Source organism: Ranitomeya imitator, chromosome 6 (assembly GCF_032444005.1).
Source record: "Ranitomeya imitator isolate aRanImi1 chromosome 6, aRanImi1.pri, whole genome shotgun sequence".
NCBI classification, from domain to species: domain Eukaryota; kingdom Metazoa; phylum Chordata; class Amphibia; order Anura; family Dendrobatidae; genus Ranitomeya; species Ranitomeya imitator.
The window spans coordinates 19,891,607-20,025,666 of record NC_091287.1 but is presented as its reverse complement, the minus strand read 5'-3'; the positions used below and the strand labels follow the sequence as shown (position 1 = coordinate 20,025,666).

The window sequence follows — 134,060 nt, the reverse complement described above, 5'->3', positions numbered from 1 at the left end:
TGCACATACATATTATACACTTATCTTCATACAAACACTCATATACACAACATATACTTCTGTGCATACAAGCACACATACCTACATACACACAACATATATTTCTGTGCATACATATACACATACTTACACACAACGTATACCACTGTGCATACATACAAACATATACAAATACCTACATACACATAACATATACTCCTATGCACACATATACATAAAATACACATATATTGCACAATTGTCTACATACATTGTAATTGAAAACTTCAGTGTGCATAACTATTCACCCCCTAAAGTCAGTTCTTTCTAGAGCCTCCCTTTGCAGCAATTACAGCTGCAGTCGCTTTGGATAAGTCTCTATGAGTTTTCCACTTCTGGTCACTGGGATTTTTGCCCATTCCTCAAGGCAAAACTGCTCCAGCTCCTTCAGGTTAGATGATTTCCTCTGGTGAAGAGCGATTTTCACATCTGACCACAGATTCTCCAGTGGATCAAGGTCTGGGCTATGACTAGGACACTACAAAACATTTACATTTCTCCTTAAACCACTCGAGTGTTGCTTTTATTATTATTTATTATTATAGCGCCATTTATTCCATGGCACTTGTATATCACTCGATCCATCTTCCCCTGTACTCAGACCATTATCGCTATCATTGTTGCTGAAAAACATCCCTACAGCATGATGCGGCCACCACTATGTTTCACTATGGGGATGGTGTTCTTGGGGTGATGAGCTGTGTTGTTTTAAGACAGATATAGCATTTACCTTGGTGGTCAAAAAGTTCACTTTTGGACTCATCTGACCACAGCACCTTCCTCCATACATTTGTGGAGTCTTCCACTTGTCTTTTGGCAAACTCAGAACGAGTCTTACAATTTTTGTAAGTAAATTATTTTTTCTGCCCCCTCTTCCATAAAGGTCACCTCTGTGGAGTGTATGGCTTATTGTGGTCGTATGGACAGATACTCCAATCTGCTTGAGAACTCTGCAGCTCCTTCAGGGTTCCCTTTGGTCTCTGTGCTGCCTCTCTGATTAATGCCCTTCTTGCCCGGGCTGATAGTTTTGGTGGGCGCCCTCTCTTGTCAGGATGTTGAGGTACCATGTTCTTTCCATTTGATAGTGGATTTGATGGTGATCTGGGGATCATCAGAGATTGGGATGTATTTTAGAACACAACCTTGACTAGTACTTCTTACCAACTTTGTCCATTACTTGTTTGGAGATCTCCTTGGTCTTCATGGTGTTTGGAGATTTCCCTGGTCTTCATGGTGTTATTTGGAGATCTCCTTGGTCTTCATGGTGTTGTTTGGAGATCTCCTTGGTCTTCATGGTGTTTGGAGATCTCCTTGGTCTTCATGGTGTTGTTTGGAGATTTCCTTGGTCTTCATGGTGTTGTTTGGAGATCTCCCTGGTCTTCATGGTGTTGTTTGGAGATCTCCTTGGTCTTCATGATGTTTGGAGATCTCCTTGGTCTTCATGGTGTTGTTTGGAGATCTCCTTGGTCTTCATGGTGTTTGGTTAGTGGAGCCTCTTGTTAATGGTGTTGCAACCTCTGTGGCCTTTCAGAAAAGGTGAAGTGTATATAGTGACAGACATGTGACACATAGATTGCACACAGGGGACGTCCTGTCATTAAGCATGTGAATTGCTTCCACCAGAAATTTTCAGGGGCTTCATAGCAAAAGGGTGAATACATTTGCACATGCAAATTTTTAGTTATTAGATTCCATAAATTTAAAATATGCCTATATTTTTTTTTTCATTTCACTTCACCAACTTAGACTATTTAGTGCTGATGCATCGAATTATAAAAATATTTAAACACAATTTGTAATGTAACAAGATAGGCAAAAAGCCAGTGACTGAATAATTTTGCAAGCCACTGTACAAAAAAAAGCAATATACTCATGCATACACATAATATACATTCATATACAGTGGGGAAAATAAGTATTTGATACTCTGCCGATTTTGCAAGTCCCACCTACAAAGAATGAAGAGATCTGTAATTTTTATCGTAGGTACACTTCACCTGTGAGAGACAATCTAAAAAATTTCCAGAAAATCACATTGCAAGATTATTACATGATTATTTCATTGCAAAAAAATAAGTATTTTATACAATAGAAAAAGAGAACTTAATATTTGGTCCAGAAACCTTTGTTTGCAATTACAGAGGTCAGATGTTTCCTGTAGTTCTTGACCAAGTTTGCACAAACTGCAGCAGGGATATTGGCCCCCTCCTCCATACTGATCTTCTCCAGATCTTTCAGGTTTCAGGGCTGTCAGGCAACATTGACTTTCAGCTCAAGAAGATTTTCTATTGGGTTCAGGTCTGGAGACTGGCTAGGCCACTCCTGGACCTTGAAATGCTTCTTACGGAGCCACTCCTTAGTTGCCCTGGCTGTGTGTTTCAGGTCATTTTCATGCTGGAAGACCAAGCCATGACCCATTTTCAATCCTCTTACTGAGGTAAGGAGGTTGTTGGACAAAATCTCAAGATACATGAACCCATCCATCGTCCCTTCAATACAGTGCAGTGGTCCTGTCCCCTTTGCAGAAAAACACCCTCAAAATAGGTTTCTCCCACCATACTTCACAGTTGGGATGGTGTTCTTGGGGTTGTATTCTTCTTTCCTCTTCCTCCAAATACTGCGAAGAGATGATACCAAAAAGTTCTATTTTGGTTTCATCTGACCACATGACCTTCTCCCATGCCTCCTCTGGATCATCCAGACGATTATTGGTGAACCTCAAATAGGCTTGGACATGTTCTGGCACGAGCAGGGAACCTTGTGTGCTCTACAGGATTTTAATACATGACGGCGTTTAAGACTGTAGTCCCAGCTCTCTTCAGGTCATGGACCAGGTTCTCCCATGTAGTTCTGGGCAGATTCCTGACCTTTCTCAGAATCATCCTTACTCCACGAGGCGAGATCTTACATGGAGCCCGAGGAAGATTGACAGTCATCTTGTGTTTCTTCCATTCTCTAAAAATTGTGCCAACAGTTGTTGTCTTCTCACCAAGCTGCTTGCCTATTATCCTGTAGCCCATCGTAATCTTGTGCAGGTCTACAATTTTGTCCCTGGTGTCCTTAGACAGCTCTTTGGTCTTGGCCAAGGTGGAGAGGTTGGAGTGTGAATGATTGAGTGTGTGGAATGGTGTCTTTTATACAGGTAATGAGTTCAAACAGGTGCAATTAATACAGGCAATGAGTGCACAGTAGGAGGCTTCTTAAAGAAAAACTAACAGGTCTGTGAGAGCCAGAACTCTTGCTGGTTGGTAGGTGATTAAATTGCATTTTTGTGGATGAAATAAGTATTTATTTAGCAATCATATAATGTGATTTTCCGGGTTTTAGTTTTAGATTCTGTCTTTCATAGTTGAAGTGTACTTACGATAACAAATACAGACCTCTCCATACTTTTTAGGTGGGAAAACATGCAAAATCGGCAGTGTATCAAATACTTATTTTCACTGTACATCACACACACTTGCACATGATAAGTGGTCCCGATATGGGTGCAGAGGTGTGTGATGGACCCATAGCGGTACCTCTGTGCCATTTATCATATTTATCTCATTTTATACTGGGTTTATCCTTTCTTCATTGTGGATTTTCAAGCTAATTCTATGTACAGGTGTGTCTCAAAAAATTAGAATATCAACATTAATTTATTTCAGTTCTTCAATACAAAAAGTGAAACTCATATTATATAGAGTCATTACAAACAGATCTATTTCAAATGTTTATTTCTGTTAATGTTGATGATTATGGCTTACAGCCAATGAAAACCCAAAAGTCATCTCAGTAAATTAGAATAATTAACAACACCACCTGCAAAGGCTTCCTAAGCGCTTATAAAGGTCCCTTAGTCTATTTCAGTAGCTCCACAATCATGGAGAAGACTGCTGACCTGACAGATATCTAGAAGGCGTCACTGACACACTCCACAAGGAGGGGAAGCCACAAAAGGTCATTGCGAAAGAAGCCGGCTGTTCACAGAGTGCTGTGTCCAAGGATATTAATGGAAAGTTGAGTGAAAGGAAAAAGTGTGGTAGAAAAAGGTGCACAAGCAACCGGGATAACCGCAGCCTGGAAAGAATTGTTAAGAAAAGGCCATTCAATAATGTGGTGGAGATTCACAAGGAGTGGACTGCTGCTGGAGTCATTGCTTCACCACACACAGAGGTCTCCAGGACATGGGCTACAAGTGTCACATTCCTTGTGTCGGCCGCTCATGACCAATAGACATCGCCAGAAGCGTCTTACCTGGGCCAAGGAGAAGAAGAACCGGACTGTTGTCAGTGGTCCAAGGTGTTGTTTTCAGATGAAAGTAAATTCTGCATTTCATTTGGAAATCAAGGTCCCAGAGTCTGGAGGAAGAGTGGAGGCCACAATCCAAGCTGCTGGAGGTCTAGTGTGAAGTCTCCACCATCAGTGATGGCTTGGGGAGCCATGTCATCTGCTGGTGTAGGTCCACTGTGTTTTATCAACACCAAAGTCAGCGCAGCCGTCTACTAGGACATTTTAGAGCCCTTCATGCTTCCCTCTGCCGAGAAGCTTTGTGGAGATGGAAATGTCATTCTCCAGCAGGACTTGGCACCTGTCCACACTGCCAAAAGTACCAATACCTGGTGTAAAAACAACAGTATCACTGGGCTTGATTGGCAGCAAACTCGCCTGAACTTAACCCCATAGAGAATCTATGGAGTATTGTCAAGAGGAAGACGAGAGATCAGACCCAACAATGCAGACGAGCTGAAGGCTGCTATCAAAGCAACCTGGGCTTCCATAACCCCTCAGCAGTGCCACAGGCTGATCACCTCCATGCCACGCCGCATTGATGCAGTAATTGATGCAAAAGGAGCCGCGACCAAGTATTGAGAGCATTTACTGAACATACATTTCAGTAGGACAACATTTTGGATTTTACAATCATTTTTCAAGCTGGTGTTATAAAGTATTCTAATTTACTGAGATAATGACTTTTGGGTTTTCATTGGCTGTAAGCCATAATCATCAACATTAACAGAAATAAACTCGTGAAATAGATCACTCTGTGTGTAACGACTCTATAGAATATAGGAGATTCACTTTTTGTATTGAACAACTGAAATAAATTCACTTTTTGATGATATTCTAATTTTGTGAGAAGCACTTGTATCTAATCTCCAGTGAATATTAGATCTATACTTGCTGAGATACACCGGAATCATGAACATAAATTCTTGCCTCTTCAAACATCATTACATTTGAGTGTTTCACAAATTCTGGCACCAGTCACTGGTAAATATTGAATATGTGGCTGCATAATGACACTTTATTGGAGAAGCTTCCTGGATATTATTCTAGTCACATGGATTTATTTAGCCAAATTGGGTTCCAATATGATTTTTGCCCGGTTTGGCTTTTACAAGCTCTATGTTTTCCGGAACATTACTGGCTGCAGAATGAGTTAACCGAGAATCCATCCGTGAACTCATTCTCAGAGAGTTTGCAACTTTTTTTTTTTAATTAAAGGAGTCATCTCAGAGAGATCATGCCTGTTTATATGCCTTAATAGTGACCACCCCAATATCAGAAAAGACGGCTTCCAACTCCCGGCATATCTGCTCATTGAAACGGCTTCAACACCCCAGTGAGCACAGGACCCTCTTAAATATTTTCTTGGCACAAGGCGATACTTTTGGTAGTGGTTGTGCTTGGTATTATAGCTCAGTCCCATTCACTTGAATAGCGATGAGCAGCTTTGAGCTGCAATACCAGGTGCGGCCACTACAAGACAGAGCGCTGTTCTTGTGGACCCCTTCCATGCAGTGCCCATGAGCAGCTGCACAGTTTGCCCATATTGTTTGCTTACTCCTTTCTGGGGACTGTGGGAAAGACCTGTGCAGAGATCCGAATCTGCTCTCCACCGCCCGCTGTAACCCCATGACTAGATCTAATCCTGGCACTTGAGTTTGGTAGCTTTGGGCATGCCAATGCATGGCGTGTGCCACCATTGACTCCTATCTGCAGTTACCGGGTGCAGAAATGTAGTTCCTGTCACGAGGTTAATAATTGACAAGTCACCGAGCCCTGGATTGTACAAAGTGCACAAGTTATGTCGTGTGAACATTCAGAACAGTTTTAAAAGGGCCGGTACACGTACAGAGGTATCAATCACTTCATAACGGAAAGTTCCGCAATGTTCTGGTAGACTTTACGCCCCGATCCATCACTGCTTTGTTGCCAATTTTTTTGTGAATATGTCTCATTATTGACTTTTTGATTTGCGACAAGCTCATTAAGCGATTTGCACTTTTTTTTTCAAGTTATCGTTTACTTATTGTTCCATCAATGTGACTTTTCCAGATATTTTAGACAAATTCCTGATATTCGAAATGCAAAATTGTGCCACAAACTTACTGCTGTCCCCTAGAATAATTTAATATATATAATTTTTTTTGTGTGCAATTATCGCATCATTCTATAAAACGTGAAAATTTTTGCGCTAAGGGATCATAAAACGGGTCAAAGAATAAAAAAAAGAGCATTTTGATTTTGCGCAAAATTTAAGACATGCGACAATTTGAAGAATAAGTGCAAAAAGTCGCAATGAATATCACAAGACAATTATGAAAACTTTTATAAAACTGCAAATCATAATCATCGGACTGCCCTCGGATGACATCTGATTTCCACGTACTGACAATGGAGAAGATGGAGAGATTTGTCCTCCATCTTCTCACTGTGTGCTCTGGATCTGTCATTGGAGAAAATCGGATCACATAAGCTTACACCCTCGGAGTGTAATTTACATAATCAGCCCGATTCTCTTGGATGAGAGAATCAACGACCATCTGAGTTTGCCCTAGAAGAAAGTTTGTAAGTCTTTTAATTAGAGGAGTCATCTCAGGGAAACAATTCTGATCTATATGCCCTATTAGTGACCACCTTCAGAGAAGGTATAGAAAGTACAAGCAAAAACTTTGATTTCATTGTAAAATATGAATATTTCAGCAAAGTCTGAATTCCGCATAAAAAAAATAAGTGGTCCCGCTATGGGCGCAGGGGTGTGTAATGGACCCATAGCGGTACCTATGTGTCATTTATTTTGTCAAACAGTGAGCTCAATCAATATATTTATTTACAGGAAAACATTTTTAAAGATATAACAAAGTAGCAAAAAAAATAATTCCACAAACGGCAACAAAAAATTCCCCTAGCGCCGCTTCAATGATCTGAAAGGTTTCCTGTTCTGCTTCAGAATGGTTGTAACAGAAAAAGGACAGTAAGAGGGAAGAGCACAGGCGTCTGAATGCTTCTAGTCACTGAGAGTTTGCCACATAGAATATTATAAAGAATAAAAACAGAAAAAAAAAAAACATCCAAAGACATCATGGTGCATACAAATTTGTTTGGCCACGAAAGGGTTAACGTACACCTCCGTCTCTAAAGTATTTTCTTTGGGATGTGAATGGTGAGAATTTATCTGGGATGGGTGGGAGGGCTCGTGAGCTGGGACCCTCATTATTAGACTTGTCAGAGCCCCGGTCCCATTTGCAGAAAGTAATGTTACTGGGATCAATGACTCGTCAGCACTAGGACAATCGCTTCTGCAGTGCTGAATCATCAGTGGATGACTCCGCTGCCTCCTGCACAGATCCTGGCCTGGATTTTACCCAGGAGAATATTTTATGCTGACAGTAACTGTGTAATTAAGAGTAAAAATGTTCTCAAATGAACATGGAAAAAAAACCAGAGAAGTGAAAAGAAATAATAATAACACGGTGGTTCACTAAGCAAAATGTAACACTTGAAAGGGATTGTTACCCTTACTTTTAAGAGTGTGGTGCTTACGGCATGTGGAGTTGTGCTCCGACCCTAAAGCTGCTCTTGGGGAATTGTGCGAAATTGGTTGGAAAAGGAGTTCACAAAAGGAGCAGTGAAACGCGTGGTCGGTGTCATTCTCGGAAGATTTAAAGAAATTACTGACATTTTTTATTTTATGACTCACGATATAGAAATTAATTTCATGACCTCAAACATGTTCTTTCCTGAAACCTATAGAGAAACGATGTGACAACTGATAACATTCTATGACTGAGGGCTTCGGACTGAAACGTACGTCACAATGGACAAGGTTCTTTAATTGTCAGGAAAACTTTTTTCTTTTTAACTGAGAAATAAAGTTACATATTCTTTATCTATTCGGCCATGTGGATACTTTTCTTGTCAACTTTCTCCGGTGTTCAACGGTATCGGATCCACGCTGCGATAAAAAGGAGCAACGCTACATTTACCATACGGGAAGGCATTTTATTTTTGTGCTTCTAACATCATGTAGTTACAGGAGATCTACATGTACATTAGCCACAATGAACAGATTCACACACTATCCTTTGTATTGATGCATCTAATGAGCGTGTGCAAAGGTCATTGTGAAGAAGGGAAGTGTGACATCACCTATTGTGAATGGTGGATCCTGTGTTATCTACTGTATATAGAGGTGTTATCAGTCATTGTACAGGAGGAGGAGGTGAGCTGTGACATCACCTATTGTGAATGGTGGATCCTGTGTTATCTACTGTATATAGAGGTGTTATCAGACATTGTACAGGAGGAGAAGGTGAGCTGTGATATCACTTATTGTGAATGGTGGATCCTGTGTTATCTACTGTATATAGAGGTGTTATCAGACATTGTACAGGAGGAGGAGGTGAGCTGTGACATCACCTATTGTGAATGGTGGATCCTGTGTTATCTACTGTATATAGAGGTGTTATCAGACATTGTACAGGAGGAGAAGGTGAGCTGTGATATCACTTATTGTGAATGGTGGATCCTGTGTTATCTACTGTATATAGAGGTGTTATCAGACATTGTACAGGAGGAGAAGGTGAGCTGTGATATCACTTATTGTGAATGGTGGATCCTGTGTTATCTACTGTATATAGAGGTGTTATCAGTCATTGTACAGGAGCAGGTGAGCTGTGACATCATTTGAATGATGGCTCCTGAGTAAAGAGGTTTTATTGTAATCCGGTCTGTGATGATAATGAGCCTGATGCAAACTGTTCCTGAAAGAACAAGAAAGAGTTTAAAAATACTACGATACAGCACTCACAAAATACTACGATACAGCACTCACAAAATACTACGATACAGCGCTCACATAATACCACCATATAGCGCTCACATAATACTACGATACAGCGCTCACATAATACCGCGATACAGCGCTCACATAATACTACGATACAGCGCTCACATAATACCGCGACACAGCGCTCACATAATACTACGATACAGCGCTCACATAATACCGCGATACAGCGCTCACATAATACTACGATACAGCGCTCACATAATACCGTGATACAGCGCTCACATAATACTACGATACAGCGCTCACATAATACCACCATATAGCGCTCACATACTACGATACAGCGCTCACATAATACCACCATATAGCGCTCACATAATACTACGATACAGCGCTCACATAATACTACGATACAGCGCTCACATAATACCACCATATAGCGCTCACATACTACGATACAGCGCTCACATAATACCACCATATAGCGCTCACATAATACTACGATACAGCGCTCACATAATACCGTGATACAGCGCTCACATAATACTACGATACAGCGCTCACATAATACTACGATACAGCGCTCACATAATACCACCATATAGCGCTCACATAATACTACGATACAGCGCTCACATAATACCACCATATAGCGCTCACATAATACTACGATACAGCGCTCACATAATACCACCATATAGCGCTCACATACTACGATACAGCGCTCACATAATACCACCATATAGCGCTCACATAATACTACGATACAGCGCTCACATAATACCGTGATACAGCGCTCACATAATACCGTGATACAGCGCTCACATAATACTACGATACAGCGCTCACATAATACCGCGATACAGCGCTCACATAATACCGTGATACAGCGCTCACATAATACCGTGATACAGCGCTCACATAATACTACGATACAGCGCTCACATAATACCGTGATACAGCGCTCACATAATACCGTGATACAGCGCTCACATAATACTACGATACAGCGCTCACATAATACCGTGATACAGCGCTCACATAATACCGTGATACAGCGCTCACATAATACTACGATACAGCGCTCACATAATAACGTGATACAGCGCTCACATAATAACGTGATACAGCGCTCACATAATACTATGATACAGCGCTCACATAATACCACCATATAGCGCTCACATAATACCGCACTGTGGCCAAATAACTGTACAGTATGTAAAGTATTTAATAACAATACAGTTGAATGCATACATCATTGACTACACGATGAGTAGAGATCTGTGGTGGTCACGGGTGTAGGCTTTCAGGCCTTCTGCAGGGGCGGGTGATGCGCCATTTAGGTAGCACCTCATCCCCCAAATGGGAGACCCTGAATGGAGGACGCCCTTCCCCAGTGATCCCACAGACTTGCAGGGTAGAGTCAGCGGAGTGCAGGCTCAGTGCAGTATTCTGCCCCTGCTCTTCTGCATGGAGCTGCCCCAGTAGAATTGCTTAGAATACAATTCCCTAACTTATGACTACTGGGCCGGTCCGGGGGTCCCTCAGCTGTGCTGGACACATCCCGGTGCCTTCTACGCTGACTCGCCGGTGCTGCCCGAGTGCTGAGGTGTCCTAAGCTGGCGCCCCACTCTCACCCGGCAATATCGGCTTTGTTCTCATCTTGTACAAATATTTGCCTGTGTCATAATAGGAAATATACAGAGGTTGTCAGAGAACATCTGCTGGAGCGGCCAACACCCTGCTGCGCCGACACGGATCTGCCGGATCCTGCTCCTCCACCGGCCGCAGATTAAACACGTCACGCAGATTTCTAGAGAATCAGGTTACTGGGAAGTAGCCGATCCTGGGAGAGCTCCGAGGGTCAATGTGGCCCCCAGATGCCCAGGAGGGGAAAACCATCTGCGGAGGACGCACTGTTATGGGGGATCTGTGGAGGACCCACTGTTATGGGGGATCTGTGGAGGACGCGCTGTTATGGGGGATCTGTGGATGACACGCTGTTATGGGGGATCTGTGGAGGACGCGCTGTTATGGGGGATCTGCGGAGGACGCGCTGTTATGGGGGATCTGTGGAGGACGCACTGTTATGGGGGATCTGTGGATGACACGCTGTTATGGGGGATCTGTGGATGACACGCTGTTATGGGGGATCTGTGGAGGACGCGCTGTTATGGGGGATCTGTGGAGGACCCACTGTTATGGGGGATCTGTGGAGGACGCGCTGTTATGGGGGATCTGTGGAGGACGCGCTGTTATGGGGGATCTGTGGAGGACGCACTGTTATGGGGGATCTGTGGATGACGCACTGTTATGGGGGATCTGTGGATGACGCACTGTTATGGGGGATCTGTGGGGGACGCGTTGTTATGGGGATCTGTGGAGGACGCGCTGTTATGGGAGATCTGTGGAGGACGCGCTGTTATGGGGGATCTGTGGAAGACGCACTGTTATGGGGGATCTGTGGAGGACGCGCTGTTATGGGGGATCTGTGGAGGACGCGCTGTTATGGGGGATCTGTGGAGGACGCGCTGTTATGGGGGATCTGTGGAGGACGCGCTGTTATGGGGGATCTGTGGGGGACGCGTTGTTATGGGGGATCTGTGGGGGACGCGTTGTTATGGGGGATCTGTGGAGGACACGCTGTTATGGGGGGATCTGTGGATGACGCACTGTTATGGACGATTTGTGGATGACGCACTGTTATGGAAGATCTATGGATGACGCACGGTTATGGGGGATCTGTGGATGACGCACTGTTATGGGGGATCTGTGGATGACGCACTGTTATGGGGGATCTGTGGATGACGCGCTGTTATGGGGGAATCTGTGGATGACGCACTGTTATGGAGGATTTGTGGATGACGCACTGTTATGGAAGATCTATGGATGACGCACGGTTATGGGGGATCTGTGGATGACGCACTGTTATGGGGGATCTGTGGAGGACGCGCTGTTATGGGGGATCTGTGGAGGACGCGCTGTTATGGGGGATCTGTGGATGACGCACTGTTATGGGGGATCTGTGGGGGACGCGTTGTTATGGGGGATCTGTGGAGGACGCGCTGTTATGGGGGATCTGTGGAAGACGTGCTGTTATGGGGGATCTGTGGATGACACGCTGTTATGGGGGATCTGTGGGGGACGCGCTGTTATGGGGGATCTGTGGAGGACGCGCTGTTATGGGGGATCTGTGGATGACGCACTGTTATGGGGGATCTGTGGGGGACGCGTTGTTATGGGGGATCTGTGGAGGACGCGCTGTTATGGGGGATCTGTGGAAGACGTGCTGTTATGGGGGATCTGTGGATGACACGCTGTTATGGGGGATCTGTGGGGGACGCGCTGTTATGGGGGATCTGTGGAGGACACGCTGTTATGGGGGGATCTGTGGATGACGCACTGTTATGGAGGATTTGTGGATGACGCACTGTTATGGAAGATCTATGGATGACGCACGGTTATGGGGGATCTGTGGATGACGCACTGTTATGGGGGATCTGTGGATGACGCACTGTTATGGGGGATCTGTGGATGACGCGCTGTTATGGGGGATCTGTGGATGACGCACTGTTATGGAGGATTTGTGGATGACGCACTGTTATGGAAGATCTATGGATGACGCACGGTTATGGGGGATCTGTGGATGACGCACTGTTATGGGGGATCTGTGGATGACGCACTGTTATGGGGGATCTGTGGATGATGCGCTGTTATGGGGGATCTGTGGATGACGCGCTGTTATGGAGGATCTGTGGATGACGTGCTGTTATGGGGGATCTGTGTATCACGCACTGTTATGGGGGATCTGTGTATCACGCACTGTTATGGGGGATCTGGGGATGACGCACTGTTATGGGGGATCTGTAGATGACACACTGTTATGGGGGATCTGTGGATGACGCACTGTTATGGGGGATCTGTGTATCACGCACTGTTATGGGGGATCTGTGGATGATGCACTGTTATGGGGGATCTGTGGATGGCGCACTGTTATGGGGGATCTGTAGATGACACACTGTTATGGGGGATCTGGGGATGACGCACTGTTATGGGGGATCTGTGGATGATGCAGTGTTATGGGGGATCTGTGGAGGACGCGCTGTTATGGGGGGATCTGTGGATGACGCACTGTTATGGGGGATCTGTGGAGGACGCGCTCTTATGGGGGATCTGTGGATGACGCACTGTTATGGGGGATCTGTGGAGGACGCGCTCTTATGGGGGATCTGGGGATGATGCACTGTTATGGGGGATCTGGGGATGACGCGTTGTTATGGGGGATCTGTGGATGATGTGGTGCTCTGGGCATACCAGTGCATGGCACATAATGAATCCTTTAAACCCAAACTTTTGAGGTAAAGAAAAGACCATGCTCCCGTCCTCTTGCCATCATTGTTTGCTCTATTCATTTGTACACGAATGATTTTTTTTAAAGAATTTTATTTCTATTTACCTTAGTGTTTATTTTTAATTTTTTTCCCCCTAAACTTCACAGAAAGAACCATTGGAAAAATCTGATTAGTAAGACGCGCGATAGGTGCAGACATTTGTCTGTGACAAGCAGCATGACTTTTGGCATTTGGCCGAAACAAGTAAATATTCATACATAGAGGTAACGGCATCTGAACAAACACACAGCTCAGGAAAGTCAGAGCCCTGTATAGGAGACCTGCTCTGGAAGCAACCCGAATGTGGGGGCTGGGGATTTTGCAAGATTTATAATAGCAACTTGTCAGAAGCTGAGAGGGAGGTGAACAACTAAGTGCTGTATAGAAATCAATGGGCTGGAGAGAGGTGGCTGGGATGTTAAGAGTTAACTCCTGTCCTTTGATGTAACTACCTGTGAACACTTGTCGGGGTCTGCTTGATGAGTTGCATGGAAATGAGCTGTAGATTTTGAAAGAAAAAAACTCTGCAGGAGAATGACAGCAAATAGAAAAAAGCAACTCAATTGCAAACTTGCTTATTTTCATTCTGGCTAACCAAAGCAATTTTATATCATGAGAATATCCCTTTAACTTATGGAACTGATCTTTCCATCAGTCCAAGAGAAGTGATACATGTGCACTACTGCTTCATTCGCACAATGGGACTATGGTATCTCATCCTCAGGACTGGCGGGGGTCTGAGAAGTTAGGCCCCCCCGCTGTCAGGATAGCAGTAAATGCCTTTTGTTGGACCATACCGGTAAATATAATTGTGTAAGGCCGGAATCCACCACTAGAGGGAGCCAAATGTATTCTATATATAATCTAATTGCCAACTGAGCATTTGCCATACTAATCAGATTTTTCTTAATTTAAAAAAAAAAAAAAAAAAAAAAAAAACCTTGGTAAAAATGCAATTGTCATCATAAGCCGTTTACTCCTTTCTGAAATGAAAAGTTATACATGACAGCAAAATCCGAATATGGGGTTCACAGAGACCGGCGAAAGCGGGATTTCTGGCAAGATGGGTCCCCGTGTTGTGGCTCATAGCTCGGGCTTAATAAGATGTAACGCTTTCTTCATGTTTTCTATCACTAGGAAAAATGAACAAGGATTAGATACACTTTGTTAGATACTTGTTCCCTTCATTTACTCCATTTTTACTGATAGGCGTCAATGGGTAAAGGGAAGTAACAAATAATCCCAGTGTATTTTTAGCTCACAAAAAAATTATTTGTCACTTCTATTCCCCTACTTCTCATGAAAAATGCTTTACCCAGCAGGGGGCAGCAATAAGCACAGATAAACATCGGCTCAGTGGGTAAATATAACATTGAATGTGTGCTCCGCTCCTCATGGGAGGGGCATTGAGAAACGTCATATATTCAATGTAAAAAAATTATGTACTATGTAATACATTTGGAAATCGTTATGGGTTGAAATGCAAAGCCGATCACTGAAGGCATCGGCTGAAAAAAAAAAAAATTATAATAATTTTCCCTTTAAGAATTTTCTGATATTTGTTGCACAAAGAAAAGTTTATCCAACTTTTAATATTACTTTGCAAATCAATTTTCAACATCTCCGCCTGTTGTCTGTGAATGAAAACATTCTTGTTTGTATCCAGACCCTTTACCTTGATGTCAAACTGTCACATGTGCCGAGTGTGACCCGACCAGGGCAAGGAGGTCTCCATTCACTGACAGCATGCACATTCTTAAAGGGAAAAGATCCACTTTTAAAGTATTCGACATGTCACGGTTATCAGTCCGATGCTTGCCCAATAATAACACTGGCGCCTGACATCAAGCATGCTGACTGTTTCCACTGGCAATCAGCAGAATTGTGAATGCAGCTCTGAAGTCTGTAACGTTGAACCGTGAGTTAACTCTGCTGCAGGGTTGGGTTGTGTTAGATGAGGTTACATGTGACTTACGCAGGGGCACGTCCTGAGGTTCATACGTATATCGCCGATTAGAGTAACGACCGGTGATGTCGGCTCGGACTGTAAGGGAGGGATCTGCAAGAAGAAGAAGAACAGAGCGGCCCCATGAGCACACGATCAGTGACATCTCAGGGTAAGATGGCAACTTTCACTGCCCCCCGCATGACAGACCAAAAGGCAGTGATGGGGGCCCCTGGAGAACGAGGGGCCCATTCCACGTGTACACGGTGTGAGCCCCACATTCATCCCTCCGGGGGCCACCTGCTGCCACATTGTGAATAAATGAAAAAAAAAAAAGAAACAAGTGCGGCAATAAAGTTATAGAATATTGCAACAAATGTATCAACCTCGTATTCCGTGCATTTAACCTCTCACTGACCAGGCGATTTTTAATTAATTTTTTTGGCGTTTTCATTTTTTCCTTTTTCCAAGAACCAGAACTTTAGCATTTTTTCCATCCTCACAGCCACACGAGGGTTTGTCGTTTTGTGTTTTACAGGACGAGTTGTCGTTTTGAAAGATAACATTCACTTTTATACAGAATGTAAAAGGAAAGCGGAAGAAAATTCCAATGAGGTGAAATGGTGAAAACAAACACACTTTATTTTTTTTTTTGTATGTTGGGGTGTTTTTTTTTTGTTTGTTTTTTTAGAGTTTAGTATGTGAGATTTTCCCATTCAGGGCGATTCAGTCATGAAAAATTCCAATATTTGGAAAAACAAAAAACCCCACATAACATTTGGTTTGTGTGGCCATTTTCTGACATCCGTAGTGTTTTTTACTTTTCTGTTTGATGTAGTGGCATGAGGACAGTAGTTTATTGGAATAATTTGGATAAATCGATGTTCTGATCCTTTTTTACTGCATTTTTCCTGGAGGGGGAGGAGGGGCGCAGTGGCTGAAAAACAGCAATTCTGGCACTTTAATGTTTTCTTTCAAGGGTTAATTAAATTTACATTTTGTCAGATTGAATTTTTTACAGACTGATACACCTAATATGTTTATTTTTAACATTTCTTTGTTCATTGAAAACAGGGGCAGTTTAAGCCTTTTGTTATGTTTCTTTCTATTTTTAAACATCTTTTAGTCATTTTCACTTTATGAACCTGCACCGAGAGCGGAATTTAAGATATTAGACAGCGGTGATAGGAGCTGGCTTTGATCGCTGCTGCAGGATGCAGATACCAGCAATGTAGCACTTACAAGCTCCTGAGCCTGCTATATACTGTGCACCTGCACTTGGGCTCAGCTCCTGAGCCTGCTATATACTGTGCACCTGAGCCTTCTATATACTGTGCACCTGTACTCGGGCTCAGTGCCTGAGCCTGCTATATACTGTGCACCTGCACTCGGGCTCCGCTCCTGAGCCTGCTATATACTGTGCACCTGCACTCGGGCTCCGCTCCTGAGCCTGCTATATACTGTGCACCTGCACTCGGGTACAGCTCCTGAGCCTGCTATATACTGTGCACCTGCACTCGGGTTCAGCTCCTGAGCCTTCTATATACTGTGCACCTGCACTCGGGCTCAGCTCCTGAGCCTTCTATATACAGTGCACCTGCACCTGGGCTCAGGTCCTAAGCCTGCTATATATTGTGCACCTGCACTCGGGCTCAGCTCCTGAGCCTGCTATATACTGTGCACCTGGGCTCAGGTCCTAAGCCTGCTATATACTGTGCACCTGCACTCGGGCTCAGCTCCTGAGCCTGCTATATACTGTGCACCTGGGCTCAGCTCCTGAGCCTGCTATATACTGTGCACCTGGGCTCAGGTCCTAAGCCTGCTATATACTGTGCACCTGCACTCGGGCTCAGCTCCTGAGCCTGCTATATACTGTGCACCTGCACTCGGGCTCAGCTCCTGAGCCTGCTATATACTGTGCACCTGGGCTCAGCTCCTGAGCCTGCTATATACTGTGCACCTGGGCTCAGGTCCTAAGCCTGCTATATACTGTGCACCTGCACTCGGGCTCAGCTCCTGAGCCTGCTATATACTGTGCACCTGCACTCGGGCTCAGCTCCTGAGCCTGCTATATACTGTGCACATGCACTCGACACTGGACAAAGCAGTAACTCAAATGTTGGAGAAGTGATTAAAGGGGTATTCTCACCTAATACTGAGGAATCTGACAAAACTTAGATTAATATGAAGTCTTGGTTTCTCCTCACCAATGAATAGGATCCTGGGCACGTACTGACCATCCGGCGCCAAGTTTTTATCCGTCGTCTCGTGCTGGAAAATTAAGTTTTACAACTAATGTCAATCTGACGTTCGATGTCATGCAGAAACATCTCCCTCCTACCCCCATTACCCCACATTTATGTGAATCAAAACTTCTGGAATCAGAGACTGGTATAGGGATAACACCCAAATTATACCCAACAAAAACTACCCACCTGCCGTATTTATTTGTGGAACTTTAAAGGGGTCATGCATGCAGATGTGCAGGATGAGTGTATGTCTTTATGTAATAAAAAAGTTTGCAATTCTGGGAGGAAAATGGTGTAAAAAAAATAAATAAATTAAAATAATTAAAAAAAAAAAAAAAAAAAAATCACAAGACTGTTTATGTTCTAGTACAAGTGCCCTAAAGGATTCTACAAAAAGGGAGAGGATAACGCGTTACTGCCCCCATTAAAGGGCAGATGACAATTAAAAAATGTGCTGCAGGTGGCGCCATTCTCAGCCATACATTTTAGTCAATGGCTCTCATTCTGTACATGACAATGCAGGAGTCATCTCCTACCATGAGGTTCAGCATGATGAAGTTCTCCTTTGCCAGTGTCTGGACCTCCTCACTTTCAGAAAACGCTTTCTTCAATGCTGAAACAATGGAACAATGTATTTATGCATTCACACAAAGGGTTAAAATGGTCATTATGCGTCATATGTGTCCTGCACTGATGAGGGTCAGTAATGAGCAGCAATAATGTGCAACCAGCAGAGTAGTGAGTGCAGCTCTGGAGTATAGATGTAACTCAGGATCAGTAATGTAATGTAAGTACACAGTGATTGCACCAGCAGAATAGTGAGTGCAGCTCTGGAGTATAATACAGGATGTAACTCCGGATCAGTAATGTAATGTATGTACACAGTGACTGCACCAGCAGAATAGTGAGTGCAGCTCTGGAGTATAATACAGGATGTAACTCAGGATCAGTAATGTAATGTATGTACACAGTGACTGCACCAGCAGAATAGTGAGTGCAGCTCTGGGGTATAATACAGGAGGTAACTCAGGATTAGTAATGTAATGTATGTACACAGTGACTGCACCAGCAGAATAGTGAGTGCAGCTCTGGAGTATAATACAGGATGTAACTCCGGATCAGTAATGTAATGTATGTACACAGTGACTGCACCAGCAGAATAGTGAGTGCAGCTCTGGGGTATAATACAGGAGGTAACTCAGGATCAGTAATGTAATGTATGTACACAGTGACTGCACCAGCAGAATAGTGAGTGCAGCTCTGGAGTATAATACAGGAGGTAACTCAGGATCAGTAATGTAATGTATGTACACAGTGACTGCACCAGCAGAATAGTGAGTGCAGCTCTGGAGTATAATACAGGATGTAACTCCGGATCAGTAATGTAATGTATGTACACAGTGACTGCACCAGCAGAATAGTGAGTGCAGCTCTGGAGTATAATACACGATGTAACTCAGGATCAGTAATGTAATGTATGTACACAGTGACTGCACCAGCAGAATAGTGAGTGCAGCTCTGGGGTATAATACAGGATGTAACTCAGGATCAGTAATGTATGTACACAGTGACTGCACCAGCAGAATAGTGAGTGCAGCTCTGGGGTATAATACAGGATGTAACTCAGGATCAGTAATGTAATGTATGTACACAGTGACTGCACCAGCAGAATAGTGAGTGCAGCTCAGGGGTATAATACAGGATGTAACTCAGGATCAGTAATGTATGTACACAGTGACTGCACCAGCAGAATAGTGAGTGCAGCTCAGGGGTATAATACAGGATGTAACTCAGGATCAGTAATGTAATGTATGTACACAGTGATTGCACCAGCAGAATAGTGAGTGCAGCTCTGGAGTATAATACAGGATGTAACTCAGGATCAGTTCAGGATAAGTGAAGAAACAAGTGCACACAATATTCACTTCATTTTTCTGTGAGTGTTTTCCATATAAATTTTGGCACTGATTTTAGTACCTTAGACAATTATTGTCTCTTACAGTTGAATCACTTTAGAAGTCAAATAAAATGTTTTCTCCATAGAAGATTTACCTTGACAATACTGACAATCTTCTAAATGATGTATCACCATAAGTGGTTTGTTACTGCAAGAGAACAGGACAGGTCAGGTCCACTCCATACTAAAGAAAATGCCACGAAAATAAATAAATGTTCAGTTATTGTTTAATTATGCTCAGAGACAAAAATGGTAAAATCCATAAAGACATCTCCGGAGAAGGGACATATCACCCCGACACTGAACATATGAGATTAAATACAACTGGGGAAGTGAGAAAGAGCTGACACTTCAACCTCCATTGAAGTAGAACCCCCTGCTGTAAACACGTAATTACAACAAGGGATCTCTGAGGACCAGACAGGTCTGGGATTTGTATACTGAGAGGCAGAGAAGTACAATTCCTGAGACAAAAGCTTCCTCTGTTCAAAGAAATGGTCTGACTCTCTGGAGCCAGTGATGAATATTGGGCTTTGCATCGATCCAATATTTATGGGAGATATATTTTTGGTGTCATGGCGACTTGACAAACATAACACATTCACTTACATCACCATAAGGCCATTCTAACCCCTCCAAGCTTAATAATAATCTGATGGATGATGCTATCCATGCCATGTTTAATCCCTATAGAAATGTAAAATCGTGATATGAAACATGACAATGATATGTCCCGCCTGGGACCTCCATGGGTGAAGAAATCCTGAAAGTTGGGGACCTCATGAACTTCTAAAGACCTAGCACATCCCACGACCAGCCCCCATATGATTCACCAAAGGGAGGTATGTGGGCGTAACCTTGATCTTATAAAAATCAAAGGTTGGTTTTAGTCTTTTGTCAGTCCTGGAAGGTACAGCTTGCTGTGGTTCTGTCCAATTTTTCCTAAGGAGTAACTCCCTCCGCTAAGCGATTTCCATGACATTAGGTTTAGTACTTTTTCTATTCCTTTTTATTCTATATAATTGTTTGTTACTATTTCGTATCATATTTCTATAAGTTTTATTATCACTGCCTACTTTTCTGGATTATATATACAGAACATTTAATAGCTCAGTTCCTCTTGTTCTGTAAACCGCACCCGTGAAGCCATACGCTACCTGTAATGGATGTCCAATCGGCCTGTATAAATGATTGATGGTGGCAGCTAGTAATAACCAGGCTAGTAGTGGAAGTAGCAGCGGCCTCGTCCATCATTCGTCATATAATTGTGTAATTTCCCCGACGATCGGAGGCAGAGGAGTTGCGTCCCTTGACAAATTGGTGGCAGCGGTGGGATCTGTGTGATCTGTCTGGTGTTCTTGATAATTTTCGCGTCCAAGACGAATGTTTGTCATTAGGCGACTTGGCTTCTGTTTCTGTTCAAAAATCTGATCCTGGTGTTCGATCGACGAGCTTTCTCCCCCCAGGGAGCTTTAACAGGCCAGCAAGTTTTCTCCCACCAGCAAGTGTTCTCCAGGATTTTCTCCAGCAATACAGTTAATAGAACTTGAAAACTTCCCATCCACACTCTATCACAAGTTTCCGTAACCTCTCTAACCTTATACCCAATCGCCCAGCCCCCACTTCCCCAGTCCCACGAGCTCTATGGAACGCTCACTCTGTCTGCAACAAACTTTCCTACATCCACGATCTTTTCATTACTAACAAACTTTCCTTCCTCGCCATTACAGAAACCTGGCTCATCCCTTCTAACACAGCCTCTACTGCTGCACTTTTTTTCTATGGTGGATTCCATTTCTCCCACACCCCCAGCAGCAAGAATGGCAGAGGAGTTTGTTTTCTCCTGTCAAATAACTGCTCCTTCACCCCAATCCCACTGCCACCCTCTGTTACCCTCCCTTCCTTTGAGGTGCACTCTGTGCTCATCTACTCCCCCTCCAACTGGCTGTCATTTACTGCCCCCCATGGCCAGTCACCACCTTCTTTGACCACTTCACCACCTGGCTACTTAATTTCCTCTCCGCTGACATCCCCACTATCATCATGGGCGACTTCAACATCCCCATTGACACTTCCCTCTCAGCTGCAACTAAACTTCTATCTCTCACTTCCTCCTTCGGCTTCACTCAATGGTCTTCTGCAGCCACTCACAAAGATGGTCACACACTGGACCTTATCTTCACCCACCTGTGGTCCCTATCTAACCTCTCTAACTCACCTCTTCCTCTTTCTGACCACAATCTACTCACATTCTCTTCCCTCTCCACTCCATGTCTACAATCCCCACCCCACAAACTTGCACACCCTCGCAGAAATCATAAACACCTCAATCTACACTCACTGTCCGAATCCCTCCTCCTTCTCACAGACATAAGTTCCATACACAATGTGGATGACGCTGCCGCTCAATATAACACCACAATAGCTGCAGCTCTGGAATCTGTTGCCCCTCTTACACATACCAAAGCTCACAAAATCAACAGACAGCCCTGGCACACCAGCCTGACCAAAGAACTGAGGCGAGCTTCCAGGGCTGCTGAGCGCAGATGGAAAAGATCCAACTCCAACGAGCACTTCATCGTATTCAAACAGTCCCTCACTACTTTCAAGACCACACTCACCACAGCTAAACAAACCTACTTCTCATCTCTCATATCCTCCCTGTCTCACAACCCTAAACAGTTATTCAAAACCTTCAACTCTCTCCTCCGTCCCCAGCACCTCCTCCCTCCCCACTCATCTCAGCTGAAGACTTTGCCTCATTTTTCAAGCAGAAGATTGATAACATCAAAGACAGTTTTGGTCAACAACCCCCAGAGACCCTCCTCCTAACTGTTCTGGGCTCCTCGTCCAAAACCAACTTCTCCACCATTACAGAAGATCGACTCTCCACTCTACTCTCAAGATCGCATCTCACCACCTGTGCACTTGACCTGATCCCATCCCACCTCATCCCAAACCTCACCACAGTCTTCATCCCAACTCTAACCCATCTCTTCAACCTATCACTAACAACTGGTGTTTTCCCCTCAAGCTTTAAACATGCCTCAATCACACCTATCCTCAAAAAGCCTTCTCTTGACCCATCCTCTGTATCTAGCTATTGCCCTATATCACTTCTCCCATATGCCTCCAAACTACTGGAACAACACGTTTACCTTGAACTGTCCTCCCATCTCTCTTCTTGTTCCCTCTTCTACTGCTTACAATCAGGCTTCCGGTCACACCATTCCACTGAAACTGCCCTAACGAAGGTCACCAATGACCTATTAACCGCCAAGAGCAAGCGACACTACTCTGTCCTCCTCCTCCTCGACCTGTCGGCTGCCTTTGACACAGTGGACCATTCCGTATTATTACAGACCCGCTCATCCCTTGGCATCACAGACTTGGCCCTATCCTGGATCTCATCATATCTAACAGATGGAACATTCAGCGTCTCCCACTCACACACCACTTCTTCATCTCGGCCCCTATCTGTCGGAGTCCCGCAAGGTTCAGTCCTAGGGCCCTTGCTCTTCTCCATTTACACCTTTGGCCTGGGACAGCTCATAAAACCTCATGGCTTTCAGTATCACCTCTATGCTGACGACACGCAGATCTACTGTCTCCTTCCCCATAATCCTGTAGAATGTAAGCCCGCAAGGGCAGGGTCCTCGCCCCTCTGTATCAGTCCGTCATTGTTAGTTTGTTTACTGTATGTGATATTTGTAACTTGTATGTAACCCCTTCTCATGTACAGCACCATGGAATCAATGGTGCTATATAAATATTATTATTATTATTATTATTATTATTATTAATAATAATAATAATCTACATCTCTGGACCAGATATCACCTCCCTACTAACCAGAATCCCTCAATGTCTGTCCACTATTTCATCCTTCTTCTCCGCTAGATGTCTGAAACTTAACATGGACAAAACAGAATTCATCATCTTTCCCCCATCTCACGCGACCCCCCCAACGAACCTATCCATTACAGGAAATGGCTGCCCACTCTCCCCAGTCCCACAAGCTCGCTGCCTCGGGGTAATCCTTGACACTGATCTCTCCTTCAAACCACATATCCAAGCCCTTTCCACTTCCTGCCGACTTCAACTCAAAAATTTCACGGATCCGTTCATTCCTCAACCAAGAATCTGCAAAAACCCTAGTCCATGCCCTCATCATCTCCCGCCTCGACTACTGCAACCTCCTGCTCTGTGGCCTCTCCTCTAATAATAATAATAATTATTATTATTATTTTTCTTTATATAGCGCCAACATATTCCGCAGCACTTTACAATTAGCGGGGACATGTACAGATAATAAATTCAATACACGTTAAGACAATTTAATCAGTGACATTAGGTGAGGTCCCTGCTCGCAAGCTTACAATCTACAAGGAAATGGGGGGACACAATAGGTGAAAAGTGATTGTTATTTCAGGTCTGGCAATTATAATAAATAGGGATTTTCATATAAAGCTGCATGATCCGGTCATCAGCCCGTGTGTTTAAGTGCAATAGTCAAGTATCAAGTGCAGTTATGTGCATGGAGGGTGTGGAGACAGATGAATAGTAGGGGGCAGGTTCAGAGTAATATTTGGAAGGAGGGAACAGGACAAAGTTAGTATACAGAGTAGTTGATGTGGTAGGCTTGTTTGAAGAGGTGGGTTTTTAAAGCGCGCTTGAAAAGGTCGGGGCTAGGTATCAGTCTGATCGTCTGGGGAAGAGCATTCCAGAGAGCTGGCGCAGCACGAGAGAAGTCTTGTAGACGGAGGTGCGAGGTTCGGATTACGGGGGATGTTAGTCTTAGGTCATTTGTAGAACGGAGGGCATATGTAGAGTGATAGACGGAGATGAGAGAGGAGATATAAGGCGGTGCAGAACTGTGGAGAGCTTTGTGGGTGAGAAAGATGAGTTTATACTGGACCCTGTAGCGAATGGGTAGCCAGTGTAATGACTGGCACAAGATGGAGGCATCAGTGAAGCGGCTGGACAGAAATATGACCCTGGCTGCCGCATTCAAGATGGATTGGAGAGGAGAAAGTTTGGCGAGAGGGAGACCGATCAGAAGAGAGTTGTAGTAGTCCAGACGGGAATGAATGAGAGCGACAGTAAGAGTCTTAGCAGTTTCAAAGGTGAGAAAAGGTCGGATTCTGGAGATGTTTTTAAGATGCAGGTGACAGGAGCGAGTGATCGGATATAGGGAGTAAAGGAAAGTTCGGTGTCGAATATGACCCCAAGACAGCGGGTATGCTGCTGGGGAGTTATGGTTGAACCCTCCAGGGTAATTTCGATGTTGGGTAGAGTTAGGTTAGTAGAAGGGAGAAACACAAGTAGTTCAGTTTTGGAGAGATTTAGTTTCAGATAGAGGGAGGACATGATGTTAGAGACAGCAGACAGACAATCCTTGGTCTTTTGAATTAGGGTAGGGGTGATGTCAGGGGAAGAAGTGTATAATTGGTTGTCATCAGCACCTCTAACACTCTTGCACCCCTCCAATCTATTCTAAACTCTGCTGCCCGACTAATCCACCTGTCCCCCCGCTATTCCCCGACCTCTCCCCTCTGTCAATCCCTTCACTGGCTCCCCATTGCCCAGAGACTCCACTACAAAACCCTAACCATGACATACAAAGCCATCCACAAACTTTTCCAAGTTTGCTTTGAAAACCAGTAGAACATCGCCATCTGGTGGAGAAATCTATAATTACACTTCTGACACCTACACGCCTCTGGAGGCTGCCATTACCCCCTTTAATGCACATTAAGGGTATGTGTCCACGTGCAGTAAACGCTGCGTGTTTGACGCTGCATAGGGACGCAGCGTCAAACACGCAGCGTCCAGATGTTACAGCATAGTGGAGGGGATTTAATGAAATCCCGTCTCCACTATGCGTGGTAACACGCACGCGGCGGCCCTGCGACTCCGGACATGCTGCGCGTCTTTTCAGATCGCAGCATGTCCGTATATCTTGCGGCGACGCTGCGTCGCCGCAAGATATAGCACAGGGCGCTATGGTGGGAAGCGATGATGCCGGATGTGTGCTGTGAACACATCCGGCATCATCGCGTCCCAGAAAGGGGGCGGGGCTCACCGCAGAGCAGCTAAGCCGCTCCGGCGATACCGCCGGCCATCCTGAAAGTGGACACATACCCTAAGGCCGGATTCATACATCTGCGCTTTGCTGTCCAGTAATGGAGTGCAATGTCAGGAGCGGCCATGAGCCTCTTGACCCGCACTCGACAGGCTCATACATGCGAATATGTGAATCGGGCCTTGAGAATATTCCCCTTGAATTGCACCCTGTAATTGTGTGGGGTCTCATTCACAGGTGCACATTATGGGTTATCCAGATCAGACCGCCCCTTTAAGCACATATACAATAGTGAGGTTTTGCACCAGTGGCGCCCCCTTCTTACCTCTTCTTGGTATTGTACAACCCTTCTTCATAGGTCTGGACCCAGGTGATCTCATCTCCCCAACCTAGAAAAAGACAAAAAAATAAAAATAAACCAAAAGTCGTAGGATTTTTTTTAAAAAAAAAGTATTTTAACCCTGTAATTTCCAGGCTGGAGAGTCTGGAGACACAGGACCTCTCGAGAGCGTCTGCGGGGGGCGGATTTCCTTCTCGGTGGCCACATTGAAGGAGAATGTGATGAGGACGAGTGACACGGCGGCCAGGGGTGACCGGTACATGGCGTCTCCTGTAACGAGAGGACGGGCTGGAGGTTACTCGTTATATCATCCCCCGTCCCCTACATGCCCCCACAGAAATATTGCTCCTAGAGAGGCCCAGCAACAGATGACGTGGTACCTGATCACACGTCACTCAGCCGCCTCCATAAGGACACCAGCACCTTCTTCCTGCACTTGTGAATCTAGAGGAGACGCAGGAGAAGGTGCAGTGACGTATCGGGGCGCGCACCCCTGTATCTACCGCCATCTCATGCAGTACTGTGCTGTACGGATGGCACAGAGGGACAGTGGGGGGGCATGCTTCAAAAACAGCTTCTAGACCATGCTCTGCGAGCTAAATACATCAGCAAGTCTCCCTGCAGGGCTGCTACAATGTATCAGTCTGGAGTCCGCCATTGCATGACTAACAAAAAAAATGGAAAACTCCTTTAAACAGGAAGAGTCACTAGGTCAAAAGGGACTAAGTTTTGTTCTTATTTTCTGCCCGCTGCTTCCGAGGACTCTGCTTGTGTTTTCTTTCTTTCTTTTTATAAATCTGACATACGGTGCCAGAGTACAGGGCTTTCTATTTAGCGCTAACTTTTATGGTTCTTACTAAGTGGGCGGTGCTGAAAGGATCCTCTGGGGCGGGTCTTCAGGCTACATTATCACTTTGTGATACATTGTAACAAACAATTTGGAAAAATTTGACACAAGGAATCTCAACGTCGGCAGCAAGGTAAAAAAATAAAAATAAAAAAGCAAAGTGACTTTAAAAAAAAAAACAAAAAACAAAAGAGAACCCTCAATGAGTCCGGCCCTATTTTCATATTTTTCATATTGAAGATGAGGTCCCTTTTCAGAAAAGATAGCTCACTGGGCAAAAAACAAAACAAAACAAAAAACAGAAAACAACCGTGCTTTACACACCAAACCCAGGTCCAATGCCGAGTCTCTGGCGCTGCTCCCACTGACGGCAGCCAATCAGTGAGCTTAGCATCTACCCGTGTGAGCAGAGCGCCCCCCATCGGAGACCCTGAGCTCACCAATACCAGGAGCAGCACCAGTGACTCCGTGCTGGACCCAAGGACAGAGAGTAAAAATATTTTTCTTTCCTAATATATACATATAGCAAACATAACCCAGGAAACAACATTTTCAGAAAGGGGACAATCCCTTTAAATCAATTCCAAAGCACGCAAAGTAATAATAATAGAAAACGACAAGTCTCAATATTTAAAGAACCTGTAACTTAGAAAGTATCGATGCAGGAAGAACGTTCCCAATAATTCCAAACATTTCCTAAACACAAGGGCGAAACGGGCGGCCAATCTCCCTTTCTACTTGTCGCCTTTAAGAGACAGAACTACAAATCCCAGCAGACTAACAGTTTAGAATGACTAAGTATCAATGCAAAGAAAGAAGAAAAATGATACAAATCGTAAATAAAAAATGCAAAAATAAAAAGAAATAAATCACTTTCCGGACTTACCCTTAGGCGTGCCTGCTGGTATGCTCACCGACTGACCCCCGCACAGATAAGATTGCTTTATAGGCGCACCTTGGACAGGTGACCTCCGCCTACAAGTTACTATAGCAACTAGGAAATAAAGTTTCCTCTAAAAGAAAAAAAGATTTCTTTTTTTTTTGTTCTTACCGGTTCCCATGAGTCCGCTCTTCCCGGGCGCAGAGATCGGATGTCATTAAATTAAGGAAGAACTAAAAGGATCTTGTGTGTGCGGCTCAGGTGTGGGGGGTCCGGCAGAAATCCAACCCAGAGAGGGCGAGGGAGAGGGGGACAAGGACAGAAGTCGGCTTTGTGTTCCCCCATTGTACGCGCTCAGCGAGTCCTGATTATCTGCAGGCGGGAGATGAAATGATACAATATCCAGAAACATCACATAAGATACAGGAATCCGAGCACAATAAATGTGACCAGGAGAAGAAGCCGGATGAGAAATGTAGACGGAAAACACAAATCTATCAGGAAACTGCACAATGGGATTAATGCTGTGAACTTACCACTATGTGTTCTGGTTACAGAGAGCAGAAAGATAGCAGCTAAGTACTGTACATACAGTCATGGCCAAAAGTATTGACACCCCTGCAATTCTGTCAGATAATACTCAGTTTATTCCTAACAACGATTGCAAACACAAATTCTTTGTTATTATTATCTTCATTTAATTTGTCTTAAATGAAAAAAACACAAAGAATTGTCCTAAAGCCAAATTGGCTATAATTCCACACCAAACATAAAAAAGGGGGTGGACAAAAGTATTGGCACCGTTCGAAAAATCATGTGATGCTTCTGTAATTAGTGTAATAACAGCCCCTGTAACTTCCCTGTGGCACCTAACAGGTGTTGGCAATAACTAAATCACACTTGCAGCCAGTTGACATGGATTAAAGTTGACTCAACCTCTGTCCTGTGTCCTTGTGTGACCACATTGAGCATGGAGAAAAGAAAGAAGACCAAAGAACTGTCTGAGGACTTGAGAAACCAAATTGTGAGGAAGCATGAGCAATCTCAAGGCTACAAGTCCATCTCCAAAGACCTGAATGTTCCTGTGTCTACCGTGCGCAGTGTCATCAAGAAGTGTAAAGCCCATGGCACTGTGGCTAACCTCCCTAGATGTGGACGGAAAAGAAAAATTGACAAAAGATTTCAACGCAAGATTGTGCGGATGTTGGATAAAGAACCTCGACTAACATCCAAACAAGTTCAAGCTGCCCTGCAGTCCGAGGGTACAACAGTGTCAACCCGTACTATCCGTCGGCGTCTGAATGAAAAGGGACTGTATGGTAGGAGACCCAGGAAGACCCCACTTCTTACCCCGAGACATAAAAAAGCCAGGCTGGAGTTTGCCAAAACTTACCTGAAAAGGCCTAAAACGTTTTGGAAGAACGTTCTCTGGTCAGATGAGACAAAAGTAGAGCTTTTTGGGCAAAGGCATCAACATAGCGTTTACAGGAGAAAAAAAGAGGCGTTCAAAGAAAAGAACACGGTCCCTACAGTCAAACATGGTGGAGGTTCCCTGATGTCTTGGGGTTGCTTTTCGGCCTCTGGCACTGGACTGCTTGACCGTGTGCATGGCATTATGAAGTCTGAAGACTACCAACAAATTTTGCAGCATAATGTAGGGCTCAGTGTGAAAAAGCTGGGTCTCCCTCAGAGGTCTTGGACTTCCAGAAGGACAATGACCCAAAACACACTTCAAAAAGCACTAGAAAATGGTTTGAGAGAAAGCACTGGAGACTTCTAAGGTGGCCAGCAATGAGTCCAGACCTGAATCCCATAGAACACCTGTGGAGAGATCTAAAAATGGCAGTTTGGAGAAGGCACCTTCAAATATCAGGGACCTGGAGCAGTTTGCTAAAGAAGAATGGTCTAAAATTCCAGCAGAGCATTGGAAGCAACTCATTGATGGTTACCGGAAGCGGTTGGTCGCAGTTATTTTGGTGCCAATACTTTTGTCTGGCCCATTTTTGTAGTTTTGTGTGAAATGATCAATGTTTTGCTTCATTCTCTTTTGTGATTTTCATTTAAGACAAATTAAATGAAGATAATAATACCAAATAATTTGTGATTGCAATTATTTTCAGGAAGAAACTGAGTATTATCTGACAGAATTGCAGGGGTGTCAATACTTTTGGCCATGACTGTAGGAGCAGACGCAAATGGTGGAAGTATCCAGCGTCCTCTCCATACACCCAACATCTGCACCTATACCTGCTGTACACACAGAATCTCTCGCTGCACCCCCACCAGAACAACGCAAGCACAATGGGGGAGCTGGATGTCACCCGTGTTCTGCTTGTACATAGTGGCAGTATTATATTAGTTATATTCTTGTACATAGGGGCAGTATTATAGTAGTTATATTCTTGTACATAGGGGCAGTATTATAGTAGTTATATTCTTGTACATAGGGGGCAGTATTATAGTAGTTATATTCTTGTACATAGGGGGCAGTATTATAGTAGTTATATTCTTGTACATAGGGGGCAGTATTATAGTAGTTATATTCTTGTACATAGGGGCAGTATTATAGTAGTTATATTCTTGTACATAGGGGCAGTATTATAGTAGTTATATTCTTGTACATAGGGGGCAGTATTATAGTAGTTATATTCTTGTACATAGGGGCAGTATTATAGTAGTTATATTCTTGTACATAGGGGCAGTATTATAGTATATTCTTGTACATAGTGGCAGTATTATAGTAGTTATATTCTTGTACATAGGGGCAGTATTATAGTAGTTATATTCTTGTACATAGGGGCAGTATTATATTAGTTATATTCTTGTACATAGTGGCAGTATTATAGTAGTTATATTCTTGTACATAGGGGCAGTATTATAGTAGTTATATTCTTGTACATAGGGGCAGTATTATAGTAGTTATATTCTTGTACATAGGAGCAGTATTATAGTAGTTATATTCCTGTACATAGGGGCAGTATTATAGTAGTTATATTCTTGTACATAGGAGCAGTATTATAGTAGTTATATTCTTGTAGATAGGGGCAGTATTATAGTAGTTATATTCTTGTACATAGGGGCAGCATTATAGTAGTTATATTCTTGTACATAGGGGCAGTATTATAGTAGTTATATTCTTGTACATAGGGGCAGTATTATAGTAGTTATATTCATGTACATAGGGGCAGTATTATAGCAGTTATATTCTTGTACATAGGAGCAGTATTATAGTAGCTATATTCTTGTACATAGGAGCAGTATTATATTAGTCATATTCCTGTACATAGGGGCAGTATTATAGTAGCTATATTCTTGTACATAGGAGCAGTATTATAGTAGTTATATTCTTGTACATAGGGGCAGTATTATAGTAGTTATATTCTTGTACATAGGGGCAGTATTATAGTAGTTATATTCTTGTACATAGGGGCAGTATTATAGTAGTTATATTCTTGTACATAAGGGGCAGTATTATAGTAGTTATATTCTTGTACATAGGGGCAGTATTATAGTAGTTATATTCTTGTACATAGGAGCAGTATTATAGTAGTTATATTCTTGTACATAGTATATTCTGTGGCCGAGAAAGAGCAGATATACAGAAAGGGCAAGTTCACACTAGAGCATTTTCCGTCTGACAGTGCAGCCCATGATCACATCCATGTTATTCAATGGGGCAGGGATTAGTAATTCTTATCGCAAACCAAATCTACATGGGGAAATAAATTGCAGTATGCACTAGTTTCCTCCATTTGTTTGGTCAGACTTGTCCATTCACGTCATGCGGTGTGCAGGAAAAACTGGATCCCATAGGGAGCCACTGTATAAGATCCGCTTTTTACAGACACATTGTATTTCTTTATCATAGGAAACTGTAAGTGGTCTTGGAAATCATAATTAACTGCTGTTGTAAAATAAAGCTGACAAAAAAACCACTGCACATGGATTAGAAGTGAGAAAAAAAAATAGTTTTCAAGATTTTTTTTTTTTGGGGGTGGGGGGTGGGAGAAGGGGTCTCTGTGAACCTGTCAGAAGCAGTAAAAGTGGTTCAAGTTTCATTCCTTCAATTACTTGAACTTTATAATTTTGCTTCCAAGGGATAAAACAAAAGTCCTGCATAGGGCAATCCAAGCTGCTGGAGGTCTGGTGTGAGGTCTCCACAATCAGTGATGGTTTGGGGAGTCATGTCATCTGCTGGTGTAGGTCCACTGTGCTTTATCAAGACCAAAGTCAGCGCAGCCGTCTACCAGGACATTGTAGAGCACTTCATGCTTCTCTCTGCCAACAAGCTTTATGGAGATGGAAATGTCATTCTCCAGCAGGACTTGGCCCCTGTCCACACGGCCAAAAGTACCAATACCTGGTGTAAAACAAGTTTCTGGGCTTGATTGGCAGCAAACTCGCCTAACCTTAACCCTATAGAGAATCTACGGAGTATTGTCAAGAGGAAGATGAGAGACACCAGACCCAACAATGCAGACGAGCTGAAGGCTGCTATCAAAGCAACCTGGGCTTCCATAACCCCTCAGCAGCGCCACAGGCTGATCGCCTCCATGCCACGCCGCATTGATGCAATAATTGATGCAATAATTGATGCAAAAGGAGCCGCAACCAAGTATTGAGGGCATTTACTGAACATACATTTCATTAGGACATTTCAGATTTTAATATCATTTTTCAAGCTGGTGTTATAAAGTATTCTAATTTACTGAGATAATGACTTTGGGGTTTTCATTGGCTGTAAGCCATAATCATCAACATTAACAGAAAAAAAACACATGAAATAGATCACTCTGTGTGTAATGACTCTATACAATATAGGAGATTCACTTTTTGTATTGAAGAACTGAAAAATTAATTTTTTGATATTCTAATTTAGTGAGAAGCACTTGTATAATATAATCAATGTCTCAATTGTTCTTCATTTTCAAGATCTCGGCTTCTTGTCATTAATGGATTCTGGTCAATCGTTTTCCCTCCTGGATATTAGTATCTTTCTTCTCTGTGCCGGCCACAAGGCGTCTCGATTCCTTGCACTTTGTTATCCACTGTAATCCGTGTGTAGCACCAGGATGGATTACAGGAAGTGTCGGCAGGAGTGTGACACGAAGTAAGGAGAAGGGCAAACTACGTGGCAGGCAAACCATTGAACAATCACAGGATCAATGCAAATTTACAAGGAATGGAAGTCCCAGTACCTACAGTACTGGCAGAATATTAATCAAGCGGCAAGTTGCAGGGCATGAAAATAGGTAGAGTTGCTAGACAGGAAATATTAAATTAAGATGTGAACTAAAGGCAGTTTTTTCCTTTTGTGGGAGATGAGGGCGGCGAGATCATGCTTTACTATAGGTTTTATGTCAAAGGACAAATAAGAAAGAAGAATGTCTTGGAGTGATGTTTACACCATCAGGCTTTATTACAAACATCATGGTACTGGTAACAAGACTTTTACTGATAAACGCTGTAAATCGAAAACAGTACAATGGCGACCGAGTAGAAAAAAAAATCTCCAGGAGTCAAAAAACTGTATCGACATATTCAGCAATTAAGAAAAAAATAAATAGAAATCTGAAATGAGCATGTAGCAAAACTGTAACTAAAAAGAGAATGAGTAACTTAAGTTGTTTGCTGATCAAGTGATGCATCAGATGAAGCCAGACATGGCCCTCTGCCTCCCGTGGAACTACAAGTCCCAGAGAACGGGTCTAATAAGCCCCACGATAACCTAAGGGCGGCAGATTTAATAGCGTCGAGTTCTGTTCGTTTTATAGTTTAAAATCCTACATATGAATGAGAAATCACTTGGCTTCTATCACGCCGTATACTCCAATCACATCCAAAGCTGCGTCCACAATGTCCCCGGCTGCTTTTCTTGTCTCTTCGCTTTATGTAATACAAGAAATGTAGCTTCAAAAAGGCAGAAACCGGATCTATGAACATGCAACTCGGCAAAGATCAGAGCATTGTAGCAACGGCCCGGACCGGTCTGCTCCGCCTTCCGGGAAGGTTGGGAGTAGTAGTCTCTTTACGGGATGCAGAACAAAATCCCAGTTGTTGGGGATTCAGTATTGTGTATGCAGCTTTGGGAGGGATTAGAGGAAGCAAAGAATGTGAACAAAAAACAAACAAAAAAAAACCTCAGCACCGCGTGTAGATTTATGCTGCGATCATAACTGGCGAGCGCTTTCTGGCAACGTTGGAAATGGAAGATGTGTATTCCTGAGAACAAATACACACGGCGTGGAGGCTGCAGGGTGACGGCCTGCAATCAGAAGCCCCCAGGGGCTGCAGAACTACAACTCCCAGAATGCCCTGAATGGGTTAGAGAGCAGCTCACTGCTGTATGGAGGGGGGGGGGGCAGCAGCTGCCGGCAGGACACAGACTGACAGTGAGGGGATGGACGCTGATCGCAGGGGGCGCACGCAAAGCCTAGGCACGGCGGCATAGAACAGTTTCAACAGCCGGTGGTCAACATCTTTTTTTTTTTTTTTGGAGGACACTGTACAGCAGCAGCAGTTCTGAAATAAAACCTGTTATTATAATAAACACAAAAGCGTCCGAGTAATAAGAAAAAAAAAAACCATCTGCTCAATAAATAGGAGTTTACAGGGAGCTTCAGCTTCACAAAGCTTCTCCATTCTCAGCCGTTTCTTAGCAACAGAGTGTAAATTGCCATGGTTACCGGAGAACGTTTCAAATTCAAATCGAATGTTACCAACGAGAAACTGACACAGATCAAACTTATGCCTAAGGGGGCGGAGCATGGCACAGGGACTCCTCAACAGCCAGCTCATGCTCCGCCCCTATGACCTCTGCAGAAGTCAGGGTCTAGTAAAGCAGTGTTTATTATTGCAGCTCAGTCTCGTCATTGAGCTGTAATACCAAACACAACCTTTTGGACACCTGTGGTGCTGTTTGGGGAACAAGGCAGTTCTTTTTTTTTTTCTAACCCTGGAAAATCCCTTTAAGATTTTACCAACTTTCAAAATTGTGCATGATAAAAAAAAGTGTCAGTTTACTTCAGTTGCAAAATCTTTACAGGTGTATGCTCCTTTTTTGGCAATCGCGTCTGACCGTGCCGGTCTCCAGAACCAAAATGAAGATAGCAGCGCAGCCACTTCTCCATGACAGTAAAAAAAAAAAAAAAAAAAAAAAAAAACTACATCTGACATTTATGGCACGTTCTGTAAGAATATCCCTTTAAAAGGGATGCAAGATCTGGACAGTCCACCTGACTACTCAGCTGTTGCAGTGGCGGCCACTGCTGGGGAAATTTAGTATTACATGGCACTTGTGCACGTCAATGAAGCGGTAAAAGGGCTAATTCCACATTTGGGGAGATTTTGCACTTTTTTACATGCATGTATTTGGGGCTAAAAATCATTTTTGCAGTTGGGTTCCTTTAAAAATGTTACACCGTTTGTCTTTTTTGTTTTCCTGCACATTACAAAGTAGAAGAAAACAAAACAAAAAAAAACAAAAACAGACAGTTGCAAGCTCTCTTCTTGGACCCTTGGAACGAGCTCACTGGCTTAGGCCGCCGTCACACATGCGAGTTTTACGGACGTAAGAGCGCAGAATCTACGTCCGTAAAACTCGCAAAAAATACGGCACAATTATTCTCTATGCCCCTGCTCCTATTTGCCGTATTTTACTGATCAGTATTATACGGCTTTCTACGGCCGTACAAAATCGCAGCATGCTGCGTTTGTCACCGTACTGCGCAAGAAATACGCCAATGAAAGTCTATGGAAGCGTGAAAAATACTGATTACACACGGACAAGCAGTGTGACTTGCGAGAAATACGCAGCGCTGTTAGAGAGAAAAGCCGGTAATTCAGTGCGGTGTACAGTAAAATCACACTGACAGCTTCCAGTCCAATAGATATAATAAATGTGTACACATAGAATAGGTATATATATATATATATATGTCAGTGAGACACATATATGTATATATATTAATATTTATTCCAGCGCTAGACAGCTTGAAAGCCGGTAATTCAATTACCGGCTTTTTCCTTCTCCTTCCTAAAACCCGACATGATTTGAGACATGGTTTACATACAGTAAACCATGTCTTCTCTCCATTTTTTTTGCAGATTCCACACTACTAATGTCAGTAGCGTGTATCTGCAAAATTTGGCCGTTCTAGCTCTTAAAATAAAGGGTTAAATGGCGGAAAAAATTGGCGTGGGCTCCCGCGCAATTTTCTCCGCCAGAGTAGTAAAGCCAGTGACTGAGGGCAGATATTAATAGCCTGGAGAGGGTCCACGGTTATTGCCCCCCCCCTGGCTAAAAATATCTGCCCCCAGCCACCCCAGAAAAGGCACATCTGGAAGATGCGCCTATTCTGGCACTTGGCCACTCTCTTCCCATTCCCGTGTAGCGGTGGGATATGGGGTAATGAAGGGTTAATGCCACCTTGCTATTGTAAGGTGACATTAAGCCTAATTAATAATGGAGAGGCGTCAATTATGACACCTATCCATTATTAATCCAATACTAGTAAAGGGTTAAATAAAACACAAACACATTTTTTAAAATTATTTTAATGAAATAAAAACAATGGTTGTTGCAGTATTTTATTCAACGCCCAATCCAGTCACTGAAGACCCTCGTTCTGTGAGTAAAAAAACATAATAAACCAACAATATACTTATCCTCCGCAGATCTGTAACGTCCAACGATGTAAATCCTTCTGAAGGGGTTAAAACATTTTGCAGCAAGGAGCTGTGCTAATGCAGGCTGCTCCTCGCTGCAAAACCCCAGGGAATGAGGCTAAAAATAGATCAATGATCTATATTTAGCTTCATTTGCGGTGAGGCGCCCTCTGCTGGCTGTTCATAGATCGTGGGAAATTACCTAGAAAGCTCCCTGGCTCCCTGGCTTTCTAGGTAATTTCCCACGATCTATGAACAGCCAGCAGAGGGCGCCTCACCGCAAATGAAGCTAAATATAGATCATTGACCTATATTTAGCTTCATTCCCTGGGGTTTTGCAGCGAGGAGCAGCCTGCATTAGCACAGCTCCTTGCTGCAAAATGTTTTAACCCCTTCAGAAGGATTTACATCGTTGGACGTTACAGATCTGCGGAGGGTAAGTATATTGTTGGTTTATTATGTTTTTTTACTCACAGAACGAGGGTCTTCAGTGACTGGATTGGGTGTTGAATAAAATACTGCAACAACCATTGTTTTTATTTCATTAAAATAATTTTAAGAAATGTGTTTGTGTTTTATTTAACCCTTTACTAGTATTGGATTAATAATGGATAGGTGTCATAATTGACGCCTCTCCATTATTAATTAGGCTTAATGTCCCCTTACAATAGCAAGGTGGCATTAACCCTTCATTACCCCATATCCCACCGCTACACGGGAATGGGAAGAGAGTGGCCAAGTGCCAGAATAGGCGCATCTTCCAGATGTGCCTTTTCTGGGGTGGCTGGGGGCAGATATTTTTAGCCAGGGGGGGGCCAATAACCGTGGACCCTCTCCAGGCTATTAATATCTGCCCTCAGTCACTGGCTTTACTACTCTGGCGGAGAAAATTGCGCGGGAGCCCACGCCAATTTTTTCCGCCATTTAACCCTTTATTTTAAGAGCTAGAACGGCCAAATTTTGCAGATACACACTACTGACATTAGTAGTGTGGAATCTGCAAAAAAAATGGAGAGAAGACATGGTTTACTGTATGTAAACCATGTCTCAAATCATGTCGGGTTTTAGGAAGGAGAAGGAAAAAGCCGGTAATTGAATTACCGGCTCTCAAGCTGTCTAGCGCTGGAATAAATATTAATATATATACATATATGTGTCTCACTGACATATATATATATATATATACCTATTCTATGTGTACACATTTATTCTACCTATTCTACTGTAAGCTGTCAGTGTGATTTTACTGTACACCGCACTGAATTACCGGCTTTTCTCTCTAATATATGTGTCTACTGACACATATACACATATATATATATATATATATATATATATATATATATATATATATATATATATATATATATATATATATATATATATATATATATATACAGTATATATATATATTTTCTTTTCTTTTTGGGACACATGGATCACTTCTATAGCGGTATGTTGGTTTTGCTAGCCTGCGAGAAAACCACGCAGTACGGATGCCATACGGATTACATACGGAGGATGCCATGCGCAAAAAACGCTGACACACCCTGCCTACGGAGGAGCTACGGACCACTTTTTTCGGGACTTTTCAGCGTATTACGGCCGTAATATACGGACCGTATTGTTTTACGCTGTGTGTGACGCCGGCCTTATTCTTAGTCAACTCATTCTGCAGTCAGCAATAGAAAGCAAAGGATGCAACATTTAATGAAATCCAACTGCAAAAATGATTATTAGCCAATAGTACATTAATTTAGGTACAAATATAGTGAATTGGTCATTCTCCGTACTGAGGCATTTGTCGCCCCATGTCACCTGTGTGGATGGAGTGGTAGCAAGCATGAGACCACCACTACACTCACAGCTGTATATTTCTGTGGGGGTTGGGGCGCCCCCTTAATCTGCCCTCATCAGTCCGGCTGACTTCTCTCTAATGTGTGGAGTGGAGCCATTAACTCTTCATCTTTTTACCCAACATCCTGTGTCAAATAATAATCTACATTTATAAAAGTCAGGCCTCAAATATCCTGACACAGGGCTCCAACTCCCCCCCGCACAGAGTCTAATGACAAAATTGTACCTGCCAGAAGCCACCACTAGAGGGAGCTCACATTGAGACTGTATACAGTGAGCTCCCTCTAGTGGTGGCTTCAGGAAGGCAAATATTTTATGTAGTGGAATTGAAACTCTGTATCAAAAGATTAAAAAAAAAAAACTATATGGTAGACATTTCCTTTAAGGCGTCGGTCAATTGGGAGACTTTTTAAATGTCAGTCCATCTAATTGACAGCGGCAGACCGCATAAGAGATGGACGCAACCTAGTGTTCTTCTGGACGGCAGCTTGAGAGTTAAAATTGGAAAGTAGTGCTACGAAAAGGGTCCGTGCCCCTCCCCTTTCCCCCCCCAAAAGCAGAAATCTGGAGCATTGAATACATAGAAGCAACAAATATTTAGCTTTATAGGCAGAAAAAAAGAAAAAAAAACACACACACAAAACCCAATAAAAATGTACACCAGCCATGACCCAACTGTTAATGGGATGGTAGGGAGGGGGAAATGTAGCAAATTGCTCCAAAGTGACAGATGTGGAGGGGAAAAAAAAAGAAAAAAAAAATCCGAGATATGCAAATAAAAAAAAAAAATCAGAATAGTGTTGTAACCACATGCGGCCAGTACAGGCCTGTAGGGCGAGGAGCCGAGTGTCATGACTGTTCTTTATATATAAAGTTTTGTTCGCTTTCGCTAGACAGTAAAAAGAGAAAAAAAGAGAACAGATTCGTAAAGTTTTGTTTTCTAGTTTGTGTTATAAAATGTTTTTTTTTTTTTTTTTTTTTTTTTTTTTAAGTCAAACATTTGTAAAGGCACTTCATTCTGTAGAGAAGGGGGGGGGGAACAAAAAGTCACAAAGTCACCCTCCCCAGGACAGGTCAACTGCCCCAAAGGATGGAGGCGCGGGGACAGGTCTGCATAGTAGATGTGGACGGGCCACATCGCCAGCGATAACCAAGCGTTGAGCAGGGCAGGAGGATACATCCGTTGGGACATTTTTAAACATTTGGTGTTTTTTGTTATTTTTGTCTTTTTTTTTTATTATAAAAGCCTGAAAAGTTCTTATTCATTGTATGAAAATTAGTGAAAAGCATTTTCTAAAAATATTTAGCTTTTTTTTGCACTTCCAAGTCCATCAAAAACAACCTTAAAAAAAAAAAAAAAAATTTTTGCCCCAATGCAGACAGCCTCTTTTTTTAGAAATGGCGGAATAGGGGGTGGGGGTCTTCATCGCCGTTAGACCCTGCTGGGTAGAACAATGGCGTCGCCCTCTTCCGCCGTGGCACCAGATGAGTCTTCCTTCAAGCATTTACCGCAAAAGTGGAGAAGCAAAGAGGGGAAAGCGGGCGTCCGAATGAAAGCACTCGAGGGGGGCTCCATAAGGGCTACCTATTGCAGAGTTTATGAAGCATGTTGTAAATGTTCTCTTCTTTACTCAACCCTTCAAAGAAAGGAATCAGATCGAGCAATTCTGTGTCCGACATGTCATCAAACCAAGACTGCACCGGCACCTAGCGGAGGAGGGGGAAAAAAAAAAAAGCATATTATTATTATTATTATAACAACAACAACAACAACAACAACAACAACAACAACAACAACAACAACAACAAAAACTGCATTATACAATAGAAATAAATAGTGGTTAAAATATTTAAAAAAAAAAAAAAAAAAAAGCAAGATATATAAGCAAGTAGAAATAAAACAGAAAAAAGATATATAATTAGTAATAAACAGTATAAGAAATAGCAAAAATTTGTAAAAAAAATATAATAGTTAAATCACACAAATACATTTTATACATTTAGTAATAAACAGCATACATAGCAATAATTAATAAAAATATTGATATTAATGATAAAATATACGGTATATACCAGTAATCAGTGCTATTAAAATAGTATAAATGCCAATAGTAAAATATATGACTATTAGTAAGATACAGTGGGTACGGAAAGTATTCAGACCTCTTTAAGTTTTTCACTCTGTTTCATTGCAGCCATTTGGTAAATTCAAAAACGTTCATTTTTTCTCATTAATGTACACTCTGCACCCCATCTTGACAGAAAAAAATAACAAATGTAGAAATTTTTGAAAATTTAATAAAAGAGAAAAACTGAAATATCACATGGTCATAAGTATTCAGTCCCTTTGCTCAGACACTCATATGTAAGTCACATGTTGTCCATTTCCTTGTGATCCTCCTTGAGATGGTTCTACTCCTTCATTGATTTGGAGCGGCGCACACCTGTCTATATAAGACCTGACAGCTCACAGTGTGTGTCAGACCAAATGAGGATCATGAGGCCAAAGGAACCGGCCAAGGAGCTCAGAGACAGAATTGTGGCAAGGCACAGATCTGGCCAAGGTTACAGCAGAATGTCTGCAGTACTCAAGGTTCCTAAGAGCACAGTGGCCTCCATAATCCTTAAATAGAAGAAGTTTGGGACCACCAGAAGTCTTCCTAGACCTGGCCGTCCAGCCAAACTGAGCAATCGTGGGAGAAGAGCCTTGGTGAGAGGTGAAGAAGAACCCCAAGATCACTGTGGCTGAGCTCCAGAGATGCAGCAGGGAGATGGGAGAAAGTTCCACAAAGTCACCTATCACTGCAGCCCTCCACCAGTCAGGCCTTTATGGCAGAGTGGCCCGACGGAAGCCTCTCATCATTGCAAGACATATGAAAGCCACATAGAGTTTGCTAAAAAAACACATGAAGGACTCCCAGACTATGAGAAATAAGATTGGTCTGATTAGATGAAGATAGACCTTTTTGGTGATAATTCTAATAGCTATGTGTGGAGAAAACCAGGCACTGCTCATCACCTGCCCAATACAATCCCTACAGTGAAACATGGTGGTGGCAGCATCATGCTATGGGGGTGCTCATCAGCTGCAGGGACAGGATGACAGGTTGTCATTGAAGGAAACATGAATGCGGCCAAGTACAGAGATATCCTGGATGAAAACCTCTTCCAGAGTGCTCTGGACCTCAGACTTGGCCAAAGGTTCACCTTCCAACAAGACAATGACCCTAAGCACACAGCTAAAATAACAAAGGAGCGGCTTCAGAACAACTCTGTGACCATTCCTGACCGGCCCAGCCAGAGCCCTGACCTAAACCCAATGGAGCATCTCTGGAGAGACCTGAAAATGGCCGTCCACCAACGTTCACCATCCAACCTGACGGAACTGGAGAGGATCTGCAAGGAAGAATGGCCGAGGATCCCCAAATCCAGGTGTGAAAAACTTGTTGCATCTTTCCCAAGAAGACTCATGGCTGTACGAGCTCAAAAGGGGCTTCTACCCAATACTGAGCAAAGGGGCTGAAGACTTATGACCATGGGAGATTTCAGTTTTCTTTTTTAAAAGAATTTGCAAAAATATCTACATTTGTTTTTTTAGTCAAGATGGGGTGCAGTGTACATTAACCCCTTCATGAACTTGGGATTTTCAGTTTTTCGCTCCCCTCCTTCCCAGAGCCATAACTTTTTTATTTTTCCATCAATTTGGCCATGTGAGGGCTTATTTTTTGTGAAACAAGTTGTACTTTTGAAAGACATCATTGGTTTTAGCATGTCATGTACTAGAAAAGGGGGAAAAAATTACAAGTGCGGTGAAATTGCAAAAAAAGTGCAATCCCACACTTGTTTTTTGTTTGGCTATTTTGCTAGGTTCACCAAATGCTAAAACTAACCTGCCATTATGATTCTCCAGGTCAGTACGAGTTCATAGACATCTAACATGTCTAGGGTAATTTTTATCTAAGTGGTGAAAAAAATTTTCCAAACTTTGCTAAAAAAAAAAAAAAAAAGTGCCATTTTCCGAGACCCGTAGAGTCTCCATTTTTCATGATCTGGGGTCGGTTGAGGGCTTATTTTTTGCGTGCCGAGCTGGCGTTTTTAATGATACTATTTTGGTGCAGATACGTTCTTTTGATTGCTCGTTATTGCATTTTAATGCAATGTCGTGGCGACCAAAAAAACGTAATTCTGGCGTTTTGAATTTTTTTCTCATTACACCGTTTAGCGATCAGGTTAATCCTTTTTTTAATTGATAGATCGGGCGATTCTGAATGCGGCGATACCAAATATGTGTAGATTTGATTTTTTTTTATTGATTTATTTTGATTGGGGCTAAAGGGGGGTGATTAAAACTTTTATATTTTTTTTTTTTTTTTTTTTTTTTTTTTTTTACACATTTTTTTTAAACATTTTTTTTTTTTTTGCCATGCTTCAATAGCCTCTATGGGAGGCTAGAAGCTGCCATATCTCGATCACCTCTGCTACATAGCCGGCTTGCTATGAGCGCCGACCACAGGGTGGCACTCACCGCTAGCGGGGATCAGTAACCATAGAGGTCTCAAGGACCTCTATGGTAACCATCCTGACGCATCGCCGACCCCCGATCATGTGACGGGGGTCGGCGATGCGCTCATTTCCGGCCGGAAGCGCTGGTTAAATGCCGCTGTCAGCGTTTGACAGCGGCATTTAACTAGTTAATAGCAGTCGGTGAATTGCGATTTCACCCGCCGCTATTGTGGGCACATGTCAGCTGTTCAAAACAGCTGACGTGTCCCGGCTTTGATGCGGGCTCACCGCCGGAGCCCTGCATCAAAGCGGGGGATCTGACCTCGGGCGTACTATCCAGTCCGAGGTCAGAAAGGGGTTAATGAGGGGGAAAAAAATTATTTATTTTTTTAAATTTACCAAATGGCTGCAATGAAACAAAGAGTGAAAAATGTAAAGGGGTCTGAATGCTTTCCGTACCCACTGTATAATTTTGCTACTTGTACAGTTTAACAGTAAATTTCTGCTGCTAAAAAAAAAAAAAAAAAACAACAGTATAAAAAAGCAACAACTATATTTATTAAAATCACATAATAGTAATAAAAAACTGCATATTTAGCAATAATAGTTGTAAAAATATCTAAAAGAAAAGTATATAATTTGTACTAATAAAAACAGTATATAGCCATAAAAAAATAGTAAAGAATTATGCAACAATCATAAAAATACAGATTTTATGCGTTTTATTTGTGTATTCGTAAAAATGGTCTAAAAAAATTAAAACCATTAATAAAAGTGGTAGTAACGCTAAAGTTAATAGCAGCAATAATGATAGATAGTAACAACAAGGTCCTAATGTAAAATGTGTTATATTATTGTATAAAGTGGTGTGAGGTGGATGAAAGAAATATATTTATATATATATATTTTTTTCTTTGTGGTTCCCATGCTGAAGTGTCCGGTGAGAAGGGACAGACACTTTCCTGTGTAATTTTTTAATTGATACTTAACCCCTTTACCCCCAAGGGTGGTTTGCACGTTAATGACCAGGCCAATTTTTACAATTCTGACCACTGTCCCTTTATGAGGTTATAACTCCGAAACGCTTCAACGGATCCTGGTGATTCTGACATTGTTTTCTCGTGACATATTGTACTTCATGATAGTGGTAAAATTTCTTTGATAGTACCTGCGTTTATTTGTGAAAAAAACGGAAATTTGGCGAAAATTTTGAAAATTTCGCAATTTTCAAACTTTGAATTTTTATGCAATTAAATCACAGAGATATGTCACACAAAATACTTAATAAGTAACATTTCCCACATGTCTCCTTTACATCAGCATAATTTTGGAACCAATTTTTTTTTTTGTTAGGGAGTTATAAGGGTGAAAAGTTGACCAGCAATTTCTCATTTTTACAACACCATTTTTTTTTAGGGACCACGTCTCATTTGAAGTCATTTTGAGGGGTCTATATGATAGAAAATGCCCAAGTGTGACACCATTCTAAAAACTGCACCCCTCAAGGTGCTCAAAACCACATTCAAGAAGTTTATTAACCCTTCAGGTGTTTAATAGGAATTTTTGGAATGTTTAAATAAAAATGAACATTTAACTTTTTTACACAAAAAATTTACTTCAGCTCCAATTTGTTTTATTTTACCAAGGGTAACAGGAGAAATTGGACCCAAAAAGTTGTTGTCCAATTTGTCCTGAGTACGCTGATACCCCATATGTGGCAGTAAACCACTGTTTGGGCGCATGGGAGAGCTCGGAAGGGAAGGAGCGCTATTTGACTTTTCAATGCAAACTTGACAGGAATTGAGATGGGACGCCATGTTGCGTTTGGAGAGCCACTGATGTGCCTAAACATTGAAACCCCCCACAAGTGACACCATTTTGGAAAGTAGACCCCCTAAGGAACTTATCTGGATGTGTGGTGAGCACTTTGACCCACCAAGTGCTTCACAGAAGTTTATAATGCAGAACCGTAAAAATAAAAAATCATATTTTTTCACAAAAATTATATTTTTGCCCCCAATTTTTTATTTTTCCAAGGGTAAGAGAAGAAATTGGACCTCAAAAGTTGTTGTCCAATTTGTCCCGAGTACGCTGATACCCCATATGTGGCAGTAAACCACTGTTTGGGCGCATGGGAGAGCTCGGAAGGGAAGGAGCGCCGTTTGACTTTTCAATGCAAAATTGACAGGAATGGAGATGGGACGCCATGTTGCGTTTGGAGAGCCACTGATGTGCCTAAACATTGAAACCCCCCACAAGTGACACCATTTTGGAAAGTAGACCCCCTAAGGAACTTATCTGGATGTGTGGTGAGCACTTTGACCCACCAAGGGCTTCACAGAAGTTTATAATGCAGAGCCATAAAAATAAAACAAAATTTTTTTCCCACAAAAATTATTTTTTAGCCCCCAGTTTTGTATTTTCCCTAGGGTAAGAGGAGAAATTGGACCACAAAAGTTGTTGTCCAATTTGTCCTGAGTACGCTGATACCCCATATGTGGGGGGGAACCACCGTTTGGGCGCATGGGAGGGTTCGGAAGGGAAGGAGCGCCATTTGGAATGCAGACTTAGATGGAATGGTCTGCAGGCGTCACATTGCGTTTGCAGAGCCCCTAATGTACCTAAACAGTAGAAACCCCCCACAAGTGACACCATTTTGGAAAGTAGACCCCCTAAGGAACTCATCTTGATGTGTTGTGAGAGCTTTGAACCCCCAAGTATTTCACTACAGTTTATAACGCAGAGCCATGCAAATAAAAAATATTTTTTTTTCCACAAAAATTATATTTTAGCCCCCAGTTTTGTATTTTTCCAAGGTTAGCAGGAGAAATTGGACCCTAAATGTTGTTGTCCAATTTGTCCTGAGTACGCTGATACCCGATATGTGGGGGGGAACCACCGTTTGGGCGCATGGGAGGGCTCGGAAGGGAAGGAGCATCATTTGGAATGCAGACTTAGATGGATTGGTCTGCAGGCGTCACATTGCGTTTGCAGAGCCCCTAATGTACCTAAACAGTAGAAACCCCCCACAAGTGACCCCATATTGGAAACTAGACCCCTCAATGAACTTATCTAGATGTGTTGTGAGAACTTTGAACCCCCAAGTGTTTCACTACAGTTTATAACGCAGAGCCGTGAAAATAAAAAATCTTTTTGTTTTCCCACAAAAATTATTTTTTAGCCCCCAGTTTTGTATTTTCCCAAGGGTAACAGGAGAAATTGGTCCACAAAAGTTGTTGTCCAATTTGTCCTGAGTACGCTGATACCCGATATGTGGGGGGGAACCACCGTTTGGGCGCATGGGAGGGCTCGGAAGGGAAGGAGCATCATTTGGAATGCAGACTTAGATGGATTGGTCTGCAGGCGTCACATTGCGTTTGCAGAGCCCCTAATGTACCTAAACAGTAGAAACCCCCCACAAGTGACCCCATATTGGAAACTAGACCCCTCAATGAACTTATCTAGATGTGTTGTGAGAACTTTGAACCCCCAAGTGTTTCACTACAGTTTATAACGCAGAGCCGTGAAAATAAAAAATCTTTTTGTTTTCCCACAAAAATTATTTTTTAGCCCCCAGTTTTGTATTTTCCCAAGGGTAACAGGAGAAATTGGTCCACAAAAGTTGTTGTCCAATTTGTCCTGAGTACGCTGATACCCCATATGTTGGGGTAAACCCCTGTTTGGGCACACAGGAGAGCTCGGAAGGGAAGGAGCACTGTTTTACTTTTTCAACGCAGAATTGGCTGGAATTGAGATCGGACGCCATGTCGTGTTTGGAGAGCCCCTGATGTGCCGAAACAGTGGAAACCCCCCAATTATAACTGAAACCCTAATCTAAACACACCCCTAACCCTAATTCCAACGGTAACCCTAACCACACCTCTAACCCTGACACACCCCTAACCCTAATCCCAACCCTATTCCCAACTGTAAATGTAATCTAAACCCTAACCCTAACTTTAGCCCCAACCCTAACTGTAGCCCCAACCCTAACCCTAACCCTAATCCTAGCCCTAACCCTAGCCCTAACCCTAACCCTAGCCCTAACCCTAGCCCTAACCCTAGCCCTAGCCCTAACCCTAGCCCTAACCCTAGCCCTAACCCTAGCCCTAACCCTAGCCCTAACCCTAGCCCTAACCCTAGCCCTAGCCCTAACCCTAGCCCTAACCCTAGCCCTAATGGGAAAATGGAAATAAATACATTTTTTTTTATTTTTCCCTAACTAAGGGGGTGATGAAGGGGGGTTTGATTTACTTTTATAGCGAGTTTTTTAGCGGATTTTTATGATTGGCAGCCGTCACACACTGAAAGACCCTTTTTATTGCAAAAAATATTTTTTGCAATACCACATTTTGAGAGCTATAATTTTTCCATATTTTGGTCCACAGAGTCATGTGAGGTCTTGTTTTTTGCGGGACGAGTTGACGTTTTTATTGAAAACATTTTTGGGCACGTGACATTTTTTTATCGCTTTTTATTCCGATTTTTGTGAGGAAGAATGACCAAAAGCCAGCTATTCATGAATTTCTATTGGGGGAGGCGTTTATACCGTTCCGCGTTTGGTAAAATTGATAAATCAGTTTTATTCTTCGGGTCAGTACGATTACAGCGATACCTCATTTATATCATTTTTTTATGGTTTGGTGCTTTTATACGATAAAAACTATTTTACAGAAAAAATAATTATTTTTGCATCGCTTTATTCTCAGGACTATAACTTTTTTATTTTTTTGCTGATGATGCTGTATGGCGGCTCTTTTTTTGCGGGACAATATGACGCTTTCAGCGGTACCATGGTTATTTATATCTGTCCTTTTGATCGCGTGTTATTCCACTTTTTGTTCGGCGGTATGATAATAAAGCGTTGTTTTTTGCCTCGTTTTTTTTTTTTTTTTCTTACGGTGTTTACTGAAGGGGTTAACTAGTGGGCCAGTTTTATAGGTCGGGCCGTTACGGACGCGGCGATACTAAATATGTGTACTTTTATTGGTTTTTTTTTTTTATTTAGATGAAGAAATGTATTTATGGGAATAATATTTTTTTTTTTTTTTCATTATTTTGGAATATTTTTTTTTATTTTTTTTACACATTTGGAAATTTTTTTTTTTACTTTTTTACTTTGTCCCAGGGGGGGACATCACAGATCAGTGATCTGACAGTTTGCACAGCACTCTGTCAGATCACTGATCTGATAGGAGTGCAGGCTGCTTCACAGTGCCTGCTCTGAGCAGGCTCTGTGAAGCCACCTCCCTCCCTGCAGGACCCGGATCCGCGGCCATCTTGGATCCGGGGCTCGAGCAGGGAGGGAGGTGAGGAGACCCTCGCAGCAACGCGATCACATCGCGTTGCTGCGGGGGGCTCAGGGAAGCCCGCAGGGAGCCCCCTCCCTGCGCAATGCTTCCCTGTACCGCCGGCACATCGCGATCATCTTTGATCGCGGTGTGCCAGGGGTTAATGTGCCGGGGGCGGTCCGTGACCGCTCCTGGCACATAGTGCCGGATGTCAGCTGCGATAAGCAGCTGACACCCGGCCGCGATCGGCCGCGCTCCCCCCGTGAGCGCGGCCGATCGGCTATGACGTACTATCCCGTCCAGGGTCAGATAAGCCCAGGGCACCTCGACGGGATAGTACGTCTAAGGTCACAGAGGGGTTAAAGGCCTGTTACCAGGACAAAAGTCACCAGTTTTTGCTCCAATTTTGTTCTCACTGCTCCACTATTTCATTTTATTTTTTTGTTTGGTGGATTTATGTAAAAAAACAATAATACCTGACTCGGTTCTAGAGATGTCAGCCATTTTATTCAGTGTTTACAAGGGGCTGCTCTTACCGCGTTTTCGGGATGGAAGATGTACGATGCCGGCGAGTTGTCCACGATGATGACTTTGTTCAGTTCTCTTCCCAGGCGGCTCAAGTCTTTCACGTAGTTTCCCCTGTGGAACACGCAGGATTCTCGGAAGAGCCGCGCCTTGAAGACGCCCCACGGGTCCAGCAGGTCGGCCACCGGGTCGGCGTACTGAGCGAGAGGCGGAAAGGAAAAAGGAAATAAAACGAGATGAAAACGGCCTTCTCTGCAGGCTACTGTTCTCTGTTATCAGCCACTTCCTGCCAGGACTGTAGATGTCCTCCGCTGGGATGAGAGGACTCCTCCGTAAAACCTCCGCACATTTATGGCATCTTGTACGACGCAATAATAAAAAGCAGAATGGTTTAATGCAACTGCCGAAAATACTGCGTCCAGTCCCTAAAGGGGACCTGAAAAGTCCTTCACACACAGCTCGGTATCCTGCTGCTCCTCCTGGAAACACAGACAATGGGGCGTTACCGGACGGGGGTCTGCATCCCCCCCAACAGTATAGGGTCAGCATTAACCGGACGGCGCAGGGACGCACCACATTACTCATAACACCCAATTCCTAGATTTCCCAGAGGAATAACACAATGTAGTGTTCGAAAAATAAAAATGCCATTACATGGGGAATGCAGGGATTTACTAAGCCTACGGGAGAATCATTTTTATTTATTTATTTTTTTAACACAACTTCTTTACATTGTGTCGTCTCCATGTTATTCCTCCTGGAAATGTAAGAATAAATTGCCTACAGGGGGTCACCACTTGTGAGGGAGCGAGAAAACGCCCCTGCAAAGTCCAATTAGTGCTGACGGCATTAACCCTTGCCCCACCGACTGGTAACACCCCCGTGGTTTATTTCCAGGAGGAACAACTGAGGTGCGGAACACGGCAACATTAATAGATTTTCTATAACTGGGATAGAGGTCACATGATTGCTCTCAGAGTTTCTGATTGGCTGAGGGGGCTCCAGATTTATCGGATTATCCGGCGCCCCATACTCTGTGACTGCTGGAAGTTGTAGTTCACTCACAGGGATGTATTGCACTTTAAGGTAATGTATCCATCTTTATTCCTTGTGGGGATTCAGACGCAACTAGAAATAGCATTTATACAATATAACAACATAAATCAGGAGATCCGACCATTACAAGAGGTTTATAACAAAAAAAAAAAAAACTAATCGAAGGGATAAAAGACTCCTCACCGCTTAGTCAAATCCTCTGCTTTGTGTCAGTGAATAATCAGCGCATGTCAATATAATCCTCCATAATACCGAGCGCTACAATGTGTCGGATTGGATACAACTGTAACAAACCCTCAGCTGTGATAAATGGTAAAAGTGTTTGTATGGGGAAACCCCCCTCAATAAAGACAAAAAAGACAAAACTGTCTGCTTCCTCCCAAAAATTAAAATGGAAATTTCACCTTGCTGCTCATACGAGAAGTTATTGGAGCTTTTTTGTTTTTAAAAGACGTTTTGAAAAACACCTGTTGGGGGAAGGGGGAAAAAAAAAAAAAAAAAAAAAAACTGCACGTCACCATGGAATCTGCTTCAAACTGTGCACTGTTCAACCCAAAAAAATGAGTCAGGGAAAAAGAAAAAAAAAAAAGTTTTCCAAAACAGCAACAGGAAACGAAAAAACTTGAAAGCTCCAATAAAACCCAAAACACTTTCCTGTAGCGGTTTCCACTATAAAAAGGAATTTTTGACTGCACCAGAAGCCTTTGTGTGAACACGGACTTCATTAGATCAACTTCAGTTTTACGTGCAGCTGAGCGACATTTTATCGTGTCCAAACAGATAAGAAAAAAAAATGGCGCCATTAGGGTCTTCATTCCATAAGAGCGCGTGGGTCGGCGGTCCGTCCTGTGCGATTGCGGTAAATTTATCAACACTACAACAAAGTCTCCATGTAAGAGATTAACAATAAGTGGTTTCCAACCCTTCTCCCCCCCAAACAGCGCCTCTCTAGTCCACAGTTTATGCCTGGTATTGCAACCGTTTATCACCCAAGTCAAACAACACCAGTCACAAACCCTGGACAGGAGCGGTGCAATTCTTTAGAAAGGGAACTGGGGAAAAAAAAAAAGCATTTTCTCAAATTTCGTAACCTCCGCCCCCATTAAGCCTTTGAGTCGTCCTCCTCGGTGACAACTAACACCATCTCTGACATGGGCTGTCACCTAGTGAATGAGCAGATGGGGAAGGCGCCTCCTGGAATTATACAAATCCCATACATTACCACAGATGTGTTTCCATTATTTTCCTTCAAGGTTTTTACTTTATGGGTTAATTAATTTTATATTTTGATAGATAAAAAAACCGCAATTTTGCAAGTTACTGCTTATTAAAATTTTCAGACGATCATTTTTTTGTAATCAGCGATGGGCACAGTCCGGAAGAAAATGGCCGCTCCTTACTCCCCGCAGTCAGTGCCTGGCGCCCGCTCCATACTCCCCTCCGGTCACCGCTCACACAGGGTTAATGCCGGCGGTAACGGACCGCGTTATGCCGCGGGTAACGCACTCCGTTACCGCCACTATTAACCCTGTGTGACCCCAACCTTTTACTGTTGACGCAGCCTATGCGGCATCAATAGTAAAAAAATGTAATGTTAAAAAAAAAAAAAAACCTGCTATACTCACCTTCCATTCCCGGCGATGCATTGCGAAATTACCCAGAAGACTTAGCGGTCTCGCGAGACCGCTAAGTCATCTGGGTAATTTCGCAATGCATCCTGGGAACGGAAGATGGCGGCAGCAACGCGCGTATCGCCGGAGCTTCGGTGGATCCCAGGAGGTGAGTATATAACTATTTATTATTTTAATTATTTTTTAACAGGGATATGGTGCCCACACTGCTGTATACTACCTGGCCAGTGTTACATACTATGTGGGCTGTGTGATATACTCTGTGGCCACTGTTATATACTATATGGCTGCTATATACTACGCGGGCTGGGCAATATACTACGCGGGCTGGGCAATATACTACGCGGGCTGGGCAATATACTACGCGGGCTGGGCAATATACTACGCGGGCTGGGCAATATACTACGCGGGCTGGGCAATATACTACGTGACTGGGCAATATACTACGTGGCTGGGCAATATACTACGCGGGCTGGGCAATATACTACGCGGGCTGGGCAATATACTACGCGGGCTGGGCAATATACTACGCGGGCTGGGCAATATACTACGCGGGCTGGGCAATATACTACGCGGGCTGGGCAATATACTACGTGACTGGGCAATATACTACGTGGCTGGGCAATATACTACGTGGACATGCATATTCTAGAATACCCGATGCGTTAGAATTGGGCCACCATCTAGTGTGTATACATACATATATCTCGCTCTCTCGTTGCCTTAGAGACCGGCCACCGCTGCTAGACAGCAGAGAACATGTGCGGTGCTTACAAGCTCTTTTTTTATTGTGTTTGTAAGCGCTGCTCTGAAGGTAGCCAGGATCACTGGAGCACGCCATTACCTCCTAATCACGGCCAGATTCAGCGCAGCGCTTACAAGCTAGACAGCGGCGGTAGTCTGTCTCCACGGCAATAAATGTAAACTAAAGAAAAGTGTTCATAGCTCAGAAACAACTGCAAATTTTAGTAAACAGTAAATTGCATAAGTGCAAGAGTTACAAGCTCTATCCCACAATATCAATTTATGAGGATGGGAAGAACCCCTATGAAATGTCGTAATGTCCTATGAAGCCTACAGTGATCACTATAGAGTGTCCTTGGCTGCAGTAATAGCGAATCAGGACCTTGCAACTGCGCCACGGGGGATAAGCGACGGGCCTCCGAACAGGAAAACACCTTACCTACCGTTTAATCGCTGCTGCTACAGATTGACCACAGAGTCTATATATATATAGTTAGACCAGCTTTGATTGGTGCTAACTGGAAGAAACAGGTGCTGGCGACATTTAACAGCCGGCTCGTGTCTGGTATAGAGGTCCCGAGCCCGTGCAGTACCCCCAAAACCCATCGGAGGACGTACTAGAGCATCCTATGTCAGGAAGAGATTAGAGTTTGCACGATCCATGTCAAAACAGCAAAAAATCCCACTTTTATTAGTTACTGACATGACCATAATAAACTATATCACATTTGTACAGTATATTTAGCGTGATTATTTTTTTTATATACCTGCCTGCAAAAAGTAAAAAATAATTAAAAACATATTTATATTATATTTATTATATATTTATATCATGTTTTTAATTATTTTTTTACTTTTTGCAGGCAGATATAGAAATAGATAATCACGCTAAATAAAAAAATAAAATATATTAATATTTTACAAATTATTTATACTTGCATCACTACCAAAAATTTTCAGGAAACACAGAAGATAAAAATCGGAGGTAACAAAGAGAATATTGGGTGTCACTAATGAGCCAGGACGTTAAAGGGGTAATGGCAGCTACATTGGTTTGTACCCAGCTTTTCCAGGGCTCGAGGACGAATCAAAGACTTAATAATCCCACTGCCCACGTACACCTGCTGCATGGGAATAAATACAAGTTACAGAAAAGAAACTACTGCACTAATTACAAGCAACTAATGCGCTGCTAATGGCGGCGGGGGCTCCGGACACGGCATGCGGTAACACTAACACCGTACACGGCAGACTACGCGGCGCTCCCCTTCCCGCAGGCGACCAAAGATGGCGACCTGCTCGCCTGGTAGAAGGAGGGCGCGCTGCAGTAGGGGGCGCTACTTTATCCATGGTAACTTGCTACGTACGGCTTCATGAGCTGATCATGGAAGCTACATTATGAGCGAAGCTCACATGTGGGGTCGTTACCATGGGGTGGGGGGTTATAGTGGTGGTTGGGGGGGACACTTACCCACAAACTAGCAGAAAGCACAAAGACACACTGGTGGACAAAAGAAGCAAGGAAGAAAAGGGAGAAAAGTAAGACAATTTCTGAAAAATGCAATTCACTCCCTCTATAGATATTACAAAAAGCAACAAAAAAACAAAGCAATACACAAAAAAAAAAATGTACAAGAAGGGTAATGAGGAGATATGAGGTGGGGGGCAGGAAGCTACAGTCACCTTGGCCAAGCTGGCTGTGAACAGGACACACTCAAACAGCTCGCCCATCTTCTGGAGAAACTCGTCCACGTGCGGCCTCTTTAATACGTACACCTAAGAAGCAGTACAAAAAGAAAACCGGCACGTGAAAAACAAATAAGGAAAAAAAAAAAAAAAAGTTAAAAACAGATTATTTCAAATAGTAAGGAAATCGTAGAAAACTCTTTTGTTCCGTTAGTTTATTTATAATTAGTAGCAAAAAAACAAAAACAAATAAAAACTGAAAACAAAAATAGAAGAACTAACACATTTAGCTCCTTGGAGCCATTCTTTTTTTCATTTTCACCTTTTTAGCCTTTGGATGACACAACTGTATCAGGGTGTGATTATTTTGCTTTGTTTTGCAGAGTAAAGTTGTAGTTGTAGTATTACCATTTTGGTGTGTGTACGACGTTCTGATATTTTTTAATCAAAGTATGTATGTATGTATGTATGTATGTATGTATGTATGTATGTATGTATGTATGTATGTATGTATGTATGTATATATATATATATATATATATATATATATATATATATTCAATTTTTTTTTCATTTCTGTTTATTCATTTGTTTTAGGGGTTCTTGCAACCGCAATTTCTTAGTTGCTGATATAATACAGTGCAAGGCATCCTTGGTGTCCAACATGGCTGACGATGGGGTCTTCAGATGACCGACTTGGCTTCCTCCTAATGCAAGTAATCGGGGATAGGCCCGGCACAGTGTAAACAGCCTATCCTGGATTACTTGAACCAGGCTGAAGCCCACGTCACCGGCAGATCCAGGAGCCATCTTCACTCCAGTTTTTCAGTCTCTTGATTCGACATTTGATCAATAAACTGACGATAATGCGATATACTAACAATAATAACAGGAACAGAAACAAAAACTGCATAATGGATTATAGCAATTACATGTAAAAGCACCTTAAAAATTGTAATAAAAAAAATAAAAGGTTGTTTAGTTTTAGATTAGTCCTTTGCTACAGGACCTCATGGGCGGGACATGACTTTCTTGACCTCACCTGATGTATTGTTCCATCGATTTCAACTGGGACAATAAAGTCAGCGTTATTAATTGGCTGGAGGGAAACAAAAGGAAAAACACACAATTAAAAGGGAAATACGGGAAGAGAATTTATTTTCTTCTTTTGAGAGAATTTCGCTGCTCGTGAAAACATGGTCGACACAGAATTCATAAAGGAAGTGGTGAGACAGGAACAGTGGGGATGAGAAGCAGAAGAGGACCCCAAGCATCAAGACGGATGGAAAACGGCACACAACTGTGACCAAGCTCATTAGAAGAGACCCACCAAGGAGGCGTTTAACGATGGGGGGCTACGTATGATGAGCGGCAGACAGGGGCAGTACCTTAAATGAACTGTGCACCAGGGTCTCGTCCAGGTCAATGACCACACACTTCTTTCCATAGTCGCACACTTTCAGCTCTGGGAGGAGGTATTTTGCAGGTGGCTAGATGGGGAAATAAAGCAGAAAATGCAGAACGGGGAATTAAAAAAGGAGGCGGTCGCAGACGGCGGGGTCAGCGGGATTACCAACAGGGACGTAGAGGAGGGCAGACGGCGGGATTACCAACAGGAACCCTATACCAGGGGTCCCCAACTCCAGTCCTCAAGGCCAACCAACATGTCATGTTTTCAGGATTTCCTTAGTCTTGCCCAGGTAATAATTGCATCACCTGTGCAATGCAAAGGAAATCCTGAAAACATGACCTGTTGGTGGGCCTTGAGGACTGGAGTTGGGGACCTCTGCCCTATACCACAAATCATCCCCGTATACAATTGTTATATGACCCCTCTGTCTGATTCTGTACAGCTGTGATCCAGCATCTGATAGTCCCAACATGGTCACACATCCAATTTATTTATTTTTTTGTAACTAATAGGGCTTGTCCAGCAGGTGGCGCCCTGTCATATATAAACCACAATAATAAAGATCTATGAAGTTACATTCAGAAATCATAAACGTTCTAGAACATGGATGGAAGAAGCAATGAAATAGGGCGCACTACCAACATATAAACCTAATATAAAAAAATATATCCATAAATACGGGGTGCAAGCGAGTGACAAAACGACCAAATATAACCAGCAGAAAGAAAAGTATCACTCCAGTTATGCACACCACGTATAAAAAATGAAAACATAATGTAGGAAAAAACACAAGATTTTATTGACACACAACATAATAAAACATACTTAAAAACAGAAAGGCAAGGCCCTGTCCATAACACTCAGTAAATACAGAGTACAATAATATATATAACCCATAATAAGCATACTGATAACCAATGCTATAAGCCTGCCTGTACCCTAGGACTAGATGCAGACCATACGTGGCCAGCTCACAGGACAAACTAACCAACCCAGGCGGATGTATACAAAATCCTAAGTGGCCAGTAAACACCCAAATAGTGCATTTAGCCCGAACGGCTCATGGGACAAAAATATCTACCCTAAGCCAGTAAGGCAACAGGATCCCAAAATAACAGTGGGAGAAAAAAAAAAGGAGCACTGGAACCGCCAGGAAAAACCTCAGAGCACTAGAAGAAGGGGTTACCCAAATGGTGAGCAGAGCGGAGTCCGTGGGTAGCCAGGCAAGCAAGCAGGACAGGGACCAGAGCAGCCCTGTTTTTAAGTATGTTTTATTATGTTGTGTGTCAATAAAATCTTGTGTTTTTTCCTACATTATGTTTTCATTTTTTATACGTGGTGTGCATAACTGGAGTGATACTTTTCCTTCTGCTGGTGAACATGGATGGAAGGTGAAGATTAAAGAATAAAAAAAAAGTGTGGGGTGGAGGGTTAAAAGGAGGAAAAAAAAAAAAAAAGGGGGTAAAATAAAATACATACATTGGGAATGGAAATGACCTGCGTCTGATCGCCCTATGAGAGAAAATAAAGAGACGGGTTACTATCAGACCCCTGGCAGTAAGGAGCCCCGGGTACACGCTGGCGGCCGGGTGTCCCCGCGGTATAATAATGCCGCTCTTACCTTCTGAACGCCGCCGTTTTCTTCCACCAGCGGGGGCAGGGGGCTGGTGTTGTTGTTGCCGTTGGGCGGCTCGACGTTGTAGCTCCGGAAGCAGCAGAATAACGAGCTGAAGATGCTCCGGTTCCGCGGCTTTTTCAGGCTGATATTGCATTGTGAAACTGGAAAAGAAAAGAAGCGTCAGGAAGAGCGATCGCACACGGCGCAGGTCACCGCTCCCTCCAGTAGGTGGCACCGGCGATACAGCTAGTCTGCACTTATCCCCCATAAGACGTCACATAGGACTGGTCTCCCCCAGAGATGGCGACTCAAGAGTTAATGAGGACAAACCTACAGGCAGCGGGCGCCCCGTAGTGGTCCCAGCAGACAAACGCAATATTTAAAGGGTATGTCCACCTCTCTCCCCCCCAACCCCAGGAAAGATGAAGCAACTTTGCAAATAGGGAAATCTTAGAAATCAAGAATATGGGGGCAAATTCATCAATAGATCTCACCAGAAAACTGGGCAAAAAAAAGCTGCACAAGTAGAAAAATGGAGCCAATTTTGGGGTGTTTTTTTTTTTTCTCCAGACGTCCGAGCGGCCCTAAACCATAGTGAGATGGTCCTAGGATTGGGCTGCTCCTCTACGGGGGGGCGCAGGCGGACGATCAGCCGCTCCGTCCTCAATGTCTCATTATTTAGATTTCCAGCTGGATTTGAACAAAGCAGCAAAACGGAAGCAGGAAGGAAAGCGAGCGAGAGCCCTGCCTGCCGAGCCCTGCCTGCCCGGGGGGTTATCTGCCAGAGCTCGGTGGTCTCCAATCTGTGGCCAACCCACAACTCCCAGCATCCCCTGACAACTGCCGGCTGGGAGTAGTAGTTTCACAACAGTCACAGGATGGAGATTACTGATCTGGAGCGTGATCAGCTACATTAGACGCTGTCCAACTACAACTCCCAGCAGTTCCTCATATTCTGAAGAGTACAACTCTCAGCATATACAGCTCTGGCAAAAATTAAGAGACCCCTGCAACATGTTCAGTTTGTCTGATTTTTCTCTTTATAGATATATTTTTGAGTAAAATGTAAATTGTTCCTTTATTCTATAAACTTCTGACATTATGTCTCTGAAGTTCCAAGAAATAAATTTTGTATTTATTTTCTGAAAACGAGAAATGGTCAAAATAACAAAAAAATCCATTGCTTGTAGACCTCAAATAATGCAAGAAAACAAGTTCATAATCATTTACGAACAACAATACTAATGTTATAACTCAGGAAGAATTCAGGAATCAATATTTTGTGAAATAACCATGATTATTAATCCCGGCTTTCCTGCGTCTTGGCAGCTTTCCCTTCAGTCTTTCACACGGCTCCTGGTACAATAATGTCAGCAGTTCTTTGTTTGGTGGCTTGTGACTATCCATCATCCTCCTGATTACATTCTATAGGTTTTCAGTGGGGTTCAGGTCTGGAGATTGGGCGGCCATGACAGTGATGTGGTGGTCGTTCATCCACACCTTGATTGACCTAGCCGTGTGGCTGTCATGGCCGCCAAATCTCCAGACCTGAACCCCACTGAAAACCTCTGGAATGTAATCAGGAGGATGATGATAGTCACAAGCCATCAAACAAAGAACTGCTGACATTATTGTACCAGGAGAAGTGTGAGAAACTGGAGGAAAGCTGCCAAGACGCAGGAAAGCTGTGATTAAACATCATTGTTATTCCACAAAATATTGATTCCTGAACTCTTCCTGAGTTATAACATTAGTATTGTTGTTTCTAAATGATTATGAACTTGTTTTCTTTGCATTATTTCATGTCTGAAAGCACTGGGTTTTTTTTTTAATTTTGACCATTTCTCATTTTCAGAATATAAATACAAAATTTATAGCTTGGAACTTCAGAGACATAATGTCAGAAGTTTATAGAATAAAAGAACAATTTACATTTTACTCAAAAATATATCTATAAAGAGAAGAATCAGACAAACTGAACATGTTGCAGTGGTCTCTTCATTTTTGCCAGAGCTGTAGATGGGGCAGAGCCACCGTGTCCTTTGGGCGAAGTAAACGCGGCCCCTGAATTTAAGGAATCAGCAGATTTAGTATCAGCATCAGTGAAGGGGACGAACCATCAGCTGTGAGAAGGTTTTACATTAGTGCAGGTCGTCAGACAGAAGAAAAGATCGTGATCACTGACAGCAAGCAGAGATCTTGGGATCATGTGTGACCGGATCCCATCAGCTGGCGGCATACATGAAGCGCAGACCCCCGCTTCCCCATTTGGGGACCTGCCAAGAACCTCAGTGCTGGAATGACAGAGGCAGGAAGTGGAGATCGGCGCGTGCACGTGCGGCATTCCTCCCCGTCCCCGGGGCCCGGGCGACAAACAAACCTTTCTTCTACAGAAGCCGGAAAATTCACTGCCTCCAAAACACACGGAGCCGGAGGATGCTGCCCCCCCAAGTAAGGCCCAGCCCCTCCAGAGTAAGGCCCAGTGCAGCCCCCTTCTCTCCCCCCCCCCCCCACGTAAGGCCCAGCCCAGCCACCCCCCCAGAGTAAGGCCCAGTGCAGCCCCCTCTCCCCAAGTAAGGCCCAGCCCAGCCCTCCCCAGAGTAAGGCCCAGTGCAGCCCCCTCTCCCCAAGTAAGGCCCAGCCCAGCCCTCCCCAGAGTAAGGCCCAGCCCAGCCACCCCCCCCCCCAGAGTAAGGCCCAGTGCAGCCCCCTCTCCCCCAAGTAAGGCCCAGCCCAGCCCTCCCCAGGGTAAGGCCCAGTGGAGCCCCCTTCCCAAGTAAGGCCCAGCGCAGCCCCTCCCCCCCCCCCCCCAAGTAAGGCCCAGCCCAGCCCCCCCCCCATACTAAGGCCCAGTGCAGCCCCCTCTCCCCCAAGTAAGGCCCAGTGCAGCCCCCTCTCCCCCAAGTAAGGCCCAGCGCAGGGCCCCCTCCCCCTCAAGTAAGGCCCAGCGCAGAGCCCCCTCCCCCCCCCCCAAGTAAGGCCCAGCGCAGAGCCCCCTCCCCCCCCCCCCCAAGTAAGGCCCAGCGCAGCTCCCTTCCCCCCCCCCAGTAAGGCCCAGCGTAGCCCCCTCCCCCCCCCCCAAGTAAGGCCCAGCGCAGCCCCCTTCCCCACCCCCCCCCAAGTAAGGCCCAGCGCAGCCCCCTTCCCCCCCCCCCCCCAAGTAAGGCCCAGCGCAGCCCCCTTCCCCCCCCCCCCCCAAGTAAGGCCCAGCGCATCCCCCTTCCCCCCCCCCCCAAGTAAGGCCCAGCGCATCCCCCCTCCCCACCCCCCCAAGTAAGGCCCAGCGCAGCCCCCTTCCCCCCCAAGTAAGGCCCAGCGCAGCCCCCTTCCCCCCCCCCCCCCCAAGTAAGGCCCAGCGCAGCCCCCTCCCCCCCCCCCCAAGTAAGGCCCAGCACAGCCCACTTCCCCCCCAGAGTAAGGCCCAAATCGAGTAAGGCACAGCCCAGCCCCCCGAAAAAAAATCCCGCTGTCGCATTGTATCTAATCTTATCAAGTATTGTGTCTAATGGGCTTTGATACTGTCTGCTGAGCTACTGTATCTAATCCTGTCTGATATTATGTACTGAGCTGCTGCATCTAATCCTACCATGTGATACTGTGTACAAAGCAGCTGTATCCAATCCGGTCAGGTGTGATGCTATCAGATTAGCCAGAGTATCTGATCTTATATACATTACTGTCTACTGAGCCTTGTATCTCATTAAAGGGCTATAATCCAGAAAAATGAAGGCAGCGCTCCAACAGAAAAATATGAATAATGTATTGGCCCATGTGCGACGTTTCATGCAGGCTGAGAAAGGTCCACGTCTTGGACTGAAACGTCGCGCATGGGCCAATAAATGATTCAGATTTTTTATATTGGAGTGCTGCCTTCATTTTTCTGAATAGCATGAGGTTTCGTACATACCTGGAAGGAGTTTTTGCACCCCTTGTTTTCTTTAAGTGCTGATTTTTGCTTTCTTTTTCATTAAAGGACTAGATACATGGCCCGGCAGGCATTATCACACAGGATAGGATTAGATACACAGCTCAGCAGACAGCATCACACAGTACAGGATTAGATACACGGCTCAGCAGACAGCATCACACAGTACAGGATTAGATACACAGCTCAGCAGACAGTATCACATAGGAGAGGATTAGATACACGGCTCAGCAGACAGTATCACACAGTACAGGATTAGATACATGGCTCAGCAGACAGTATCACACAGTACAGGATTAGATACACAGCTCAGCAGACAGCATCACACAGTACAGGATTAGATACACGGCTCAGCAGACAGTATCACATAGGAGAGGATTAAATACATGGCTCAGCAGACAGTATCACACAGGATAGGATTAGATACACAGCTCAGCAGTCAGTATCACACAGGATAGGATTAGATACACGGCTCAGCAGACAGTATCACACAGGATAGGATTAGATACATGGCTCAGCAGACAGTATCACACAGGATAGGATTAGATACACAGCTCAGCAGACAGCATCACACAGTACAGGATTAGATACACGGCTCAGCAGACAGTATCACATAGGAGAGGATTAAATACACGGCTCAGCAGACTGTATCACACAGGATAGGATTAGATACACGGCTCAGCAGACAGTATCACATAGGATAGGATTAGATACACAGCTCAGCAGACTGTATCACACAGGATAGGATTAGATACACGGCTCAGCAGACAGTATCACACAGTACAGGATTAGATACACGGCTCAGCAGTCAGTATCACACAGTACAGGATTAGATAAATGGCTCAGCAGACAGTATCACACAGTACAGGATTAGATACACGGCTCAGCAGACAGTATCACACAGTACAGGATTAGATAAATGGCTCAGCAGACAGTATCACACAGTACAGGATTAGATACACGGCTCAGCAGTCAGTATCACACAGTACAGGATTAGATAAATGGCTCAGCAGACAGTATCACACAGTACAGGATTAGATACACGGCTCAGCAGACAGTATCACACAGGATAGGATTAGATACATGGCTCAGCAGACTATCACACAGGATAGGATTAGATACACAGCTCAGCAGACCGTATCACTCAGGAGAGGATTAGATACACAGCTCAGCAGACAGTATCACACATACTAGTTTCAGCAGCCCAATATCATACATGATTTCAATGCAATATCTCAGCAGGCGATATTACAGGATTAGATACCCCCGAGTTGTGATTTCCCAGCATGCCCAGTGCATTGCGGTATCACTACGTCTGTGCCTTCTCTCTTATTCACCACCCGTCATCTTCCAGGCGGGATTCTTGACTCCACGCAGATGAAGGCGAGATCTCGGTCGCTCACTTTCTACCTGTGCATGAAAACTACCGGCCCCATCTGCCCGTGCCAACTACCGGCCCCATCTGCCCATGCCAACTACCATCCCATCTACTGGCCCCATCTGCCCGTGCCAACTACCGGCCCCATCTGCCCATGCCAACTACCATCCCATCTACTGGCCCCATCTGTCCGTGCCAACTACCGGCCCCATCTGCCCATGCCAACTACCATCCCATCTACTGGCCCCATCTGCCCGTGCCAACTACCGGCCCCATCTGCCCATGCCAACTACCATCCCATCTACTGGCCCCATCTGTCCGTGCCAACTACCGTCCAATCTACAGCCCCATCTGCCCGTGCCAACTACCATCCCATCTACCGGCCCCATCTGCCCGTGCCAACTACCATCCCATCTACTGGCCCCATCTGCCCGTGCCAATTACCGTCCAATCTACTGGCCCCATCTGCCCGTGCCAATTACCGTCCAATCTACAGCCCCATCTGCCCGTGCCAACTACCATCCCATCTACCGGCCCCATCTGCCCGTGCCAATTACCGTCCAATCTACAGCCCCATCTGCCCGTGCCAACTACCATCCCATCTACCGGCCCCATCTGCCCGTGCCAATTACCGTCCAATCTACAGCCCCATCTGCCCGTGCCAACTACCATCCCATCTACCGGCCCCATCTGCCCGTGCCAATTACCGTCCAATCTACTGGCCCCATCTGCCCGTGCCAACTACCATCCCATCTACTGGCCCCATCTGTCCGTGCCAACTACCAGCCTATCTACCGTCCCATCTGCCTGTGCCAACTACCGTCCAATCTACAGCCCCATCTGCCCGTGCCAACTACCAGCCTATCTACCGTCCCATCTGCCTGTGCCAACTACCGGCCCATATACCGGCCCCATCTGCCCGTGCCAGTAAGGAGCTCACTCCTGCACGAGGAACCTAGAGGATCACAGAGATAAAATAAGGGGAGGTTTCGCTTGCAGAGTAAGATCTCCGCTTGCAGTCAGTGGCAGGAGCATTTCCCGAAAGGTAATAAAAGCAGCAATAATGACCAGGAGTTGTGGTTTTGCAACAGCTTGATTTGCAAGGTTTGGATAAAAGACTACACAGTAACTTATAAAAGTGTGTATCCCTTTAAATGCAGATAGATTGTATCATCAAGCGCAGAACAGTGTATCCGGCGTCCTCACATCTGACAAGTGACATTTGCTCGGGGCCTCCTGACCGGACGTGAGCGCTGGATGCACCCACCACCAGGACATCGCAGGGAATCGGAACTTGAACGCCGGCCAACGCCTTCTGCGCTTTCCCACAGAGGGAACTGATCCATCTCCAGATCCCCTAGAACGCTGCGCCAAAGTCTCCTCCACCAGCGCGGCCAGATCCGCCCTCCACTCAGGACTGCTCATCAGGATGCCGTCCGAGAGCCAACTAAAGGGCCAATAACCATAAAGTCAGCGGCTCCTAATAGTACGGGAGCATTAACGGATATCAGTCACACAACCGGATATAAAGGTCCTCCGAGGAGCTCACATTGACCCAACATTGTCCTTTCTGAAAACTTCCTGCTGTTTTGGGTTTACAGCTCTACTGCAGCCCAATTCTGCATCATTTACCAGCTGCGAGAGACGTGGGGTCTGCAGGAGGAAACTACACAAGGTTTGAGGATTCTCTGAAGACATGGAGACCCCCATGGCTCTGCATAGGAGCTACAGACAACGCAGGAGATTTTAAATCAAGATTAACTGCAAATTTGTTTCTTTTTTATTCCAGGCATTGTAGATTTTCAGGTCTGTCAAAGATTTGTAATGTCCAGTTACAGAGATACAAAATGTTCAGAATTTCTTTGCAAAGTTGTAAAGTCTGAAAACAAAAGCCTCCACTAGGGGGAGCTCACTGCACACAGAATTAGACACCACCTGTACAGTCAGCACCTGAGCTCCCCCTAGTGGCAGCTACCAGGATTCTGCCCAGTTCATTACACCAGTCATGTACACCACTCATGTTTTGGCAACCAGCAATTCAACCTCCATAAATATAAACCAAGAGGCTTCCTTCATATCTTGTCAATTTTTTTTGGTCTATGTCCCGGATGCTGCAGAACCTCTTCCAATCAATTACCGTACACATCTTGTGCAATAATTTACAAATAACAGACACTGCTAATGCTGCAGAGTTCCCCTGGAATACCTTGTACAGGCTCACAACGCTATTATGGCGCGGCCTTGCTTAAAATGCATCATGAGAATGGCATAAAGTGAATCCAGCAGAAAGCTGCATGAAATATTAATGTCGGCGCGTCCAAGACCAAGAATCACATCAATAACCGCCTTGAGCGCTGTAGAAGTGACTATATTGTGCGGCCCCAACTTCCCCAGTATAGCCCCCCCACACTTCCCCAGTATAGCCCCCCCACACTTCCCCAGTATAGCCCCCCCACACTTCCCCAGTATAGCCCCCCCCACACTTCCCCAGTATAGCCCCCCCCACACTTCCCCAGTATAGCCCCCCCCCACACTTCCCCAGTATAGCCCTCCCCCCCACTTCCCCAGTAAAGCCCCCTTCCCCAGTATAGCCCACCCCCCACTTCCCCAGTATAGCCTCCCCCCCCCCCACTTCCCCAGTATAGCCCCCCCCCCCCCACTTCCCCAGTATAGCCCCCCCCCCCCCCACTTCCCCAGTATAGCCCCCCCCACACAATGACAGTGGAACAGAGATGTGAACAGTCTAAGCCCCTGGTGTGCGGCCATTCTCCAAACTAAGGGGCACAGGATCTAGAGAAGAGCGATATTTTCCATTTGCGACTTCGCCCCTGCAGCCATCAATGCTCAAGGACAAGCTCCATAGATGCTCTGCTTAATGCCGGCCCTGAATACAAGTGCAAGTCGTTGGTTTGAAGAAGAAAACAGTCGGGGGCTTCCCGCTTTTTGGAAAACAAACACTTGGCTCCATCATTATTTTTCAATAATATTTAAAAACATATCCTTAAAAGAAAAATCCACTAAAAGGAGGCTGCTACATATCCATTTGGCTTGAAACGAGCATTTACCCCAAAAAAAAAACAACACAAAACGTTATCTAGTATAAATACATCTATTCGCTACTTGTGGAAAGCTGCAGGCTCAGGGTTCAGTGGGCATTCCCCGTGAGGCTGCTCAGTGCCTTAACTCAGAGCTGCTCCTAACACACTGCCTCAGCAGTGCACACCGACAATACTGCGAGAGGCAAAGTCTCCTCTGTGAATCTCATCCAAAAATAAAATTGCAGGTTTACACACATTCAGCTGCATGTGGAGCTGCAGGCCCAGACTTCAGTGGACGTTCCCTGTGAAGCCAGGCTCTCCCTGAATGCTTTAGCCTGTGCGTCAGCGTCTACTTCACCTCTTGCACTAACATGGCCGTGCAAAATGTAATTTTAGAGAGAAGACAAGGGTCCAGAAGTGACCAAAGCTAGGAATCACGGGGACTTACGATAAAGACAGATGCAATGGAAAGAGGAAAAGGAGTAACCAGTGACCGAGGGTGTGTGTAATCTATAACTGCAATCAGCCAGGGCACATAAATCTGCATAGAAGCTGTGTACACAAAACGTGTTTACTAAAACCTCATACTATTTGCAAAGTTGCTTTTTTTTTTTAAATTCTAAATGCATTGGAGCAAAAAATAAATGTAATTAAACATGGATGTAAAGCTTTAACAGCTGGCACGAGAGGCCAGTGCAGCATGTTGTGGGGACCACAATGGGGAGACGTCGCTGCCCCTGTACATTGAGGTTGCTGCACCCTTGTTGGTTCGCAGCTCCGCACAGAGGAAGTGGTTTACGCTAAAGCTTTCTATTATGGCATTGAACCCTGCAGATCTGCCCGGGGTTGGCACAAGAAACATACCTGGCAGGATTAGATCACAATGCTGCGGATTTCCGACCTGGTTCATTAGGACAGACCATTATTGATAATGCCCAGGGTGCAGGAGATTGTGGTGGCACAGAGACAAGGGGCCGTCGTATTATCTAGAAGTGATGCCAGCCGGAATATCCCTCCTGGCTAAACTACAACTCTCACAATCAGCGCCATTTATTTACATCAGTCTCAGGTTTACTGTTCTTCTGGCATAAACCAGGACACATATTTGCCACCGGATTGGAGAAGACTGATTTCGTGCACAATCTGCAAAACAATCCTGTGCAATGTGGAGAGGCAGTGAACAGTATAGCACGCAGATACATCCATTGACTTGACGGTCATCGACTAGATGCTGGAGACACGCCGGCTGCAGAAAACAGTGAGGAGGATCAGCAGAAAGCGAACAAACCGAATACTGATTGCAGCGGAGCAGGAAAGCGAGCGGCTCTCCCGGACACACGCTGTGATCTCATCATCCTGCAGATGCCGCCGACGGGTGATCTGGATTCAGCCAGGAGGAACTGGCGACGTAAAGGGACGAGCATTAATGTTACATCTCCATTATGGACTCGTATTGGACGTCTGACCGCAGAAAGTCACCGATAATACACAGACCAGACCACCACCAGGTGCACGACGGCAAAGTCAGACGGTATCACCGAGAACATCAGGGAGAAGGAAAGAGACACGACCAAGAGGGGATAACAGCACTGCTACCCCCGAAACAGTGTACATACTACTCATCCTGTATTATACCCCAGAGCTGCACTCACTATTCTGCTGGTGCAGTCACTGTGTACATACATTACATTACTGATCCTGAGTTACATCCAGTATTATACTCCAGAGCTGCACTCACTATTCTGCTGGTCCATTCACTGTGTACATACAGTACTGATCCTGAGTTACCTCCTGTATTACCCTCCAGAGCTGCACTCACTATTCTGCTGGTGCAGTCACTGTGTACATACAGTACTGATCCTGAGTTACCTCCTGTATTACCCTCCAGAGCTGCACTCACTATTCTGCTGGTGCAGTCACTGTGTACATACATTACATTACTGATCCTGAGTTACATCCAGTATTATACTCCAGAGCTGCACTCACTATTCTGCTGGTGCAGTCACTGTGTACATACATTACATTACTGATCCCGAGTTACATCCTGTATTATACTCCAGAGCTGCACTCACTATTCTGCTGGTGCAGTCACTGTGTACATACATTACTGATCCTGAGTTACATCCTGTATTACCCTCCAGAGCTGCACTCACTATTCTGCTGGTGCAGTCACTGTGTACATACATTACATTACTGATCCTGAGTTACATCCAGTATTATACTCCAGAGCTGCACTCACTATTCTGCTGGTGCAGTCACTGTGTACATACATTACATTACTGATCCCGAGTTACATCCTGTATTATACTCCAGAGCTGCACTCACTATTCTGCTGGTGCAGTCACTGTGTACATACATTACTGATCCTGAGTTACATCCTGTATTACCCTCCAGAGCTGCACTCACTATTCTGCTGGTGCAGTCACTGTGTACATACATTACATTACTGATCCTGAGTTACATCCTGTATTATACTCCAGAGCTGCACTCACTATTCTGCTGGTGCCGTCACTGTGTACATACATTACATTACTGATCCTGAGTTACATCCTGTATTATACTCCAGAGCTGCACTCACTGAGTAAAAAAATTGAAGCAAGATTTTCAGGCATACATAAAATGACTATCAGCTAGAGAGGATTTGCAGAAAAATTGTGTGGCTTTTGAAAAAAGTCAAAACTGATGAATCGGCCAGGAAAAGAAAAGCCGGGTCCACAATGGCAAACACACAAAAAACAGGTGAATGCACCAAACAGACACAAATGTAAAGAATACGGCACTGATCAAAAAAGGCAAAACCAGAAACAAATGCAACATCGAATCAGACCCCAAAAATGCAAAGTTCTGCAGATTTTCTAACAATTTGACGACAGAATTCTGCCTCGGGGCCGATATTCGTACATTTTGCGCAGCAGCAGAGGAAACTGGAGCAAATTCTCGGCAGGACAGATTCTCAGTCTCCAGTCACTGACAGCAAACAGTAATGACGGAGGCACAGGCGCCCCCTGTAGGTGACGCTGCCCATCATGCAGATCTTTCCGTGCCTTGTATGCTAAGTGTACACCTCCATAGAGTCATGCAATATCCATGTGATCGGATACCATCGGTGGCGCTGCCAGAGAAGCCCGGACCCGTTATCTACACAAGGCTCTGCGCGCAGCGTCTCCACACAACAGTCTCCGCTGCTTTGGAAACAGCTGCCTGGATGACGCGGATCAACCCCGAGACTTCGCCGTCCAGAAATACATCAGCAGAGCCCCAGCATGCCAGGCCGCGTCACATGGCCAACCACCAGATAGAAGGCAGCGTCACATGGTGCCAACCACCAGATACACGACGTCACATGGTGCCAACCACCAGATAGAAGGCAGCGTCACATGGTGCCAACCACCAGTCAGCAGACGACTTCACATTGTGCCAACCACCAGATAGAAGGCAGTGTCACATGGTGCCAACCGGATAGCAGACGACGTCACATGGTGCCAACCACCAGTCAGCAGACGACTTCACATTGTGCCAACCACCAGATAGCAGATGACGTCACATGGTGCCAACCACCACCAGATAGATTACGTCACATTGTGCCAACCACCAGACAGCAGGCGACGTCCTATGGCGCCAACCACCAGATAGCGGGCGACGTCCTATGGCGCCAACCACCAGATAGCGGGCGACGTCCTATGGCGCCAACTACCAGATAGCGGGCGACGTCCTATGGCGCCAACCACCAGATAGCGGGCGACGTCCCATGGCGCCAACCACCAGACAGCGGGCGACGTCCCATGGTGCCAGCCACCAGATAGCGGGCGACGTCCCATGGTGCCAACCACCAGACAGCGGGCGACGTCCCATGGTGCCAACTACCAGATAGCGGGCGACGTCCCATGGCACCAACCACCAGATAGCGGGCGACGTCCCATGGCACCAACCACCAGACAGCGGGCGACGTTCCATGGTGCCAACCACCAGTTAGCGGGCGACGTCCCATGGCGCCAACCACCAGATAGCAGGCGACGTCCCATGGCGCCAACCAAAAGATAGCAGGCTACGTCACATGGTGGCAGATGCTAACCAGATAGCAGGCGACGTCACATGGTGCCAACCACCAGATAGCAAGGGAATTCACATGGTGCTAACCACCAGACAGCAAGAGACATCCCATGGTGCCAACCACCAGGCCACATCCCGTGGTGCCCCAACCACCAGGCCAGATCATGTGGTGCCAACCAGACAGCAGGCAACATCACATGGTGGCAACCAGCAGATAGCAAGCAACGTCACATGGTGCCAACTACCAAATAGCAAGCGACGTCACATGGTGCCAACTACCAAATAGCAAGCGATGTCACATGGTGCCAACTACAAAATAGCAAGCGACGTCACATGGTGCCAACTACAAAATAGCAAGCGACGTCACATGGTGCCAACTACCAAATAGCAAGCGATGTCACATGGTGCCAACTACCAAATAGCAAGCGACGTCACATGGTGCCAACTATCAAATAGCAAGCGACGTCATGCTAACCACCAGATAGCAAGCGACGTCACATGGTGCCAACTACCAAATAGCAAGCAACGTCACATGGTGACAACTATCAAATAGCAAGCGACGTCATGCCAACCACCAGATAGCGGGCGACGTCACATGGTGCCAACCAAACATAGCAGGCCATGGCACGTGGTGACACGATGTGGCACATGTCATGGTGGTACATAGGCTCTTTCTAGTGATCTTTTTACACGTAGGCCTGTCACAGAGACAAGACGGGATTCTTTACTGTAAGAGCAGTGAGATTATTCTTTACACTAAGTCTAAAAAAGAGAAAGAGAATATCTGCGCTGGAAAAAACAAACACTAGAGGACCATAAAAACTAATAAATACATACGTAGATCTCACAAAAAAAAAGACTAAAACCGTGTTAGGATAAGAATAAAACTAAAACTAAAAACAACACCATATGCAACTGGAAGAACAACCTACTACCGCCAAATGTATAAAAAATAAATAAAAATAAATAATAAACACTATAGTGTCACTACCTGCCAGAGTCGTCCAGGGAGGATAAGGATAGATACAATATAGTAGGTTGAAGTATTCCAGTGTGGTGTAGAGAAAAGTCCGTGCCAAATGGCCACTATGCAGGAAGCGGTGGAGCGGCTCCTTCCGATATCCTTAGATACTAGCAATACCCGGAGGAGGCCAGGTGAAAAGAGGATCGCAAATAGTCCGGTACGGATCAAGGTGGTAGACACTGCCCCGGCCGGTGGCAGCGCTAGCCAGCATTCAATGTGGCATATGGTGTTGTTTTTAGTTTTAGTTTTATTCTTATCCTAACACGGTTTTAGTCTTTTTTTTTGTGAGATCTACGTATGTATTTATTAGTTTTTATGGTCCTCTAGTGTTTGTTTTTTCCAGCGCAGATATTCTCTTTCTCTTTTTTAGATTTATCTATGTTTTTGCGGGTGGGTGGTTCCGCTACTATATCTGCTGCAGGTTTTTTCCGAGTGTGAGCGCTACAGGTGCTTTTTTTGTTTTGATTATTCTTTACACTAACCTGATCTTATGGATTCTATACAGTAGACTTACTTGCTAATCTTCCATTACAGGTTAGGGTACTGGATTCTGTAATGGGACGTTTATCCATGGAACTCGCCCGATTGCCGAATGTAGAGTCGCGAAATAAATGTTTCCCCTAATATGGGGCCACTATCTCCCTGATGAGGTTTTTGCCTTTCTCTGGATCAACATGTTGGGCTACAAGGTGAACTCGATGGTCTTAGGCCTACCTTTAAACTGAAAAACTATGATGGGGTGGAGAAACGGCGAAAACATGCAGGTGGGAAGGTGCACTGAGCGCCTGTGCTTGGTTTGAATAGTCATTCTGTGCCGACACTCCCTGGAAAGCATAGACAGACTGGTTGCCAAGGACGTGCTGTCAATCATCAGGCTGGAGCTGTTACAATGTTACCATGGTAATGGAAAGAACAAATGTAGGTAAAAGAGATACAATGTTCCCACCACTGGAGAGTGTGAGTGCGGAGCAGAACTCCCGTATTTTCTCCTTTGTATCATGTGTCACGATCACATCCTGCGCCATGTAAAGCGCAAAACACCTGCGGCGCCTAAGGCTAAAATCAGCCTAGTCCTGTCCTTAGGGGTAAAGTATGACATGTTGGACACATGCCCCCGATCACTAGGCTCCAATGTCTGGGTCTCTGGTGGAGGAAGACAGAGGAAAACCGAGCTTCACTGTGAATGGAGAAAAAAAAAAGCGTAGGAAGGTTAACACTCAGTTCACTCTGACAATGCAAACTAGGCACGGAGACCTAGCAAACCTGGCAAATGGTCAGATCCTCAGCCAATATCCCACGAGCACACAGAATACTACATCAGAACCAATGACTTGGGATACCTACCGGCCCGGAGAGAGAAAAGAGGCCGCAAATGAACGTTAATTGATAGAGTAGCCAAATGATGAACCAATCACCCCTTTAAGGAGCGATCTGGACTGTCCCTTCCTTAGCTCCTTGAAGAGGTGATATCTGGACTGTCCCTTAACACCCCTTTAAGGAGCCATCTGGACTGTCCCTTCCTTAACAACCCTTTAAGGAGCCATCTGGACTATCCGTTCCTTAAAGGGACACTGTCACCTGAATTTGGAGGGAACAATCTTCAGCCATGGAGGCGGGGTTTTCAGGTGTTTGATTCACCCTTTCCTTACCCGCTGGCTGCATGCTGGCTGCAATATTGGATTGAAGTTCATTCTCTGTCCTCCGTAGTACATGCCTGCACAAGGTGCAATCTTGCCTTGCGCAGGCATGTACTACGGAGGACAGAAAATGAACTTCATTCCAATATTGCAGCCAGCATGCAGCCAGTGGGTAAGGAAAGGGTGTATCAAACACCCGAAAACCCCGCCTCCATGGCTGAAGATTGTTCCCTCCAAATTCAGGTGACAGTGTCCCTTTAACACCCCTTCAAGGAGCTATCTGGACTGTCCCTTCCTTATCACCCCTTCAAAGAGCTATCCGGACAGTCCCTTCCTTATCACCCCTTCAAGGAGCTATCTGGACTGTCCCTTCCTTATCACCCCTTCAAAGAGCTATCCGGACAGTCCCTTCCTTATCACCCCTTCAAAGAGCTATCCGGACAGTCCCTTCCTTATCACCCCTTCAAGGAGCTATCCGGACTGTCCCTTCCTTATCACCCCTTCAAAGAGCTATCCGGACAGTCCCTTCCTTATCACCCCTTCAAGGAGCTATCTGGACTGTCCCTTCCTTATCACCCCTTCAAAGAGCTATCTGGACTGTCCCTTCCTTATCACCCCTTCAAAGAGCTATCTGGACTGTCCCATCCTTATCACCCCTTCAAAGAGCTATCTGGACTGTCCCTTATCACCCCTTTAAGGAGCTATCTGGACAGTCCCTTAAACAGATTTCTGACATGTCTAAGGGTACTGTCACACTATACCATTTCGATCGCTAAGACGGTACGATTCGTGACGTTCCAGCGATATCGTTACGATATCGCTGTGTCTGACACGCAGCAGTGATCAGGGATCCTGCTGAGAATCGTACGTCGTAGCAGATCGTTTAGAACTTTCTTTCATCGCTGGATCTCCCGCTGTCATCGCTAGATCGGTGTGTGTGACACCGATCTAGCGATGCGATCCAGTGATGCGTTCGCTTGTAACCAGGGTAAACATCGGGTTACTAAGCGCAGGGCCGCGCTTAGTAACCCGATGTTTACCCTGGTTACAAGCGTAAAACTAAAAAAAAACCAAACAGCACATACTTACATTCTGGTGTCCGTCAGGTCCCTTGCCGTCTGCTTCCCGCACTGTGACTGCCGGCCGTAAAGTGAAAGCAGAGCACAGCGGCTGTGCTTTCACTTTCACTTTACGGTCGGCAGTCAGTGAGTGCGGGAAGCAGACGGCAAGGGACCTGACGGACACCAGAATGTAAGTATGTGCTGTTTGTTTTTTTTTAGTTTTATGCTTGTAACCAGGGTAAACATCGGGTTACTAAGCGCGGCCCTGCGCTTAGTTACCCGATGTTTACCCTGGTTACCGAGGGACCTCGGCATGGTTGGTCGCTGGAGAGCTGTCTGTGTGACAGCTCCCCAGCGACCACACTACGATTTACCTACGATCACGGCCAGGTCATATCGCTGGTCGTGATCGTAGGTAAATCGTATAGTGTGACGGTACCTTAAAGGTACCTCCACACTGAACAACTTAACAACGATAACGATCCGTGACGTTGCAGCGTCCTGGATAGCGATATCGTTGTGTTTGACACGCAGCAGCGATCAGGATCCTGCTGTGACATTGCTGGTCGGAGCTAGAAGGCCAGCACCTTATTTTGTCGCTGGATCACCCGCTGATATCGCTGAATCGGCGTGTGTGACGCCGATCCAGCAATGTCTTCACTGGTAACCAGGGTAAACATCGGGTTACTAAGCGCAGGGCCGCGCTTAGTAACCCGATATTTACCCTGGTTACCATTGTAAATGTAAAAAAAAAAAAAAAAACACACACTACATACTTACATTCCGGTGTCTGTCGCGTCCCCGGCGTCAGCGCCGGCCGGCTGTAAAGCAGAGCACAGCGGTGACGTCACCGCTCTGCTTTACGGCCGGCGCTGACACAGTGCAGGGAAGCTGACGGCGGGGGACGTGACAGACACCGGAATGTAAGTATGTAGTGTTTTGTTTTTTTACATTTGCAATGGTAACCAGGGTAAATATCGGGTTACTAAGCGCGGCCCTGCGCTTAGTAACCCGATGTTTACCCTGGTTACCCGGGGACTTTGGCATCGTTGGTCGCTGGAGAGCTGTCTGTGTGACAACTCCCCAGCGACCACACAACGACTAAACAGCGACGCTGCAGCGATCGGCATCGTTGTCTATTTCGCTGCAGCGTCGCTTAATGTGACGGTACCTTAAGGTACCGTCACACTCAGCAACTTTACAACGAGAACGACAACGATCTGTGACGTTGCAGCGTCCTGGATAGCGATCTCGTTGTGTTTCACACGCAGCAGCGATCTGGATCCCGCTGTGATATCGCTGGTCGGAGCTAGAAGTCCAGAACTTTATTTGGTCGTCAGGTCGGAGTGTATCGTCATGTTTGACATCAAAAGCAACGACGCCAGCAACGAGTATAGGGCCCCTAGCTGTGTGTCGGATCGGTAGACTCCGGCTGTTTGACATGGAGCTAACAACCAGCGAGATGTGAGTCGCCGTTACGTCACTGGATCGCTCCTGCATCGTTCTGGTGCTGCCGTGTTTGACATCTCTACAGCGACGCTGCAGCGATCGGCTCGTTGTCTATATCGCTGCAGCGTCGCTGAGTGTGACAGTACCTTAAGGCTCTGTGCACACGTCAGTGCGGATTTTTCACTTTTTTTCCCGGAGCTTCCCAATGCAATAAAAAGCGGGAAACCAACGAAAAAAATCCGCAAGTTCATTAATTTTGTGAAAAAAATGCAACATGTGCACAAAAATTGCGGATTGCATTCTATTAATAGGATGCTTAATGGATGCGGTTTTTTTGGCTCATTTATTGCGTTTTTATAGCGAAAAATCCGGAACGTGTGCACACGGCCTAAAAAGCTATTCTGGTATGTATCAGATTTCCATTCACGGTTTGCGGTATAGATCTTGGCTACAATGAAACACATTAGAAAGTTATACAACTTTTTTAGAAAACAAACAAACAGAATATTTGTGCTATAAAGAGGCCCCGACTCATTTCATGGGGGCCGATCATCTGACACGCCGCGTCTTAAACCAGAAATATCCGCTGATCAGATCCATCATAACCTATAGAAAGACCATTTTTAAAGGGATGCTCCCGCGTTTCTACCTTCTGCATCAGATGAGCAGCGCTGCCGATGGTGCCCGCATCCAGACAGATCTATGCAGCCGCGATATCCTCATTACACCATACGCAGACTACCCCTTTAAGAGTCTGTGTAGACCTGGGTGACAGTGCCCTGTAGGCGCAGTAATAGCTGCACAGGACACCCAGGAACGGCACCACTGGAGAATAAAAGATGGCCGGTACCACAGCACCAGAGATTTACTGGGAATCTGAAACATAACTGGTGACAGAAACCATTCCCCAACAAGACAGATGGCCAGAAGAAGCCAACACATTCCATTCTATTTCCCAGCGCAGGCAGCCCACCACAGAGCGCAGCCCGCACCATGGGATCAGGCGCACAGGAATGCTGCAGCTATGCCAGGGCACAGAGCGGGTCACAACAGGTGCACTGGAAAGATGGGGGATTGTTTCCAGCTCCATGCAGAGCAATGGCGTCACACTGGGCACATCTGCCAGAGGAGATCATCACATGACCATTATACAGATATAATCTACAATGATGAGAGCATTATACTGCCTCTGTACAAATCCCTAGTTAGACCGCACATGGAGTACTGTGTCCAGTTTTGGGCACCGGTGCTCAGGAAGGATATAATGGAACTAGAGAGAGTACAAAGGAGGGCAACAAAATTAATAAAGGGGATGGGAGAACTACAATACCCAGATAGATTAGCGAAATTAGGATTATTTAGTCTAGAAAAAAGACGACTGAGGGGCGATCTAATAACCATGTATAAGTATATAAGGGGACAATACAAATATCTCGCTGAGGATCTGTTTATACCAAGGAAGGTGACGGGCACAAGGGGGCATTCTTTGCGTCTGGAGGAGAGAAGGTTTTTCCACCAACATAGAAGAGGATTCTTTACTGTTAGGGCAGTGAGAATCTGGAATTGCTTGCCTGAGGAGGTGGTGATGGCGAACTCAGTCGAGGGGTTCAAGAGAGGCCTGGATGTCTTCCTGGAGCAGAACAATATTGTATCATACAATTAGGTTCTGTAGAAGGACGTAGATCTGGGGATTTATTATGATGGAATATAGGCTGAACTGGATGGACAAATGTCTTTTTTCGGCCTTACTAACTATGTTACTATGTTACAAAGAAACGCGTCATATTATACATCTGTACTGATCCAAAGCCACATCCTGTACTATACTCCAGAGCTGCACTCACTATTCTGCTGGTGCAGTCACGGTAACTCAGGATCAGTACAGTATAAGTAATGTACATTGACCCAGTGACTCCACCAGCAGAATAGTGAGTGCAGCTCTGGAGTATAGTACAGGATCTAACTCAGGATCAGTAATGTAATGTATGTACACAGTGACTGCACCAGCAGAATAGTGAGTGCAGCTCTTGGGTATAATACAGGATGTAACTCCGGATCAGTAATGTAATGTATGTACACAGTGACTGCACCAGCAGAATAGTGAGTGCAGCTCTGGGGTATAATACAGGATGTAACTCAGGATCAGTAATGTAATGTATGTACACAGTGACTGCACCAGCAGAATAGTGAGTGCAGCTGTGGGGTATAATACAGGAGGTAACTCAGGACCAGTAATGTAATGTATGTACACAGTGACTGCACCAGCAGAATAGTGAGTGCAACTCTGGAGTATAATACAGGATGTAACTCAGGATCAGTAATGTAATGTATGTACACAGTGACTGCACCAGCAGAATAGTGAGTGCAGCTGTGGGGTATAATACAGGAGGTAACTCAGGATCAGTAATGTAATGTATGTACACAGTGACTGCACCAGCAGAATAGTGAGTGCAACTCTGGAGTATAATACAGGATGTAACTCAGGATCAGTAATGTAATGTATGTACACAGTGACTGCACCAGCAGAATAGTGAGTGCAGAGTCCTAGATACAAGGCCTGAAATAAACCTCTGATTCCTGGGAAGACCTCGGCTTCTCAGCAGCGGGATCCTCACCATTCACACGCGACCTGTAGATCATTCCTCGCCAAGACAGCGATCTAAAGAGGGGTGCACAATGCGGACACCATGATGGACGGACGGCACAGAATCCAGCTCGGACAGCGCAGAGTGATGGTGCATCCTGCCGTGGTGGGAATATCCCTTTAAGTGAATTTAAGTCTCCATTCCCCAGTGTGGGGCAGAGTGCGGCAGAGAGCCTGAGAGATTCCACCAAGAACACAGCGACCGCAGGGATCGCCCCGCCGAGTGCCATTCCTCGGGTCACGCTGCTCACATGACGCCGCGCTATTACCGGCTTCTGCGCTGTTCCCAAGCAACCGATGCGGGGAAGTGCCAGGCGTCAGCGGGAGACGCCATATTTTGGATTTCCCATGATGGTCGTCTGCGAACATTAACAATTCACCTGAAGTCCAAATTGCAAGTGAAAAGTCCTAGACCCCGGCCATGCGTCCCCCTCAGTCCATGAGCTGCAGGGTCTGTGATGATGTGTGTCCGCTCTCTGCTGAGCTGGTGCTTGTGCTGCAGTGTAAAGCATGGGGGAGGGAGCGACTAACCACCCACAAAATCAAAATAGAAGAATTAATAAGAATTTTCCAAATTCCAAGGAAAAACCTCCCAATTACCAAACCTTCCGCATGGCTGCCCACGGTGTAATGACACTTAGCAGCGTCTGCGCTGTTTGTGGGACACGATTGCAATGTTCTCCGACATTCCCGGGATATTAGTAAATGACCAGAATAATGGAGGCGGCTGTAGGGAAACTACAACTCCCAGCATGCCCCGATCTAGGCCTGCAACTCTCAGTGTGCCATACTACAATTCCCAGCATTCCCTGGCTGCAATCTGCGCCTCTCCAAGCATGGGAAAACTACAACTCCCAGCATGCCCTGGCAATGGCTGTAATGCAAAATGAGAGCCGCTGTATGGGCGGCACAGGATGCCCTGTAGATGTGGCACAGCCGAGAAACCATGGCACTAAAGCACCCAAATCGCTACCTGGGCAGACACCCCACACGTTGCTCTACTGGGCATCTTTTTTTTTATAAAAAAAAAAAAAAAACATTTTTGACATTACAACTGTAACTGTAATTTCCTGGCAACACCCAATTTTACCCATAACGCATTGTTTTATTTACTGGACCTGACACCCCATTTCCTGAATAAATCAATCCCCCCCCCCCCCCCCCCCCGAGTAATAATCTGCATAATTTCCAGGCACAAAATCCTTAGTGTGGGCATCGCACCCACCGTCGGGCACAGCACAGAACCCATACTTACAATCAGAGGCGGGCATGGGCACAGTACAAGTCCTTCTGCTCCATTAGGCATTTTTGGGGCACAAGTCCTGGCACAATGCCCCTTTTCTAGGAAACATTACAAATCCCGCTAACCCCCGGGCAATTTATCTGCACCATCAGACCCATCGTAGGTCGCCCCACAGGCTGCCATCTAGATATGGCAGCACGGACGCCACGACACAACAGCACCATATGTAAGGTGCAGAATAACCCTACGGAACCAAACTGAGGGAATTGGCGCAGAACATAGTTATATAGGTTGAATAAAGACCCCGCTCCATCAAATGTAACCTTTCTCCACGAATTGTACATTTGTCACGAATTTATCTATAACCACAATGTTCTGTGTGCTGAGGAATCATCCGGCCCCGGTATAAAGGCTGCTATAGTGTCGGCCATTAGTACTTCTTGTGCTCGGCTTTCCACAGTCTGACTGCTGTAACTGTAAAGAACCCTTTCCTAATTAACTGCTGGAATCGCCTTTCTTCCCTCTGTAATGAGTAAGGAGCGCCCCTTGGTCCTTACTATGGTCCTTGGAAGGAATAAGCCCCGTGCCGTCCTCTGCACTGACCACACATGTATATACATACAGTACAAATCCTTCCATTCTGGGCATCTTACTCTTTGCACAAACCCTTAGCTCTGGAGTCATTCCACTGGCATCACCCAGCTTTACACAGACCCTGCTCTTTTTAATACTGGGAACCCGACACCGTCACCCAGCTCAGACGAGTGCTTTGTCACAAGACCATTCTCAGCCATTTCCTCAATGCATGACATAGCCCCCGTCCCCCTGCCCCAATCCTGGGCACACAATCCTTAGTCTGGGTGTCACACCCATAGCCGGGCACAGCACCCACCACTTACAGCACCCATGTGTACAGCACAAACCGAACCTAGGAGCACCTGAAACCAGAAACGGGCACAGTATAAACCCTTCCACTCTGCTGGGCATCTTTGGGCACAAAAAGTTTAAAAATAGGCATCAAGTCTTTTTCTCTTTGCATCTGTAGAAGCGGCATCACTCGATCTATACACACGGAACATCACAACCTCACTGGGTGAGATGCCACCCTCAACCAATTCCTGGAGACATGGCAGACCCATCACCCCCAACTATGCGCAAACATCAGTCACCTGATCACTGTCCTGGGCATCCTCATGGCACAACACTACCCCCTCCTACTCCCTGGAATAGCCCTGGGCACCCCCCTCATCCTTATATCTGGCACTGCCCCTAGGCATTCAACCTCCCCTACCCATTGACAATCCTCTTCTCTGGAAGTGCCCCCCATGGCACTCACCCTCCTTCCAGACACACCCCTTCTCCCCTCCCGGACACTGCCTCCGGGCACTTATGGGTCATTCCATGGTAGCTTACATTACAACACAACATAGTAACTTACAGTATGTTACAAACATGATGGGAACTCACCTGACAATAAGTTTAATCCATTTCATGGTAACAAATTGTAACATAAGTTACCATCAGCTTAGTAACAAAAGTCACAATACTGTGCGGTAACGTAATTATCTAGATTTCTTGTAATAAAAACTGTTGCTTTTAACTTGAGAGGTTAAAATACATTTGTTAAATTTGCTGGGACTATGGTGTTCTAATACAATAAAGATGGGGCTTCTCCCCTGTTTAGGCTGCCGTCACACTAGCAGTATTCGGTCAGTATTTTACCTCAGTATTTGTAGCCAAAACCAGGAGTGGAACAATCAGAGGAAAAGTATAATAGAAACATGTGCACCACTTCTGCATTTATCACCCACTCCTGGTTTTGGCTACAAATACTGATGTAAAATACTGACCGAATACTGCTAGTGGGACGGCAGCCTACCTGAACAGAACATTGGGCAGATTCATGAAGGACAATTGCCTTTCCTTTTTTTGTAACATAAGTGACCAAGTAATAACATTATATTTTGTATTTAATTTTATTGTTGAAAAACCAAACTGTGTTGAAATCTATTGAGAATAGTTTACTGTACAATATACAGTCACTCCTATTAGTGCCTTCAAAAAACAGTCAGGAGCCGGTGTTTGGCTTGTGAATGTAATGTAAGTTACCATGGAATGACCCTTATCCTTCTCCTCCTCCCGGGCACTCACCTTCCTTCTCCTCCCGGGCACTCACCCTTCTTCTCCTCCTCCTCCCGGGCACTCACCCTTATCCTTCTCCTCCTCCCGGGCATTCACCCTCCTTCTCCTCCTCCCGGGCACTCACCCTCCTCCTCCCGGGCACTCACCCTTCTTCTCCTCCTCCTCCCGGGCACTCACCCTTCTTCTCCTCCTCCTCCCGGGCACTAACCCTTCTCCCCCTCCTCCTCCCGGGCACTCACCCTTCTCCCCCTCCTCCTCCCGGGCACTCACCCTTCTCCTCCTTCTTCTCCCGGGCACTCACCCTTCTTCTTCTCCTCCTCCTCCCGGGCACTCACCCTTCTCCTCCCGGGCACTCACCCTTCTTCTCCTCCTCCTCCCGGGCACTCACCCTTCTCCTCCTCCTCCCGGGCACTCACCCTTCTCCTCCTCCTCCTCCCGGGCACTCAGCCTTCTCCTCCTCGGCACTCAGCCTTCTCCTCCTCCTCCTCCTCCCGGGCACTCAGCCTTCTCCTCCTCGGCACTCAGCCTTCTCCTCCTCCTCCTCCTCCCGGGCACTCACCCTTCTCCTCCTCCTCCCGGGCACTCACCCTTCTCCTTCTCCTCCTCCTCCCGGGCACTCACCCTTCTCCTTCTCCTCCTCCTCCCGGGCACTCACCCTTCTCCTCCTCCTCCTCCCGGGCACTCACCCTCCTCCTCCTCCCGGGCACTCACCCTTCTCCTCCTCCCGGGCACTCACCCTTCTCCTCCTCCTCCTCCTCCCGGGCACTCACCCTTCTCCTCCTCCTCCTCCCGGGCACTCACCCTTCTCCTCCTCCTCCTCCCGGGCACTCACCCTTCTCCTCCTCCTCCTCCCGGGCACTCACCCTTCTCCTCCTCCTCCTCCCGGGCACTCACCCTTCTCCTCCTCCTCCTCCCGGGCACTCACCCTTCTCCTCCTCCTCCTCCCGGGCACTCACCCTTCTCCTCCTCCCGGGCACTCACCCTTCTCCTCCTCCCGGGCACTCACCCTTCTCCTCCTCCCGGGCACTCACCCTTCTCCTCCTCCCGGGCACTCACCCTTCTCCTCCTCCCGGGCACTCACCCTTCTCCTCCTCCCGGGCACTCACCCTTCTCCTCCTCCCGGGCACTCACCCTTCTCCTCCTCCCGGGCACTCACCCTTCTCCTTCTCCTCCTCCCGGGCACTCACCCTTCTCCTTCTCCTCCTCCCGGGCACTCACCCTTCTCCTCCTCCTCCTCCCGGGCACTCACCCTTTTCCTCCTCCTCCTCCCGGGCACTCACCCTTCTCCTTCTCCTCCTCCCGGGCACTCACCCTTCTCCTTCTCCCGGGCACTCACCCTTCTCCTTCTCCTCCTCCCGGGCACTCACCCTTCTCCTTCTCCTCCCGGGCACTCACCCTTCTCCTCCTCCTCCCGGGCACTCACCCTTCTCCTCCTCCTCCCGGGCACTCACCCTTCTCCTTCTCCTCCTCCCGGGCACTCACCCTTCTCCTTCTCCTCCTCCCGGGCACTCACCCTTCTCCTCCCGGGCACTCACCCTCCTCCTCCTCCCGGGCACTCACCCTCCTCCTCCTCCCGGGCACTCACCCTCCTCCTCCTCCCGGGCACTCACCCTCCTCCTCCTCCCGGGCACTCACCCTTCTCCTCCTCCCGGGCACTCACCCTTCTCCTCCTCCCGGGCACTCACCCTTCTTCTCCTCCTCCTCCTCCCGGGCACTCACCCTTCTCCTCCTCCTCCTCCTCCTCCCGGGCACTCACCCTTCTCCTCCTCCTCCTCCCGGGCACTCACCCTTCTCCTCCTCCTCCTCCCGGGCACTCACCCTTCTCCTCCTCCCGGGCACTCACCCTTCTCCTCCTCCCGGGCACTCACCCTTCTCCTCCTCCCGGGCACTCACCCTTCTCCTCCTCCTCCTCCCGGGCACTCACCCTTCTCCTCCTCCTCCCGGGCACTCACCCTTCTCCTCCTCCTCCCGGGCACTCACCCTTCTCCTCCTCCTCCCGGGCACTCACCCTTCTCCTCCTCCTCCCGGGCACTCACCCTCCTCCTCCTCCTCCCGGGCACTCACCCTTCTCCTCCTCCCGGGCACTCACCCTTCTCCTCCTCCTCCTCCTCCCGGGCACTCACCCTTCTCCTCCTCCTCCTCCCGGGCACTCACCCTTCTCCTCCTCCTCCTCCCGGGCACTCACCCTTCTCCTCCTCCTCCTCCCGGGCACTCACCCTTCTCCTCCTCCTCCTCCCGGGCACTCACCCTTCTCCTCCTCCTCCTCCCGGGCACTCACCCTTCTCCTCCTCCTCCTCCCGGGCACTCACCCTTCTCCTCCTCCTCCTCCCGGGCACTCACCCTTCTCCTCCTCCTCCTCCCGGGCACTCACCCTTCTCCTCCTCCTCCTCCCGGGCACTCACCCTTCTCCTCCTCCTCCTCCCGGGCACTCACCCTTCTCCTCCTCCTCCTCCCGGGCACTCACCCTTCTCCTCCTCCTCCTCCCGGGCACTCACCCTTCTCCTCCTCCTCCTCCCGGGCACTCACCCTTCTCCTCCTCCTCCTCCCGGGCACTCACCCTTCTCCTCCTCCTCCTCCCGGGCACTCACCCTTCTCCTCCTCCTCCTCCCGGGCACTCACCCTTCTCCTCCTCCTCCTCCCGGGCACTCACCCTTCTCCTCCTCCTCCTCCCGGGCACTCACCCTTCTCCTCCTCCTCCTCCCGGGCACTCACCCTTCTCCTCCTCCTCCTCCCGGGCACTCACCCTTCTCCTCCTCCTCCCGGGCACTCACCCTTCTCCTCCTCCTCCCGGGCACTCACCCTTCTCCTCCTCCTCCTCCCGGGCACTCACCCTTCTCCTCCTCCTCGGCACTCACCCTTCTCCTCCTCCTCCCGGGCACTCACCCTTCTCCTCCTCCTCCTCCCGGGCACTCACCCTTCTCCTCCTCCTGGGCACTCACCCTTCTCCTCCTCCTCCTCCCGGGCACTCACCCTTCTCCTCCCGGGCACTCACCCTTCTCCTTCTCCTCCTCCCGGGCACTCACCCTTCTCCTTCCGGGCACTCACCCTCCTCCTCCTCCCGGGCACTCACCCTTCTCCTCCCGGGCACTCACCCTTCTCCTTCTCCTCCCGGGCACTCACCCTTCTCCTTCTCCTCCCGGGCACTCACCCTCCTCCTCCTCCCGGGCACTCACCCTCCTCCTCCTCCCGGGCACTCACCCTCCTCCTCCTCCCGGGCACTCACCCTTCTCCTTCTCCTCCCGGGCACTCACCCTTCTCCTTCTCCTCCCGGGCACTCACCCTTCTCCTTCTCCTCCCGGGCACTCACCCTCCTCCTCCTCCTCCTCCCGGGCACTCACCCTCCTCCTCCTCCCGGGCACTCACCCTTCTCCTTCTCCTCCCGGGCACTCACCCTTCTCCTTCTCCTCCCGGGCACTCACCCTTCTCCTTCTCCTCCCGGGCACTCACCCTTCTCCTTCTCCTCCCGGGCACTCACCCTCCTCCTCCTCCCGGGCACTCACCCTCCTCCTCCCGGGCACTCACCCTTCTCCTCCCGGGCACTCACCCTTCTCCTTCTCCTCCTCCCGGGCACTCACCCTTCTCCTCCTCCCGGGCACTCACCCTCCTCCTCCTCCCGGGCACTCACCCTCCTCCTCCTCCCGGGCACTCACCCTCCTCCTCCTCCCGGGCACTCACCCTCCTCCTCCTCCCGGGCACTCACCCTTCTCCTTCTCCTCCCGGGCACTCACCCTTCTCCTTCTCCTCCCGGGCACTCACCCTCCTCCTCGGCACTCACCCTTCTCCTTCTCCTCCTCCCGGGCACTCACCCTCCTCCTCCTCCCGGCCACTCACCCTTCTCCTTCTCCTCCTCCCGGGCACTCACCCTTCTCCTCCCGGGCACTCACCCTTCTCCTTCTCCTCCCGGGCACTCACCCTCCTCCCGGGCACTCACCCTTCTCCTCCTCCCGGGCACTCACCCTCCTCCTCCTCCCGGGCACTCACCCTTCTCCTCCTCCTCCCGGGCACTCACCCTTATCCTCCTCCTCCTCCCGGGCACTCACCCTTCTCCTCCTCCTCCTCCCGGGCACTCACCCTCCTCCTCCTCCCGGGCACTCACCCTTCTCCTCCTCCTCCCGGGCACTCACCCTTCTCCTCCTCCTCCTCCCGGGCACTCACCCTTCTCCTCCTCCTCCCGGGCACTCACCCTCCTCCTCCTCCCGGGCACTCACCCTTCTCCTCCTCCTCCCGGGCACTCACCCTTCTCCTCCTCCTCCCGGGCACTCACCCTTCTCCTCCTCCTCCTCCCGGGCACTCACCCTCCTCCTCCTCCCGGGCACTCACCCTTCTCCTCCTCCCGGGCACTCACCCTTCTCCTGGGCGCAGGACAGCACGGCCTCCTCCTTCGGGTTGCTGAGCTGGGTGATGATGGACGTGTTGTCCATGGACTCGGCCGAGCGCTCGTTCTCCGCGGTAACGTCTATCCCCCGGCCGGCTCTGTCAGGCTTCCCCGGGTGTCCGCGGCCGGGTCGGCTCCCTGGCTCGGCTTTCCCCTCCTCAGCATGAAGTCCAGGCGGGGGAGAAGGGGCCGCTGTCCCGGGGGTGGCGGAGTCCGCGGCGGGTCGCTGTTTTCCCTCAGGAGGAGGCGGTGTGACAGCCGGAGCTCCTCCCCTTCTTTCTCTACTGACCTTCCCAACATGGCGACGGACGAGCTCCCGTTCGACATACATAAGGGGCGTGGTCTGAAATTAACTGCATCCTCACCGCTGACCTGACTGGTCCTGCACACGCACTAAACGGAACTGCCGTAATTAAAGAGTTACAATCTGTGTAAGGGGCGCGGTCAAATGTCAGGGCGGGAAACGCTGCTGTGTGATTGGCTGGATATAGGTGTTGTTGACAGGCGCGTGGGCGGGAGGCGGAGCTTATAATGTGTATAAAAGTCACTGCGTAAGCGCCGCACGGTTAGTGGTCACTGGTAATGGGAGCTGGTGTGGTTCCTGCGCATGTCCTCTGGGAGGAGGGGCCACACTGAGCCTCCATGTTTACACTCCAGTCTACAACAGCTCGTCGCTTCCTAGAACTACTGTTACCATGGAAACCCCAGAGCAAGCTAAATCGTTTCTTTAAGCTTTTTTTTTTTTTTTTTTTAAATCTGAGGATTTTTTTTACATTTTTTTCTTCGTTTTCCAAAATCGATTTTTTTTTTCCTCTTACCTCTGTCGGTTTTAGCGTATGAGGGTCTCGGCCTCCGCGTGACTTTTGTACGTTCCCACTAATGAACTGCGTGATCTTATTAACCCTTTCGCCTTCCTAAGAGCCTTAACTTTATTTTTACGTCCCTATCGCTGCACAGGGACTTTTTTTTTTTTCCTCCGGGACGAGCCGTTGCCATGAGTCCATTAATTTTACCGTAAACTGTAAAAAATAGCAATGACCACCTGTCTAATTATAGTATAAGAAGCAGGGTGCGATTATAGAATAAAAAAAACAAAACAAAACTTTATTCAAGTATATTTAAAAAGGCAAAAACTCACATAGAACAAAAACACACGACTGTCACCAAAAGTAGCAGAGAAAATTAAGATGCAAAAACCCCAATGATACTACTTGTCCTCGATAGAAGTCCCTTAGAAACAATCATTATGACTTAGGCCGGTTTCACACGTCAGTGGCTCCGGTATGTGAGGCGACAGTTTCCTCAGGTACCGGAGACACTGACTCACGTAGACACATTAAAATCAATGTGTCTCTGCACATGTCAGCGTGTTTTCATGGACCGTGTGTCCGTTTGGAAAACACGGAGACATGTCAGTGTTTGTGGGACCGCACGGATTACACAGACCCATTAAAGTCAATGGGTCCGTATAAACACGTACCGCACACGGATGCTGTCCGTGTGCCGTGCAGGAGACAGCGCTACAGTAAGCGCTGTCCCCCCAGCTTGTGGTGCTGAAGCCCCATTCATTTCTCCTCTCCAGCAGCGTTCGCTGGAGAGAAGGAATGAAAAATCTTTTTTATTTTTTTGTTGTTAAACTAAAGTTCCTGGTTATCTCCCCCCTCCCTCCTCCTGTGCGCCCGCCCGCTGGCATTAAAATACTTACCCAGCTCCCCCGATGACTATTCTCAGCGTCGCAGCTCTTCCTGTATGAGCGGTCACGTGGTGCCGCTTATTACAGTGATGAATATGCGGCTCCACCTCCCATAGGGGTGGAGCCGCATATTCATCACTGTAATGTGCGGCACCACGTGACCGCTCATACAGGAAGAGCTGCGACGCTCAGAGGAGTCATCGGGGGAGCTGGGTAAGTATTTTAATGCCAGCGGGCGGGCGCACAGGAGGAGGGAGGGGGGAGATAACCAGGAACTTTATTTTTGCAAAAAAAAAAAGATTTTTCATTCCTTCTCTCCAGCGAACGCTGCTGGGAAGAAGGAATGAATTCTGGATTCAGCACCCAAAGCAGGGGACAGCGCTTACTGTAGCGCTGTCTCCTGCACGGTGCGTGTGGTACCCAGTCGGCACAGATTTTTCCGGTACCGGAATTATCTGGACGTGTGGGACAGGCCTTAAACATACTTGAATAAAGTTTTTGGATTTTTATATTCTATAATCACACCCTGCTTCTTAGGCTATGTGCACACGTTGCGGATTAGGCTTAGGAATTTCTGGTGCAGATTCTGCATCTCCTGGCAGAAAACACACCTGCGGATTTGTCGCGTTTTTTGTGCTTTTTTGCTGCGGTTTTCTTGCGGATTTGCTGCATTTTTTTACCCCTGCGGGTTTTCTATAATGGAATGGGTACAAAAACGCTGCAAATTCACAAAAAAGAAGTGACATGCTACTTCTAAAACCGCAGCGTTTCCGCAGCAGACTTTCCACAAAGTGTGCACAGCATTTTTTTTTCTCATTGATTTACATTGTACTGTAAATCAATTGCGGATCTGCAGCGTTTCTGCACCTCAAAAAACTGCAAATCCGCAGAGAATCCGCAACGTCTGCACATAGCCTTATACTATACCGTAAAATGTAGTGAAAAAACAAATAAAATGGTAAAAAACATAACGGATCTCTAACTGGTTTCCTGCGTCCATTGTTTTCCAGAACAGAACCCGTGATTTTTATATTTTCCCTTGTTGCGCGGTGACGGTGATTTTTATATTTTCCCTTGTTGTCCGGTGACGGTGATTTTTATATTTTCCCTCGTTATGCGGTGACGGTGATTTTTATATTTTCCCTTGTTGTGCGGTGACGGTGATTTTTATATTTTCCCTTGTTGCGCGGTGACGGTGATTTTTATATTTTCCATCGTTGTGCGGTGACGGTGATTTTTATATTTTCCCTTGTGCGGTGACGGTGATTTTTATATTTTCCCTTGTTGTGCGGTGACGGTGATTTTTATATTTTCCCTTGTGCGGTGACGGTGATTTTTATATTTTCCCTTGTGCGGTGACGGTGATTTTTATATTTTCCCTTGTTGTGCGGTGACGGTGATTTTTATATTTTCCCTTGTTGTGCGGTGACGGTGATTTTTATATTTTCCCTTGTTGTGCGGTGACGGTGATTTTTTTTCATTGCTTTTTTTTGTGGTTGTGCAGTGACTGACTAATCGGCGATTCTGGCATTATTATATTTTTTATAGTATTTTGTATTTAATAACTTATTTTTTGCTACTCTGGACTTTTGCAGATGTCGGTAGCAAATACATCTACTTGTTATATTTGGAGGAGGTGATTCCCACCTGCATATTGTAAGATTGAATTCCTTTTACCCTGTTACGTTACCCTACTCACGGCACAGAAGACCCGGACTACCTGGAACACATCCCTGTGACGCTGGGTTATGTCTCTGACATCTGTGACTCCTGTCCGTGAGACGCCGACCGTTTCCCATTCTCATCTGATTTGCATTAAATTCTATGGGATCTGTATTTAACCGATGAAGCTCAGAACACTGTGAGATCTGTATGAATTGTCATTGATCCATTACCAAGAGCCAATGGATAAAAGTGCAGACACTTAACTTGCTTTGAAAAACAAACAAATAAACTTATATCTAATCTCTTTATTATCTATTTTCTATCTATTATCATCTATCTATATCTATCCATCTATTATCTACAGTATATCTAATTATCTACAGTTGTGGCCAAAAGTATTGACACCTCTGCAATTCTGTCAGATAATACTCAGTTTCTTCCTGAAAATGATTGCAATCACAAATTCTTTATTATCTTCATTTACGTATATACTCGAGTATAAGCCGACCCCCCTAACTTTGCCACAAAAACCTGGGAAAACGTAATGACTCGAGCATAAGCCTAGGGTTGGAAATGCAGCAGCTACCGGTAAATCTCAAAAGTAAAAATAGATACCAATAAAAGTAAAATTAATTTATACATCAGTAGGTTAAGTGTTTTTGAATGTCCATATTGAATCAGGTTAAGCAAATAAGGCAGCACACTGCAGCGCTAGAACATGCAGACTTGAAATACGAAATGTGAACTGCATTACTGCACTAGAAATATGAAAAATGAGAGCTTTTAGCGCATAAAAATGGCCAATTTTATGTGTACCTGGTAGCCCCTTTACGGCATCTCTCTTATACCAGGTCCTAAACTTGCCTTACCTCGCTGAGAATAAACGTCTCCATCTGAATGGGTACATGTGAAACCTCTTCCTAGACTAAAATTCTCTCTCTCTGTGGAGGGGTATTGTACCTGCTGTAATTAAAACACCTGTGGCTAGGAGGCGGAGTGCTCAGTCAGAAGGCTAAAGAATACATTCCAAAAACCTGACCGGCACATCCAAACATAGACTAAGTGTGAACAGGTGCTGAACCTAGAGTCGCCAACTCGTATATAGTTAAGTAAATAATGCAGCACACTGCAGCGCTAGAACATGCAGACTTGAAATACGAAATGTGAACTGCATTACTGCATTAGAAATATGAAAAATGAGAGCGTTTAGCGCATAAAAATGGCCAATTTTATGTGTACCTGGTAGCCCCTTTATGGCATCTCTCTTATACCAGGTCCTAAACTTGCCTTACCTCACTGAGAATAAACGTCTCCATCTGAATGAGTACATGTGAAACCTCTTCCTAGACTAAAATTCTCTCTCTCTCTGTGGAGGGGTATTGGACCTGCTGTAATTAAAACACCTGTGGCTAGGAGGCCGAGTGCTCAGTCAGAAGGCTAAAGAATACATTCCAAAAACCTAACCGGCACATCCAAACATAGACTAAGTGTGAACAGGTGCTGAACCTAGATTCGCCAACTCGTATATAGTTAAGTAAATAAGGCAGCACACTGCAGCGCTAGAACATGCAGACTTGAAATACGAAATTTGAACTGCATTACTGCACTAGAAATATGAAAAATGAGAGCGTTTAGCGCATAAAAATGGCCAATTTTATGTGTACCTGGTAGCCACTTTACGGCATCTCTCTTATACCAGGTCCTACACTTGCCTTACCTCACTGAGAATAAACGTCTCCATCTGAATGGGTACATGTGAAACCTCTTCCTAGACTAAAATTCTCTCTCTCTGTGGAGGGGTATTGGACCTGCTGTAATTAAAACACCTGTGGCTAGGAGGCGGAGTGCTCAGTCAGAAGGCTAAAGAATACATTCCAAAAACCTGACCGGCACATCCAAACATAGACTAAGTGTGAACAGGTGCTGAACCTAGAGTCGCCAACTCGTATATGGTTAAGTAAATAAGGCAGCACACTGCAGCGCTAGAACATGCAGTGTGCTGCCTTATTTACTTAAATATATACGAGTTGGCGACATATATTCAGCACCTCTTCACACTTAGTCTATGTTTGGATGTGCCGGTCAGGTTTTTGGAACATATTGAATCAGGAGCCCCATATAATGCTCCATAAAGTTTATGATGGCCCCATAAGGTGCTCCATATTAAAATATGCCCCATATAATGCTGCACAAATGTTGATTATGGCCCCATAAGATGCTCCATATTAAAATATACCCCATATAATCCTGCATAAAGATTAATAATGGCCCCATAAGATGCTCCATAGACACATTTGCACAATATAATGCTGCACAAATGTTGATTATGGCCCCATAAGATGCTCCATACAGACACTTGCCTCATTTGCTGTTGCTGCGATAAAAAAATCACATACCTCTCGGTCGCTCAGGCCCCCGACACTTTCAATATTCACTTGACTTTGTTCCGGCGCCGCTCTGTCTTCAGCACTGATGTTCAGGCAGAGGGCGCGCACTAACCACGTCACCGCGCCCTCTGACCTGAGCGTCACTGCAGAAGACGGTGAAGACAGAGCGGCGCCGGAACAGGGAGCAGGTGAATATCGCGCAGCGCTCCACTCCCCGTTATACTCACCTGCTTCCCGGCGCCGCAGCTTCTTCCTGTATTGAGCGGTCACCGTTACCGCTCATTACAGTAATGAATATGCAGCTCCACACCTATGGGAGGTGGAGCCGCATATTCATTACTGTAATGAGCGGTACCATGTGACCGCTCAGTACAGGAAGAAGCGGCTGGCGCCGGGAAAGCCAGGGACCTTCAGGGACCACGCCAGGAGCAGGTGAGTATAATTAGACACCCCCCGCTCCCCCTCCCCTGCCGACCCCCGGGTATGGCTCGAGTATAAGCCGAGAGGGGGACTTTCAGCCCCAAAAAATGGGCTGAAAATCTCGGCTTATACTCGAGTATATACGGTAATTTGTCTTAAATCAAAAAACACCAAAAGAATTGTCCTAAAGCCAAATTGGATATAATTCCACACCAAACATAAAAAAGGGGTGGACAAAAGTATTCACACTGTTCGAAAAATCCTGTGATGCTTCTGTAATTAGTGTAATTAACAGCACCTGTAACTTACCTGTGGCACCTAACAGGTGTTGGCAATAACTAAATCACACTTGCAGCCAGTTGACATGGATTAAAGTTGACTCAACCTCTGTCCTGTGTCCTTGTGTGAACCACATTGAGCATGGAGAAAAGAAAGAAGACCAAAGAACTGTCTGAGGACTTGAGAAACCAAATTGTGAGGAAGCATGAGCAATCTCAAGGCTACAAGTCCATCTCCAAAGACCTGAATGTTCCTGTGTCTACCGTGCGCAGCGTCATCAAGAAGTGTAAAGCCCATGGCACTGTGGCTAACCTCCCTAGATGTGGATGGAAAAGAAAAATTGACAAGAGATTTCAACGCAAGATTGTGCGGATGTTGGATAAAGAACCTCGACTAACATCCAAACAAGTTCAAGCTGCCCTGCAGTCCGAGGGTACAACAGTGTCAACCCGTACTATCCGTCGGCATCTGAATGAAAAGGGGCTGTATGGTAGGAGACCTAGGAAAACCCCACTTCTTACCCCGAGACATAAAAAAGCCAGGCTGGAGTTTGCCAAAACTTACCTGAAAAAGCCTAAAACGTTTTGGAGGAATGTTCTCTGGTCAGATGAGACAAAAGTAGAGCTTTTTGGGCAAAGGCATCAACATAGAGTTTACAGGAGAAAAAAAGAGGCATTCAAAGAAAAGAACACGGCTTTCTACAGTCAAACATGGTGGAGGTTCCCTGATGTTTTGGGGTTGCTTTGCTGCCTCTGGCACTGGACTGCTTGACCGTGTGCATGGCATTATGAAGTCTGAAGACTACCAACAAATTTTGCAGCATAATGTAGGGCCCAGTGTGAGAAAGCTGGGTCTCCCTCAGAGGTCATGGGTCTTCCAGCAGGACAATGACCCAAAACACACTTCAAAAAGCACTAGAAAATGGTTTGAGAGAAAGCACTGGAGACTTCTAAGGTGGCAGCAATGAGTCCAGACCTGAATCCCATAGAACACCTGTGGAGAGATCTAAAAATGGCAGTTTGGAGAAGGCACCCTTCAAATATCAGGGACCTGGAGCAGTTTGCCAAAGAAGAATGGTCTAAAATTCCAGCAGAGCATTGGAAGCAACTCATTGATGGTTACTGGAAGCAGTTGGTCGTAGTTACTTTGGCTAAAGGTTGTGCAACCAAGTATTAGGCTGAGGGAGCCAATACTTTTGTCAGGCCTATTTTTGGAGTTTTGTGTGAAATGATCAATGTTTTGCTTTTTGCTTCATTGTCTTTTGTGTTTTTTTCATTAAAGACAAATTAAATGAAGATAATAATACCAAAGAATTTGTGTTTGCAATAATTTTCAGGAAGAAAATGAATATTATCTGACAGAATTGCAGGGGTGTCAATACTTTTGGCCACAACTGTATCGATCTATCTTTTGTATCTATCCATAGTGTTCCAGGATGAGATGTGTTTCCCCGGTTAGTTATTGCTCCTCCTCTCTGTATGTTGGAGATAATAGATATTTAACACCACATTTACTAAACAGAACTGGAAAAACAAAGTAACAATAAAATATACAATATTGAAAAGAAAAGTAACCATTGTTTCCCGCCCCAGCTTGTGAATAACCGTCCTCGTCCCAGGAGCCCGCTTCCCGCGAGGTTGCCTTTTTCTTTTAATCAAGAATCTCAAAATTACAGTTTTAAGCAATTTAATCATCACCTGCCGGAGCCGAAGCCTCTGATGATTGCAGAGATCCGACGTGAGGCTAAATGAATCATCACATTCGATAGCGCAATTTACGTGATGAGTCTCTAATAATTAATTTCACAAGTGAAACATCTCGACAGCTAATTATTGTGTTGTGATAAGCCGGGGTCGGCGGCGTCTGATGCTCGGTTCAGATTTCATCCTCAAGCATTAACCCTCTTAAAACCTGTTTTCCGAGTGTGTATACGTGTAATTAACGCTTCACGTGTAGACGACTGATGGTTCACGGGGATTTTTGTTTCCAGTTGCACAATCGTCGATATATTTAGAGGATGGGGGGTTGTGATCACCCCGGACCGGCCGCGCGCTCCTCTACTGGAAACCAGTAGTGACAGAGTACTGGTCCCAGCAGGTAACCCCTGCCTGCCCATCCAGGTGGAGAATGAATGGAGAGGCGTCTACACAAGTCTGACTTTCTCCATTCAGGTCTATGGGTGTAACGGAAAAAAAACAGAGCATGCATGTGCAGATAAATCCTATACACAGTGTTCCAAATTATTATGCAAATGATATTTTTCTGGGATTTTCCTAAATGGTCGGTGCAAATGACAGTCGGTCTAATAAAAGTCATCGCCCGTTAGATTATACATCGAATTTTATTGAAGAAACCTCCCAATGATAACAGTATAATCTCCAAAATGAATGCACTGTTCCAAACTATTAGGCCCAGTAGAATTTCTAAACATTTGATAAGTTTTAAAGAACTGAAAATGCTCATTTGTGGAATTTGCAGCATTAGGAGGTCACATTCACTGAACAAAAAAGCTATTTACCTCCAAAACCTCCTAACAGGCCAAGTTACATGTAACATAGGAGCCGTCTTTGATGTCACCTTCACAATTCCTGCCTCCATTTACGGTAACTTGTGAGTTTTTGGAGAGTTTCTTCTTGTATTTCTTTGCATCCAGAGCTGCTGTTTTGATGTGATCGGCCTCCCACCCTCATAGATCTTTTGCTTGATGATCCTCCAAAGGTTCTCTATAGGGTTGAGGTCAGGGGAAGATGGTGGCCGCACCATGAGTTTATCTCCTTTTATGCCCATTGCAGCCAATGACTCAGAGTTATTCTTTGCAGCATGAGATGGGGCATTGTCAGCATGAAGATGATTTTGCTCCTGAAGGCACGTTTCTGCTTTTTAGACCATGGTCTATCGGCGTAACCGACCTGTGCGCTCTGCAAATGACTTTCGACTAACCTCTGCACTAATCCGTACCTCCCACTCCCGACTCCAAGACTTCTCCTGTGCTGCGCCAATTCTCTGGAATGCTCTACCTCAAGATATTAGGACCATCCACAATTTGCATAGTTTTAGGCGCTCGCTCAAAGCACATTTGTTCAGAGCGGCCTATCACATTCAGTAATCAAAGTCATTTTATGTTTGTGTGTGTGTGTAGCCCATTCACTATCTCCATCTATCCCCCACTCCCTGAAGATGGCTGGACCATCACTGTAAATACATCATTGTAAATACACACCTGTGCTTTGTATCTCCCCCACCTCATTGTAGATTGTAAGCTCTCACGAGCAGGGGCGGCTTATTGTGCTTTAATTATTGTATTGTTAACGTTGTTACTTATGACTGTTGTGTTTGAAACTGTTAAACTGTAAAGCGCTGCGGAATATGTTGGCGTTATATAAATAAAGCTTATTATTATTATGGAAGAAAGTTGTCAGTCAGAAACTCTATATACTTTGCAGAGGTCATTTTCACACCTTCAGGAACCTTAAAGCGTCCTACCAGCTGTTTCCCCGTGATTCCGGCCCAAATCATGACTCCTCTACCTCCTTGCTGACGTCGCAGCCTTGTTGGGACACGGTGGCCTCCACCAACCATCCACTACTCCATCCATCTGGACCATCCAGGGTTGCTCGACACTCATCAGTAAACAAGACTATTTGGAAATTAGTCTTCATGTATGTCTGGGCCCACTTTAAACATTTCTGCTTCTGAACACTGTTTAGGGGTGGCTGAATAGTAGGTTTATGCACCACAGCAAGCTTTTGAAGGATCCTACACCTTGAGGTTCGAGGGACTCCAGAGGCACCAGCAGCTTCAAATATCTGTTTGCTGCTTTGTAATGGTATTTTGGCAGCTGTTCTCTTAATCCCATGAATTTGTCTGGCAGAAATCTTCCTCATTATGCCTTTATCTGCATGAACTCTGTCTGTGCTCTGTTTCAGTCACAAATCTCTTCACAATATGATGACCACTTAAGTTTTCGTAGAATATCTAATGTTTTCATACCTTGTCCAAGGCATTGCACTATTTAATGCTTTTCAGCAGCAGAGAGATCCTTTTTAGTTCCCATATTACTTGAAACCTGTGGCCTGCTTAATAATGTGGAACATAATTTTTAAGTAGTTTTCCTTTAATTAGAATCACCTGGAAAACTAATTATCACATGTGCAGCGCCCCAGAGTCCTGGTCGTTGCAGTAATGTCGTTCTTCCACCAGGGGGACTGATGTTACGTCTGATGGCACCAAAGGAGTTCACCCTGCCAGGTATCACAGCCACACACACACTTCACACACCGGCCACCAGGGGGAGCTAAGGGTTCTATCTATTAGGCCACTCCTCACACTTGGGTAAAACTGGGGGTTTGGTAAGGAAGTCAGACAGTTGCAGGAGGGAGGAGAAGCTGACTGGAGGGAGAAGGAGACAGTCAAGAGGAGAGGAGTAGACTGGGCTCGTCCCAGGAAGGAAAAGAAGGACACGGAGCTGCGCCTGCAACCCATGCAGCAGCCTCCTAAGAAAGGACAAGAAAGGAAGTGTGCCGTAGTGAGTGAGCACAGAAGTCATAGCAACAGGAGTAAAACACCAGTGGGAGACCAGCTAGGAGCAGGCTGCCTCCCACTGAGCGCAGATCCGGTAGCTGGAACACCGAGGGAGTAATAGACTTTACTCGCTTTACTTCAGAGACCGGCAGGACAGTCGATTTCAAGTTGGCTGTCCGGCCTAAGAGCCTAAGCAGAAAAGGTGGAACGCGGTGGAGGGGCGACATTAGGGTCCCTATAAAATATCCTCAGGCCACCACCGTCATACGGGTTGGTCCTATCCATTTGGGGGACCAAGAGAAGAGTACCAAGAGTGAGGACCCTATGGGAGTTAATGCACGTACGGACCTACTACGTTACTGTGCGCAAGGGGTAGGCTACTGATTTCCACCTGGATAAGGGGGACTCTGGAATTGCCATCAAACCGGCCGGACTCTGCCTGCCCTGTCATCCGGCACTCTGGACTGTGGATGCTGAAGCCTTCAGTAAAGGTAAAGAGACTGCACCCATTGTGTCTTTGTTATTCACCGCGCCTTGCACCATCCACCATCACCACCTACACCACTGGGAAGCCCTGGGGACATACTTCACCTGTGGGAAGGTATACCATCTAGCTGCCATTCCTTCACCCCAGCGGACCCCTAAGCAGCGTCGGTCACCCTGACCGAATACCACAGGTGGCGTCACGAACACTACCGTTGTCTACAAACTTAACACCCCTTTTATTGGACACCCCTCATAGGGCCACGGTCCGGGTCGGGCCACCGTGACATCCCAGCTGAGGGAACTGAAGGACCCGGTACCGAGTACCCCATTGCCCTTACGTGGGGGCGATCCACATGTGTTTAAGATTGATTTCAGTGATCCATTGAGCCCTGAGACACAATACCATACATGAGTTTATTTGAAAAACAAAACAATTAAATCTTTATGACACTTAAATCCAATTTGCATAATAATTTGGAACACAGTGTAGAAGTGAATGGGGTGGGGGCTGCGCATGTAACTTCCCCAAATCTTTCACATATTTCATCTGAGTAACTTGTCAGAATCCAGCAGAGGTGGGGTGACCCGAAATCTGCCCCCGTCAGAGAGGATTTCTGTTTTAGTACAAGGGTATGTGCACTCTACATCTCCAAGTCACCGGCGGTCGTTTCCTCATCTGTCTTCAATGGCGTCTTTGCTCTGTAGTTTCAAGTATATAGAGCAGGCGGCTTCTAGAGTAAACGTGCACAGCAATGTTGTTATCACATTGCTGTGTGTTATTTTCATTTTTTCCCAACACTTTTTTGAGCAGCTTCTAGAAGAAAATACACCACAAAGAACGCTATGTTCATATACCTTAAGGCATCCAAAGTCCGCAATCTCAAAAACTGTACAAAAAATTACCCAAAACGCCCAGAAGATGTTCAATGACTTGTAAATCAATAATTCAATTAAAAGAGCAACTGTATATAAAACAAAAAAATGCCAACTGTATTCATAAAAGAATATACAGGTGCTTCTCACAAAATTAGAATATCAACAAAAAGTGAATTTAGTTCAGTTATTCAATGCAAAAAGTGATTCTCCTATATTCTATAGAGTCATTACACACAGAGTGATCTATTTCATGTGTTTATTTCTGTTAATGTTGATGATTATGGATTAGAGCAAATGAAAACCCAAAAGTCATTATCTCAGTAACTTAGAATAATTAACAAAAACTCCTGTAAAGGCTCCTAAGGCTTCTTTCACACGTCAGTGTCTTCGGTACGTGTACTGACAGTTTTCTCACGTACCGGAGACACTGACACACGTAAACCCATTCAAATGAATGGGTCTATGCACGTCTCCGTGTTTTCACAGACCGTGTGTCCATGTGCAAAACACGGAGACATGTCCGCTTTTCTCCGGCAGCACGTACTGCAGCACGTCTCGCACACGTGCACACGGAGAACAGTGTGCACGCTCCTCCGTGTGCACGTACCGCCCGCAGGAGAGACAGTGCTACAGTAAGCGCTGTCCCCACTGCATGTTGTCCCCTGCAGGAGAGAAGAGATGAAAAATCAAGTTGTTTTTTTTTTGTTTGTGTTAAAAATAAAGTTTGGGGGTCGCTCCCGCCTCCCATCCCCTGTGCACCCGCCCGCTTGCAGAGAAATACTCACCCAGCTCCCGCGATGTGACCTCTCAGCGCTGGCAGCAGGTCCTGTGTGAGCGGTCACGTGGTACCGCTCATTACAGTGATGAATATGCATCACTGCCAATTTGATAGCCAGAAGTTCTTTATCGCCGATGGAGTAGTTCCTTTCACATGATGAAAAATTTTTGGAGAAAAAAACACAGGGAGCAAGGCGACCGGAAGAAGACTTCTGAGAAAGAACTGCTCCGACCCCGGTAGCAGAGGCATCAACCTAAAGAACGAAGGGCTTATTAGCTTCAGTGCGTTGGAGTAAAGGAGCTGAAGCAAATGCTTGTTTGAGAGACAGAAAAGCTTTTTCAGCTTCTGCAGACCATTGGTGAGGGTTAGCTCCTTTTCGTATCATAGAGGAGATAGGAGCAGACAAGGAAGAAAAGTGAGGAATAAACTGCCGATAATAATTCGCGAATCCCAGAAATCACGGAATTGCTTTTATCCCGAGAGGATGCGGCCAGTCGAGCATGGCAGAAACTTTTCCTGGATCTATGCGTAAACCGGAAACGGAGATGACGAACCCCAAGAACAGAAGAGATGACTGTTCAAAAGCGCACTTTTCAAGTTTAGCGTACAAGTGATTCTCCCTCAGACGCTGGAGTACTTGCTGAACATCTCTTCTATGAGAAGACAGGTCAGGTGAAAACACAAGATATCGTCCAAGTACACCACTACACAGGTGTAAAGTAGATCCCGAAAGACATCATTCACCAACTCTTGGAAGACTGCGGGTGCATTACATAATCCGAAGGGCATAACCAAATACTCATAATGACAGTGTCTGGTATTAAATGCAGTCTTCCATTCGTCCCCCCCACGCGGATATGAATTAAATTATAAGCTCCTCGGAGATCCAGTTTAGTGAAGATTCGTGCTCCTCGAAGATGGTCGAAGAGTTCCAGAATGAGAGGGAGTGGATACTTGTTTTTAATCGTGATTTTATTAAGGCCTCAGTAATCAATGCAGGGACGAAGAGAACCATCCTTCTTCTTGACGAAGAAAAAACCTGCTCCTGCAGGTGAGGAGGACTTCCGAATAAAGCCTCTGGCCAGATTCTCTTGTACATATTCGGACATGGCTTGAGTCTCGGACGGAGACAGAGGATAAATACGACCTATGGGAGGAGTAGTACCAGGAACGAGATCAATCGGACAATCATATGGACGATGCGGAGGTAGAGTCTCCGCCTCTTTCTTGTTAAAGACGTCCGAAAAAGAGCAATAAGCCGAAGGCAAGTTCGCAGGTTCTGGAGCAGGCCGAGAAGAACTTGCAGGCTTGATAGAAAGCAGGCACCGATTCAGACAAGACTGTCCCCGATGTAGAATGTCTCCGGTATGCCAGTCCAAGGTAGGTTCATGATCTCTTAACCAGGGGAGACCCAAAAGAAACGTATGAGACAATGAGGGCAGAACAAAAAAAAACAACTTCTCACGGTGTAGTGCTCCAATTTGAAGTTCAACTTCCTCGGCGACCATGTTGATGGTCTCCGGCAAAGGCTGACCATCAACTGAAGCTATTTGTCTAAGAGTCTCCAAGAGCCTGAAAGGAATCCCAAGTCTCTTAACAGCTTCAAGTTGAACAACGTTCCCAGCCGCACCTGAATCAATATAAGCCTCCTATGAGAAGCGACTGGAACCCAAGTGCAATACAACAGAAAGAATCAGAGGGTGAGAGGAATCATGACTACCTAGGAAGACCTCTCTTACCTGTCCTAGGCAGAGGCGTTTCCCGGCTTCAGGGGACAGGAACGCAGAAGATGGGAGGCACTACCGCAATAAAAGCAAAGACCCTGTGCGAGTCTCTCCTTGCGGCGTTGTTCTGCAGGCTTGAGACGATCTACCTGCATAGGCTCAGGAGAAGAAGGAGTAGGGACCGAAGCGGTTTGAGAGTTGAAGGAACCTCATGTAGCTGAGGAAAACCGAAGAGGTCTCCTCTCTCTGGCGACTTCGCAAGAACGCTCCTGGAAGCGTAAATCAATGCGAGTCCCCGAAGAAATAAGATCATCCAATGAAGTAGGTGTGTCTCGCCCCGCCAGCTCATCTTTAATCCGAGATGACAGACCTCGCCAAAAAGCTCCTACCAAAGCCTCATCGTTCCAGCCCAGATCTGAGGACAGCGTATGGAAATGAATGGCGTACTGACCAACCGAAAGAGTACCCTGATGAAGGTTGAAAAGGTACTCAGTAGTAGAGACCAAACGATCAGGTTCATCGAATACCTTGCGAAAGGTATCTAAGAAGGGGGTGAGTTGGGAAACCAGAGGATCGTCACGCTCCCAGAGAGGATTCACCCATGCCAAAGCCTCGCCCTCCAAATGGGAAACTACAAAAGCTACCTTAACTCGGTCGGTAGGGTATAGTAACAGTGACAATTCAAAATGGAACTGGCACTGGTTAAGAAACCCGCGACATAACTTAGGATCCCCTCCATACCGAGGAGGTCTGGCTAGACGGGGCGAGGATTGCGGAGCAGAAGCCTGGACGGGAGAAGAGGCGGCATTCTCAAGAGAGAGAAGCTGGTTGTCTACTGAGGCCATATAGTTGAGAATATGAGATTGAGTGTCCCATTGTTGGCCGAGCTCCTGCTGTAGAGCGGCCAACTGAGAGGCGTTACCAGGACCAGAGGACTAAGGCCGTGAGACGAGACTCCATATTCTTTAAAAAGGACATGATCCTAGTCTGGTTCTCCCGTAGGAAAAGTAACTCCTTTTGGGTAGCGGAGACACCAGCGGGATCCATGGCCTGATGCTACTATGAGGACTCAAGGAGTGGACCCACTGGACCATGACTCGGGCGAGCTGACCAGATGGACCACCCCCTATACAGGGAACGTTAGGGGCAGACCCGGAGGAGACTATTGCCACGGCAGCTGTGAAACAAGGATGGACTAGAGAGCGAGTCACGGACTGGACGGAGGAGGGGAACTGAAAGGAGAAAGGAGCACGAACACAGGACTGGCAGGTACGGCTGGGATACAGGAAAACACAGGACTGGCAGTTACGGCTGGGATACAGGAAAACACAGGACTGGCAGTTACGGCTGGGATACAGGAAAACACAGGACTGGCAGTTATGGCTGAGACACAGGACTGTCGGACAAGGCAGAGCCACAGGACTGGCAGGTACGGCAGAAACACAGGGCTAACAGGACGGACACCAAGGACTGGATCTGGGGATAACAAAGAAAGAACTAAGTCAAGAAACAAGGTACTCAGAAAGGAGTGCGGCCAAGACCACTTGCAGAAAGAAATGAGCGCTGCGTGGCACTTCCAGTTTAGGAGACCTCAAGGAAATAGAGAGGAGAGAAAGGAGGCACCAGAACGGAACTCAGAAATGTGCGTGCGCAGAGCTGAACCCAGCGTGCGTGCGCACACGACGAGCGGCAGAAACTGGGAGCGAGCACTGAGGGGAAAACGCTGCAGTAGTGGACACGCGCCGGTACGCAGAGGACACGCGAGTATGGCAGGGCGTGGGGAGCGGCAGAGGCAGCGACGTGACAACTGTTAAGAGAAGGCCATTCAATAATGTGGAGGAGATTCACAAGGAGCGGACTGCTGCTGGAGTCATTGCTTCACCACACACAGACGTATCCAGGACATGGGCTACAAGTGTCACATTCCTTGTGTCAGCCACTCATGACCAATAGACAACGCCAGAAGCCTCTTACCTGGGCCAAGGAGAAAAAGAACCGGACTGTTGTCAGTGGTCCAAGGTGTTGTGCTCAGATGAAAGTAAATGTTGCATTTCATTTGGAAATCAAGGTCCCAGAGTCTGGAGGAAGAGCGGAGAGGCCACAATCCAAGCTGCTGGAGGTCTAGTGTGAGGTCTCCACAATCAGTGATGGTTTGGGGAGTCATGACATCTGCTGGTGTAGGTCCACTGTGTTTTATCAAGACCAAAGTCAGCGCAGCCGTCTACCAGGAGATTTTAGAGCACTTCATGCTTCCCTCTGCCGACAAGCTTTTTGGAGATGGAAATGTCCTTTTCCAGCAGGACTTGGCCCGTGTCCACACGGCCAAAAGTACCAATACCTGGTGTAAAAACAACAGTATCACTGGGCTTGATTGGCAGCAAACTCTCCTGACCTTAACCCCATAGAGAATCTATGGGGTATTGTCAAGAGGAAGATGAGAGACACCAGACCCAACAATGCAAACGAGCTGAAGGCTGCTATCAAAGCGACCTGGGCTTCCATAACCCCCCAGCAGTGCCACAGGCTGATCGCCTCCATGCCACGCTACATTGATGCAGTAATTGATGCAAAAGGAGCCCGACCAAGTATTGAGGGCATTTACTGAGCATACATTTCAGTAGGACAACATTTCGGATGTTAAAATATTTTTTTCAAGCTGGTGTTATAACTAGTGATGAGTGAGTATAGTGCTCGGAGATTTAGTTTTCATCTCTTAGCCAGCTTGATTATATGTGGGGATTCCCTAGCAACCAGGCAACCTCCACATATACTTATGCTAGCTAATAGATGTAAATCATTCAGCAGCGGTGATGAAGACTAAATCTCCGAGCACTAAAAAATACTCGGAGGACCCCCGAGCATGCTCGGGAAATCTCGAGTAACGAGTACATTCGCTCATCACTAGTCATAAAGTAATCTAATTTACGGAGAAAATGACTTTTGGGTTTTCATTGGCTGTAAGCCATAATCATCAACATTAACAGAAATTAACACGTGAAATAGATCACTCTGTGTGTAATGACTCTATAGAATATAGGAGATTCACTTTTTGTATTGAAGAACTGAAAGAAATTAACTTTTGGATGATATTCTAATTTTGAGAGAAGCACCTGTAAATACAAAAAATATGTTTCTATGTACAGAAATATAACTACTATAATACTGCCCCTATGTACAAGAATATAACTACTATAATACTGCCCCCTATGTACAATAATATAACTACTATAATACTGCCCCTATGTACAAGAATATAACTACTTTAATACTGCCCCCTATGTACAATAATATAACTACTATAATACTGCTCCTATGTACAAGAATATAACTACTATAATACTGCCCCTATGTACAAGAATATAACTACTATAATACTACCTCTATGAACAAGAATATAACTACTATAATACTGCCCTCTATGTACAAGAATATAACTACTATAATACTGCCCCTATGTACAGGAATATAACTACTATAATACTGCTCCCTATGTACAAGAATATAACTACTATAATACTGCCCCTATGTACAAGAATATAACTACTATAATACTGCCCCTATGTACAAGAATATAACTACTATAATACTGCCCCTATGTACAAGAATATAACTACTATAATACTGCCCCTATGTACAAGAATATAACTACTATAATACTGCCCCTATGTACAAGAATATAACTACTTTAATACTGCCCCTATGTACAAGAATATAACTACTATAATACTGCCCCTATGTACAATAATATAACTACTATAATACTGCTCCTATGTACAAGAATATAACTACTATAATACTGCCCCTATGTACAAGAATATAACTACTATAATACTGCCCCCTATGTACAAGAATATAACTACTATAATACTGCCCCTATGTACAAGAATATAACTACTATAATACTGCCCCCTATGTACAATAATATAACTACTATAATACTGCTCCTATGTACAAGAATATAACTACTATAATACTGCCCTTATGTACAAGAATATAACTACTATAATACTGCCCCCTATGTACAAGAATATAACTACTATACTACCACTATGTACAAGAATATAACTACTATAATACTGCTCCTATGTACAGGAATATAACTACTATAATACTGCCCCTATGTACAAGAATATAACTACTATAATACTGCCTCCTATGTACAAGAATATAACTACTATAATACTGCTCCTATGTACAAGAGTATAACTACTATAATACTGCCCCCCTATGTACAATAATATAACTACTATAATACTGCTCCTATGTACAAGAATATAACTACTATAATACTGCCCCTATGTACAAGAATATAACTACTATACTACCTCTATGTACAAGAATATAACTACTATAATACTGCTCCTATGTACAGGAATATAACTACTATAATACTGCCCCTATGTACAAGAATATAACTACTATAATACTGCCCCTATGTACAAGAATATAACTACTATAATACTGCTCCTATGTACAGAAATATAACTACTATAATACTGCCCCTATGTACAAGAATATAACTACTATAATACTGCCTCCTATGTACAAGAATATAACTACTATAATACTGCTCCTATGTACAAGAGTATAACTACTATAATACTGCCCCTATGTACTAGAAAATAACTACTATAATACTGCCCCATGTACAAGAATATAACTAATATAGTACTGCCCCTATGTGCAAGAATATAGCTACTATAATACGGCCCCTATGTACAAGAATATAACTACTATAATACTGCTCCTCTGTACAGGAATATAACTACTATAATACTGCCCCTATGTACAAGAATATAACTACTATAATACTGCCCCAATGTACAAGAATATAACTACTATAATACTGCCCCCAATGTACAAAAATATAACTACTATAATACTGCCCCAATGTACAAGAATATAACTACTATAATACTGCCCCATGTACAAGAATATAACTAATATAATACTGCCCCTATGTGCAAGAATATAACTACTATAATACTGCCACTATATACAAGAATATAACTACTATAATACTGCTCCTATGTACAAGAATATAACTACTATAATACTGCCCCAATGTACAAGAATATAACTACTATAATACTGCCCCATGTACAAGAATATAACTAATATAATACTGCCCCTAATGTACAAGAATATAACTACTATAATACTGCCCCAATGTACATGAATATAACTACTATAATACTGCCCCATGTACAAGAATATAACTAATATAATACTGCCCCTATGTGCAAGAATATAACTACTATAATACGGCCCCTATGTACAAGAATATAACTACTATAATACTGCTCCTCTGTACAGGAATATAACTACTATAATACTGCCCCTATGTACAAGAATATAACTACTATAATACTGCCCCTATATACAAGAATATAACTACTATAATACTGCTCCTATATACAAGAATATAACTACTGTAATACTGCTCCTATGTACAAGAATATAACTACTATAATACTGCCCCTATGTACAAGAATATAACTACTATAATACTGCCCCTATATACAAGAATATAACTACTATAATACTGCTCCTATGTACAAGAATATAACTACTATAATACTGCACCTATGTACAAGAATATAACTACTATTATACTGCTCATATGTACAAGAATATAACTACTATAATACTGCTCCTATGTACAAGAATATAACTACTATAATACTGCTCCTATGTACAAGAATATAACTACTATAATACTGCACCTATGTACAAGAATATAACTACTATTATACTGCTCATATGTACAAGAATATAACTACTATAATACTGCCCCTATGTACAAGAATATAACTACTATAATACTGCCCCTATGTACAAGAATATAACTACTATAATACTGCACCTATGTACAAGAATATAACTACTATAATACTGCCCCTATGTACAAGAATATAACTACTATAATACTGCTCCTATGTACAAGAATATAACTACTATTATACTGCTCATATGTACAAGAATATAACTACTATAATACTGCCCCCTATGTACAAGAATATAACTACTATAATACTGCACCTATGTACAAGAATATAACTACTATTATACTGCTCATATGTACAAGAATATAACTACTATAATACTGCACCTATGTACAAGAATATAACTACTATTATACTGCTCATATGTACAAGAATATAACTACTATAATACTGCCCCCTATGTACAAGAATATAACTACTATAATACTGCCCCTATGTACAAGAATATAACTACTATAATACTGCCCTTATGTACAAGAATATAACTACTATAATACTGCTCCTATGTACAAGAATATAACTACTATAATACTGCTCCTATGTACAAGAATATAACTACTATAATACTGCACCTATGTACAAGAATATAACTACTATTATACTGCTCATATGTACAAGAATATAACTACTATAATACTGCCCCCTATATACAAGAATATAACTACTATAATACTGCCCCTATGTACAAGAATATAACTACTATAATACTGCCCCTATGTACAAGAATATAACTACTATAATACTGCTCCTATGTACAAGAATATAACTACTATAATACTGCTCCTATGTACAAGAATATAACTACTATAATACTGCCCCTATGTACAAGAATATAACTACTATAATACTGCTCCTATGTACAAGAATATAACTACTATAATACTGCCGCTATGTACAAGAATATAACTACTATAATACTGCCCCTATGTACAAGAATATAACTACTATAATACTGCCCCTATATACAAGAATATATCTACTATAATACTGCTCTTATGTACAAGAATATAACTTCTATAATACTGCCCCTATGTACAAGAATATAACTACTATAATACTGCTCCTATGTACAAGAATATATCTACTATAATACTGCTCTTATGTACAAGAATATAACTTCTATAATACTGCCCCTATGTACAAGAATATAACTACTATAATACTGCTCCTATGTACAAGAATATAACTACTATAATACTGCTCCTATGTACAAGAATATAACTACTATAATACTGCCCCTATGTACAAGAATATAACTACTATAATACTGCCCCTATATACAAGAATATAACTACTATAATACTGCTCCTATGTACAAGAATATAACTACTATAATACTGCACCTATGTACAAGAATATAACTACTATTATACTGCTCATATGTACAAGAATATAACTTCTATAATACTGCTCCTATGTACAAGAATATAACTACTATAATACTGCTCCTATGTACAAGAATATAACTACTATAATACTGCTCCTATGTACAAGAATATAACTACTATAATACTGCCCCTATGTACAAGAATATAACTACTATAATACTGCCCCTATATACAAGAATATAACTACTATAATACTGCTCCTATGTACAAGAATATAACTACTATAATACTGCCCCTATGTACAAGAATATAACTACTATAATACTGCCCCTATATACAAGAATATAACTACTATAATACTGCTCCTATGTACAAGAATATAACTACTATAATACTGCTCCTATGTACAAGAATATAACTACTATAATACTGCCCCTATGTACAAGAATATAACTACTATAATACTGCCCCTATATACAAGAATATAACTACTATAATACTGCCCCTATGTACAAGAATATAACTACTATAATACTGCTCCTATGTACAAGAATATAACTACTATAATACTGCTCCTATGTACAAGAATATAACTGCTATAATACTGCCCCTATGTACAAGAATATAACTACTATAATACTGCTCCTATGTACAAGAATATAACTACTATAATACTGCCGCTATGTACAAGAATATAACTACTATAATACTGCCCCTATGTACAAGAATATAACTACTATAATACTGCCCCTATATACAAGAATATATCTACTATAATACTGCTCTTATGTACAAGAATATAACTTCTATAATACTGCCCCTATGTACAAGAATATAACTACTATAATACTGCTCCTATGTACAAGAATATATCTACTATAATACTGCTCTTATGTACAAGAATATAACTTCTATAATACTGCCCCTATGTACAAGAATATAACTACTATAATACTGCTCCTATGTACAAGAATATATCTACTATAATACTGCTCCTATGTACAAGAATATAACTACTATAATACTGCCGCTATGTACAAGAATATAACTACTATAATACTGCCCCTATGTACAAGAATATAACTACTATAATACTGCTCTTATGTACAAGAATATAACTTCTATAATACTGCCCCTATGTACAAGAATATAACTACTATAATACTGCTCCTATGTACAAGAATATATCTACTATAATACTGCTCTTATGTACAAGAATATAACTTCTATAATACTGCCCCTATGTACAAGAATATAACTACTATAATACTGCTCCTATGTACAAGAATATAACTACTATAATACTGCTCCTATGTACAAGAATATAACTACTATAATACTGCCCCTATGTACAAGAATATAACTACTATAATACTGCCCCTATATACAAGAATATAACTACTATAATACTGCTCCTATGTACAAGAATATAACTACTATAATACTGCACCTATGTACAAGAATATAACTACTATTATACTGCTCATATGTACAAGAATATAACTTCTATAATACTGCTCCTATGTACAAGAATATAACTACTATAATACTGCTCCTATGTACAAGAATATAACTACTATAATACTGCTCCTATGTACAAGAATATAACTACTATAATACTGCCCCTATGTACAAGAATATAACTACTATAATACTGCCCCTATATACAAGAATATAACTACTATAATACTGCTCCTATGTACAAGAATATAACTACTATAATACTGCCCCTATGTACAAGAATATAACTACTATAATACTGCCCCTATATACAAGAATATAACTACTATAATACTGCTCCTATGTACAAGAATATAACTACTATAATACTGCTCCTATGTACAAGAATATAACTACTATAATACTGCCCCTATGTACAAGAATATAACTACTATAATACTGCCCCTATATACAAGAATATAACTACTATAATACTGCCCCTATGTACAAGAATATAACTACTATAATACTGCTCCTATGTACAAGAATATAACTACTATAATACTGCTCCTATGTACAAGAATATAACTGCTATAATACTGCCCCTATGTACAAGAATATAACTACTATAATACTGCTCCTATGTACAAGAATATAACTACTATAATACTGCCGCTATGTACAAGAATATAACTACTATAATACTGCCCCTATGTACAAGAATATAACTACTATAATACTGCCCCTATATACAAGAATATATCTACTATAATACTGCTCTTATGTACAAGAATATAACTTCTATAATACTGCCCCTATGTACAAGAATATAACTACTATAATACTGCTCCTATGTACAAGAATATATCTACTATAATACTGCTCTTATGTACAAGAATATAACTTCTATAATACTGCCCCTATGTACAAGAATATAACTACTATAATACTGCTCCTATGTACAAGAATATATCTACTATAATACTGCTCCTATGTACAAGAATATAACTACTATAATACTGCCGCTATGTACAAGAATATAACTACTATAATACTGCCCCTATGTACAAGAATATAACTACTATAATACTGCTCTTATGTACAAGAATATAACTTCTATAATACTGCCCCTATGTACAAGAATATAACTACTATAATACTGCTCCTATGTACAAGAATATATCTACTATAATACTGCCCCTATGTACAAGAATATAACTACTATAATACTGCTCCTATGTACAAGAATATAACTACTATAATACTGCCGCTATGTACAAGAATATAACTACTATAATACTGCCCCTATGTACAAGAATATAACTACTATAATACTGCCCCTATATACAAGAATATATCTACTATAATACTGCCCCTATGTACAAGAATATAACTACTATAATACTGCTCCTATGTACAAGAATATATCTACTATAATACTGCTCTTATGTACAAGAATATAACTTCTATAATACTGCCCCTATGTACAAGAATATAACTACTATAATACTGCTCCTATGTACAAGAATATAACTACTATAATACTGCTCCTATGTACAAGACTATAACTACTATAATACTGCCCCTATGTACAAGAATATAACTACTATAATACTGCCCCTATATACAAGAATATAACTACTATAATACTGCTCCTATGTACAAGAATATAACTACTATAATACTGCACCTATGTACAAGAATATAACTACTATTATACTGCTCATATGTACAAGAATATAACTTCTATAATACTGCTCCTATGTACAAGAATATAACTACTATAATACTGCTCCTATGTACAAGAATATAACTACTATAATACTGCTCCTATGTACAAGAATATAACTACTATAATACTGCCCCTATGTACAAGAATATAACTACTATAATACTGCCCCTATATACAAGAATATAACTACTATAATACTGCTCCTATGTACAAGAATATAACTACTATAATACTGCCCCTATGTACAAGAATATAACTACTATAATACTGCCCCTATATACAAGAATATAACTACTATAATACTGCTCCTATGTACAAGAATATAACTACTATAATACTGCTCCTATGTACAAGAATATAACTACTATAATACTGCCCCTATGTACAAGAATATAACTACTATAATACTGCCCCTATATACAAGAATATAACTACTATAATACTGCCCCTATGTACAAGAATATAACTACTATAATACTGCTCCTATGTACAAGAATATAACTACTATAATACTGCTCCTATGTACAAGAATATAACTGCTATAATACTGCCCCTATGTACAAGAATATAACTACTATAATACTGCTCCTATGTACAAGAATATAACTACTATAATACTGCCGCTATGTACAAGAATATAACTACTATAATACTGCCCCTATGTACAAGAATATAACTACTATAATACTGCCCCTATATACAAGAATATATCTACTATAATACTGCTCTTATGTACAAGAATATAACTTCTATAATACTGCCCCTATGTACAAGAATATAACTACTATAATACTGCTCCTATGTACAAGAATATATCTACTATAATACTGCTCCTATGTACAAGAATATAACTACTATAATACTGCCGCTATGTACAAGAATATAACTACTATAATACTGCCCCTATGTACAAGAATATAACTACTATAATACTGCTCTTATGTACAAGAATATAACTTCTATAATACTGCCCCTATGTACAAGAATATAACTACTATAATACTGCTCCTATGTACAAGAATATATCTACTATAATACTGCCCCTATGTACAAGAATATAACTACTATAATACTGCTCCTATGTACAAGAATATAACTACTATAATACTGCCCCTATGTACAAGAATATAACTACTATAATACTGCCCCTATGTACAAGAATATAACTACTATAATACTGCTCCTCTGTACAAGAATATAACTACTATAATACTGCCCCTATGTACAAGAATATAACTACTATAATACTGCTCCTATGTACAAGAATATAACTACTATAATACTGCTCCTATGTACAAGAATATAACTACTATAATACTGCTCCTCTGTACAAGAATATAACTACTATAATACTGCCCCTATGTACAAGAATATAACTACTATAATACTGCTCCTATGTACAAGAATATAACTACTATAATACTGCCCCTATGTACAAGAATATAACTACTATAATACTGCTCCTATGTACAAGAATATAACTACTATAATACTGCTCCTATGTACAAGAATATATCTACTATAATACTGCTCCTATGTACAAGAATATAACTACTATAATACTGCTCCTATGTACAAGAATATAACTACTATAATACTGCTCCTATGTACAAGAATATATCTACTATAATACTGCTCCTATGTACAAGAATATAACTACTATAATACTGCTCCTATGTACAAGAATATAACTACTATAATACTGCTCCTATGTACAGGAATATAACTACTATAATACTGCCCCTATGTACAAGAATATAACTACTATAATACTGCTCCTATGTACAAGAATATATCTACTATAATACTGCTCCTATGTACAAGAATATAACTACTATAATACTGCTCCCTATGTACAAGAATATAACTACTATAATACTGCCCCTATGTACAAGAATATAACTACTATAATACTGCTCCTATGTACAAGAATATATCTACTATAATACTGCTCCTATGTAGTAGAATATAACTACTATAATACTGCTCCTATGTACAGGAATATAGTATAATACCGCCCCTATGTGACAGCATACATGCAGTATAGTACGGCTCAGTCAGTGGTTGTCTGCTCCTATAAGGTATTAGTAGCTGGAGTTTGGCTTTGGCGTCCGTCCTCGTTGCACAAGATGTCTCCGCTCTGTTTGGGAGGTAGAGATTGTCGCTATAACAATGATTTTTGGAGTGCTGCCCGGAATGATACGACAACAGTGTAATTCATGATGCGGTTACATTTCCGTCGCTATCATTCGGCCTCGGCGGTTGGAACAACTCTACGATTTTGGCTGATGATTTATCGGCAGTGACTGGAGTTGTGAAGTACAATGGACGCCCAGGAATGTTCTTCACGTCTCTGCATTCGTCATGTTAGATATTACAGGGACCATATTCGCTTTCTATTTATTATTTATTTTGGCGATGATGCAATTTATATGATGTCATCTGTGAACAATGATGTAAGATTCACTCTGCAGTGGATTACTGATGACGTAAGCTGCTCCGCAGCAGCTGCGTAGTGAAGGGACTTCATACAGACCACGGCCCATCTAATTCCAGGTCGTTATCCCTCCTCACCCAGACACTATTTTTCGGTGCCCGCTCTTTCCCGACCAGGTCCTACAGTTTTGTTTTTCTCTTCCTGCTTGTATACTACAAATTTATGATTGTTTCCACCCAGGCTTTTCCTTCAAGGGCCCTTTCCACATGTCTCCGATGGAGCCGCACCTTACAACCCATCCAGCAGGCACTCTATTCAGTCAGTGGGACATCACAGCGCACCTCCCAAAACCAGCCCACACAAAACCAGTCCACACAAAACCAGTCCACACAAAACCAGTCCACACATAACCAGCCCACACATAACCAGCCCACACATAACCAGCCCACACATAACCAGTCCACACATAACCAGTCCACACAAAACCAGTCCACACATAACCAGTCCACACATAACCAGTCCACACAAAACCAGTCCACACATAACCAGTCCACACATAACCAGTCCACACATAACCAGTCCACACATAACCAGCCCACACATAACCAGTCCACACATAACCAGCCCACACATAACCAGCCCACACATAACCAGCCCACACATAACCAGCCCACACATAACCAGCCCACACATAACCAGTCCACACAAAACCAGTCCACACATAACCAGTCCACACATAACCAGTCCACACATAACCAGTCCACACATAACCAGTCCACACATAACCAGCCCACACATAACCAGCCCACACATAACCAGCCCACACATAACCAGTCCACACATAACCAGTCCACACATAACCAGTCCACACATAACCAGTCCACACATAACCAGTCCACACATAACCAGTCCACACATAACCAGTCCACACATAACCAGTCCACACATAACCAGTCCACACATAACCAGTCCACACATAACCAGTCCACACATAACCAGTCCACACATAACCAGTCCACACATAACCAGTCCACACATAACCAGTCCACACATAACCAGCCCACACATAACCAGTCCACACATAACCAGCCCACACATAACCAGCCCACACATAACCAGCCCACACATAACCAGCCCACACATAACCAGCCCACACATAACCAGTCCACACATAACCAGCCCACACATAACCAGCCCACACATAACCAGCCCACACATAACCAGCCCACACATAACCAGCCCACACATAACCAGTCCACACATAACCAGCCCACACATAACCAGTCCACACATAACCAGTCCACACATAACCAGTCCACACATAACCAGTCCACACATAACCAGTCCACACATAACCAGTCCACACATAACCAGTCCACACATAACCAGTCCACACATAACCAGTCCACACATAACCAGTCCACACATAACCAGCCCACACATAACCAGCCCACACATAACCAGCCCACACATAACCAGCCCACACATAACCAGCCCACACATAACCAGTCCACACATAACCAGCCCACACATAACCAGCCCACACATAACCAGCCCACACATAACCAGCCCACACATAACCAGCCCACACATAACCAGTCCACACATAACCAGCCCACACATAACCAGCCCACACATAACCAGTCCACACATAACCAGCCCACACATAACCAGTCCACACAAAACCAGTCCACACATAACCAGTCCACACATAACCAGTCCACACATAACCAGTCCACACATAACCAGTCCACACATAACCAGCCCACACATAACCAGCCCACACATAACCAGCCCACACATAACCAGTCCACACATAACCAGTCCACACATAACCAGTCCACACATAACCAGTCCACACAAAACCAGTCCACACATAACCAGTCCAAACATAACCAGTCCACACATAACCAGTCCACACATAACCAGTCCACACATAACCAGCCCACACATAACCAGCCCACACATAACCAGTCCACACATAACCAGCCCACACATAACCAGTCCTGTGCATCCACTGCCCCTATAATCATCAGCACGCACATACACAGTACGCAGGACACAACGTATGTACAGTGGATACAGAAAGTATTCAGACCCCTTTACATTTTTCACTCTGTTTAATTGCAGCCATTTGGTAAATTTTTTCTCATTAATGTGCACTCTGCACCCCATCTAGACTGAAAAAAACAGAAATGTAGAAATGTTTGCAAATTTAATAAAAAAGGAAAACTGAAATATTCCATAGTCATAAGTATTTAGCCCCTTTGCTCAGACACTCATATGTAAGTCACATGCTGTCCATTTCCTTGTGATCCTCCTTGAGATGGTTCTTCTCCTTCATTAGAGGCCAGCTGTGTTTAAACTGATAGGACTTGATTTGGAGCGGCGCACACCTGTCTATATAAGACCTCACAGCTCACAGTGCATGTCAGACCAAATGAGGATCATGAGGCCAAAGGAACTGGCCAAGGAGCTCAGAGACAGAATTGTGGCAAGGCGCAGATCTGGCCAAGGTTACAACAGAATGTCTGCAGTACTCAAGGTTCCTAAGAGCACAGTGGCCTCCATAATCCTTACAAGGAAGAAGTTTGTGACCACCAGAAGTCTTCCTAGACCTGGCCGTCCAGCCAAACTGAGCAATCGTGGGAGAAGAGCCTTGGTGAGAGGTGAAGAAGATCCCCAAGATCACTGTGGCTGAGCTCCAGAGATGCAGCAGGGAGATGGGAGAAAGTTCCACAAAGTCACCTATCACTGCAGCCTCCACCAGTCAGGCCTTTATGGCAGAGTGGCCCGACGGAAGCCTCTCCTCAGTGCAAGACATACAGTGGAGCAAAAAAGTATTTAGTCAGTCAGCAATAGTGCAAGTTCCACCACTTAAAAAGATGAGAGGCGTCTGTAATTTACATCATAGGTAGACCTCAACTATGGGAGACAAACTGAGAAAAAAAAATCCAGGAAATCACATTGTCTGTTTTTTTAACATTTTATTTGCATATTATGGTGGAAAATAAGTATTTGGTCAGAAACAAAATTTCATCTCAATACTTTGTAATATATCCTTTGTTGGCAATGACAGAGGTCAAACGTTTTCTGTAAGTCTTCACAAGGTTGCCACACACTGTTGTTGGTATGTTGGCCCATTCCTCCATGCAGATCTCCTCTAGAGCAGTGATGTTTTTGGCTTTTCGCTTGGCAACACGGACTTTCAACTCCCTCCAAAGGTTTTCTATAGGGTTGAGATCTGGAGACTGGCTAGGCCACTCCAGGACCTTGAAATGCTTCTTACGAAGCCACTCCTTCGTTGCCCTGGCGGTGTGCTTTGGATCATTGTCATGTTGAAAGACCCAGCCACTTTTCATCTTCAATGCCCTTGCTGATGGAAGGAGGTTTGCACTCAAAATCTCACGATACATGGCCCCATTCATTCTTTCATGTACCCGGATCAGTCGTCCTGGCCCCTTTGCAGAGAAACAGCCCCAAAGCATGATGTTTCCACCACCATGCTTTAAAGTAGGTATGGTGTTTGATGGATGCAACTCAGTATTCTTTTTCCTCCAAACACGACAAGTTGTGTTTCTACCAAACAGTTCCAGTTTGGTTTCATCAGACCATAGGACATTCTCCCAAAACTCCTCTGGATCATCCAAATGCTCTCTAGCAAACTTCAGACGGGCCCGGACATGTACTGGTTTAAGCAGTGGGACACGTCTGGCACTGCAGGATCTGAGTCCATGGTGGCGTAGTGTGTTACTTATGGTAGGCCTTGTTACATTGGTCCCAGCTCTCTGCAGTTCATTCACTAGGTCCCCCCGCGTGGTTCTGGGATTTTTGCTCACCGTTCTTGTGATCATTCTGACCCCACGGGGTGGGATTTTGCGTGGAGCCCCAGATTGAGGGAGATTATCAGTGGTCTTGTATGTCTTCCATTTTCTAAATATTGCTCCCACTGTTGATTTCTTCACTCCAAGCTGGTTGGCTATTGCAGATTCAGTCTTCCCAGCCTGGTGCAGGGCTACAATTTTGTTTCTGGTGTCCTTTGACAGCTCTTTGGTCTTCACCATAGTGGAGTTTGGAGTCAGACTGTTTGAGGGTGTGCACAGGTATCTTTTTATACTGATAACAAGTTTAAACAGGTGCCATTACTACAGGTAATGAGTGGAGGAAAGAGGAGACTCTTAAAGAAGAAGTTACAGGTCTGTGAGAGCCAGAAATCTTGATTGTTTGTTTCTGACCAAATACTTATTTTCCACCATAATATGCAAAAAAATGATAAAAAAACAGACAATGTGATTTTCTGGATTTTTTTTTCTCAGTTTGTCTCCCATAGTTGAGGTCTACCTATGATGTAAATTACAGACGCCTCTCATCTTTTTAAGTGGTGGAACTTGCACTATTGCTGACTGACTAAATACTTTTTTGCCCCACTGTATGAAAGCCCACATAGAGTTTGCTAAAAAAACACATGAAGGACTCCCAGACTATGAGAAATAAGATTGGTCTGATTAGATGAAGATAGACCTTTTTGGTGATAATTCTAATAGCTATGTGTGGAGAAAACCAGGCACTGCTCATCACCTGCCCAATACAATCCCCACAGTGAAGCATGGTGGTGGCAGCATCAGGCTATGGGGGTGTTTTTCAGCTGCAGGGACAGGACGACTGGTTGTCATTGAAGGAAACATGAATGCGGCCAAGTACAGAGATATCCTGGATGAAAACCTCTTCCAGAGTGCTCTGGACCTCAGACTTGGCCGAAGGTTCACCTTCCAACAAGACAATGACCCTAAGCACACAGCTAAAATAACAAAGAAGTGGCTTCAGAACAACTCTGTGACCATTCCTGACCGGCCCAACCAGAGCCCTGACCTAAACCCAATGGAGCATCTCTGGAGAGACCTGAAAATGGCCGTCCACCAACGTTCACCATCCAACCTGACGGAACTGGAGAGGATCTGCAAGGAAGAATGGCCGAGGATCCCCAAATCCAGGGGTGAAAACCTTGTTGCCTCATTCCCAAGAAGACTCATGGCTGCACTAGCACAAAAGGGGCTTCTACCCAATACTGAGCAAAGGGGCTGAAGACTTATGACCATGGGATATTTCAGGTTTTCTTTTTTAGTAAATTTGCAAAAATTTCTACATTTCTGTTTTTTTTCAGTCAAGATGGAGTGCAGAGTGAACATTAATGAGAACAAAAATGAAGTTTTAGAATTTACCGAATGGCTGCAATGAAACAAAGAGTGAAAAATTTAAAGGGGTCTGAACACTTTCCGTACCCACTGTATATGACTGACCGGGCTATATTTACCCCACGGTGCCGGGGGGCGTCTATCACATGACATTACATGCTAATCCCGCAGTGGCCATGTTTTTATTTTAATGAAAGGTGACGCTCATCTTCACTAATGTGCTGTTCTCACATTGCAAAATCTATTTTAACATTTGCAAGACATCTTGTGAGTGCAAGGTCAACACAGGACAGAGCAGACGAAAGTGAGCAGCGGTGCAGGAAAACATGGAAAAAAGAGCAAAAGTGAGCGGCGGGTACAGGAAAACAGGGAGAAAAGGCAAAAGTGAGCGGCGGGTACAGGAAATCATGGAAAAAAGAGCAAAAGTGAGCGGCGGGTACAGGAAATCATGGAAAAAAGAGCAAAAGTGAGCGGCGGGTACAGGAAATCATGGAAAAAAGAGCAAAAGTGAGCGGCGGGTACAGGAAATCATGGAAAAAAGAGCAAAAGTGAGCGGCGGGTACAGGAAATCATGGAAAAAAGGGCAAAAGTGAGCAGTGGTGCAGGAAATCATGGAAAAAAGGGCAAAAGTGAGCGGCGGGTACAGGAAAACAGGGAGAAAAGGGCAAAAGTGAGCAGCGGTGCAGGAAATCATGGAAAAAAGAGCAAAAGTGAGCGGCAAGTACAGGAAAACATGGAGAAAAGGGCAAAAGCGCAGCGGTGAAGGAAAACATGGAGAGAAGGCAAAAGTGAGCAGCGGTGCAGGAAATCATGGAGAGAAGACCAAACTGAGCAGTAGTGCGAGAAGAATATAGAGGGGGTAAAAGTGAGCAGTAGACTGTTCTACAGCGCCTTTCGAAAGTATTCGTCCCCCTGGAACTTTCCAACCTTTTCCCACATATCATGCTTCACACATAAAGATACCAAATGTAAATTTTTGGTGAAGAATCAACAACAAGTGGAACACAATTGTGAAGTTGAACGAAATTTATTGGTTATTTTACATTTTTGTGGAAATTCAAAAACTGAAAAGTGGGGCGTGCAATATTATTCGGCCCCTTTACTTTCAGTGCAGCAAACTCACTCCAGAAGTTCATTGTGGATCTCTGAATGATCCAATGATGATAAATATAATCCACCTGTGTGTAATCAAGTCTCCGTATAAATGCACCTGCTCTGTGATGGTCTCAGGGTTCTGTGTGAAGCACAGAGAGCATCATGAAGACCAAGGAACACAACAGGCAGGTCCGTGATACTGTTGTGGAAAAGCTTAAAGCCGGATTTGGATACAAAATGATTTCCAAAACTTTAAACATCCCAAGGAGCACTGTGCAAGCGATCATATTGAAATGAAAGGAGTATCATACCACTGCAAATCTACCAAGACCCGGCCGTCCCTCTAAACTGTCATCTCAAACAAGGAGAAGACTGATCAGAGATGCAGCCAAGAGGTCCATGATCACTCTGGATGAACTGCAGAGATCTACAGCTGAGGTGGGACAGTCTGTCCATAGGACAACAATCAGTCGTACACTGCACAAATCTCGCCTTTATGGAAGAGCGGCAAGAAGAAAGACATTTCTCAAAGATATCCATAAAAAGTGTTGTTTAAAGTTTGCAACAAGCCACCTGGGAGACACCAAACATGTGGAAGAAGGTGCTCTGGTCAGATGAAACGAAAATCGAACTTTATGGCAACAACGCCAAACGATAACTATGTAAAGCAGTTAATACAAGAGAAGATAGTATTCTGCTACAGATGGATCTGGATAAGTTGGAAACTTGGGCTGAAAGGTGGCAGATGAGGTTTAACAATGATAAATGTAAGGTTATACACATGGGAAGAAGGAATCAATATCACCATTACACACTGAATGGGAAACCACTGGGTAAATCTGACAGGGAGAAGGACTTGGGGATCCTAGTTAATGATAAACTTACCTGGAGCAGCCAGTGCCAGGCAGCAGCTGCCAAGGCAAACAGGATCATGGGGTGCATTAAAAGAGGTCTGGATACACATGATGAGAGCATTATACTGCCTCTGTACAAATCCCTAGCTAGACCGCACATGGAGTACTGTGTCCAGTTTTGGGCACCGGTGCTCAGGAAGGATATAATGGAACTAGAGAGAGTACAAAAGAGGGCAACAACATTAATAAAGGGGATGGGAGAACTACAATACCCAGATAGATTAGCGAAATTAGGATTATTTAGTCTAGAAAAAAGACGATTGAGGGGCGATGTAATAACCATGTATAAGTATATAAGAGGACAATACAAATATCTCGCTGAGGATCTGTTTATACCAAGGAAGGTGACGGGCACAAGGGGGCATTCTTTGCGTCTGGAGGAGAGAAGGTTTTTCCACCAACACAGAAGAGGATTCTTTACTGTTAGGGCAGTGAGAATCTGGAATTGCTTGCCTGAGGAGGTGGTGATGGCCAACTCAGTCGAGGGGTTCAAGAGAGGCCTGGATGTCTTCCTGGAGCAGAACAATATTGTATCATACAATTATTAGGTTCTGTAGAAGGACGTAGATCTGGGGATTTATTATGATGGATTATAGGCTGAACTGGATGGACAAATGTCTTTTTTCGGCCTTACTAACTATGTTACTATGTTACTATGTAATATGTTTGGTGTAAAGGCAACACAGCTCATCCCCCTGAACACACCATCCCCACTGTCAAACATGGTGGTGGCAGCATCATGGTTTGGGCCTGCTTTTCTTCAGCAGGGACAGGGAAGATGGTTGGAGCCAAATACAGGACCATTCTTGAAGAAAACCTGTTGGAGTCTGCAAAAGACCTGAGACTGGGACGGAGATTTGTCTTCCAACAAGACAATGATCCCAATCATAAAGCAAAATCTACAATGGAATGGTTCACAAATAAACGTATCCAGGTGTTAGAATGGCCGAGTCAGAGACCAGACCTCAATCCAATGGAGAATCTGTGGAAAGAGCCGAAAACTGCTGATCACAAACGATCTCCATCAAACCTCACTGAGCTCCAGCTGTTTGCCAAGGAAGAATGGGCAAGAATTTCAGTCTCTCCATGTACAAAACTGATAGAGACAAACCCCAAGCGACTTGTAATCGCAGGAAAAGGGGCGCAACAAAGTATTAAGTTACAGGGGCCGAATAATATTGCACGCCCCACTTTTCAGTTTTTGATTTTCCACAAAAATTTAAAATAACCAATAAATTTCGTTCAACTTCACAATTGTGCTCCACTTGTTGTTGATTCTTCACCAAAAATTTACATTTGGTATCTTTATGTTTGAAGCCTGATATGTGGGAAAAGGTTGAAAAATTCCAGGGGGATGAATACTTTCACAAGGCACTGTAGAACAGTCTCACCCTTCCGCTGACTCGCCGGGATTAGAGTATCTGCGACTTGGGGGCTTCCAGGGCCGACTACCCCACCGAAAAAAAATATCAATTCAAGAGTCAACTTTCAGAGTCATATGAACTATCTTCTACGTCTCCTGGACAAATAAAAATATATATCTGGCATAATTAAGATTAAATGAAAAATGAAGCCTAAGTAACAAACTCAACTCTGCTGCATCAAACATTAATATCTTATAGCGGACCAATACAGCATTACATGACAAATTCATCTCTGCTGCTTTATTTCATGTAATGGAACCAACAGATGGAAGATCAGCGGATGTGTGAGAGCCGAACCTGGAACACAGCAGACTGCGGTATCATCTATTTTTTTTTTTTTTTGCAAGAGTGCAGGAAAACACGCTCCATTACATGCACAAAGGAAAAATTACATATTTACCTCTGCTATATCAAAGGCGAAAAATGAGTTTGCCATTAGACAGAAAGTTATCTTAACTTATTGAGTTATCACCATCGTGCACAAAAAGAGCCAAATGACATTCAGGTCTGCAAAAATGACTATTGAAAGCCAAAAAAAGCCGCAAAATTATCTTTAAATGAAAGATGTAGCAGAGCTGAGCTCTTTCCAGTCCCATTTTCTAATGCTTTACATAGGACTGCAGGTTCCCCTTACAGAACTCTGTATTGGTATGCTGCATGAGACAGAAGACACGTTCAGCTCTGCTACATCAGACATTTCCAGTATGTAATTCCTATAGATGAAAAATATGGTTAAGATAAGAGAAGAAGAATGTGAGATGATGTAGGAGTGTCCGTGTGATGCAGAGGGACGGATCCGCTGACGCCGGCGCATGTTCTGATGTGCAGCCATTTATTTCTCCAATAGACAATACTGGGGCAGAACCACAAGGAGGAAAACACTCAACATTCACACGGAGGCGGCAGAACCTCTGAGACCCGCAGCAATATTCTCCTCCATGTAAAATGCACAAAGAAACATTCCCGGCTTATCGGACCCATAACACCAGTCGCGGTCGCCATCAATTGTGACACGGGGTTTACCATACATTACCCACATAAATGGGGATCAATGGAGGGAATTTCCACCTAAAAACAAAATCCCGGATAAAAAGACATTTATATTTCACTACACAGGTATGTGGGATATATCCATCAATATTGGTCATACCTAGGAAAGTGGACAACCACTAAGGCTGCAATCACTACCTGTATATTACACTGCAGAGCTGCACTCACTATTCTGCTGGTGCAGTCACTGTGTACATACATTACATTACTGATCCTGAGTTACATCCTGTATTATACCCCAGAGCTGCACTCACTATTCTGCTGGTGCAGTCACTGTGTACATACATTACATTACTGATCCTGAGTTACATCCTGTATTATACCCCAGAGCAGCACTCACTATTCTGCTGGTGCAGTCACTGTGTACATACATTACATTACTGATCCTGAGTTACATCCTGTATTATACCCCAGAGCAGCACTCACTATTCTGCTGGTGCAGTCACTGTGTACATACATTACATTACTGATCCTGAGTTACCTCCTGTATTATACCCCAGAGCAGCACTCACTATTCTGCTGGTGCAGTCACTGTGTACATACATTACATTACTGATCCTGAGTTACATCCTGTATTATACCCCAGAGCAGCACTCACTATTCTGCTGGTGCAGTCACTGTGTACATACATTACATTACTGATCCTGAGTTACATCCTGTATTATACTCCAGAGCTGCACTCACTATTCTGCTGGTGCAGTCACTGTGTACATACATTACATTACTGATCCTGAGTTACATCCTGTATTATACCCCAGAGCTGCACTCACTATTCTGCTGGTGCAATCACTGTGTACATACATTACATTACTGATCCTGATTTACATCCTGTATTATACTCCAGAGCTGCACTCACTATTCTGCTGGTGCAGTCACTGTGTACATACATTACTGATCCTGAGTTACATCCTGTATTATACTCCAGAGCTGCACTCACTATTCTGCTGGTGCAGTCACTGTGTACATACATTACATTACTGATCCTGAGTTACATCCTGTATTATACCCCAGAGCAGCACTCACTATTCTGCTGGTGCAGTCACTGTGTACATACATTACATTACTGATCCTGAGTTACATCCTGTATTATACTCCAGAGCTGCACTCACTATTCTGCTGGTGCAGTCACTGTGTGCATACATTACATTACTGATCCTGAGTTACATACTGTATTATACTCCAGAGCTGCACTCACTATTCTGCTGGTGCAGTCACTGTGTACATACATTACATTACTGATCCTGAGTTACATCCTGTATTATACTCCAGAGCTGCACTCACTATTCTGCTCGTACAGTCACTGTGTACATACATTACATTACTGATCCTGAGTTACATCCTGTATTGTACCCCAGAGCTGCACTCACTATTCTACTGGTGCAGTCACTGTGTATATACATTACTGATCCTGAGTTACCTCCTGCATTATACCCCAGAGCTGCACTCACTATTCTGCTGGTGCAGTCACTGTGTACATACATTACATTACTGATCCTGAGTTACCTCTTATACCCCAGAGCTGCACTCACTATTCTGCTGGAGCAGTCACTGTGTACATACATTACATTACTGATCCTGAGTTACCTCCTGTATTATACTCCAGAGCTGCACTCACTATTCTGCTGGTGCAGTCACTGTGTACATACATTACTGATCCTGAGTTACATCCTGTATTATACCCTAGAGCTGCACTCACTATTCTGCTGGTACAGTCACTGTGTACATACATTACATTACTGATCCTGAGTTACCTCTTATACCCCAGAGCTGCACTCACTATTCTGCTGGTGCAGTCACTGTGTACATACATTACTGATCCTGAGTTACCTCCTGTATTATACTCCAGAGCTGCACTCACTATTCTGCTGGTGCAATCACTGTGTACATAACATTACATTACTGATCCTGAGTTACCTCTTATACCCCAGAGCTGCACTCACTATTCTGCTGGTGCAGTCACTGTGTACATACATTACATTACTGATCCTGAGTTACATCCTGTATTATACTCCAGAGCTGCACTCACTATTCTGCTGGTGCAGTCACTGTACATACATTACTGATCCTGAGTTACATCCTGTATTATACCCCAGAGCTGCACTCACTATTCTGCAGGTGCAGTCACTGTACATACATTACTGATCCTGAGTTACAGCCTGTATTATACTCCAGAGCTGCACTCACTATTCTGCTGGTGCAGTCACTGTGTACATACATTACATTACTGATCCCGAGTTACATCCTGTATTATACTCCAGAGCTGCACTCACTATTCTGCTGGTGCAGTCACTGTACATACATTACTGATCCTGAGTTACATCCTGTATTATACCCCAGAGCTGCACTCACTATTCTGCTGGTGCAGTCACTGTACATACATTACTGATCCTGAGTTACATCCTGTATTATACCCCAGAGCTGCACTCACTATTCTGCAGGTGCAGTCACTGTACATACATTACTGATCCTGAGTTACAGCCTGTATTATACTCCAGAGCTGCACTCACTATTCTGCTGGTGCAGTCACTGTACATACATTACTGATCCTGAGTTACATCCTGTATTATACCCCAGAGCTGCACTCACTATTCTGCAGGTGAAGTCCCTGTACATACATTACTGATCCTGAGTTACATCCTGTATTATACCCCAGAGCTGCACTCACTATTCTGCTGATAGTTATTGAATGCACAGTGTAGGCAGATGGCCTCGCTGAGCTTCCGTAATGCACAGAGGATTTAGCTTCTTATATATTCCTGAAGTAAAGATAATTAATTCCTAGAATGCAGATTATTAGACACCAAATCAGAAGGGAATCCTGGGGGATTTCAGCTATGAAGCTACAGAATTGTTAATGCAGTTTGATCTATGAATATTTCTCACAGCTGATGACACAGATTGTCCAATCTCCATCCGTGGCAGGAGGACATTCGGGGACTGTGATGGCGGGCGGTGGAGTCACTCCGCTCCTACTTCTTGTGTGCAGGAAATACTCTTGATACAATTATTATTATTTATTTATATAGCACCATTGATTCCATGGTGCTGTACATGAGAAGGGGTTACATACAAGTTACAAATGTCACATACAGTAAACAAACTAACAATGACGGACTGATACAGAGGGGCGAGGACCCTGGCCTCGGGGGCTTACATTCTACAGGATGGTGGGGAAGGAGACAGTAGGTTGAGGGTTGCAGGAGCTCCGGTGTCGGTGAGGCGGTAGCTCCGGTGTTGGTGAGGCGGTAGCTCCGGTGTCGGTGAGGCGGTAGCTCCGGTGTTGGTGAGGCGGTAGCTCCGGTGTCGGTGAGGCGGTAGCTCCGGTGTTGGTGAGGCGGTAGCTCCGGTGTCGGTGAGGCGGTAGCTCCGGTGTTGGTGAGGCGGTAGCTCCGGTGTCGGTGAGGCGGTAGCTCCGCTGTTGGTGAGGCGGTAGCTTCGGTAGTGATGAGGAGGCAGTGGGGTCAGTGCAGGCTGTAGGCTTTCCTGAAGAGATGAGTTTTCAGGTTCCGTCTGAAGGATCCGACTGTGGTTGATAGTTGGACAATGTATCTATTCCTCCTTATTGGGGGGGGGAGTGAATCCTTTGCGCTGTGTCCTCGGTTCTAATATCGCAGATTCCGATCATTAGAATTCCTGCTCCCGTTATTCGCGGCACGGAGCGCTTCCTGTGAACATGCGGCGGGCGGTGACAGACGCTGCGCTCCCTCATTTACATTCCTAACTTCTGTTTTCTTGTAACAGAACATCTTGACACCAAGTTCTGCTGCGATCAGAGCGGATTGTGACAATGTTTCCTGTGTGACAGGCTTAGGTTATGTATAGAAGCTTCGGTGTCACCAGGGGCAGCCTCTAGCCAGAATCAGTCTCCATCTCCCTCTGGCAGCTCTCCTTATGTCCCCCTTCTTACTTGCAGAAGCAGATTTTTCGGCTACAATATCACAAGAGCAGATACTTTGCATCTTTCCTGAAAAGCAGACAGAAAGTTGTGTGCCTGCTTGGTGTGGACCAGAGATCTGTAGGGAAGTGACGGAGCGTGTGTGACCGGCGGCTCAGTAGTGGACGTGCGCGTGGCTATGGCCTGTGAACACCAGGTGGCGCCATACTATGGGAGTAAATATCACTGCAGCAGATAAATCTGGTGGCGGGGCGTCCTCCTACTTAAACCCGTCTTCATCTCCTCCACCTTCCAGGACGGCCCCCGCGAGTCTCCTTACCTTCTCCATAGGCCATGTTGTTTCTCCCCAATCTGTCTGTTCTTTGCTGTCTGTTCTTTGCTGTCTGTTCTTTCCTCTCCAAAAGCTCCAGGGACACTTCTTCAACCCTCCAAGTAAAATCTGTCAGCAGGTTTTTGCTATATAATCCAAGAGCAGTATGGTATAGGGGCACAGACCCCAATTCCAGTGATGTGTCATTTACTAGGCTGTGTTTTGCCGTTTCAATACAATCAGCGTTTTATCAGCAGGAGATTATCACTGCAGGACTGGGTGTCTCCTGCCTCCTCGTCCAACCACTGATTTGCAGCTTTCTGTCAATATACAGTCTGCACAGGAAGCAGCCAATCAGTGATGTGGGCGGGGTTATACACAGCTCAGCATTCCGAGCTCTGCTACATATTCAGCAGAGAATACTGTGATTGTATCACAACTGCTGCACCCAGTAAACTAAGTGATACATCTCTGGAATCAGGCTCTCTGCCCCTACATCATGCTGATGTCAGATTACATAGTAAAAACCTGCTATAATCACCAAATTGGCACCTTCTCCCTCTGGCACTTAAGAAAACCCCGGTATTAGAAGCAGCACACGGCAGGTGGGGGTCCTGGGACTTGCAGAGGTCTCGTCTGGGTCCCCTGAGACTCTGCCATGTAAGTGGCCACATAACCAGGAGGCGGCCATGAAATTGGAGCAATGTCCGCCCTTGACTCCGAGTGTGAATTATACATGCTGCGCTTTGTTCTGCGGCCGGCGTGGAGCCGCTGTCGAGGCTGCAGGAACAGGACCCGATTTCTCCGCCGTGCGCGGTTTAATATTAACAGATGTTCCATCGTGTTAATATTTTAGTGAGTTCCGGGGATCAGCGAGAGGTCGTTACCGGCTGCAGAGAGAAGACTCAGCGCCTTTATCACCACTCCCTCCTGCAATTAGTTATTTAGAGGCAAAGTCCTTTTTTTAAAAAAAAATAAAATAAAAGTTATTGTTTGCCTTTGGATACTATTATTTTTTTGGTTCCATGCATTTATTACTAATTGTAACATTATAGCAGTCGCAGCTTCAAATCTACAGCATCAGCGCAGTTACATGATCCAATACCTACAGTCACCACTAGAGGGAGCTCACAGGAATATCCGTATACAGTGAGCTCCCCCTAGTGGTGGCTCCAGGTCAGAAGAATAATTTTATTAGAGTTTATAGAAGGAATTTCTCCAAACTTGTATTTCGTACGTCGTCGTACAGTCTAGAATGCTGGATTTATGCACTATTTATTACTGTTCGTTTAGGAATTTAACCGGACGTTGTGTTCATAAATCAGCTGACATCAGAAAGAGCCCACTGATGGATTCCTGGTTAACTCATTCTGCAGGAAGCGTGCAAGAAAAAAAAAAAAAAAAAAAAGCTGGTGTCAAATATTGAAAGCCTTTTAAATGTCGTACAAATAGCCACAAAAGAAGAGGAAAAAAATCTCCAAAAAATAAAAATAAATAAATAAATCACATTTCTTAAGACTGGAACATAACAGATTTGGTGCCATCATTTAATCTAAATTAGCGTCCGATAATCCGGGACATCTGATAATCTGGCCAGATGTTTTGGTGGAGAAGAGGTGGGCTCGATCCTGAGGGTCTCATTCCGCCATCATCGACCCTCCGGAGGTGGAGAAATCATCCGAATGATCACAGGATTATGTAGCACAATATTCTCCAGCACGACTTGTTTACTTTGCAGGAATAAATAAATAAATAAATGAATTGTGAGTCACCGCCATCGCCGGCGGTGTAATTATTATGGCTAATGGTTATAATGTATCCCCGGGATCAGGAGGAAAGATTACACGAGACAAAAGGTTATTATTCTGATGGAGTCGCTGCAGGAAGCCGCGCGTTCCTCCCCGCACACAGAATATCTGCGCTCAGGGCCAAGAGTAAATTATATATTGTACAGGAGATGATGAGCAGCCGGAGTTACCTGGATGAAATGTGTAAATCACCAGAACATCCAAACAAAAAAAAAAAAAAAAACAGTCCTTGTATGAAATGAGAAGTGGGAACAGAATGGATCATTTAAAGGGAATGTCCGCTCTGGAACAATACTCTATGTTATAAATCCAACATTATGCACGGATTCATTTTCTCATATTTTTATAGGATCAAGCGCATCGCTTTTTCTGACACACGGCTCCAAAATCTCTTCAGAAAACTAATAGATTAACATGGTAAAATTCTTTATTCCTGTAGTGACCACTAGAGGGAGCTCCTGCATATAATGATATTTTTTTTCTAACAGTAAACTCCGGAGCTCCCCCTAGTGGCGTCTGCAGGATCACAAAATTACATCAATTACAGGGGTTTATCTGTGAATATAAATTACTTAGCTGCCGCAGAAGAAAAAATAGAATAAATCAATAATCCCCCTCAGTGGTAATTCTGGATTTTTTTTCTGATCTAAGGATAATTTTTTCGTATTGTAAAAGCATAAGCGAGTTTTAAAACAAAGAAAAGATGTAACAAGTGAATTCAGAGACGCAGGCATAACTTATAATGAGTCCGTCATGCCGAGTGGTCCCGGACCACCATTTAACTACGGTTACTTTAAATTTTAAGTAAAAGAACAAATATAAAAAAAATGCATTTTTTTTTTACTTAAGGCCAAGATCCAATATGTGCAACTGTTAACTGTTTAGTGGCAAAAAAATTCCCACGATGAGTGTTTTAGGCTGTGAAGGGACCAATACCCAGCGACCTTCCCAGTCTGATAATATAAACCTGCAGCTGTCTGCTTTACCTTAGCTGGTTAACAAAACTAGGAGCGGCATTATTTTATATTTATTTACTTGGTTAAACCAGGCTAAAAACACCGGCATAAGTGCACGGACAACGCCACATGTACTGCGTCTAATGAAAGTCTATGGGAAAATCCTGCTCAGAAGACCGAGCGTTCCGCAAGAGAAATTGCCCCGCCGCGGCCCCAACACTCGCACCGCCGGGGATTCTATAGTACTGTACAATGCAGCGGAGATCCAGAATCCAGAACACTGGCGAGACTGATCGTGGGCGCAAAGCCGAAAATCCACCGGGCGAACATCACACGGAACGTGCGGCACCGACAAAGGCCGGAGAAGAAAAGCCGAGGATTCCGAATGGAACCGGCGAGAGAAGAGGCTGATTATGGGTTACTAGCACTGCGAGCTCAGCGGGACGGAGAAACGCTTTATGGCAGCACTGCTGCGATCCGCAACTGCAAGCTTAACCCTTCTAAGCACAAATCATAAAAAAAAAAAACACGTGAGGATCATACCTGGGTTATACCGGCTGTACATATATAACTATTTACAGGAGATACCCAGGTTATACCAGGTGTACATATATAATTATATACAGGAGATGCCCAGGTTATACCGACTGTACATGTATAATTATATACAGGAGATGCCCAGGTTATACCGGCTGTACATGTATAATTATATACAGGAGATGCCCAGGTTATACCGGCTGTACATATATAATTATATACAGGAGATGCCCAGGTTATACCGGCTGTACATATATAATTATATACAGGAGATGCCCAGGTTATACCAGCTGTACATATATAATTATATACAGGAGATGCCCAGGTTATACCGGCTGTACATGTATAATTATATACAGGAGATGCCCAGGTTATACCGGCTGTACATGTATAATTATATACAGGAGATGCCCAGGTTATACCGGCTGTACATATATAATTATATACAGGAGATGCCCAGGTTATACCAGCTGTACATGTATAATTATATACAGGAGATGCCCAGGTTATACCGGCTGTACATACAGTGCCTACAAGTAGTATTCAACCCCCTGCAGATTTAGCAGGTTTACACATTTGGAATTAACTTGGCATTGTGACATTTGGACTGTACATCAGCCTGGAAGTGTGAAATGCACTGCAGCAAAAAAGAATGTTATTTCTTTGTTTATTTTTTTTTTTTTTAAATTGTGAAAAGTCTTTTCAGAGGGTCATTTATTATTCAACCCCTCAACCCACCAGAATTCTGTTTAGTTCCCTTAAAGTATTAAGAAGTAGTTCAGGCACAAAGAACAATGAGCTTCACATGTTTGGATTAATTATCTCTTTTTCCAGCCTTTTCTGACTATTTAAGACCCTCCCCAAACTTGTGAACAGCACTCATACATGGTCAACATGGGAAAGACAAAGGAGCATTCCAAGGCCATCAGAGACAAGATCGTGGAGGGTCACAAGGCTGGCAAGGGGTACAAAACCCTTTCCAAGCAGTTGGGCCTACCTGTCTCCACTGTTGGGAGCATCATCCGGAAGTGGAAGGCTTATGGAACTACTGTTAGCCTTCCACGGCCTGGACAGCCTTTGAAAGTTTCCCCCTGTGCCGAGGCCAGGCTTGTCCGAAGAGTCAAGGCTAACCCAAGGACAACAAGGAAGGAGCTCCGGGAAGATCTCATGGCAGTGGGGACATTGGTTTCAGTCAATACCATAAGTAACGTACTCCATCGCAATGGTCTCCATTCCAGACGAGCCCGTAAGGTACCTTTACTTTCAAAGCGTCATGTCAAGGCTCGTCTACAGTTTGCTCATGATCACTTGGAGGACTCTGAGACTGACTGGTTCAAGGTTCTCTGGTCTGATGAGACCAAGATCGAGATCTTTGGTGCCAACCACACACGTGACGTTTGGAGACTGGATGGCACTGCATACAACCCCAAGAATACCATCCCTACAGTCAAGCATGGTGGTGGCAGCATCATGCTGTGGGGCTGTTTCTCAGCCAAGGGGCCTGGCCATCTGGTCCGCATCCATGGGAAGATGGATAGCACGGCCTACCTGGAGATTTTGGCCAAGAACCTCCACTCCTCCATCAAGGATCTTAAGATGGGTCGTCATTTCATCTTCCAACAAGACAACGACCCAAAGCACACAGCCAAGAAAACCAAGGCCTGGTTCAAGAGGCAAAAAATCAAGGTGTTGCAGTGGCCTAGTCAGTCTCCTGACCTTAACCCAATTGAAAACTTGTGGAAGGAGCTCAAGATTAAAGTCCACATGAGACACCCAAAGAACCTAGATAACTTGGAGAAGATCTGTATGGAGGAGTGGGCCAAGATAACTCCAGAGACCTGTGCCGGTCTGATCAGGTCTTATAAAAGACTATTATTAGCTGTAATTGCAAACAAAGGTTATTCCACAAAATATTAAACCTAGGGGTTGAATAATAATTGACCCACACTTTTATGTTTAAAATTTATAAAAATTTAACTGAGCAACAAAACTTTTTGGTTTGTAACATTTATGCATCTGTTAATAAATCCTGCTCTTGTTTGAAGTTTGAAGGCTCTAACTTATTTGCATCTTATTAAACCTGCTAAATCTGCAGGGGGTTGAATACTACTTGTAGGCATTGTATATAATTATACACAGGAGATGCCCAGGTTATACCGGCTGTACATGTATAATTATACACAGGAGATGCCCAGGTTATACCGGCTGTACATGTATAATTATACACAGGAGATGCCCAGGTTATACCGGCTGTACATGTATAATTATACACAGGAGATGCCCAGGTTATACCGGCTGTACATGTATAATTATACACAGGAGATGCCCAGGTTATACCGGCTGTACATGTATAATTATACACAGGAGATGCCCAGGTTATACCGGCTGTACATGTATAATTATACACAGGAGATGCCCAGGTTATACCGGCTGTACATGTATAATTATACACAGGAGATGCCCAGGTTATACCGGCTGTACATGTATAATTATACACAGGAGATGCCCAGGTTATACCGGCTGTACATGTATAATTATACACAGGAGATGCCCAGGTTATACCGGCTGTACATGTATAATTATACACAGGAGATGCCCAGGTTATACCGGCTGTACATGTATAATTATACACAGGAGATGCCCAGGTTATACCGGCTGTACATGTATAATTATACACAGGAGATGCCCAGGTTATACCGGCTGTACATGTATAATTATACACAGGAGATGCCCAGGTTATACCGGCTGTACATGTATAATTATACACAGGAGATGCCCAGGTTATACCGGCTGTACATGTATAGTTATACACAGGAGATGCCCAGGTTATACCGGCTGTACATATATAGTTATACACAGGAGATGCCCAGGTTATACCGGCTGTACATATATAGTTATACACAGGAGATGCCCAGGTTATACCGGCTGTACATATATAATTATACACAGGAGATGCCAAGGTTATACCGGCTGTACATATATAATTATACACAGGAGATGCCCAGGTTATACCGGCTGTACATATATAATTATACACAGGAGATGCCCAGGTTATACCGGCTGTACATATATAATTATACACAAGAGATGCCCAGGTTATACCGGCTGTACATATATAATTATACACAAGAGATTCCCAGGTTATACCGGCTGTACATATATAATTATACACAAGAGATGCCCAGGTTATACCGGCTGTACATATATAATTATACACAGGAGATGCCCAGGTTATACCGGCTGTACATATATAATTATACACAGGAGATGCCCAGGTTATACCGGCTGTACATATATAATTATACACAGGAGATGCCCAGGTTATACCGGCTGTACATATATAATTATACACAGGAGATGCCAAGGTTATACCGGCTGTACATATATAATTATACACAGGAGATGCCCAGGTTATACCAGCTGTACATATATAATTATATACAGGAGATGCCCAGGTTATACCAGCTGTACATATATAATTATATACAGGAGATGCCCAGGTTATACCGGCTGTACATATATAATTATACACAAGAGATTCCCAGGTTATACCGGCTGTACATATATAATCATATACAGGAGATGCCCAGGTTATACCGGCTGTACATATATAATTATACACAGGAGATGCCCAGGTTATACCGGCTGTACATATATAATTATACACAGGAGATGCCCAGGTTATACCGGCTGTACATATATAATTATATACAGGAGATGCCCAGGTTATATCAGTTGTACATCATTCAACTGAAACTGCCTTAACTAAAGTCACCAATGATCTACTAACTGCCAAGATTAAGCGACACTACTCTGTCCTCCTTCTCCTGGACCTGTCTTCTGCCTTTGACACTGTGGACTGCTCCCTTCTACTACAGATCCTCTCATCTCTCGGCATCACAGACTTGGCCCTTTCCTGGATCTCGTCATATCTGACAGACCGAACATTCAGCGTCTTCCTCCCCCCACACCACCTCCTCACTTCGCCCCGTCTGTCGGTGTTCCTCAAGGCTCTGTTCTAGGACCCGAACTCTTCTCCATCTACACCTTCAGCCTGGGACAGCTCATAGAATCCCACGGTATGCAGTAGCATCTCTACACTGATGACACGCAGATCTACATATCTGGACCTGACCTCTCCTCCTTACTTACCAAAATCCCGCACTGTCTGTCTGCTATCTCAGCCTTCTTTTCTGCTCGCTTTCTAAAACTGAAGATAAACAAAACAGAATTTATCATCTTTCCCCCATCTCGCTCTACCCCTCCACCAGACCTATCCATCAATGTCAATGGCTGCTCACTATCCCCAGTCCCACATGCTCGATGCCTTGGAGTAATCCTCGACTCTGATCTCTCTTTCAAGCCGCATATCCAAACCCATGCCTCCTCCTGCCGTCTCACACTCAAAAATATTTCCCAGTTCCGTGCATTCCTTGTCCAAGAAACCACAAAAACCCTAGTCCACACCCTCATCATCTCCCGCCTTGACTTCTGTAACCTCCTACTCTCTGGACTCCCCTCTAGCACTCTGGCACCACTCCAATCCATCCTACACTCTGCTGCCCGACTAATCCA

At 44.5% G+C, this 134,060-nt stretch overlaps 4 protein-coding genes across 6 annotated transcripts; 2 read left to right on the top strand and 2 right to left on the bottom strand.

Moving 5' to 3' along the window:
* Window positions 1-13,566: 13,566 nt before the first annotated feature.
* On the bottom strand, window positions 13,567-27,885 carry LOC138641694 (anterior gradient protein 3-like). The gene is made up of 8 exons (XM_069729287.1): window positions 27,804-27,885; window positions 26,230-26,340; window positions 26,056-26,119; window positions 19,741-19,793; window positions 18,225-18,301; window positions 17,647-17,710; window positions 15,470-15,553; window positions 13,567-14,627 (listed from the first exon to the last, which is right to left on the bottom strand). Exons 2-8 carry the CDS (start codon window positions 26,330-26,332, stop codon window positions 14,578-14,580), a joined length of 495 nt encoding a protein of 164 aa, XP_069585388.1. The 5' UTR covers window positions 26,333-26,340; window positions 27,804-27,885; the 3' UTR covers window positions 13,567-14,577.
* A 5,307-nt stretch (window positions 27,886-33,192) lies between these two features.
* On the bottom strand, window positions 33,193-85,032 carry CTDSPL (CTD small phosphatase like). Of its 2 annotated transcripts, XM_069729285.1 has the most exons (9): window positions 84,723-85,018; window positions 56,790-56,947; window positions 56,648-56,680; window positions 55,146-55,247; window positions 54,800-54,856; window positions 53,755-53,847; window positions 48,652-48,837; window positions 38,116-40,028; window positions 33,193-35,332 (listed from the first exon to the last, which is right to left on the bottom strand). In XM_069729285.1, the coding sequence occupies exons 1-8, from the start codon at window positions 84,796-84,798 to the stop codon at window positions 39,903-39,905; spliced, it is 831 nt and encodes a 276-aa protein (XP_069585386.1). In that variant the 5' UTR covers window positions 84,799-85,018; the 3' UTR covers window positions 33,193-35,332; window positions 38,116-39,902. The 2 variants fall into 2 exon arrangements, with proteins under 2 accessions (XP_069585386.1, XP_069585387.1); XM_069729286.1 differs by lacking the exon at window positions 56,648-56,680 and having other exon boundaries at window positions 84,723-85,032.
* Window positions 59,097-64,159, top strand: LOC138641691 (uncharacterized). Of its 2 annotated transcripts, none has more exons than XR_011313930.1 (2): window positions 59,097-59,237; window positions 63,250-64,159. XR_011313930.1 is itself a non-coding variant. In XM_069729284.1 (2 exons), the coding sequence occupies exon 1, from the start codon at window positions 62,089-62,091 to the stop codon at window positions 63,046-63,048; it is 960 nt and encodes a 319-aa protein (XP_069585385.1). In that variant the 5' UTR covers window positions 61,768-62,088; the 3' UTR covers window positions 63,049-63,134; window positions 63,250-64,159. The 2 variants fall into 2 exon arrangements, 1 of the variants encoding a protein (XP_069585385.1); XM_069729284.1 differs by lacking the exon at window positions 59,097-59,237 and adding an exon at window positions 61,768-63,134.
* A 27,494-nt stretch (window positions 85,033-112,526) lies between the features above and the next one.
* LOC138643286 (probable serine/threonine-protein kinase clkA) lies at window positions 112,527-114,428 on the top strand. The gene has a single exon (XM_069732217.1). The coding sequence runs from the start codon at window positions 112,527-112,529 to the stop codon at window positions 114,426-114,428; it is 1,902 nt and encodes a 633-aa protein (XP_069588318.1).
* Window positions 114,429-134,060: the final 19,632 nt, after the last annotated feature.

Bases quoted from the DNA above. Each gene is read 5' to 3' on its own strand.
- LOC138641694 (XM_069729287.1), bottom strand. From the start codon at position 26,332: ATGTACCGGTCACCCCTGGCCGCCGTGTCACTCGTCCTCATCACATTC. The intron at 17,711-18,224 runs GTAGGAGATGAC...TTAATTTTCCAG, and splicing joins TCATCATGCTGAACCTCATG to CACGAGACGACGGATAAAAA. The intron at 14,628-15,469 runs GTAAGTCACATG...CATTTTTCCTAG, and splicing joins ACCTCAGGACGTGCCCCTGC to TGATAGAAAACATGAAGAAA.
- LOC138641691 (XM_069729284.1), top strand. From the start codon at position 62,089: ATGAAGGCGAGATCTCGGTCGCTCACTTTCTACCTGTGCATGAAAACT.
- CTDSPL (XM_069729285.1), bottom strand. From the start codon at position 84,798: ATGGACAACACGTCCATCATCACCCAGCTCAGCAACCCGAAGGAGGAG. The intron at 56,948-84,722 runs GTGAGTGCCCGG...TTTCTTTTCCAG, and splicing joins GTCCTGCGCCCAGGAGAAGG to TTTCACAATGCAATATCAGC. The intron at 54,857-55,145 runs GTACTGCCCCTG...GTTTCCCTCCAG, and splicing joins TGGTGCACAGTTCATTTAAG to CCAATTAATAACGCTGACTT.
- LOC138643286 (XM_069732217.1), top strand. From the start codon at position 112,527: ATGATTGTTTCCACCCAGGCTTTTCCTTCAAGGGCCCTTTCCACATGT.